General features: G+C 32.4%; 1 protein-coding gene and 1 long non-coding RNA gene across 3 annotated transcripts; both read left to right on the top strand.

The window, feature by feature from the left end:
• Positions 1-9,611: 9,611 nt before the first annotated feature.
• Positions 9,612-11,010, top strand: LOC118196727 (uncharacterized). Of its 2 annotated transcripts, none has more exons than XR_015039435.1 (2): positions 9,612-9,842; positions 10,685-11,010. It is a non-coding gene; the product is annotated as an uncharacterized LOC118196727 (long non-coding RNA). The 2 variants fall into 2 exon arrangements; XR_004759455.2 differs by having other exon boundaries at positions 9,612-9,871.
• Positions 11,011-17,648: 6,638 nt separating this feature from the next.
• Positions 17,649-93,518, top strand: l(2)34Fd (nucleolar protein 10 lethal (2) 34Fd). Its single transcript, XM_085816145.1, has 17 exons — positions 17,649-18,036; positions 18,142-18,278; positions 34,394-34,459; positions 35,802-35,862; positions 43,849-43,934; positions 46,399-46,477; positions 51,636-51,785; positions 61,434-61,500; positions 61,614-61,666; positions 70,720-70,798; positions 73,069-73,196; positions 76,496-76,594; positions 77,092-77,160; positions 77,346-77,513; positions 82,482-82,690; positions 89,505-89,604; positions 93,376-93,518. The coding sequence occupies exons 1-17, from the start codon at positions 17,710-17,712 to the stop codon at positions 93,466-93,468; spliced, it is 1,971 nt and encodes a 656-aa protein (XP_085672271.1). The 5' UTR covers positions 17,649-17,709; the 3' UTR covers positions 93,469-93,518.
• The last annotated feature ends 15,585 nt before the right edge of the window (positions 93,519-109,103 follow it).

Below are 109,103 nucleotides of genomic sequence, written 5' to 3'. Positions count from 1 at the left end.
AAGCAAACTTTTGCAGCTGAATTAATGTCAGTATTGAAATTGAAATTATTTTGAAACGACAAGAAATTACATAGAGGACAGTACCTTAAATGCTCTAAAATGTGATTCTAATATATTTTATAAGAAATTGCCGAACCCAAGCGGCAAAATGGGGAAAACATTTTCATGGCATAGTGTTGACTCTGACCAATTTTACATCACTTTCTTGATGTGTGGTGTCACAGATATTTGAACACTAAAACATAATATGCAGCACTGACAGTAGTTTTCAGAGGATTGGCTCGCTGACATGGCCTTACTTTTGCAACAATAATAAAGAAAAATGACCTCTGCCTTTCAACATAATTTGTTTAGTGGAATTTTTTTCCAGGAGGGAATTAGTTGATTTGCTATATGGTTTGTAAGGTTTGCCTCATTTACGAAGTAAATTGACCTGTGTTGGACCTTGTGACTCTTAGTGAAATAAAGATCCATCATCAATGATAATGGACCATGTTTTAACAAGAGTTATTACTATTTTCAGGAAGCTGACATTTTTTTTAATGTCCATTTTCCTCACATGACAATAATGATGTACTCTGGCTATAATTTGTTTACTGTTTATGAGAGATTGTTGTGGAGCACATACAGTGTAGTCTAGCATGTGAAGTAACAACATTTTTCAAATTTTAGTTGCTAGCACTAGGTTTTTCATGTGATATTCATCAATTTTCTTATAAGGTTGCCTAGACATTGCATTTTCTAACATTTTCAGGTCGACCGGATTTAAAAGTAAATTCCATGAGAAAATTACCTTTTTTAAAGTCACAGTGGTCTAAAGGTCCCAGGCTCACCTCTCTCTCTCTCTCTTTTTTTTTTTTTTTTTTTTTGGGGGGGGGGTAAGTTCATGTTATTAAATTAAATGTTTTACCCAAATAATAGCACTATGTTTTAAAGTAAACTTTTATAGCACACTATATTTTAGTGTGCTCCATCATCATTTTGTAACTCCATCATCATTGACCTGCATTGTAGTATGCGAAACTATAAAAGTATTCTGTATTTATATAACTTGAAATTTTGCATATAAATACAGGATAAGTCTACTGTTTTAAAAATTTTTGTGAAAGATTCTTCTTAAATTCAGAAAGTTGTCTTCAGCTTCTTACTTTGGTTCTCACAATGCTATCAGTTTTGAGGGAAAAAAAGGGGGACTTGCTATTTTTCTAAGAAGGTATTTCTATATCTTGTGTTATATTTAGGATTTTAAAATGGTTCAAATAAATATTTAAATTATGAAGCAAATTCTATTTATATGCATACAAAATTAATTAGGGTAAGTAAAATACATTACTTACCCTAATTAATTAATAATACATTACTTACCCATATAAGACAAGGCATGGCAATACTTCTTCTAAGAATTGCATACTAAAGCAACTATTCCATCCCAACAATTAGCATAAAAGGCCCCAAAATGTTGAGAACATTTTTGCTACCTCCTTATATTCCCCCATAGTTGCAACAGCTTACTATGATTATTAATTAAAAGTGGAATAAATCTAATGTTAGTACTTGCACTTTTTCCTAGCATGTAATTTATTCCCATGCTTATCTTACTTGTATGTTTGTATACTCTTTAGTACATATAATTCATAAATAAAGTGTCAAATAGTTATTTTTAATTACACTAGAACTGCATTTGTGCCTGTTGGAGCAGTATGATAATTATTGAAAGTTATATTCAAAAATCAAAGATTCAACATTGGTTCCATGTAAAAGTTTTCTTTTTCATGCATTCAGTGTTGATCAGTCTTTGCAGTGACAACCAGTCCCAGTTTGCAGTGATCTCATGCTTTAAATTAAGTGCAAAGCAGCATAAAGCTGTTGAGAACTTCACTGCAATAAGAATAATAGCAACATCAACAAAAACTGGGAAGTATACACTATGTCCACCAATATTCTTACCAAACTTTTATTTTCATAACTGTTGGTCGTACACATATATTTCCAGTTGCAAAAATGTTTCAAATGAAGCAAAAATTCTTTTGGGGAGGATATTAAATTTAAAGAAATAAATATTGTAAAAATTATATTTAGCTTTTTATGTGCTCCCTGAACTTGATACTTATGTTGTTAAATTGAAATAAATAATTAAAATTGTTATAAAAAATAAAACACAAAAGGTTTAACACCCATATCATAAAAAAGACATTAAATTTCAAAATTTGCAATTTTTGACGCCATTTTTTAATTTGCATTGAGGAATTGGTTAATAAATAAATTACAATAATTTGAGGTTGACTTTTCCCCCCTTGCATTTCATTCAGTCATATTCTTTGGTGATTTGCTAGAGGCTTGAATTTATAATTTTGTTACATTTATTATGCTGAAAGAATATTTACACAAATGTAAGTTTTCAAACTCTGAAAATATATTGTTAGTATTCTCATGAAGTTTTATTACTTTAGAATCATAATCTAATAATCATGCAAATAAATCATCTAGAAATATTTTTACTTTAAATTATTGCAAGTAATGTTGCTAGTTGATTATGTGCCTATATTGAAGCCTGCCAATGTTTTCTATAATATAAGTTCTGTGAGATTCTGACAATCTCCATTTAAAAAATTGTATGGATCAATATTTTTCACGATGATTTGCACTGAAATACTCGTTATTTGATCTATTAGCAGCAGAACCAATTAAAAAAAATCATACTAAATTTAATTGTAATCATTATTACGTACAGTTATTAATTTCTAGTACAAAGGGGCTTTGTCCCTGAAGGATTATAGTTTTCGTTTTGCGATTTTGCGTTGAAAACTTTGAAAGGCTGTATCACTTTCCAGTTCATTGCCACCAAGTACTATCGCCCTGTATTATATTTGAAGAAATTAAATAATGATGAATCTGCATAAGTGTATGTATGTTTCTAGCATTGTGATATAACAACGGTACTTAGAGCCGTCCAATTTTGAATGACTTAATCCTATTGCGAATATGGGCATCTGAAAGCCGAAATTTGGGATTTGTTTTATTATCGATTTCATATTTTGTAAACCTTTAACGAATTTTTGATTAACCAACTCAACGGTTTAAAGGAGAGCAATGGGAACATTCTAGGAGGGGACTTTTCACTAACTATTAAGAACATATAGTGAATTTGAGTTTTAGAAAGCAGCGCTTCCTTTTACTCTGTATCAGGTGAAGAACATCGGTAAAACAAAAAGACGAAAGTACGAGGGCAATGCCAAAAAAAAGGTCCCCTATATTTTTAGATATACAAAGAACCGTTTATTTTCTATAATTGCTAAATCACTTTAAAGATTGAAGAATGCTTTATTTTTCAACATAATCGCCATTTCAGTCGATGCATTTTTGTAGACGCTGTGGCAATTTTACAATGCCCATGTCATACCAGCTTCCCGCCATGCCCTTCAGGAAGCGTTGAATCATCAACAGTTCAATCTTCAGAAGAATCAACCCATTGCTGTTTGTGGTCTTCTGTCAGTATACGTGGCACCCATCTTGCACACACCTTCCGATATTGCAACTTTTCCTTTAAAATCCTGAGAATGGTGCTTCTGGAAACCTGAGAAACCAAAATGCAGAGAGCATCCAGAGTGATCCTCCGATCTTTACGCATGAGTTCCTCAACTTTCGCGATTGTCTCGTCGTCAATTGATGGCCTCCCGCTCCTATCTTCGTCATGAATTTCAGCACGACCGGCAGTAAACTCTACACCACTTGCGAACGTTTTTGACATCTATGCACGACTGTCCATACACTTCCGTCAATGGGCGGTGAACTTCAACCGGTTTAACGCCTGTTGCGTTCAAAAATCGAATAATTCGCACTTGGCGGTAACGTTTATCAGGAGCTCCATTTCGAATGGTTGTCAAGCCAAGACTGAGCATCCGAAAACTCCAACTTGCTTTATTTGCCGCGATTAACCTGCGAAATTGCAAGTTGTGTTCCGGCTATCGAAACTTGGTGCTTCTAGGAGCGCTGCAGGTAAGGAAATGCCGAACGTAGTTCTCGTGGAGACAGGATAGCAGATGCAGGGTGTGTGACCAATGTCACGTGATGAGCGATAAGACATCTGGTTGGCGATGAGGTATCCAGGCATCGTAGCGCTGTAAATCTGAAGTTTTACAATACATAAAATAGTACTAAATCAGTTCATAAAAGGTGTGTGTTGCAGTCATAAATGCAGAAAATAAAATACGATTCCAAAAAGTATAATAGTATATACAGGAAAATTATAAGTAATATCTTGTGGGCGTGGCTGTGTGTGTCACATGATCATCCGGCTAAGATTTCTAAACATCATTATTTACAAGTCAAATAAGTTTTCAGAGTACTACATACTTAGAAACACAAATTATGTTGGAAAATCCTGGTTTCCACTGAGTAGAAAAGCGGCATATGGACGGAGGTGCCTGTCCTCGTGTAAAATTTCATAGTGAAATAGGTTGAAAATGTCCATATGTTGGCACTCCTTAGCGGCGTCATAAAATGCCGTGTTAGTTCTTCTTAAATATTCCACTACTGTATCCATTTTTAAATCTTCATGGAGACGTTTGTTCTTCACATACGGGTGTGCATTTGTGATAATTCTTAAAAATTGGTTTTGCACAACTTGTAATTTTTGGATTTCACCCTTCGTAGCGGTAGTCCATGCTGGCGAAGCGTACGTCATGATGGGTCGGATTGTGGCTAGATAAATAAGTCGTTTCTTGTCCAACAAAAGTTTTGAATATTTCCCTATCATGGGATATAAACATTTTATGACTTTAATCGCTTTATCCCTGATTTGTTGGATGTGATGCTGCCATCTGAGCTTGTCGTTGATGGTGATGCCCAGATATTTAGCTTTTTTCACGATAGGCACAGCCTCGTTAAAAAGATAAACACTTTGCCTGATCGGAACATTTTTCTTCCTTTTCCTTATGAGTAGGAGCTGCGATTTTTGAGCGTTAATTCGTATCTTCCAATATCCACACCATTGTTCTATGGAGGGAATAGTGTCTTGGAGTTTCCGAATAGCATGATTGATGTTAGCAGACTTCACTGCCAAGGCAGTGTCGTCTGCATAACAGGCTAGCATAGAATTATGATTTAAATGTAATCTCGGAAAGTCTGAAACGTAGAATAGATAGAGTATAGGGCCAGTCACAGAACCCTGTGGAACACCGCTAGTCATTATTTTAGTGCTGGATAATTCATTTTTACAGAGACTCTGAATGTCCGATCCCTGATAAAAGAATGGATTAGCAGAATGAGTTCTCTGTCCAGTTGAAGGTCAATTAATTTAGCAATTAAGCCCTCATGCCAGACGCGGTCGAATGCTTTCGCCACGTCTAGCATGAGTATAGCAACATTAAGTTTGCAGTGCAGAGCTGCACCAGCGAATTCGGTTATTCGGACAAGTTGCTTCGTTGTTGAGAGGTGAGTACGGAACCCAAATTGTTCCGGCGGAAGATGCTGAAAATATGGTTTCAGTCTATTCAGGATAATTCTCTCAAAAATTTTGCCTAAGCCCGGCAGTAGACTAATAGGACGATATCCGTCTGGTCGGGTGTGATCTTTGGCCGGTTTAGGTAGTAAAATAATTTTAGCAATTTTCCAAGGTGTTGGAAAGTAAGAAAGAGCAAGACAAGCATTAAAAATACTTGTCAGGCTGCAGATGATGTTAGGCGGTAAATTTTTAATTGCTGTATTGCTGATTTCATCAATTCCTGGAGATTTCTTTTGTCTCAGGTGTTTGATAATATTAGTCGTTTCAGTAGGAGTGGCATATTTAATCGGAAGTCTGACTGAAGGGGCGTTGAGCCAATCCCTCACTCGTAGGAGGGTCTTTAATTCGAAATCAGAGTCATTTGGCCAATCATTTGGCGAGAACTGTTCTTGGAGGTGTGCTGCGAAGATTTCTGCCTTTTCCTGATTGGAGATGGCAATATTACCTCTGTCATAGAGGGGTCGATTACTTGTGAAGGAAGTTTTAAATTTTTTGATTAAAGACCAGAACGTACTTTCTCTAGAATCCAGATTTAACATTTTATCATCCCTTAGTTCTTCTTTGAAGGTTTTAATGGCCTTCTGAATTTGCTTATTTTTACAATTTATTTCACGTTTAAGTGCCGGGTCCCACGTTAAATGATAACATTTCCTGAGTCTATTTCGCTCTCTCATAAGCTGTCGTATTTTAAGGGGCAGTCTGAAAGCCTTATCACGTTAGTAATTTCAGTACTGGCTTCCTTAATTGCACCTTGAATGCTTTCACTTAAGGCATTAATTACAGTGTTTATGCCTTGTTTGGTATTGAGATTTTGCAGTCGAGGAGGTGAATTTTTCATGATATTGCTGAAGAGATTCCAATTCGTAATTCGCTTAGTAGAGAACTCAGAAGTTTTTGTCACTCCTAATGTTGCGATTACGGGGAGGTGGTCAGAGGACAATTCATGAAATACTTCCATTGCAACGGGGATAGTCGTTGTAGTGACTGCAATGTCTAGTATATCAGAAAATTCAATTCTATTATGAAGCCGCGTGTATTCTGGTGGGGCATGTAGCGCCACCGGATGCTGTAAAATATATTCATGGAGAATTTTACCATTTAGGTTTGTCCGACGACAGTTCCAGTCTATATGCTTAGCATTAAAGTCCCCGGCAGCAAGGGTAGGTATGTCATCCGGTAGAATGCTATTTAGAAAATTATCACATAGTCTATTCGTTGGAGGGTTATACACAGCACAAAAATTGATGTTATTAAACACAGGAAGAACGACACACACAGTAGTTTGCTCACAATTAAAATTTCTTGAATCAGATATAAGACAAGATGCATAATTACGTTTCACATATATTGCCACACCACCACCTCTGTGTGAAAGTCTATCACAGCGGTATGAATTATAATTTGCAATTCTCAGGCGTTGGCATGGTTTTGCATGAGTCTCTGATATGATTGCAATGTCAATATCATACTCACTTAAAATATGGTGCAGTTCAGTAATTTTGGTGGGTAGCCCGCAGGCATTCCATATCATTATTTGTACGGGAGTACACTTTTTCATGTAATTAGCCATTAACAGGGGCTGCAGGAGTATGATCTTGAGATACGTATGATTTTGCCATCAAAGTAAATCCAGTTTCTTTTAGAGCAGAGACAAGCATACGTAGCTCAGCTGCAACTTGTTTTGCTTCAGTTAGAAATTCAGGAGCGAGGCTGGTGTTTAAAGCTTGTGCATAAGTTTTATTATGCACTACCCGATCAGAGAACGTTTTCACAGCCGGAGTGGTTTTGGGTTTTGGAAAACGCACACATAATCTGTAGTTAGCTGTATGACCTAGCTCATGACAATTGGCACATTTAGGCGGAGTTGCCTTGTCACAGTTAAATGATTCATGAGGTTCACTGCAACGAACACAACGTGGTTCGTGATTGCAGTGCGATTGGGCGTGATGGAACCCTTGACAGCGATAACACTGCAAGGGTCCCTTACGGCCACGGTATCTCTCAACACTAATCTTCATTCCCAGCACAAATTTTAACTGGTGTATCTCCTTGTTTTTCTCCTTGCGGGTGAGAGTAACGAGAAACAGGGGAAGCTTAATAACTTCTCCGTTACGCCTGATAGTGAGTTGGTTGACCCGCACGACGTCGAGTCCATGTTCTTTTAGATCCATCATAATTTCGTCAGGGTCCATGTAAGACGGGAGGTTACGTATCACAGCTTTTATATGTTTAGATTCGGGAAGCGCATAGCAGTGATACCTGATGCCTTCTTCTTCTAGCACTTTTACCATTTCCCGATAAATGGTGGGCAGTTTCACTTTAATCTTGATTCCGTCCTTCATGTTTTCTCCATAGAAATCGTGAAGAGAAAAATTCTTATTATTAAACAGCGTTTTTAAGGCATTCCATGTGAATCTGCTGTCTTTGATTATAATCGGCGGCAGTTTTCTCACACTGTTGAACGGAGCGTTCTGATTGGTTGGAGGTATCTGCACTGGGGCGGGGTCTGTGTCCATATTCTGTTGCGGAATGAGATCAGAAACAGGGGGAGACTTTGGAATTTCAAGAGCAGTTGCAACAGCCAGGGGTGCAACAGCTTTTTTCGCAGGTTTTCTGGTGCGTCTGGTTCTGTATCCTTTGGGTTCTCCATCGGAGTCAGAGCTGACATCTAAAGCCTTGTTTTTTGTAAAGTCCTCATCCGACCTGGCGGGACTCTCAGCACGTCGAGCGTTGATTTTTGGGAGAGGCGGGAAGCCAGGGTTGTCATCAGTTTTGGTCTCAGCACGGTCGTCCAGTGTTCTGGGGTTCACAAATTCCTGGTCAGCAAGAGCTCGGAATTTTTTGAACAAATTCAGGTCTCTTGTTTCTTCAGGGGTAAGGAAACCTTTGTCTTCTTGACGGAGTTCCAGCTGAGTAATCTCAGCTGCAATGAAGTCCAGGAAACGTTCCATGATGCCGGTTGATGAAGTAGTGAAATGCAGAAAGTCTATGCTTAAAAAGCACAGGGTAAAAGCAGGTCGTTTTACAGCATACTAAACATAGTGGTTTGCATGCTGACCTGAATGCACAACCGAGAAAGCACAGCAGTTTCTCAGTCACAATAGTCAAACTCAGAAAAACGAGAGGTTAATACTGCAGAACAGCGAAAACGCAGAGCGAGGGGACGACTGAGCATCCGAGCGAAGCGCCTGCGTTCTTATGTGGTAGCGAAGAAGGCACTACTCACAACAGTGTTGCCAACAACCGTATTAAAACTTTCTCTACGTCCCCAAAAAATTGGAGACCTTTTTTTTGGGATTGCCTTCGTAAAAGTCAAGTGGCCGCCATCAGTCGACAAATAAGATGAGTTTCCGGTCGAAGGTTCAAATCAGTGAACTGAAGAATCTAGTGTGAGTAATATCAAATGGATATTTGTGCTTTTCTCCGGGAAATGGAGAACATCTAAGAGAGTTGATGCAGTTGTTAGGATGAGTGAGAACTGAATAGAAGAAATTTCTGGCAAGTTTTTGAATATAATCCCGAATTGTTTCTACTTTGAGATCACGGTGGATATACGAATTTGTAATGAACCATAGCGCGTTGATAATGTCTCCGAGTGCTTTGTTTTGAAGAACTTGGATGTGTTGAAGGTGAGTTTTGGCAGCGTGGCCTCAGACAGGACTAGCATAGAGTAATGCTGGTCGAAGTATAGATTTATGTAAGAGGAGTTTATTAAAAGCGGGCATATGACTTCTTCTGCCAAGAAGTAGGCGCATAGTTGCAAGCGTGATATTAATCTTTTTACATTTTTCCTGAGATGAACTTTTTTATTCTAAACATATGCTCATTTTAAAATTATTTTGCGACATTGCTGTTTTATGACTGAATTTTATGGTTTAAGAGCGAAGAACATTATACTTAATAAATAAAGGTAACACACAAAACGTTAAAGAAAATACCTTTGGAATGTCTTTTATTTATTTATTTATTTATTTTTTGATTTTTTACGGGGGAAAAGATTTGAAGTCTCTATGGTAAGAGATAAATAAATATCTTTGCGATCTTTTTGACACAGTGCGCAGATATTGAAATAGTATTAATGCGCATCACATGGCTCGCATATGGACCAATCCAATTGCACTCTCTACCAGAGATCTGTTGGATGCATAGCGAGTGGCGGTCACATTAATAACAGACTTGATCCTTGCCTTCCCCCTGTCTGAAATTTCGCCATAGATTGCGCCAAAGGAGTTTCATTTTCCCGCCAGAAAATACGGAGGTTCGATTTTGAAAAAGGCTATCTGTGAAATCTTCCAGGGGTAATTGAAAATTATCTCAACACATTTTATTGAAAAAGGCAGTACGTTTACTTAATTTCTTCTGTTTATGGTAAATTTATGCATTTGCTTTCAATTTCTTTTTATTGATGTTCGCAATTGTTTTCGACCTAAGGTTGATAAAGAATAAATCTGTACACTGTTTTTCGTCAACAATTGTAGCTGTTTTCTGATAGTTGTAAATCTAGGTAGATGAATTTTGTTTTATGTAAGCTCATTTAATTTTTAAATACACACTTTATTGTGTCAATATATATGTTGATGTATGCTTATTGAGTATGTATGCTTGGGTCTTTTGATGTATGTTCAGTGATTATGAACCTAAATTGGTTAATTTAGATAAATTTCAGATGTTTAATATTTTAATTTAAGGATGTGTTTGATAAAATTTATGAATGAGGATTACATCTGCAAATTTTTGGATTTAAGTTGCATTTAGAACAGTAGTTACTTTATTTATAATCAAACTATTTTATTTTTATATATGAAAAATTGTCTTTAATTTTTTATATTAGAAGTATTAAAATTGTGAAATTGTACATTTTGGGATAAATTTATCCATTAAAAATATATATCTGATTTTGAATTCATTGGCCCTCTAAAAGAATTAAGTGTACAAATAATTTACTATTAGATTTAAAGTCCATGCACTATATATATTAAAATATATTTTTTATCTTTGTTGCTTTTTTTTTATTACTTTAATGGGCACGTTATGAAAATAGTGTATAGGGAGATTAAATATGAAATACCTTATTAATATTTTTAGAAATTTTATGCATTACATCTATAGGTATCTTTAATTATTACTTATCTGCTCCTATCAGTTATTTACATACTTCCTTTTTCACCCTTTATATTTTAGGTCTGAACAACTATATGCAAGTTTTATGTAAAAACAGAATCGGATCTAGAAAAGCATTTAAGAAGTACTCGTTTTGTAAAACAGTTCATATATCCTTGACCTCAGCTGGAACAACTGAAGTTTAAATATGACTTTCAAGAGATTAATAAAATGTGCCTCTGATCTCAATACCTCACCAAGTGACTGCTCTCTTCAGCATATATACAAGACTATTCTTCAGAACGCGTTGCCAGTTTTCATTTGTCATGATAATTAGTATCTAATTATATTATTGTATATATTACATCATCTGTAATATTTCATTAATAAATTATTCCAAAAGTGAATATTTGAACTGCTTAATTCATATATGCACCTCATTTAATATACTGTAAAATTTTCTCTGTGTTCACAGTACTTTCAGAAACTTAGACAAATATTATAAATTTAATTTTATCAGTACCCTAGAAATATTGAAAAACTGAATATATGAAATGTGCATGAGATTCTAGTCTTGATTTCTTCATTTAATACCATACATAACTTATCACAAAAGCTTAATATGTAGTATTAATAAAAAATATGTACAGTATTTTTATCACTTAAGACTATTCTGTAGCTTATTGAATCAACTGCTTGGACTAGTAATTTATTTTGATGGCTTCTTGCAGTAGTTTGAGGTGAAAAAGTTTACTTTACTATTTATCACAATTATTGCTATTTCCTCAAAAAAATAATTCATTTTCAAGTAAGATAAGGCTGTACCTTATTCATACAGGTTGAAGCAAGACTGGCACCTTTGCATTCAAGTAGGTATTATGGGGCCTTGCTGATTGCTAAACTCCACTCTAAATGGAATTCCGATGGTCTCCTGCCCCTCATCCCCTACCACCAACTTCTTGAGATGATTTTAGCTTGCTTTGTGTGTTTAGTGATCCCTTACCACACAGACACTATGCTTACAATCATCCATGCCTTCTCCAGGATTCGAACCTGGGCCCTTTGGTAACGGCAGTCAGCATCACTAACTACTAGCCTGTTTGGTCAGCACCTTATTGACACAAGTACAGGTTGAAGCAAGGCTGGCATTCAAGTAATCATATTAAGTATTGCTGAGCCTTGCCAACTGTCAAGTTTCCATCCCGAATTAAGTTCTGAAGGAAATCATCCCAGGTTGCAGTACGAGCCAGCCTCTCAAGACCAGTTCACCATGTACTTTGAGTGCATCCTTGCTATGTAGGGGCACTCAAGATGAATACAAACATTCATGCCTTTTCAGGGATTTGAAATTGGGCCCTTTGGTACGACAATCAGCATCATTAACCACTATCGCATCTGGGCAGCATGTTATTGACACAGTGAGATAACCATCTACCTGAATGATGGTTTATTACATTGTTGGATTGGTCAACATTACTTAGCACTATTTAAAGATCGCCGCAGAGTTCTCCCAGCATAATGCCCAATGATTTTTTTTTTTTTTTCTTTTGTGAATTATGTAAAAGATAATGTTTATATTCCCTACTGTCAGTTATAACTGCTGTAGTTACCATCAGCTAAGAAATATTACAGTATGTGTGAGCTGAGTCAGAGTATTGCTTGAATATGTATCATGAAATAAAGAGGAATGCACATAAAGCATTTAAAATCTCATCACTAATATTTGAAAGACATTTACTTCACTGCAAACGTTCTATGAATTATAGAATTTAGAAACCAAATAAATCATGTAAAATAAGGCTGTATTACACACAAATAACTTCTATTTTATTTATTTTTTACAGATATAATTTATTGACTATCTTATAAACATTGTCTTGAATTTGATGTTAAGTAAAAATACAGAGGGTATTGACATATTTTTAAGATTATTTTTGAACCATTTTATTAACGTTTGAAATGTAAATATATATATTATCGAAATGTACAATCTGATCACCTTTCTTTGTGGACTTTATGCTTTCCGTAACAGAAGGAATTTTTGCAAAACAATTTAATATTATTGCTTTCTATTTCTCCTTAATTACTTTTCAATCAGCTGTAACCCATTAATATGAATATTTGTATTTAATACATGGTAAAATTAGATTTACTTATATTATGGAAGCCCTTTTTTTTTGTATGATTTATCACCACCAGATATTTTAATTCATATTCCTAATTTATATATATTCAGGGTTGCAAAAGCATTTTCTTGAGTAAGTAGGATCACCAAGTTCAGAGATCTTGTCTTAGAGTATAAAAAATGTAATAAATTTTTTACATTTTATTTGCCTAAAATTTTCCAGAACGTAAATATTTAAAACAAGAGCGTGAAGTATGACTTCAGTTTTTGTGAAAACCATATGCTATCCAGACTAGAGGGTATTTCCTCATTCTTATTTATTATATGTACATAATATGTGTGTATCTTCTGTACATTTACACCAAAATTAGTAAATTCATTGTTATGGAAATCTCATTAGTGCATGTAATGTCTAAGTAAGCACTTACTAGATTCATATTTACTAATGCGATGGTATACCATTTAAGTCACCAAATTTTAAAAAATCTGATTTGGATACCACATGACTTCTTTCTATGGCGTATTAAATTATGTACTTTTTTTGCTGCAACAATAAACTGATGCTAAATATTGTTAGATATTTACAACAATAAACTGATATTAAATATTATTGGATATTTACAACAGTAAACTGACATTAAATATTGTTAGACTAACTACATAGACATTATTAAGATTTCGTTAGTTGACAAAGATTAATTTTTTTAAATTTAATACTGCTAAGACATAATAAATTTTATTTAAAACACTTCTGTGGTTAGAAGTACATGACTACGACCAATGATTGCAAAATATAAAGGCTGGGGAAGTACTTTCAAGCCAGGTAAACAGGCATGTGTATATACATATATACATACATATTCAGTTTTGCTCATTGCAATAGAAGCAAGGAACACAACTGTATGTATAGCAGTCCTATATACAGTCAAATGTCGTTAATCCGGACTCGTTGGGACTTCGGCAATTCTGGATTATAGATCATCAGTTTAAATCTGGTAAGATGGCATGCAGAAATTATAAAATTAAAAATATTAAACCATAATTTATGAAATAAAGAACAATTATGATCTAAAGGGTATCAAAATTTACAAAAAAAAAAAAAGCTTAATATTTATTTGTTTACTTTATTAAACATTTCTTTCAATGTAAGTTGTTTAAGTTGCTTCGTTTTATGTGATAATACTTTCTCTTTAATTCTATAAACAGACATAATTTCTTCTTCAGTTGCAAAGTTCCGCTGTTAAAGTCCCATAATTGCTGTGTCGAGAATACCGACTAATTTGTCAATCGAAATTTTTTCGTTTTCAATAACCTCTGTATCACTTTCTTCTTTATCGGAAGCGAATTATAATGACGAGGAATTTGATTTATATCATATCAAAGACGGAGTACATCGAGATGAAATACTGCATTTAGTAAGGAATTATAAGCCAAATAAAATAAAAACATCTGCCCTGAAGATAAAGATAGTGCTGTTAGATCAACTTCCAATTCATTGCATGCCGCGGCGTTAAAGATAAACAAATGTTAAAGTTTAGATAAACAAAGGATATGCCTATATCCATTTTTTGTAGCAATTCCACTTTTTGTTTAATGAACTTCGAAACATACTTTTGCTTTGTAGATCCTTTATATATTAGTAAATATATATCGGAAATTCTATTTGACGTAATCGAAAGTTCAAGCTTACTTTTATAAAATTGCTCTAACAGTCTGCAAAAAATAATAAGGCGGATCCAATTCGAAGATTCAGGAACAGTGCAATCTGCAACATTAACTGAATTAGATAATTTTAGCTTAGCTTATACCATCCGTTATACATTCAATGGGCAAGCGTAAACGTATTGCGCGCATGCGCACACGCATATTTGCAGCCGTAAAAGTCTTACGCGCATGCATGAACGCGACGCTTGGGCAGAAAGTTTGTAGCTTTGAGGTCCGAATTAACGACTTTTGACTGTACAAAATTTTAATGTCCTGTGGCTAATCAGTTTTGAGTTCTGTAAGATACATACTATGTACGTGCAGACATCATGAAAACTTCTCCTTCAATATGCCATTTTACATTCTGCTTTGGGAAAAAAGAGGAAATATATAATAATAATTTCTAAAGCAGCCTATGAGGTAAAATAATATCTGATGTCATATGTTAACTGAAGAAATCATGTAACTGCAACAGGTCTCTGCCCATACTAGAACTGAAGATTCAAAGAAAATTCAACGACAGAAAAACCACAGGCTTCTGAATTTAATGCCAGAGGTCATTCAGTAATTATAGGATTAAGAATCAATCACACATAATTCAGGAATGAAAATCAATCCAGAAGGCACAAATTTTAATGCTAGGAATTGCCCAAACTGAATTCAGTCCTTATCTAAGTGTGCCATGCATCATTGATATTGCCTCATAGATATCCCATAGAAAAATGTACTTTTTGGATATAATTAAAAATATATAAGCATTAGTTAGTATTGTCATATGAGCATTATAGACTGGTTTCATTCTTTGATGGATACAACATCCAAACCTGTAAATTTTTTAATTTATTATACATTCTTCATATTATACTGAGATAAGTGTAATAATTTGAGCAATTATTTTAAGTTTTATTGTTAGCAATATTTCCTGATATAAATTTAAATGGTGGAATGGCTAAAGTTTTGAAATATTGGTTTAGCATTAATTATATTTTGGCAAAAAAATGGGCTGGCTCAACTTTGTCCTTTTTACATTCTGCCTAAAAAGTCTTCCACAAATGCCTTTATTCTCAATAGAAATATAAAGCGCTTTATCATATTCCAATCTAATCTCATCTTAAAATAATTACCAAAAGATTATTACAGTGGTGTAGCTAGGGTGGGGCAAGGAGGTGCATCTGTCCCTGGGTGTAGCATCCAGGGGCGCCAAACTGATGTTACGAAATTTTAGAATGAAATGTTTTTCATTCTTGGCACACAGAAAGGGGTGCAAGATCTTTAGCTGTCCCTTGGTGCTGAAAAACCTAGCTACGCCTCTGGGTATTATAAAAATGGTTTATGAAGAGATATTGTGCAAAACCTTTAGCAATTTAAAATGAATTCTAATATTAAAAATGTTTTAAAATAATATTTATTAGTTAGACTAGGGTTTCTCATTTGAGTTGATGAATTTTTAAAGGGGCTCTATGATGGTCAATGATTCAATATCCAAATATGCAATGACAATTGATCAGCACAATCAAAATCCCACTGACTGTAAAAAAAAAAGTATTAATAAAAAAATATAATTAATTTTTAAATGATATAAAACCTTATATACAAATAAATCAAGTCATATTCAAAACATATGAGTGCACTAAGTTTGGTAATTTATAAATCATCCGAGAGAAATATCCCAAAATTAAAGATGTTACCAAACCAATATTATAGAATTTTTTTTCCTGTTACCTACTGGAGAGAAGCTTTAGTCAAGTCAATAATTTTCTACACTAAACAAGAAATTAGCTGAATATGTCTAAATGAGCTGATTTAAGAATTAAGCAGTTTTATGCCAAATATTAAAAAAAAAAAAAAAAAAAAAAAAAAATATTTCAATACATCAAGTGCAGCCATTACATTTATTAAAATTGAATTTTGGGGCAATTAGAATCTGTGATTTTGCATCTTTTGCAAGTTTATTTTGCATCTTGTTTATATCTCTAAAATTCAAAATAATAAGAATTCAAATAATAATAAAGCATAAACCTAAAAAAAAAAAAAAAAAAAAAAAAACAGTTTTTTTCTCCAAATCTTTTATGCATATTTTTAGTCTAGTTCTATAATCTTTAAGCTATGTATGCACAATTATTTGTATTGTTATTATGTTGTATGCTATATATTATAGAGAAAAATATAAAAGGCTTAATGAAGAAAAAGGCTGGGAATCCTTAATTTAAACTATAAATTTTTAAAAAAGTACTCTGCTTTACAGGGCTCATTCTTGGTACTTTCAGATGTTATGCAATATATATATATAAGGAATAAAATCTTATGGAAATATGTGTGGCTACTTATATTAATTTATCTGCAGAAAAAAAAAAAGTAAACTACAAAATTATCTACAATCAAAATAAGCTTAATTGTGCAGAAAAATATAGTTTTTCATGAACTGAAATTAAACAGAGTGTTTAAAAAGTTCTAATAATGTAAAGTTCAACTTATTGAGGAAAGTTAATATTGTATTTGAGTTCTGCATGTTAGTGTTTATAGAAATCAGAGGTGTGCTCTGATTTCTATAAACATGTTTCTGACTGCATTCAGAAACGTATAGTGTTCAGAAATGTATGTATACAAAATGTATATAATATATTTTGATTTATTATCTATACATACAAATCATGCATATTTACTTCCTGAATGTAGTTTATATTTTCTGTTTGGTTTACTGTAACATACATACTGACATAAAATTTTGATTGAAAAAAGGTTTCCAAGTTTACTACTCAATACATGAGTAATTTTTTCTTTCAGGTAAACGATTCTTTTTTTTCTTTTTTTTTTTTTTTTTATTTACTTTATTTTCATACGAGTTTATCACTATATGAGGAATAAACCATAAACTAATCATAAGCATCTTCAAAAGTTTGTTAATTTTCTACACTATTTTTCTTTTCGAAACGATATTTAATGTCCTCTGACATAAACAGCCTGAAATTTTCAAACAATTTTTTGGATTAAAGGGTCTAACGATGAGGATAAATAACATTAATTAAAAGAAAATTATATAATCTACATATAAACTTAGTACGAATCATTCATTTTCTCGGCAATGCTTACTCGTTTTCCTAAATAATTGAAATTATTTTCTTTGCGATAAAGCGCCAAATATGACACATTTAAAGTAACCCTATATTTTTGCGCATGCGCAGCTGAACTGTTATCATGGGGAAAAGCTCGGAATAAGTCTGTATTTAACGTCGCGTAGCGAGTGGTGCTGACCGCATGTTTTCTGTTTTGGTTAAAGATGCAGGTAACAAATTCAAATAATGTTAAAATTTATAATCTTAGTCACGGCAAATCGCTTCCAGAATGGCTTTCAGAAAGGAAAAGACGAATGCTACAGAAGAAAGATGTAGACATAAGACGTCGTATAGAACTTATACAGGATTTTGATATGCCTGGTGTCAGTACTGGGATAAAAATTTCACGCGATGGGAAATTTATCTTAGCTACTGGCGTGTACAAACCACGTGTGAGATGTTACGATGTAAATAACTTATCTATGAAGTTTGAGCGATGTTTTGATGCTGAAGCTGTTCAATTTGAGCTACTTTCAGACGACTATTCCAAAGTAACTGATGTTTTTAGTATTTTCTCTGCTCTAATTTACTGCTTTGTTCACCTATTACATGTTAAAATAATTACTGTTTATTAAAAATTATTATTATTTTTTTAGATAGTTTTATTGCTTTGTGATCGTACGGTTGAATTTCATGCTCAGTATGGTGGATACTACAAAACGAGAATTCCAAAATTTGGACGGGATGTTGTGTATCATCATGAATCTTGTGATCTTCTACTTGTTGGTGCAAGGTATATATTTTACCGTTATCTTGTAGAATTACAATTTAGAGCAGATGTGACAAACTGGCTATAGTCCAACTTTGTATGTTTGCTTGAAACAAGTTTAGATTGTTTGATCGTAGCAAATTTTTCAATGTGTTTGTGTGAAGAGTGTTTAGTTAGTTTGATTGTAATGGCTAGACTGGAGATTACAGGCCAGTTGCCAAGTGAAGCCAAATCTGCCAACCTCCCATTCTTTTGGTGTAATGAAAATGGTTAGGGTTTAAGATTACAGTTTATAGTATTTAACCAGGCTTTTTAAATATTCATCATTTTACTATGCTTCTCAAGGATAGTGTGAGCAAAATGGCTGGTGTCAAAAGAGTCGAACGTGTGGATTTTGCTTATTTGATTCGGTTGCAAGATAAGGGCGAAAGATGATGCATGAATTATGGTTTGATTTCGAATAAGTATGAATTTCCTAAGTGTAAAAATACTATGAAATTAGCTGAAAGGAAAGATGTGACAGATTTGTGTGAATGGAGGTATTGTGTGTCCGTTCCTTCCAAGCACGAGATCAAAAGAAGTGTGAGAAAGGGCTCTTGGTTTTCCAAGGGATGAATAGCTGTGAGTCTGATCCTTTAACTAGCACTTTTGTGAGGTCAGAAATACACGAATCAGTTTATTATGGATGTGTTGCATGTGAGTGACCGCATTGTGGTAGACTGGAAGATGTTTTGTAGAGAGGTGTGTGTAGATGTGCTTGCGAGAGAATGATGTACTTGGAGGGTGGTTGAAATTGGTGAAAGTAAGTTTTGAAAATAAAAATATCATTGTGGAAAGTGCATGGAGGGTAAATGGATATTTGGAGGTATTGAATGTTGAGTGAGTAAATATTTTTTCATGTAGTTGAAGAACGAACAAAAGAATGCCTGTTGAAGATTCCAAAATATATATGTATATTTTGCAGGGATCTATTATTATTTCAGACTGTTGCAAGTCATATGATTGCCTCAGTGATGAGGGATTCATGCACTTTCATGTAAATCAGTCTTATTTTTAAGGATCTTGAGATAGGTGCTCATACGAATTTAATTGAGGGCACGTGGAATGCGATCAAAAAAAGTTTGAAGGGTACTTGGCAGGTGAAAGATGAATTTTATTCATACCTGTCCGAGTATATGTGGTAGGGGAAGTGTGCTCATTTTTCTACCATCGGTTCTTAGAATTTCTAAGAGCTATTAAGATTGTTTATCTGTCACAATCATAAGATGAGTAACTGGGAAAGGTAAGATTAATTTTTATGACTTTTTCATAAGATTTAATAAACTTTCTAAATTGAATAATACAGATTTAGATTTAAACATAAATCACAATGAAAGTAACTGTCATTAGACATAAGTACATTATATGTGATTGAGCACGTGGTTGAAATATGTGCAACAATTTGAATTTTATCTTCATTGTATTGTTACATTTTAGTATAGATATAAACAAATGTGAGTTTGTACTGTTTATTATAAATAAAACTTTATTGTAAAGTATAAATTACGTAGTTAAAACTGTTAAACCACTTTTTTTAAAGTAAGACTCATGTTTCAGTGGATCGAGATTTTGAATTTTATTTTAATTTTTCTTCTGCATTTTAAAAACGTTTTAGCTTATATATGAATCATTGTTTTTCTATTATTTACTGCTTATTACAATTGCTTAAATTTTGTGATAAAACATTGTACTCCCTTTTGCTAATATAATGGTATATGATACAGTGCAGTCTGAAATTTGGACATACAATATCCGGAATGATCTGAAATCCAGATGTCAAAGCCACCAGCAACTATTTTTTAATAGTTTTTTAAAGATTTTTTTTGGGAGTGTTATGCTTTACGTATGCACATTTAATACCCCCCCCCCCATAATAAAACATGTGGAGAGTCCCGATTCTTAATTTCTCTTTGGCACTAAATAAAATTTGTTATTGAAGATACAATCATTTTAGCATAAATTTGTGTGATCAATAATTTGGCTTAGCTGCATATCCACTTGGCATACATCTCAAACTGAAACATTCTGCATAAACATTGCAGATTTTACACCTACTAATGTTTTATATCCCTGACACCAAGCTGATGAACAGTGTTTATTATATTTTGCTTTCCTCACTGCATGTTTATTAACACATGACAACTTGAATAATGGCTCAGGCAGTGATGTGAGGGCCCACCAGCGAGCGGTAAAGTCGCTGAACACTGGTAGTTCGGTCCGAGGTTCGAATCCCGCGAACGGGCTGGCTGCATGGCCGTTTTCGTGGTTTTCCTCATGTGTAACGTGTATACGAGCCAGTTTCCCTTAGAAAGTCCTCCACGAAGGCATCCCTCCTCTTCGGCAGATAGCCCTCGAGGCTTTGCCATACTCACACACACACAGGCAGTGATGCCTAAACAATTTTTTTTATATTAGTAATTGAGTAACAAAGAGTATGGTAGCCCTTTCTGTTGGCATTACGCTTGGTGATTATTATTCAAGTTAAATGCGCTAAGAAATGTTGACGAGGAAAAATTTCTTTTCATATGCTAAAAATAGATTTTTGTTAATGATACTCATAGGCGAAAAGATTACATATAATGCTATTTGAATTAAGAATAACTGATTTGTTATTCACATTAACCCAGAACTGCCGCCAAAGCTTGTATGGCCGCACCAGGCAGCAAAATTTAGGGAAGGCAACATTTTTGGAATTTAGACAAACACCGAGCAACAAACTAAAGGGATGATGAAGTATTTATAATTTAAGGAAAGCACTAGGAACAAAATTTAGGGATGCCAAAAATTTAGAACTCAGGGAGGCACTTGGTAGCAGAATTTGGGATCTGGAGAGACTGCATCAGGCCTTAAGATATCTAGCGCTGGCCCTCGATAAGTCTTAAATATATGTAGAAATTTCTTTTTTCTGGATTCAGATAAGCCTTAAGCATTTGCCAGAAAGAGAAATAAGTATAATAAATAAGTAATGCAATTCAGGGTTAATTGTCTCTGTGTGCAATAGAAGGAAGACAGAATTTAGTGGAACAACTTGTCCTTTGTCACGACTGTTATGATACATAGCCAATAACGTATAGCAGACGCTATTAAACTAGGCTAAAATTATACTTTATTGATTCCAAAGAATTTCAGTTGATATATGCAGGTCATTCAAATGAAAATGGCACTACAGTCGATTTAAGAAATAATTTAATGATATAAAATAAATTAGTATACAAAAGAAAGAAGTAATACAGATGTAACAGATAGGCTGAACAAAGTCATCTTGTAGGTTGAAACGAGTGTCCCAGCAGTGAATGAGACAATGAATACCGTCGTTGAAGAAGCTCCAGGGTTAGTTGTGAAACCAATTTTCAATGGACCTCTTTATCGTCGGTAAATCGCCGTCCTTTCAGAGGTGTTTTGAGTGGACCAAAGATGTGGTAGTCACATGGCAAGAGGTCCAGGCTAAAATGGGAATGTTTGAGTACCTCCCAGCAGAATTGCTATAACAATGTTTGGCACTCTACAGTCACGTGAGGAAGAGCATTGTCATGCAAGAATATAACTCCGCGTGACAGCATGCCACGTCAGTGGTTCTTGACATTCTGTCTCAGTTTCTGTAATGGGGCACAGTATGTAGTAGCAGTTACAGTCGTGCCCATAGGTAGCCATTCAAACAGAAGTGGGCCATCGACGTCAACGAAGCTCGCTAACATGACTTTACCAGCTCTAGTACATGTGTGAGCTTTCTTTCGGCATGAGGACGAAAAATGTTGCCATTTCCATACTCATGCTTTTGGTGGTTGGATCAAAGTGATGGCACCATATTTCATCATCAGCAATGATCCTTGAAAGGAATTCGTTCCCTGTTTTGTGGTACGGCATAAGGTGTTGCATGGAAACAGACATGCGATGAATCTTCTTCTCCTGTGTCAAATGTTTTGGCACCCACTGTACACAAACCTTCCGGTATCGCAACCTTTCACACAGTATTTTGTGCACACTTCCTATGCTTGTAGACATTTCCTCTACTATTTCTGGAGTGGAAGCACCTAATAGGTGGTCATCGTTACCTCCTAAGAAGGGATAGAAAGTTACAACCCTGTCTTCTATGGGATTTGAACTCTGACCCAGTGCTACAGTAGTAAGAGTCACTAACCGCTTATACCTGCCAGGCAGCCCTTTCTTATGCATTTCAAAGCAGTCGCGGACACTTAACCGACATCAGTTAGCCGACAAGACATTTAGCCTACAGGGACAGTTAGCCGACACGGACACTTAGCCAACAGGGACAGTTAGCCGACATGGACGCTTAGCCGACACGAACACTTAGCCGACACAACACTTAGCCGACATGACATTAAGCCGACAATGAGTCTCGCTCTTCCCAATGTATTTAAATTCCTAATACTTTCACATTTTATTACTACTTTGCTCAACACATCACACTACTTTCGTTCTCGTATGAATTCGTTTCTCTTCTCCCACTAATGAAATTTCCTTTCCCTGTGAGGAAGTAGAGTGATTCGCCCTACTCCTCGTCACACTGGAAAAACTTTTTTTATTTAAAATGCTATTTACACCCTATACAATTACAGGTTAGGCATCACATATTTATTACAGATTACTACAATTACAGGTTAGGCATCGCATACTTATTAATCTGGGATAGTACTCCAGCACGGGAATTCGTACCTCGTGGCCTGATTCCAGAAGTAGGTTTGGTTTATGTAATTACGTAAGCCAAGTGGCTATATGCATAATGGGAGGAATGTCTTTGTGGATGACTTTCTAAGGAAAACTGGCTCATATACATGTTACTCAGGGAGAAAACCATGAAAACACAAATGTAGCCTGTCCGTTCGCCGGATTTGAAATTCAGAACAAACTGCCAGTGTTCGATGACTTTACCGCTGGGCCTAACAGAAATAGAGTGACCATTTTGCTTATATATAACTAGTCTCTTCCAATAAAAATTGCCTTTTTAGGCTAGAACTTTATAAATGCATTCAGGAAAATGGGCACCAAAAATTTCTCTATTACCATGTAGCTACAACAAAAACGTGAAAGATAAGGAATGAAAGAGAAAAAAAAAAGGTTAATGAAAAGTAAAATGAAAATGTATACATTTTTAATAGATATTGAGAAAGTTACATTTTATGAGAATAACATGAAACAATATAACATATTATATTGAAAATTACACATCGGGACTTTCAAAACAGAGTACATAATATTATCTAGTTGCATGACTGATCTAGTTAAATCTAGCTTTGATAGATGGCACCACATTACGGTGACTTTTCAGGATGTCTCACTTTGCTCTGCCCTGCTTGGTGCTTCTCCTTCTGCAGAATCCTCCGATTTCTCTTCGGGGATTTTCCAATGTCCAGAATTTCATATCAGCAACGTTTTCAATATATGAATGTAGTTTTTGAGAATAGAATTGAGTTATGAATGAAATAAAACCTTAAAGAATATTTTACTTCTAAATTAAACATAATGCACCAGTTTAGTGCTATAAACATTAACCTAAGTATTTTAAGAGAGAGGCGTGATCAATAAAATGTTACAGAATTTTTATCTCAAGTATGGTGGCATGAACAGCCCATTACAGAGGTCAATAATTAATACCTTTGCTTGTCTTAATGAACTTTTTTTTAATTGTTTCTAATAACAAAATAATATATATTTCGAAACTAACCCTTCACCACCATATGTTTCTATAAAAAGTATAATTCAAGAATAACAGTAATTTTTATTGCATTATTTAGATTTTTCATGACGGCATGGAAATTTTATTTGTGGGAGGAGCAAAACAATTTTGTAAGGAAAAGAATGTAACATGATGTATTGAGTAAAATAGCAATGAAACGTAAAGGTATTAGAAATTTGAAAGCATTTGGAAGAGCGAGATTGGAAAATTAATATCGTTAAGTAAACAAGAAAAATTATTAATGATGTGAAAGTTTTCAAAAGAACCCAATAAATTAAATGAAGAAGCTTTATGAATAATTTTTGAAGATCCCAAATGTAATTAAGTAACCTTCGTACTTAGCTAATTTTTTTTTTTCCTTTCGAAATTTAATTCATAGTTTCTGACGAGAAAATTTCAGCGCTTTTTCAGTTTGGCCAATATACACCAAAGAGCACGATACATATCAAACAATGCTAAATTAACACAGTAGAGTAATTAAAAGCACATATGAGATATATAAGAATCGAAAAATGAATTTTACTGATAGGTGAAAAAATAACTTAAATATTGAACTTATGGAGAGGTCAAGAAATTTTGTAATTGATAGTAAGTTTGGGTAGAGTAGACTTTAAGGTACCTCTTGTATTATGGCAAAGTTGTTGTTGAATTTATCACCAAGTTGTTGTTTCATTTATGGTAGCCTGAGTAGTTGAATGTTATGGAAACCCTATTGTGACGTAATCAGGTGCATGATTCTGGGAAATTTTGAATCATGGGATGTTTTGTAAGCGTTTTTGTGGTGTGTGTTAAAACCGTTTAGATGGATTTGAATGGGTTTGTAGGAAGAAAGGTTCAGATGGTCACTATGTGAAGCGTTCGATCAGAAAGAGTACCTGGTTTGAAAAAAGTCATTTGAGTATGGTTGATATTTTGATTTTTACGTGGCTCTGGGTGTACGAAGCGAACTCGAAAATCATGGTAAGTGAATATTTGCTTTTGGTAGTGCTTAAATGTATAACATGTTTTTCCTTTTTTATGTTATTTTATTTTTTGGTTTAAAATGTATTTTATTGAGATTATGTATTTTTTGTTTGCCTATATTGTAGACTTTGGTGCTCCTTTGACTTTTTAAGTGAAAATACGTCGATGTGTACATGGACAAAGTAAAGGGAGTGTGCAATGCAAGTTTGTGCAATTCTGGCATTCTTTTTTAAGTGAAAATAGGTCGATGTGTACATGGATAAAGTTAAAAGAGTGTGCAATGCCATTTTTGTGCAATTCGGGGATTTTTTTAAAGTGAAAATAGGTCGACGTGTACATGGATAAAGTCAAAGGAGTGCGCAATGCCATTTTTGTGTGATTCAGGGTTTTTTTTTTCAAGTGAAAATAAGTTGATGTGTACATGGATACCGAGTTTGTGCAATTGTTTGTCTTGTTATTTTGGCTTTGCAAGCCAAAATAATGAGTCAAAGCGTTGCACAAAATCGGTATCCATGTACCGCCAAGTTTCGTCAAGGGGTACCCTAAACTATACTTTTACCGTAAGTTAAAATAATTATTAGGTATGTACCTGTTAAACGTCACTGTATCCTGTTGACTAAATGTCTTGACAGTTAAGTGTCTCGTAGCTAAATGTCCTGACAGCTAACTCTCTGTGTCGGCCAAATGTCCTTTCGGCTAAGCGTCCTTGTCATCTAAATGTTCCGTCGGCTAACTGTCCGTGTCAGCTAAGTCCTAAACCTGTCGGCTAAGTGTCCGTGTCGGCTAAATGTCCTGTCGGCTAAGTGTCCGTGTCGGCTGAGTGTTCATGTCGGCTAAATGTCCTGTCGGCTAACTGGTGTCGGTTAAGAGTCCCATCAGCTAAGTGTCACGGACCTGTTTCAAAGGCCTTATTGAATCATATTCTTTTAACTTACACAAAAGACTTTCTTATTTGTGCTTATATTTCACATTGTTCCCATAAATCAGAAGATTCTAAATCATATGCTGGAAAACTAGGGAATAAAATCCACAAGGGGTAGAAATAAAAGAATAAATATGCTATATGCAATATTGTGAGATACAAAATATACATTTTTAGTATTGTTACATTTATTTTTTACGAACAGGTTCGTGGATTTGGAGTGAATAACGACAATAGCACTTGGTGAAGTATCAAATACACACTTCATATGCTTATAGACATTTCCTCCACTATTTCTCAAGTGGTGATTCACTGATTCATTTTTATGTCTACATCTAAAACTGCTTCCTAGGTGATTACCATATGGACCAGGTCGTGGCCTGCCCTCAGTACTGCTGCTTCCACTATGAAAATCCCTACATCATCGGAATACCGATCTGTGTTTCATATACTCCATATCATATGCATTTTGCATTTGACGATAGATTTCAGAAGCATTCTCATTGTCTGCTGTTAAAAATTGCATGACCGTGTGTTGACACAGTTTGGAGGTAATCATGATGTGAATATAGCAAATTGCACTGTTCCTTAACTTTCTGATATGATCAAGCTTGTTATTTTTGCAGGCTGTTATTATTACAGCAATTTTATGAAAATTAAAGTTTTAAATTTTGATTATGTCAAAAAGAGTTTCTTAAAAGTATATCCCTCTCAAAATTATGCGAGGAGTATGGCAATGGAAAGTCAAATGTATGACATAAGGAACTTTTTGAATGTTTTGTGGATTCCGACACCCCACTTGCAATGAATAACAGAAAAATTATTTGTTACACTAAACGTGATGATCATGACAAAGTGGTGATTGAATGGGTTAGACAAGTGTTGCAGTGAGGATGTGCTAATGACTCAAGCCAAAATATTTCATGAAGAAATAAACTTAAAAACTGAGTGTGCATATTCAATAGGTTGGTTAACAAAATTTAAAAATTGCCATAATATAAGATAATTAAAAATTTCATGTTAAAACGCTTCAGTTGACACTCAAGTTGCTGAACTATTTGCAGATGAATTCCCTGAACTTGCTAATAATGAAAATTTATCTCCAGAACAAATTTACAACTCTTATGAAACTGGTGTTTTCTGGTAATATGTACCGCAAAATATTTTGGCAACCTCTACATAAAAGGCTCCAACTGGTGTTAAAGATTCAGAAGCGAGACGAACAATTTTAGCATGTGCAAATGCGGCAGGAATGCCCAAGTGCAAACTTTTCATGATCGGAAAGAATACATGACCTCGAGCATTTAAAAAAGTAAAGATTTTCCCCATTATATATCGTGCAAATAAAAGAGTATTGATGACACAATCATTAATGAATGATTGGTTTGAAAATCATTTCATACCTGAGGCTTGGCAAGTTAGTTTACCTGATGATGCAAAAATTGTCCTGATTTTAGAGAGCTGTGCGGCTCATATTTCAGTTAAAGTTTTAGTGAAAGGTAATGTGTTCTCCAAATTGTATGTCCATCATTCAGCCTATGGGTGTTGGAATAGTGCGTGTGTTGAAATGCAAATATAATGTAGCATTTTTAAAGTCCATGTTGAATTTCTTGAATAATGGTAAGACTATTCAAGAATTTTTGAAATACTTTAGCATAAAGTCTGCTGTGTGGAGCATCTCAAGATCGTGGAAGGTGTGCCTCTAGATACTTTAAAAAATTCCTTGGCATAATTTATGGCCAGCTACTATATTTCATGGTGAGGATTTGCTGATGATAGCCACAAATTGGAAAATTTTTGGATATCGCAAACCAAAGGTGAAGTTTTCCAATTAATTCACTTTGTAAAGAAATATAGAGAAATAATAAATGAAGATGATATAACAGAGGTTTTTTTTTATTACGTTGACAATGGCCCAGTCATCAGTCAATAAATGGACAACAAAATCTGTAGTATGGTTCTAGATCCAGAAAATGCAACTACTGATGGTGAGGAAAGTGACATTACTAAAAATGCCACTACTGATAGTGAGGCTATTGAAAACAAAAAAATTTAGATTGACAAGTTAGTCGGAATTCTCGACACGTTAATTACAGGACTTGAACAATGAAACTAAACAAGAAATTATGTCTATAGAATTAAAGAAAAAGTACTAGGAAGAAAGGAGGAGAGAAAAAAAAAAAAAAAAAAAAAAAAAAAAAAAAAAAGAAGCAACTTAAACAACTTACATTGAAAGAAAAGTGTCAAAAAGTAAATAAATATTAAGCTTTTTTTCCTAAAATTTTAGACCCTTTAGATCACAAATGCTTCATTATTTCATAAGTCATGATTTCATATTTTTTATTTCGTAATTGCTACATGCCATCTTATCAGATTTAAACTGACCCAGAATCCCAAATCCAGAATTGCCAAAGTACTGTCAAGTTCTGTTTCCGGACTTTGTACTGTATTATTATGAAGAGTCTTTATATTGTTGATTCCATAAAATACATAGTTATTAATGGCTCAAATGCAGTTTAACCCACTGCTTGGTGATTTTTTTTGAATGGGCAATAAATGCTCCAACAGAGCTAATTCGATATTTTGAAGGTGTGGAAACATCTTGCATTTCCGTGCATGTGTTTTTACCATTTTGTAAACTAGCTATTTTATTGGCAATCTGAGATGATGTAGGAGTTTATTTGAAATCTTTAATTGTTAATTGCTGTTTGATTATCTAGCTATTTCATTGTCGATCTGAGATTATGTAACTGTTTATTTGAAATTTTTACTTGTTAATTTGAGCAGTTAATTAAGTTGGCATTTGAATGTTCTTATGTGGTGGTTCTCAATTGAGTGTTTTTTTTTCCCTCCCATGTGTGGTTTTGCCATTTTTCTGCATATATTTCATTAGCTGGGCCTGTCGCTATGGGCTTATCTGTGATGCAGAGAGAGGTGAGTGAATGTACTACATCTACATTTATTACTTTATTGGAAGTGCAAAGGAAACATGCCATGATTGAATGGTGTATGAAAGTTGGTTTGATTGCTACTTGTTTTGTTTGTCCGAAGTGTGGTGATCATATGCATTTATGTGAGAGAAAGGGAAGTAAGGAGGGGTTTGAATGGCGATGTAGAAAGCAAGGACCTATGAATGTGCATGGTGTTTGTCGGAGTATAAAGAAAGGTTCCTGGTTTAGCCATTTAAGTTTATGTGATATATTGATAATTACGAGGTGTTGTTTTTTGAAAATGGGAAATGAATCTCTGATGCAAGAAGTGAAAGTGCATGAGCATTCTGCTGTTGATTGGTTTATGTTTTGCAGAGAAGTGTGTATGATGACTGTGGTAAGTGATAGTGTTAGTTGATTGGTGGTAAAGGAGAGATAATTGAAGTGGATGACAGTAAGTTCGGAAAAATGAAGTATGGAAGAGGGAAGCCTGTAGACAGTCATTGGGTAACAAGTGGTATAGAAAGATAAACAAGGAGATGTTTTTTTAGAGAGATTGAGAATAGATCAAAGGTGAGTTTGAAGAGAGTGATAGTTGAATGGGTGTTGCTGGTGTCAACTATGGTTTCAGACTGCTGGAAAGCATATGGTGAACTAAAAAATTTTAGGTTTTGAATATCTTAATGTCAACCACAGTCTGCACTTTAGGGATCCCGAGAAGGGTGTGCACACTAATTCCACAGAGGAAACTTGGTTTGGAATCAAAATCATTTGTGTCACAGTACAAACCACATAGATGGTGAATTTGATTCATATTTAGCAGAATATATGTGGCAAAAATGGCACAACCAATCATTGAGTGATGAATATTATCATGCGTTTTTAACAGTAATTTTAAAGATTTATAAAACGGGGTAAATTTTCTTATAACCCCCCATCAAAAGGACTTCCCAGTTTTTATGAAAAGGGTAGGTGAAAAAATTTTTTCTTTTATGTTTAAAGTTGCTTATTTTTAATATTTTGTTAGCTTTTTTTAAAAAAGTTGTGCCTTTTGTTAAAGTATTGGTTCTTTCTTCGATGCCTTTTTTTTTTACGTTTATGCGGAGCGTCTTGGGGATTACAATTCCAGAGACATTGCACAGAAACATGCCTAATTTGGGATTTTCAAAAAAATTGCCAAGCAGTGGTCTAAAGCACATTTTCAGGTTAATAACTATCAATTACTTTTTCATTGTTTTTCTTGAATTTCTGTTTTAGATATGAATTGTTTCCATGTTTACAAGATTCATTGAAAACTGCAACCATCTAATATGGCCATCTAATGAGTTAGCGATTTTCTAAAACATGCAAAAATAACCAATTTGGAGAATTGGTGATTTTTCAGAAATGTGCCAAACTGGACTTAATATCTAGTTTTACCGATTGTAACATATGGGCTACCTACCTAAGGGGATAGATGCACTCATAGCTTACTTAGGAAAACTGACTTGTACCCACATTATAATACATGTGAAAAATCACGAAAACATCCATTTAAATTTGTTTAAAGTAGCAGTATTTTATGATTTTTATCACTTAACTGCTGTTGCTTCCTTCAAAAAAGTCATTGTGTACAGTACAAAGTCCAAAATCCGGATGTCCATTATCCGGAATGATCCAAAATCAAAGCCACAAACATTTTTTTTTTTATATCAATGCTTTACGCGTGTGCATTTGACTTTTCCTTCTGTAATAAAACATGTAGAGATTTTCACTTAAAAATTCTGATTCTTAATTTCACTTAGGCACTAAATAAAATACCCATTATGGAAAAACAATCATGTAAGCATAAATTTGCGAGATTAATAATTTGGCTCCGTAGCTGAGTGTTTACTTGGCATACATCTCAAACCCAAACATTCACCTATTTTATATCCCTGACACCGACCTGGCGAGTCATTATTTATTATATTTTGCTTTCATCACTGCATTTATCAATACATGACAGCTTCAGTAATAACTCATGCTGGGATGTCTAAACTTTTTTTATATTAATAATTGAATAACAAGTATGGCAACCTTTTATGCTAACATTATGCTTGGCGATGATCATAGACAATATATTTTGTTAATGGAACTCATAGGCCAAAAGACTACATTTAGTGCTATTTTAATTAAGAATAACTGATATGTTATTCACCATAAACCCAGAAGTGGCGGCAGAAATTAGGGAAGCATCGAGCAGCAAAATTAAGAGATGAGAAGTATTTATGATTTAGGGAAAGCACTGTGATCCAAAGTTTAGGCACGTTGAAAATTTAGAACTTAGGAAAACGTTTTGTAGCAGAATTTAGGACCCGTACAGACTGCACCAAGCGGTATCGAGTGCTGGCTCTAGATAAAGCCTTAAGTATATGTGGGAGTTTATTTATTCAGGACTCGGATTAGTTTGAAGCATGTGCAAGAAATAAACATAGGTATAGTAAATAACTAATACGATTCAGGCTTAGTTCAGTACGCAATAGGAGCAAGACAAAATTTAGCAAAACAACTTGGCTTTCGTCACCAATCTTGTGATACACAGCCAATAATGTATAACAGACATACATTATTAAGCTAGGCTAAAATTATCTTTACTGATTCTAAGGCATTTCAATGAATGTAGCAGACTGCGCTGCTCCCTGATCTTCTAATTTGATCCAGCTTATGATTTTTTGCAGACTGTTATTATTACAGCAATTTTATAAAAGCTAAGCTTGAACTTATGATTATGTAGAAAACAGTTTCCAATTCTGGAGGTGCGAAAGTGAAACAATGTTTCGATGTACATTAAACAAAAAGTCGAATTGCTGCAAAACATTGATAAAGGCATATCCGTCTCAAAATATGCAAGGAGTATGCCATTGGAAAGTCCACTGTATATGACACAAGAAAAAAGAAAAAGGAACGTTTTTCAATTTTTTGTGGAAACATCTCAAACAACTCACATTGAAAGAAATGTTTAATAAAGTAAACAAATAAATAAAGCTTTTTTTTTTTTTTTTTTTTTGTTTGTTTGTAAATTTTGATACCCTTTAGGTCACAATTGTTCTTTATTTCATAAATTACGATTTCATATTTTTCATATTTTTAATTGTATAATTTTTGCATGCCATCTTACCAGATTTAAATTGATGATCTATTATCCGGAAAAATCCCAAATCCAGAATCGCCGAATTCCCGACCAGTCCGGATTTCAGACCTTGTACTGTATATTATTTACTTTTACCTGCATATCTACTGTGATGTATGCTGTGGGGGAAAAAAAAAAAAGGGGACAATTCCATCCATATCTTCTGTTCTAGTGGGCCAATTGACGAAATTGAAATTGTGTTTTCCATGTCTCAAAAATGTGACTGAGTGTGTAAGAATGTGATACACTCTTAGACAAAAAACGACGTACTATGACACACCAAGAAGATATAAAGCAAATTGGACACAAATAGATATGCATATGGGTTTTGACGGAAAATGCAAAATTTTACATTTTGGCTGCCAATGAATGAACGGTTGTTGCTACAGCACATCTGATCTGCACAACTGGCGGGATATTTAAGAGGAGAAATTACGATTTCAGGTCATAAATTCTTCACAACAAATCAGTTATTCTTAATACCAAACAGCACTAAATTACTTATGAACATCATTCACAAAATCTCTTTTTAGAAATGTATGTTAAATTGATTTTTGTCAATTCACTTAACACTTTGCAATGCATTTAGCTTAAGTTCATAAGTGTTGCCAAGTATAATGTCAGCATAAAAGGTTACCATGCTGTTTGTTTTCAGTTATATATATTTAAAACAGTAATGTTTCAGACATCCCTGCAAAGTCATTTTTCAGGTTGGCTTCAGTTGATAGTCACATAGTGATCAAAGCAAAAAATAATAACAAGTGATTCACCATGTTGGTGTAAGAGTTTTAGGATACTCAGGCATAAAATCAGTGATAAACTCTTGTAGAATGTTTTGGTTTGAGGTATGTGCTGAACAGTAAGACAGTTATGGAGCCAAATTATTGCTCATGCACATTTATCCTAATAAATTATCATGTTTCTTCAACATGAATATGTTTTATTTAGTGCAAAGTGAAATTAAGAATTGGGACCCTCCACATGCTTTATTATGTAAAAATGTCTACTGCACATGCATGAAGCATTAAGTGTATGCTACTCCTGGAATCTAGTTTGGTCTAGATATTTGATCTTTCCGGGTACTGCATGTTCAGATTTTTGAATTTTTTATTGTATTAATGAATTTTAGGCAACTACTTGTTTTAAGCATATTAGAAAGCATGAAGTACTTATTTAGAGAATTTTATAAAGAATTTTATAAAGAGCAACACAAGTATCACTCACAGATATTTCAGTTTTATTCTGTTAGTTTTAAAATCTCAAGTGAATATCTGATCTTCCGAAACACCAACCAAAAAGTGGCAAACTTATGCTGACTTTAAAGAATATTTGTGAAGTCATTATTGCCAACTAATTTTTCGGCAAACTAATGCATGAAAGACAACGGCCATTTTCATAATGACAGCACACTTAAGAATTCCATACAAGAGCAACCAATCAATAAAATAAAATTTAAAAAAAAAAAAAAAAAAAAAAAAAAAAAAAATTTGGAAGCATGGGTAATAAAACACTTAAAAAAAAAAAAAAAAAAGTGCACAAAACTTGGCATCTGTGAAGTTAACAGCGAAAACAGACGTGCTGCATGCATACTGGGTTGTCATGTAAATGCATTTTGGTAACATCATGGATTGCCATAAAACTATTTTGGTAACATACTGCTTTGCCTCATGACTATTTTTTTGTAACTTTTTTTTTGAGTCTGGAGGATATAGATACAGATATTCAGAAATTACCAATATTATTGTTAGGGACATCAACACTTCAACATAGCGAATCATTTTCTTGCAATATCAGTATAAAATCTATGAATTTATTATGCTCTTCAGGCCTTATGACAGTGTTTTTTAAGAATCCTAATAATATTAGTAAACACATTAATATATAGTGTGGTTGGAAGTTGGCTTCTGTCATAGATGCTATCTAGCTAGCTTTCTCTTTATCAAACTAATGCTTATATATAATTAAATCATGCTTTAATAGTTAAGTGATATAATGAATTAAACTGAAATATTATGTTTTATTCAAATTCTATTACATGTGGTATTTAATCTTAACATTTCTTGGCCCCACCAGTGGCTATATGGTTAAAGAGTGCTGAATAGTATTACTTTATCATGGCTTCAAAACCAAGCGAACAGGCTAGCTGCATGGGTGGTTTTCATGGGTTTTCCCATGTATAACAGGAATATGGGTCACTTTTCATCAGGAAGTCTACTATGAAAGCATCTCTTCCCTTTGACAGATAGTCCCTTGTGTGCTTTGCCAACTACATTTCTCATTGAATGAATTTTCTGCAGTTTTTGTAAATGAAGAATTTCTTATTCTCATAAGTTACTTAAAATATTAAGAAATTATTTATATATTTTTATGCAGTTTTGAATTATAATGAATTATGTCTAGCCTTTTTTTAAGTTGAAAATGATTTTATCTTTATTCCAGCTCAGAAATATATCGTCTTAACCTGGAACAAGGAACGTTTCTAAATCCTTACCAAACAAATGCAAGGTAATAAAAAGTGATGTTTTTGACTTTTCTTATGTGTGGATTATGCAAAAACTTCTTATAACATTTTTTGATATGATTTTAATTTAGCTTTGACCTAGGCTGATTGCATATAAATTTTTAAATTAAAAAGCATAAAGTTTGATTTTCTTCAAATTGTACAGGTTTTCAGTAATGTTTTCAAATTTATTGGTGTTTTTATTTTTGTGAGCTGTATGATTAAATTTAATATGAATCTATTTTACTTAACATTTCTCTTGCAAACTGTTAGGTCATTTCAAAAGTTCTGTTGTTCCTAGCAATTTTGTTTTCTGGCAGACACATTTTATTTAATAGAAAAGAGTGTGATGCCGATTGTCATATCGATGGGTGTTTGATACAGGTATTGCAGTTAAATTACATTGCTGTGAATTATGGTTTGAAATGGCAAGTGATCTATCAAGTGGCTGATATAAGTGTTGCATGCTCGACAGATTTTATAAAGGAAGCATGGTGAAACTTGTGGTGGAAGTGTTAATAAAATGAATTTCTCATTGATGAGTATAAGGATATACAAGAGGTGAATGTAGTGAAAGATACTGCCCATTTGGTGGAAACAGTGGGCTGTTATTCACTATGAGCTTTTCAATCCTAAATGCACAGTAACCTCTGAATTTTGCTGTATTCAGAAATGCATTTAAGTTGTGTGAACTTGCCAGCAGAAAAGTCCGACTACTACACGATAATGAATGTTCAGTCATATGCAGCACACAACAAAAAATTAAGTGTTTGGTTGGAACTTTCTACATAATGCACCTTATACCCTAGGCTTTTAATGCCATCTGATTAATTACCATTTATTTCAGTCTTTGTAACAGTTCTTAGATGCAAAAACATTTCCAAGATATAAACTGTTAAAATGGGATATTAAAAACTATGTTCACTCTAAATCCCCTGTGTGTTTTCAACATGATATTGACAGACTAATTTCTAAATGAAAAAATGTGATAGACAATGATTATGACTACATATTGATTAATTAGTTTTTTTTTCCATATGACATGACTTCAAAGTATGCCTCTAAAAGCAACAGAACTTTTAAAATGGCTTAATATGTTCTGTTCAGTGCTGTGCTCATGTTCCAAATAAACCAAGATTTGTTTATTTTTAATATACTTTCTTTAATATACTTGTCTTTTAGTACTTTTCATCAACATGCTTCAAAAGCTATGAAAAATAATATTGTTGAATCATAGCATAATTAATGTTACATTTGTCAATTATAAGTTATGTTAAATTATACCGCTTTCTTCATTTTCTGCTAAATGCTTATAACATTTATTGAAAAGTCTGATTTCTTTTTCAGTTCTATTAACAAAATTGTGGTCCATCCTGGTTATGATCTAATAGCATGTGGCACAGTAGAGGTATACTATAAAATTTTGTTGTTTCATCATTAAAAAAAATTAACCATTCAATTCTCACATAGGTCCTATTTACATGCTATGTTTTAAATTTCTTTCTTCTTAGAAAGATTCCCTGATTATATTCAAGTACATCAATATTTTTGTAAAATATTATGATAGTATGAAAAACATTTGTTTTTCAAACAAAATGATTTTAACAGTGGAGTGTTCAGCTTTTTGAATGATTATGCCTGGCATGAGGTGTTTTAAGTTGCTTATATAAATGCATTGCATTAGGTTCGAAGATAAGTATCTTTCTGAAAGTGCCAATTTAAGATAAAATACCTTTTTAAAATTTTAATTATTATTTATTTATTTTGTAATAAAACCTTCTTTAACATAGAAATTCTGGCTTTGAATGAATATGGGTACTTTTGCATCTTACAAACATCAGTGCAGTTGGTTTTGGCCAATTTGCATTTTAGGGTTGCCATAAAATGCAAGGGACATTTGGCAAGAAATTGCCCATTTGGCGACAAAATTGGAGATATACCAAGGATGGATGGAGAACCTTCTGGAACGAATTCTTACCGATTTAGTCCAGAATGTTCTCGAACACAAGCCGAAAACTATATAAACCCTGCTGGTCCACAGTCAGTGTGTGAGAGTGCCTCGTCTAGAGTGTGAGATAGTTAGTATCAAGTGGGCCTCGTCTAGCGAGCTGACAGTACTCGCTCAATGACTAACTGTCAAAGTCTAGCGCCGAGTTGGTCGTCGTGTGCATTGAGAGAGTCTCAGTGTATCGTCGAGAGAATGTGTTGAGCTCCAGGAATGACTGAAGCAAAGAGTCGGGAACTATGCTCTGTGTCGTCGAGTTCATCGCAAGTTGTAGCGTAGAGAGTCTTGAGAGTACGTAGAGTTCCGAGAACGACCCAGGAGAGTCGGGAGCTGTACTCTAGTGATTTGTTGTGAAGCTGTCTTCACCGTGATAGCCTGAAGGCGGTGTCGCTGATTGTTCCAGCGTGTTTATTGTAGATCTTCGAGGGCTGTAAAAAGTGACATTGGAGCTGTCCTGATTAATATTGGCTAAATAAATTGTGTTTCGATACTTCATCAAGTGATGTCATCGTTATTCACTCCAAATCTGCACGAACCCTGTACTAATGTAAAGGAAGAAAATGTTATTCTTATATATTTATTAATACTGTTTTAAATAAAACATATATAAAACTGAAATTTGGATTTTATGTCATAAATTCAGCAATCAAGTGTAATTTTAAGAAGGGGTGTAAGTATGTTTTACACATGAGCACTAGCATTATACATAAACACAGATTGGGAGAGCATGAACTAAAAAGGGAAGTATTTGATTTAGTTAAAAATAATTCCCATATTATTTCTTATATTCTTTAAAAAATTATTTATTAAGTAGTTTGCTTCTATTCTTTTAAGTTTTGAAAAAAAAAAATTGTTGCATTATTCTCTGAATTGCAAATTAGTTAAATGGCCATGCACTTACAAACATCATTGCAGTTGCCTTTATAATATCTGCAACTTAAATCCAAATATTATCCAAAGGAGTACGTGCCATTTCTGTATCATAAACTGACCAATTTAATTACATTGATTGTAATAAAGAATCAGTAGAATCAGTAGTAGTAGTGTAAACAATCAAGAAAATAACTTACAGAAAAAGTGGTTCTTTGATGTGTACAGAATGCAAATCGAACTTTAATTTACAATGAATAAGAACATAATATGTAATTTTTGTTTTGTAAGTTTTTGCAAGCTTTTGTAAGGCATTCCAATTTATATTTCAGATTGTTACAAGTGTTCGTTATGTAAATGGTACCAAGATTATCAATGAATCACCAATGTCAAATCACCAATCTTCAAATGGCTGGCAGCTTTAATGATGATCATTTGTAGTTTGCTCATGACAAGAAGAGCTCTGAGTAGAACATTTGTTTCATTTTCTTTTTCAAATAAATGTTGATGTAATCATTCGTATTTCTTTTATCACAAGAAGAGCTCTGAGCATCCCATGTGTTAATGTACATTGGTGGAAAATGAAATTCTAACACAAGAAATCAGTTTAGGGGACTGAAATGTAGACAAAGTATTGCTGTCTATGTAACATACTTATTTGATTAATGTTTCAAGGTCACAGGTTAAAGTACAATTAAAGCTCAACTATCTGGAATGCTCGGGAAATCCAAGAAAATTCCAGATAACTGAGCATATAAAAAATACAGTTCACAGTAGAAAAGCCAAATGAATAGAAGAAAAAATTCTGTTTTAAAGTTATAAGAAGAGTTACTTTATTTGTTATCAACTTGAATATCAAGTTTGAAAGAAAAAAAGAGCATTTTAGACATAAATGGCAAAGAAAAAGATACTCAATTATAAAATTCTGTTAGCCATAAAAAGTGGCAGAGATCTTGCCAAACTTGCGCCAGTTATTCAGACAGAAGTTTGTGGGAACAGATTGCTCTTTATTTAGTTGATCAACATATACAAGTAAAGGGCATAATATATAAAAAAACTGGTACTTTAACACAAGCACCTTGGTGCGATTTGGCAATTTTTTAATAATGAAAAAGTAAAAATTATTTATTTGGTGCAAGTTGGTGGTTTTTCGCACCTTTTTTTTTTATGAAAGATTCTCAAACTATGGATATTTATTTTCAGTAAACATTATTAACATATGAAAAGAAAACACACTTTAGCAATTTAAAACACAAATTTGAATTATTAAATAAATATTAATTAATACATTATAAAATAAAACACATTTTTCTTCAAATCTTTCTGTAATTTTTTTTCTGCTATTCTTCTCTCAAAATAAACAGTGGTTTGCTTTCCCTTAAAAAAATCTGAGAATTATGGAGACTTGATTGCTTGCAGTCCTCAGCAACAGTAGCTAGTGAGGAAACATATTTCCTTATTGTTCTCTTTAGAAAAATTTTGGCAAAATCTGAGTTTCTGTAGAAATTTTTCTGAAGTTTCTTCCATTGCTGGCAAATTCCACCAGCTCATATTTTAAAACTAAGGCAAACAGTATCATGATTTGTTTATAAAAATCTGTTTTCCTTTTAAAAAAATCAAAGAATTTTTAAGACCTGACTTCTTGCAGTCATCAGTAAAGTGGCTATTGAGAGGGAAAACACATTTCTTTGTTGTTTCCTTTGGAAAATTTCCGTAAAATTCTTTATTCCTGTAGCATTGTTACCTCAGTTTCTTCCATTTCTGGCAAATTTCACTAACTCATATTTTAAAACTAAGTTTAAGGCAAATAACATCATGTTTATAAAAACTGTTCGAATATGGAATAGGCAAAAAAAGAATGCATACCAAAATTAAATTAAACTTGACTGATCGATTGTCATGAGCATGGTTGCCAGAGTTTGGTATATTCTGAAAATTTAGCGACTTCTACTAAGGTGGCTTTAATACATAAGTACCAGAAATCTTAAATCATGTGTCATAATTGTTTACATTACACAGCTAGTGCTTTTTCTATTTTCATATTTTCATTGCATATATTTTGATGCCAGGAATTTGAAAATAGTCTACTGCATACTGTTCCTCTGAAGACAAGTCCCAAGTTCTAATAATTTTCTAAAAAAGTGATTGAAAAATAAATAAGCAGTAGTTAACTTGTATAATTTTTCTCAGAAATTCAGATTTCCGCTTTACATAAAGTCAAAGCATTATGTCATGCTTATCTATTATTGGCACTAGATCACAGTGTTTGGTGATGTTTTGCTTGATTCAAATTGCATGTTTTATAATGAAGTTATAAATCTTACTCACATTTGAATGCTAGATAGTCAGGCTTTTACTGTATGTGTGAGAAGAGACATTTCAGATGGGAAATGATGCTACATTAATAACGACTTTATAGTAGACATGATGTTGAATGCAAGCATGGAAATGTGCATTCTGTTGTACAGGTGCCTTACGTCATTTTCTACACTGGTGTAAGAAATTAAGAGAATTTTAGAATTTTCATATCTGATCTACGATCTCCAGAACTACTGGAAAAATTTTAATAAAATTTGTTGTGAATATAGGTTAATATAATACAAACAAAATAAACATTCAACAGTTATAGTAGACACACATGTTTGTGTATAGCACTCATCGAAGTCTGAAGGTCTGAAACAGTGGTTGCAGAAGACACAAATGAAATGGGTTAATAGGGGGGTGTGGTCCCTTCTTACAGCCATATAGGCCTCGCAATGTGATGTCATACCAATCCATGTGGCGAATATCCTCACTCTCGAGAATTTCGTCGACCAGAAAAGCTCTATGTGGACGTACGTTATCATCCTGTAAGATGAACTCAGGGTCCTCTGTACTCCGGAAAAGGCAAACATAGGGCTCCAAAACCTCATCCTTATACCTCACACCAGTCACAGAGCCTCTGTCAAAGACGTGGAGAGGTGTGCGGTCATTCAACATGATGCCTGCCCAGACCATTACACCGCCATAATTCTTGATTTCACGGACTTTGGAGGGTAGGTAGCAGGTCCCTGGCTCTCTCTCTCTCTATATGAAAGTATGGCGAGAATCGGTGTTTAGGCTAAAACGGGACTCGTCGGTGAACAGAAAGGTCGCCCATTGCTCCGTACTTCAATCACTATGATAACTGCACAATGCTAATCGGACTCTCCTTTCCATAGATGTGAGCGAAATGCAAACAGCCTGTCTTCTGGAAAATAACCATCTCTCATTCAGTCTTTTGGAAACATTCACCCTTGTTATGCGGGTTTCTGTGATCCCGAAAGAGCTGAGAAACTGTAGCCCCTCTGTTATGTCTTGCTAAAATGGACAAATAGCAATCTTCTCTGGTCGTCATGGCTCTTGGACGACCTTGTCCAGGCTTTCTCTTGATGGATCCAGTATCCTGGAGCTGTTTCCATGCGACTCTGGGTGTTAAATTAAACTCTCTGCATATCTGGACTTGCGATTGGCCTGTCTCTAGCCTCCCCACAATTTGCCACCTCATTCCATAATCTAAACATTGATGATTACTTATTTTTATTGCTCCGATGTGAATTTAACTGATTGCTGCAAGATAACACCAAGAAATTTGCTGGGGTGTGCTAGCGAACACAATTTGTCTTATCCTCTATGCGCTTATAAAGCCTGCTTTTCTGCTCGCTCGGCCTACACACATGTGTACGCTTACACATTTGCCATACAAGATTTGCATTTTTGTCTTTTTTTTTTGTTTTCCCTTCAGTTCAGTTCTTTCCATGCAATTCGATAAAATATGCAAATTCTCTTAATTTATTTCACAAGTGTAGTTTCACCAGTTTCATGCCTGTGGCACTTTCAAATCAGCAATAGTCTATGCTGGTTATGGATGATGCTGGCTTTGTCGTCCAGTCATGTCCCATGTGTGCTTGATTGACAAAACATCAGGTGATCTCACAGGCCAAGCAACATGTTGACACTGTAGGGCATGTTGGATGATAACAGCAAAATGGGGACAAGCGTTTTTCTGTTGGAAATTGCTCCCTGAAATATTACTTAAAAATGGTACAATGTTGAATGTTATCGAGTGAAATATTACTGGTGAAATCAGTCTGATGGACAAGTTTATTGTCAAGTTGTGTAAGATAACAATGAGAATGATCATGCTGCCATAGGAAATTGATCTCCAAGCCATAACTCCTGGTGTAGGTCCATTATGTCTACACTACAGAAGCTTGGTTCCAAAATGTTCACATGGTCTTCTTGTAGCCAACATACAGCCATTACTGGTGCCAAGATAAAAACAGCTTTCATCGGAGAACATAACTGATCTCTATTCCATTATCATTTTGAACTATAGCTTGACACCACCAAAGACACAGGTAGCAGTGATGTGGAGTTAGTGGTGTGGCTGCTACAGGAATTCTGGTATTGAGCTATCCTTCAGGTAATAGGTTTGTTACAGTTTGGTGTGTCACTGTGGTGCCAGCTAAAGCTCAAGTGTCTGCTGCAGATGCAATCTAGTGTGCCACAGACATGCAGGGAATACTGCTGTCTGTCTTTTGAGTTGGTAGCATGTGTGCAGCCGGATGTTGGTCTTTTTAAAACACAGTCATGCACAGTGGATGCATCCCTGCCAGGTCTTTGTGCCATATCACAAAAAGAAAATCTCACCTTCTTGTAGCCCTGTTACACAGTCTCATTCAAATTCAGTAAGCTTCTCATAGTGCCTTCTTTGTCTTCTTAAGAAGACGTCCGTGATTCAAATCTCACTCGCCATGCCAAATCTGGAAGTTAAATACAGCACATGAAGTTTGTGTATTTAAAGCAAATGTAATTTACATGTTGATAGTGCTGCTACTAGTGCCACACTTATTTGTCTAGGGCAAAATTTGAATAAATGTCATCTTTCAGGTGTACGAACATGCTTCCCAAATTTTATTTATGTGACATATCTTCTTCTTGTGTTTGGGATTTTAATTTCCGTCAGAGTATTTAAAAAAAAAAAAAAAAAAAAATCTGTTTTTTGATTTATTGAAAAGTGAGGAGGAAGCTTTCTGTGAAGAAAAATGCATTTGAATATACAATAATGGCCATTAAAAAGTGAAAGCATTTGAAGGTGCAACATGAAAAGTTGTAAGTGAAAAGTGAAGGGAAAGCATGTGTTTTGACAAATGGTTCAGCAGTTTCAGAATATTGTTTGTGAAGACACAATGATTTCTTTACTGTTGAACAGAGGAACTAGCATTGATTAAGTGTTAGGTGAAGTGATTCAGCCTTTACAAAGCACAATTACTGATTGGACCAGTTTTATGAGAGAGATATATTCTGTGATTCAGTCTGACAACTAAATAAGTGAATAGGTGGTTCTGAAAAAGTTGTGGTCATAAATGAAAATCTGTTCATATGGGGGGAAAATGCTGGCGGGGGTCTTCCATAGCACTGTATAGTTGGCGGGTTGTTCTGAGAAACTGGTGAGTTCTTTCTCACACAATTTCCAAATCGAGAGGCAACCACACTTATGACAAAAATTGATCATCACTTGCAAGGAAGACTGATGATTTATTCAGACTATTGGCTTGCATATCAAATAGATGAATTGAGAAAAGCTAGTTAAAGAAATTTTACCCTGAACCTTGAATTTATTTTGTTGTTCCAATAACAGCTGTTGATACTCAAAATTATTGAAAGACTAGTAGAATCAAAAATAGAACTAATAGAAATAGAACTAATAAATATAACTAATAAAAAATAGACTAGTAGAATAAAAATCAACGGGGCATAGTTCGCCATCTTTGGGAGTGACATCTTGTAGATTTCACATAGCATAAGTCCTTGGGATAAAATGCTTCTGATTTTATATTAACGGCAATTAAGGAAACATAGCATCCATAAAGTTGTATGTGTATGAGAAATAAACATGAGCTTCATGATAATCCTAGTGCCAGCTTGGCACCTACAAAACAGAGACTCTAATAATAAGGAAATACCTGAAAAAATTACTTAAAAATGAAAACTAATTTTTTCTTGTCTGATGTATCAATATTGGTTAAAATTCATTCTATTAATTCTACTTTACTTTCTTCCCTCCCCCTTTTTTTAAAGTCAGTGGATTTTATTACTGTATTTGTATGCGAGTGTATCAGGAAAACTACTGTTATCTAGCAGGAATTCTCATTTGCTAGAATTCCATTTCATAAAGATAAATTGAGATAATTAAATTGACTTTTTTTTTGATACACAGAATTCTATTATATTTTATTTAAAACATTTTTTCTTATCTATATCAGTCTTATCTGTTTTGTTTCTTATAAATTTTTAAATGTTCCGTTCTGCAAAAACAAATGTGGAATCTAATAGATTTTTATCTTTTACATACAATGTTAACACTTGTAAAACATTTAAACAAATTAACTTTAATACTGAACTAAAAAAAATAGGATTATTGATACATGTTTTTTTCTTTCACTTAGCTGTTGATATACTTCAAATAAATTCCATGATTATATTTTATATTTTCAGGGAAAAGTAGAAGCTTGGGATCCCCGAATGAGACAGAGAGTTGGAATTTTGGATTGTGCTCTCAGTTGCATGGCTGATAATACATTGTAAGGTATACTTTATGCAATTTCTTTTAGGTCTGTGCTTATATACAAAACGCAGATAACTCTGATATCACTTTAATAACATAAATACTAACAAACTATACTTCATCTAAGATTCTCTGCCGTTAAAATTGCGAAATTTCCGAGATTAAAAGAAAGGAAATTGTGTTTTATACTTATAGCTTTGAATTATGCCTTAAAGCATCATATTTATCAATAACAAGATTTTAAATTTTGTTGCTTTTATACAGGGTGGGGCAAATAAAAGTGGCTCGGAGAACAGAGTTCCTCTATTTTCCTTGCCACTTTTATTTGCTCCACCCTATATTATGTGCATATACTGCATTGAGAAATAAATATTGAGAAATATGTAGTCATAAAATATAACATGCATTTGTGGATTGTGTATGAAATATGTATTTACAAAAATACTATTAAAATGCTTCACCAGTGTCTTTCAAATTTCAGAATTTATTAAAATACAGTTTTTTTCTGTTCCTATTTTTCTCTGTTAATTTATTGTTTTATTTAGAAGAATAAAATTTGAAATTCCATAGAATGTTTCCTTTTGCCTGTTTATTATTCTTTATTATTACAAAATTAAAAGCTATATAGAATATTAAGAAAAAGATTACATTATCGTAAATGACAAATTGGAGTTTTTTCAGGTTACTTGGTTTAACTGGCAACAAAAGTGCCAAGGAAAAAATGTTGCCAATTTTAGGTGCTATACATATGTGATATTTTAAGGCTTAGGTGAAAACATAAAGAAGACGTTAATCAAAACTGAACTGATGAATCAACATCTTTATTTTTACACACGTCAAATCATCTCTTTGGCAGACAAAATATTGTTATGAATTTGGTATTTAAAAAGCTAATGTTAGTTCAATTATAAATTAAATGGTTTTATTTCCTTCGCAGTGCAGTGCGTGACGAATAATTGAAAATACAAGAGTGCGTGCATTAAACATTTAATAAATATCTCTTTTTGATTTCGAGAAAGTACTAGAAAATTCTCGTGCACAATTTTAAAATCTTATAAAAGGAGGAAAACCTTTCAGTTCGTTGTAGTTACTTAGTTTGTTGTTGTTTAGAAAACTGCTCTTGTTGACTGTAGCGAATTCACGGATTAGCTTTCTCTAGCTGTTTTGAATTAAGTTCTTTTGAACGTTTGAGTAGTTAGAAGATAACTACTGTGAGATATTGTAAAACTGAAAGAATATCTGAGGGAATTTAAGCATTTTGTGATAATAATAAATTTTTTGTTCATTTTTCATTGGACTTGTGCATTTATTTCGTAACGAACACGTACGCACGCAACAATTTTTGGTGTCAGAAGTGGGATACTTTGAATGCCAATAACAAGAGCGATGGAAGAACAATTGAGGCAGCTCATCAGTGCATTTGCTGCGTTCCAAGAAAAGATGGAAGCTGGCCAAGCATCATTTAAAGAAGAAATGAAAGAAAAGGTGGGTGCTGGTCAGGAAAAGATGAAAGATTCTGTTAAAGATGAGATGAAATCAGTCAAAGAGAAAATGGATGCTGGTCAAAAATCTGTTAAGGAAGCTGTTAAAGAAGATCTGTTAAAGATTTTTGCATTATTCAAATTTCTGGGCAACTGCAACACTTTTACCAACATTCATTTATTCAGCTATATACTTTTCTCATGCCTTCTTCTCAAAGATTCCTAATTTTTATTCTCTATTCAAACAATTGATCCTATTGAGCATCATCCTAAAGAAGCATATAATTTAAAGCTTCATCTTCTTAACTTCATGTACTAACATCTTTCATTGTTAGTCCTGTTGGAATAAAACACTAATACAAGAGTACAAGATTTGCATGACACCCCAAGAAGCAAATTTCCACAGAACAGTGAAGAGACTTTTCTTAGTAACCTGTTCCTTTTTCAAAAATATAGCCTCTGAGAAGCTAGAAGTTTTGTCCATTTCAGAGAGTGTATCACTTTTAAGGAATCTGTTTTATGAAATCGAGATCCGACTTACTATGTGCAATAAGCTATATTCTTCAATTTATCTCCTGATTAAAGATTAATAACTGAAAACAGTATGTATTTGCATTTTATTTCGAGTAATTGTAAAAAATTTCTTTAATAAAAAATATTTTACTGACTATTAGCATAAATATATTATAATTGAAATATTGTTTTTTGAAAAAAAAAAAATGTAATTGTTCATCTGTATATGTGTGACAGCATGCTGTAATCTTGATGTATTTATATTTTTATTTGAAAAAAAAAAAAAAAAAAGTCTTTTTTAAGTCTGTTTAAATTTAAAAAAATAAAAAATACAAAGATAGAATTTTCTATTTCTCTCTTTCTCCACACCTTTTTGTCTTTCCTTTTGTTTTTCTCTTTTTGTGTTTGTGTGTATCTATAAACTTCATTTTGTATAAGTTTTATGAGATAGAATATTGTATTAAATTTAATTTATTTATATTTCAGTGTTGAAGGTTTCCCATCAGTAACTGCATTGTCTTTCAAAGATGGTTTAACTCTTGGTGTTGGCACTTTTACAGGACAAGTAATGCTTTAAAAATATCTTTGTATATCTTATCAGTCATCGGAGAATGTGGACTTTTCATATCCTTCCACAATGAGCTGTATTTATGTAGATTATTTGTTTACCTTGATTTGAATGGTTTTTTATACTGTTTTTCATAATATTTAAATCATGAGAATAATTTCTATCTTACAAGAAATGAAAGAAAATTAGAAATAATAGTAAATTAGTGTCCTGAGTAAGAATAATACTGCTGTCAAACCTGCTAGCTACCCGTAATTGCACATCAGGAAAAAAAAAAAAAAAAAAAAAAAAAAAAAAAATCCAGCAATCTTTTCTTTTGAGACATCAGATTGCTTGATTTGCGTGAAAGCCTACATGAGATAGTGAAATATTTTTGACAGTGCATTAAAATATCATACTTATGTACCTAGAACATAGCATCCAGTGAATTTCATCTAGGAATCCACCTGCTTATATTAGTATTGCAAGACACTTGTACTTTAGAAAAGTTTCTTCTAGTATCATACCTCATTAGATGTAATAACCCTATTAGACAATTACATTGATGGAACATACAAATATGTAAATTTTTCAAACAGCCATAGTAGCAGCTATTTATTTCTTAAAAAATAATAGTAGTATAGATTAAATGCTAGAAAAGTTTATGAAATTGCTCTTCTTTTAACAAAATCTATTAAAAATTTAACAGTATGCTTTTATAATTATGATACCAAAAAGAGCAAAATTGCTGTCTTTAACCCTTTGGCGCACAATGGTCACGCCCTGAAACCACTAATTTTCGATTTTTTTCCCATTCTTCTTTCCGAACTATTTGAGTGAAAACCAATTGCTTGCTTATCTTTTACCTTTAAATAACGCAAAATTACTCCAATACCATACATTTTTTAGGTCTTAGTTATTCAAATTTGCCTTTTAAAATTCATTTTCAATGAGACAGAATAACTTCATTTTATTAATATTAATGACTTTAAATTTCAAAAGTTATTCATCACACATAATTATTTCTCATGATTATTCTTATTATTTTAGGCACATAATTTGCCTAAAAATTTGACTCAAAACAAGCAAATTTACATTACAATGTTAATTTACATTTAATGTTGATGTCTAAAAGACAGTATGTTAGAGTGCAGGCAGGGTAGATCTTCAAAAGATAGGCCAAAATGGAAATTACATAGCAGTTTCAATATGGATATTGAAAAAGAATTAATTAAATAATTTAAGTTGAAATCTCTTAAATCTTTTAAAAATTTCTTAAATTCCTTTAAGTTTTATTTTTATATGAATTACAGTGTTAACTTGAAAAATATCTCAAATTTATCTTGTCTAATCAGGAATATGCTTTATATGTAATAGCAAAAAAGTATGGAATGGAAATCTTGTAATTGGGATAAAAGTGGCCCTGCTAATCTTACAGTTAATTTTGATTTATGAATTTTCCAATTTATATGTTATGCGCATAAGCAGTTTCAGAAAGCATTTTATATTATAAATATAAATGAGTAATATATAATTATGTGTTTGCATTAAATTAGCTTTATCATACATACTGGCTTAGCCTTTTAATTTAATATATATATATATATATATTTGTATTTTATTATGGGGATAAATAAAAAGTGTGAAGATTCTCCTTTTTTTAATTATTATGTATGCTTTTTTGAGTAACTTTACATTAATTTAGAAGTCAAATAACAAAAATCAGCATTATATGTGCAGATTTTCACAGTTTTTGTTGTTTGTTTTCTACGAGTAAATTAATACTTGTTTGGCATGTTATTGTATCTTAACTTTGTATTGATAATCATACCTATCATAATATAAGTGGTATTCAAACTGTATTCACCACCAAATGGGGTCACAAATATTTATAATAGGACTGCAAGATGGAGAAAAATCCTAAAAAATCTCATTATTTATCAAACTGATGGTATATAACTAAATTTGATGCTCTTATTGGGGTTTGCAAAATTGTTTCTTTGACCATACCATACATTTGAATAACACTTGTCTATTGGTAAATTCAGATTGGTCATTCACCGCCAAATGGGGTCACAAATATTTATAATAGGACTGCAAGATGGAGAAAAATCCTAAAAAATCTCATTATTTATCCAAGTGATGGTATATAACTAAATTTGATGCTCTTATTGGGGTTTGCAAAATTGTTTCTTTGAATTGTTTGCATTTTTATGGGGTTGCACTGAATACCACTTGTCTGTTGGTAAATTCAGATCGTTTTTGAAGTGAAAGAAAATAATAGGTTTTTCACACGTTGAATAATATTTATTGTAGTATATAATTTCCATAGTTACTTATGACCTTTAGCCACCACACACAATTTTTAAAAAATGTCTTGGCATTAAAGCTGAAGAGCACATATAGTGCTTGACTGACATCTACTTCAGTACTGAATATTTTCCCTTCAAAAAATTTTACAAGGACCAAAACAAGTACTAATCAGAGGGTATTAGGTTTGGGGAGTATAGTGGATGTGGTAAAATTTCTGAGCCTAGCTCTGCGATTTTCTCGTGAGTTACAAAAGCAGAATGTAATTTGGCATTATCATGGTGCAATCTGATGTGTTTCCCATTGAATATCACTGGCCTCTTTTCTTTAACTGCTTTGTTTAAATCGTTCATTTGTTGTCAGTATCTCTTTGCCTTTGAGCTTTTTGTTAAGTATCAAAAGCTTGTTTTGATCCCTGGATTTTCCACCATGTACACAGCATCCTCTTATTCAGGCTCAAGGTCAGTTTAATGGTGGTATGGGCAGGTTCAAGATCACTATATGCTCTTTTCCTAATGTTGTTTTCATAGGTAATCCACTTTTCATCACCAGTTATCATCTTGTCCAAGAAAGATTCATTTTATTTCAAGCAAGCAGAGATGAGCATATGACTTCTGAACGATGCAAATTTTTGTCACTTAACTTATGAAGCAAACATCTGGAATATTTATAGACCAATCCTAGTTTCCAAATATGGTCTGAAATGGTTTGTTAAGCTGAGTTAAGTTTTTCTGCTGTCTCTGAAGTTGTCACAAAAGGGTTTTGCTCTATCATGGTTTTGCCATTGATCAATGATAGCTACCTAGAAGAGGGCTTATCATAAAGGTCGAAATCTTCTTCAAATTTTTTGAATTATCTCCTGCACATTCTATCTGAAACAGCATCTCCACTGAAAACTTTTACTTAATTTCAATATGCTTCTGTAACATTTCTTCTCTGCTGAAATTCATATAAGTGCTGTGTAATAAGTTAATTGATAGTCAATGTTAGCATGATCGTATCTAACTTAATAATGATATGATACACTTTTGTTTCATTAAATTCAGAAGAGCACATGTGTAAAAATGCAGTGATAAAAAGAGACATATATGTCTCAAATGAACACATGCCTGCCTGTTGAAACTTGATTAACCATTATCAGATACCACTTTCTGGTAGACCCAATGGAACTACTCTTATATGCGCCCTCAGGTTGCCAACTTTCTCGCCAAACGTTTTTGGCGAGAAACTCCATGCCATATTTCTATCAAAATTTTTTGTCTACATTTCGAACTGTAAGCCTAAATTGTCTCCAAAAACACGGTTTTTGCACGTGCAAAACCATGTTTTGAACACACAATTTAAGCTAAAAATCCAAAAAAAACCAAAAAATTTAGATAGCAAAAACATAAAATTTCTAACCAAAAATATTTGACAAGAATCCATGTACACAGCGATATGTTTTAACTTCAGAAAACATCTACAAATTGCACAATCTAGGCAACGAACGAATCTACGAACTACGCACACCTTGCTTAAATTTCAAAGAATACCATGTACACAGATTCCTGTTTAAACTTACAAAAAATCTACAAATTGCACAATCTAGGCATTGCACACAAATCAACAAAATAAACTAAAATAACTAACAATTCAAAAAACAACAATAACAACAGAAATTCATAGTAAAAAACAATGAACATAACATTCTACAAAATAAAACAATAAAATAAAATGCACTAACCATAATACATTCGTTAATAAAATTTCACCAGTCACACAACCTCTGTGAACAAAAGTGCCATAATTTTGCTATATCACATATCTTTCTGTGATTCAAAATCTTGAAAGTAATGATAAAAACTTCCTTCAAAGTTAACTTACTACACGAAAACCATGATCTAAATCTTAAACTCCGCTGACAGCCACATACTTTACCAGCAAGCATTTAACTGCAAATCCACACACGCCCTTCTTCGTCCGAGTTCTCATAGCAGCTCTGCATTTCGGACTCCATTTTAAAAGTCTGATAAGATAATACATTTCGATCCTCATAAACACACCCGTGAACAAAAGACTCATTAACAACTCCAACATCGTACCTTTTAATATTAAATTTACTTTCCACACAATCTAAAATACGTGACTGAAATCTTACCTTCACGTCTATCAATGCAACATAGGTCATTTCAAAACACACACGAAATGAACCAATGAGCAATTAAACCACTCCAGCAAAAGAGTTTTCTTGGTAAAAAAATGAAAACAATTTCCAATTCCTATAAAACAACTGCTACTGATATCACTACAACTGCTCTCAATAATTGCGTAAAGTATACTAACAAACAGCAGCGTCTTCGCATTCTCGATACAAAACAAGAGAAGCGCCATATTTTTGGCATACGACAAGTGAAGCGCTAGCGCTTCACCGGACTTAAACGAATAAACTGCTAGTAGTTTTTTAAATTTCATTTGTATTTTCTTCAATATAAAAACAATTGTTTCTGTAGAAGGTAGATATATTCTGGAGGAATTTAATAATATATACATATGTAATATATATTATGTGTATGTATATTATTATTATTAATATCTATATCTATATATGTAATCCATCTTATAGTAAGAAACACAAATTTATCTTACATTTATTCATATTAAAAGCATACACAGAAATTAATATATTTATTATGTTATTTTTCTTTTGTGCTCAATAGATATTTCCTGAGAAGTTATTAATTGCTATAATTAATAATGAATTTATATCTGATGCATTTGTTTTATTGAAAAGTTGAGGTAGTAATTATAAAAACTTGCTTCACATGAAATATAGCTAATTTTTAAGCAATAATATTAACAAAACCTTACAATTAATTATTGATTTCAGATTTTATTATATGATGTAAGGACCAATAAGCCTTTTATGGTGAAAGACCATATGTATGGACTTCCTATAAAAAATGTGGAGTTTATCAAAAGTGAGGAGCTTGTAGCATCTCTTGATCCAAAATGTGTTAAATTTTGGAAGCAAAAAACAGTATGTATTAATTTTTTGAAAACTCATATCAAATAATATTTTTTTAGAAGTCTATTTTAAAGATTTGATTTATCTGTGCTCAAAATTTTTTTTTAGTCACATTTTGAACATTTACAAGAGAGTTGGCTAAAAAATTGATGATATTTATATTATATTACATGCCATGTGACATGCCCCTCCGTCTATTGAAAACGGCGTATTGTGTCCACAAATGGGATAAATGTTTAGCTTGTACATAAATTATAATTATAGAATTAATGCTAAATTATAAAGATTTTTTAATTTCAGTTTTTTCTAAGTACACATTTTAAAAAAAGTATAAACCAAATATTTTATAATTCTGTTAAGTGTCAGAAGTGCTTTTCCACAAATGTGTAATTAACTGATGTGTAAGCAGTAGCTGTTTTTTTGGGAGGTATTTCCTTGGATTTCAGTGTAGTATAATGAATTTTTCATTATTTACTCATATAGCATAAGGAATGAAATAACTGATTCAAGAATTTATGAGAGAGTTTCTTACAAAATTAGAAGGGTAAAACCATAGATAGAGTTGTATTATATGATAGAGTACAAAGTCCGATATCTGGACTCGTCGGGACTTCGGTGATTCTGGATTTGGGATATTTCCATGTATTAGATTGTCAGTTTAAATCTAGTAACATGGCATGCAAAAATTATAAAATTAAAAATATGGAATCATTATTTATAAATTAAAGCGCATGTATGATCTAAAGGATATCAAAATTTACAAAAAAAAAAAAAAAAAAAAAGCTAATTCTTTGTTTGTTTGTTTTATTAAACATTTCTTTCAGTGTAAGTTATTTAAGTTGCTTCGTTTTTTATGCTGATACTTTCTTTTTAACTCTATAAACAGACATAATTTCTTGTTCCGTTACAAAGTTCACAAAGTTCCACTGTTCAAGTTCTGTAATTGCCGTGTTGAGAATTCCGACTAACTTGTCAATTTAAATGTTTTCATTTTCAATAACCTCCTTGTCTCTTTTTTCACTATTGATAACGTTATTTTCTGGATATAGAACCATACTACAGATTTTGCCATCCATTCATTGATTGATGATTGGGGTATTGTCATCACAATGAAAAACATCTGTTATATTATCTTCTTTTATTACCACTTCTCCACATTTTTTTACAAAATTAATTAATTGGAAAATTTCACCTTTAGTTTGTGATATCTGAAACCTTCAAATTCGCTGCTATCATCAGCATCATCTTCACCATAGAATATGGTAGTTGGTAATAAATTATGCCAAGCATTTTTTAAAGTATCTGGAGACACATCCCACAATCTTGTGATGCTTCACATGACAGATTTTATGCTAAAATATTAAAAAAATTCTTAAATATTCTTGTCATTGTTCAAGAAATTTAGCATGAGTTTTAAAAATGCTATTTTATATTTGTATTTCAGCACTTGCACTATTCTGGTATCCATAGGCTGAATAATGGAAGTACAATTTTTAGGAAAGAATAATACGAATACATTATCTTTCACTAAAACTTTAAGTGAAGTATGAGCCGAACAGTTGTCTACAATCAGAAAAATTTTTGCGTCATCAGATAAACCAACCATATTCAAATGTTGCTGTACCTCGGATATAAAATGATTTTCAAACCAATCATTCATTAACACTTGTGTCATCATGTTCTTTTATTTGCACAATATATAATGGAGAAAATCATTACTCCTTTAAATGGTCGAGGTCATGAATTTTTCTGATTATGAAAAGTTTGCACTTGTGCGTTTCTGCAGCATTTGCACATGCTGAAATTGTTATTCTCGCTTTGGAATCTTTGACACCAGGTAGAGCCTTTTCTGTAGATGTTGTTAAGGTATTTATTTCGCAGTACATGTTGCCAGAAAAGACCAGTTTCATCAGCATTTTAAATTTGTTCTGCCTATAACTTTTCACTAGTAAAGCATTCAGTAAATTCATCTGCAGATAGTTCGGTAGCTTCAGTCTCATCTGAAGCTTTTTCACCTGAAATTTTTAACTGCCTTTTACCATGGTGATTTTAAAATTTGGTTAATCAATGTGTCAAATATGTGCACTTAGTTTTTAAGTTCATTTCTTCATAATTTGATTGAGCCATTTCATATTTTGGCTTGAGCCATTAGCATTGGACCCATCAATGGCACACCCTCGCTACTATGCTGTCTGACCCATTCAATCATCACTTTGTCATGATCGTCACTTTTAGCATAATGAACAATTTTTCTGTTATTCATTGCAAGTGGGGTGTCGGAAGCCACAAAAAATTCAAAAGCTCTTTTTTCTTATGCTATACTTCTTGCATAATTTTGAGACAGATATAACTTTATCCATTTTTTTGCAGCTATTCCACTTTTTTGTTTAATGTACATCAAAACACGCTTTTGCTTTGTGAATCCTCTTGCAGCTCCAGAATTAGAAACTCTTTTCGACATAATCAAAAGTTCAGGCTTTGATTTTCACAAAATTGCTGTAATAATAACAGTCTGCAAAAAATAATAAGCTGGATCACATTAGAAGATTAAGGAACAGTGCAATTTGCCATATTAACTGAAATTCCTTAGAATCAGTAAAGGATAATTTTAGCCTAGCTTAATAATGTCCGCTATAGATTATTGGCTATGTATCATCAGATTGGCAAAGAAAGACAAGTTGTTCTGCTAAATTTTGTCTTGCATCTATCGCAGACGGAGACAATTAAGCCTGAAATGTATTAGTTTAGTTATTTATTATACCATTTGTCTCTTTGCACATGCTTAAGGCTAATCTGTGTCCTGAATAAATAAACTCCCACATATACTTAAGGCTTATCGAGGGCCGGCGCTAGATACCGCCTGATGCAGTCATTATGGGTCCTAAATTCTGCTGCAAAGTGCTTCCCTAAGTTCTAAATTTTTGTAGTCCCTAAACTTTGGATCGCAGTACTTTCCCCAAATTATAAAAATTTTGTCATCCCTTAATTTTGCCATCCCTTAATTTTGCCACTCGATGCTTCTTTAAATTCCAAAAATGTTGTCTTTCCTAAATTCTGCCGCCCGGTGTGGCTGTACGAACTTTGATGCCGGTTCTGGGTTTATGTGAATATTATATCAACTATTCTTAGTTCAGATAGCACTAAATGTAATCTTTTGGCCTATGAGTTCCATTAACAAAAACTATTTTTATCATATGAAAAGAAATTTTTGTTAAACTTTTCTTTGTCAACATTTCTTACTGCATTAAACTTAAATCTGTAATTATCTCCAAGCATAATGTCAATGTAAAAGGTTGCCATACTCTTTGTTATTCAATTACTAATATAAAAAAATGTTTAGACATCGCTGCATGAGTCATTATTTAAGTTGTCATATGTTGATAAACATGTGGGGATGAAAGCAAAATATAATATATAAGCATTCACCAAGTTGGCGTCGGGGACATAAAATACCCTTAGGTGTGTAATGATGTTCCTATATGAAGAGTTCCTATGTAGTACCCAATGATGTTCCTATGTAGAGTGTGTCCATTTCAGAAGTATGCCAAGCAGATATGCAGCTACGGAGCCAAATTATTGATCTAAGAAATATATGCTAAAATTGTTGTTTCTTCAATAATAAGGTATTTTATTTAGTGCCTAAGTGAAATTAAGAATTGGGACTCTCCACATGTTTTATTATGAGAGGAAAAAATCAAATGTGCATGCATATAGCATACCAAAAAAAGGGGGCGGGTTGATTGTGGCTTTGAGGTTAGGAGTTTAGATCATTCCGGATCTTGGACTTTCTACTGTATTACCTTTCACATAGACCCAGAGATAAGACATGGGAGTATTGAATGAACATCCATCATAAGGAATTGCATGTTTTTTGATGGTAAAAGAGATTGGCTGTACTAAAATTCATTGGCAGATGTCTAAGATATATGGAAAACGCTGCATATCGTTGGCAAGGATAATGGAGTGGTACAACCATTTTAAAGAAGACAGTAGTCTTTGACAGGCAAATGACGTAATGTACTCTTGTGTCCATATGGGTTCATTATGAATTGAATGCAGAAGTCCAAAAAAATGAATAAGATTTTTTATTATTACAACAAACAAAACAAAGTGCATACATTTCCTTAAATATTTGTACCATATCTCAAAGTAGTTATATTTTAAACTACTAAAAACGTTAATTCAAAACAGAGAAATGTAGAGAAAGCTAATCCGATTTCACTGTGAATTCGCTACAGTATAATCAACAGCAGTTTTCTTAACAAAACTCATAAAACAACAACTAACGAATTGAGAGGTTTTCATGCCGCTTATATAAGCTTTCTAAATGCATGAGAATTTTCTGGTATTTTCTTGAAAAGCAAAAAGAGATATTTATTTATTAAATGTTAAATGCACATGCTCTTGTATTTTTAATTTTAATTTTCTGGCTTAGCTTTCTCTTAATATTTGTCACATGCTGCACTGCATGGGGAATAAAATAATTTAATTTATAATTATACTAATATTAGCTATTTAAACATCAAATCCATAGCAATACCAAAGAATGCAACAGAGGTACTGTAGAAAAAGTATTGAGCTTTATTCAGCAGCATGTAAATTCATGAGGATTTACATCTTGGTGAATAAAGCTCAATACAGAGAAAATTCATGAGGATATGTGGCAACATGCAATGATTTCTTCAGCAGATTTTCTGAAGACTATGATTTTTTTCTGAAGACTATGATTTTATGATGATAACATGAAAGAGTTTGGCAATGGTTTTAAGATAACTCAAGAATGTTATTTTACATCTGGTGTTCAACCGGGACAGATATCTAATTTATTATTGAAAATATTTATGAGAAATATTAAATTACTCTTGTTAAGCTGCTATCACATATCCATTTATTTTAGACAAAAAACATTTTCAAAAATTTTTCTTCCTGCTTTACCATTGAATTCCCCATCATCAACCATCATTTGTAATAGAGAACTAATTTTTCTTTATCCGAAAATAATCAGTGGTGATTGACTGTTTTGTATGACATGACAAAACAGAAAAAAATTTCTAAACTTTTGGAGTTCCAAAATGTCTTGAATGTGTGATAAGACCCTTATAAAACCTTTGGCATTCTTTTTTACTGTATGCCTCTTTTGCACAGGATAGTCATAAAAAAATTTCCTTGATATATGAATCTCTAGTGGCCTGTCTGCTGAGCCAGCTGAAATGAAATTTCAGATATTGTTATTTGAAAGCATGCTCTCAATATTGTGATGATTTAAAATAATAGAGCTTTCACAATAATGGTGACAGTGAAAAAATTTTTTAATTGCAATACCCACTTTTTTCCTATGCAAATTGAACAGCTCATTGAAAAACCATAAATGGTGTTGGAATGATTAACACATGACAAAAATTGCCAGTGTAAAACATTGTAAAAGACCAATTACAACACTAGACAAAACAGGGAAAATATATATTGAGCACTTGTAATGGAGCGTGCTTTCATCCATGTAGAAGTGACCTCTTTGAAGAAGTATGGATCAAGAATTAAAGCTCTTGTGATGCTGTGACACACAGTCACTTTAGCTTCATATGAAAACATTGGTGCCAGACTGTAAGGATTTTGGTCAGCCCATTGAATACAGTTCCTAGAGTTTACATTCTCAGTTAAGGGAAAATGTGCCTCATCCACCCATAATATCCACAGTTGCCATCTGCTATCTTAATCATATCTGATGAAAATAATTCACAAAATCGACATGGTGTTGCTTGTCTCCAGGTTGTAACATCTGGATGCACTGGAATAATCTGCAGAACAAAGCGCAGAAGTTTGATGACTGTGATTTTGATACATTCAAACTGCAGGCAATCCACTTTTTTCAGTATGTAATGGGCCATGTGGCAATCATATTATGAACTTTCACAACAACTTGAACAGCCACATGGTTGTCCGGATAATGGTCTATCCAGTTTCATAATTTTTTTTTGCCAAATCACATAAAGTTTCACAAAACAAGGGTTTCATTTTAACTTACGATTTTGCAGGTAAACTTGCACTTCTTTAGCAGCATTTTTTCCATTTAGATAAAATAGCTTTATCAATTCACTTTGGTTATTTCCCTGTAAGTGTTATCTTGTTAGCATGTTTGAACACCTGATTAAAGAAACAATCTTTCCACTATGCCTGCTAAAGATTTTCCATAAGCAATACTTTACACATGGTGTTCTGTGATCCCCTATCCCTGTGAATTATCTAAAATGCATCAGTGTGTCTCCTCTCTGTGTTATCATTGTTTCTTTACAATGCTTTGCAAATATTTTATGCTGGCAATTTTCATCATACATATATCATTCCAATGCCATTTATGGTTTTTCAGCATGCTGATCAATTTATGCAGGAAGAAAGTGGGTTTTGCCATTTGAAAATTTCAAAATACTTTTCATGTAACCATAACCGAGAGAAGTCAATTGTTTTAAATCATCACAATCTCTAGCACATACCTTCAAATAACAGTATCTGAAGTTTCATTTCTATTGGTTGAATGAATAGGCTATTAAGAATTTATATTGGGGAAGTGCTTTTATACCCCCTAAAAATTAAAATATACCCCCTAAAAATTATAAATTACACTTGTTTGGAAATAAAATGCTGGTAATGATAACTTTTGCAAATGATTAACTTCATTTCTCTGAAGTAAGTGTAAGAATTAAATAATGCGAAGTACTTCATTTTATGATGACTAAAATAATATTTTTTGCTTATAAGAAAAGGTAAAAGCATTAATTAGTGAAAATTTTCTCCACTTTACTTATTTTTAACACTTTTGTAAAATAATGAATTATAAACTCAGAATATAAATAAGTTTGAACTGATAAATAGAAATTTTTAAAAATGAAAATCGCTATTTTAATCAATTATAGTCAAAAGTCTTTAATCCGCACTCGTCAGGACTTCGGCGATTCAGGATTATCGGCTTTTCTGGATTATAGATCATCAATTTAAATCTGGTAAGATGGCATGCAGAAATTATAAAATTAAAAATATGAAACCATAATTTATGAAATAAAGAGCAATTATGATCTAAAAAATATCAAAATTTACAAAAAAAAAAAAAAAAAAAAAAGGGAGCTTAATATTTATTTGTTTACTTTATTAAACATTTCTTTCAACGCGCGCATTCGTAAAGCATACATTACGCATAGTCAAAATTAGAAAATTGCAACCAGAAAACTATTTGATGTGTATTCGTGATATTTATAATGACGAGGAATTTAATTTAAATCATATCAAAGACGGAGTACATGGAGATGAAATACTTTATAAGCCGTATAGAATAAAAATATTTGCCCTGAAGATAAGGATAGTGCTGACAGATCAACTTCCAGTTAATTGCACGCCGCAACATTTCCTCCCACCCCCGCAGAGCAGCGTGAAATTGATAAACAGATCTCAGAATGGTTAGAAAGAAAGGATATGCCTTTACCCATTTTTTGCAACAATTCCACTTTTTGTTTGATGGATATCGAAACATGCTTTTGCTTTCTAGATTCTTTGGCAGCTCCAGGAGAGGAAATTTTTTTTGACATAATCGAAAGTTCAAGCTTACTTTTATAAAATTGCTCTAACAGTCTGCAAAAAATAATAAGCCGGATCCAATTCGAAGACTAAGGAACAATGCAATCAGCAACGTTAACTGAAATAGATAATTAGATAATTTTAGCTTAACTTATACCATCCGTTATACATTAAATGTGCATGCGTAAACGCATATGGGCATGCGTAAAAGTATTATGCGCATGTGTAATAGCATATGCGCATGCGTAAACGCATTAATGCATTTACGCATGCACTGAAAATTTGTAGCTTTGAGGTCTAGATTATAGATCATTCAGGATTATGGACGTCCGGATTAACAACTTTTGACTGTATTAATTTAGAAAACAAAGTTAAATTTTATTTTCACTGTTTTTAATGCTTAAGCAAGAAATACTTTTATTCTGATTGAAATGGAATAAATATTTATGTAATATTTACTTTTAGAAAGTATTCGTAAATGCTTGCTTTATGGTTAATTTAAAAGTGTATTATTTATGCACTTAGTGGATACTTGTATGTTGACCATTAAATTATTTTCAGCTTTTACTTTTTCAATATTCATTTTTAGCTCAAAGAGGCATTAGTCTAGAAGGGCTGTTAGTCTCTAAACGGCATTATCCATCGAATCTCTATAAATAGCTGTATCACTTTTGAACTTTTACCACCAAATGTTATTGCCCTGTATTATATATAAAGAAATTAAATAATGAAGAATCTGCATGAATGTATGTATGTTTCTCACACTGTAAAAAAGCAATGATACCTAGTGCCATCAAATTTTGAATAACATTTAGGAATACTCCACCTGAATATGACACCTGGAAGCCCAAATCTTAAATTTGTTTTATTATCTGTTTGATATATTTTTTAACTTTAACGAATTTTTGATTAAGAAACTGAATGATTTCAGAGCTAACAGTAGCAACACACTGAGTAGAATAAAATACTTTTTATCTCCACTGTGTGAGATTGTCTACCGGAAATTCTAAAGATATACTGTTTTTAAATGTTCTTAGCCCAAAAAGAGCCGTTAGCCCAAATGATCTCGATATATGTATGTATGTGTAAATGAAAAAAGTCCCTTTGGGTGTAATATAAAATCTGAAAGCTTTTAGATTTTTTTAAATTTTCTATTGATATATTTATCTCTAAATCTAAATTTTTATATTTTTGAAGGATATGTAAATTTTAAGAATTTATCTGACCTTCAGTAACTACTCTCATAATTCCACGGGTTGAATAGGAAATTGAAAATCAACATCATATTTATACATATATATTTAGTTGCTTCAGTATAATTTAGTCCTCTAATGGATTGTATGATATTTAACTGAGGCTGACTAATTCTGACACTATCGAGTACAGATTTGGAAACCAAGATAACATTTGTGAATGTGATGAATTTTTGAATGATATTTGATAGATGAATATTTATGATTGTAATGTCTAAGACATGGAGATACTTCAATTCTTCAGCCAGAAACATTCTTGAAAGATTGACTAGTGTTAGAAAAAGAGGACAAATAGGTGCTTGGATTTTATTCCCTGGTTGCGCTCTGGATCAGAATTAGGATGAAATCTAAAAATCTAAGACATGGAGATACTTCAATTCTTCAGCCAGAAACATTCTTGAAAGATTGACTAGTGTTAGAAAAAGAGGATAAATAGGTGCTTGGATTTTATTCCCTGGTTGCGCTCTGGATCAGAATTAGGGTGAAATCTAAAAATATATTCTTCTATCTTTTCTAAATCAACTAATGAGTCAGCAATACTCTCGAAGTTGGGGACTCTTTGCATCTGTAATGGAAAAGTCACTATAATGAGCAGTTGTTTTAGTAAACATTGATTGTATATACTAAAATATTTATTATTAAATTAAATTATCTGGTTTTGCCAAATAATGTGTAATTTTTTATAGTAGTAACATACTATTTTAAATCAGAAACACATTTGCATGCAGTTTTCAAGCTTTTTTGAAAAGTATTGTAGTGCTAAAAAAAATTTTTTTTTTAAAAATTTTTTGCATTTTAACAGTATTCAGTTAATTATTTGTAATAATTAACATCTCATTTTTAGGGGAAGCCTTATACAACAATTCAAGCTCCAGCCCATTTAAATGATTTATGCTTTGTCCCGGAAACTGGTAAAAATCTATTGTTTTCTTTTTTATTTTATTTTTTTTTTGTTGTAGTTCAATGATGCTTCTATTTTTAATCTGTTATATTCATAAAATGATTTTATATTACATATTCATAGGTCTTTTATTTTTGGCTAATGAAGATAAAAAGATCTTGACATATTTTATACCAGTAAGTTCTTTTGGTGTCATTATTAAAATTTTAAACCATGCTTTATTAAGTTTAAAAAATGTACTTAATTATGAAAGTAACAAATTTATCATGCTTAGACTTCAGATGATCTGATAACTATAAAAAAGTACTTATTAGAATATGGTAACTAGAATTTGGCAACTATAAAAAGTACTTACTAGAATCTGGTATATTAAGTCACAGTTTACACTTGGACAAATTAGTATCAAAAATGGTTTTTAGTTATTGCTAGGGTGATCAGTAATGCAGAAGTTTAGCTAAACAAAATTCATACAAAATTAATATATATTTTTATGGCTTATTATAATTCTCTGTACCATGTCCCTTCTTTCCAAATTTTATTGATGGTTAAATTATGATATATGATAAATTGCATATTCTCCATATCATGCTCTAGGCATTTCACCTGTATGGAAATGCTGCAGGAGCTGCTCCAAATTTTTTTTCAATATATTCAGGTGCTCTCTGTGAATGGCAAAGCTGAGAATGGTTTTAAAAGATTCAAAGTGGAAATTTTAATTTTGAGAATGAGCTTAAAGTTGAGCAACCAGGAAGAAGTGGAAGATGGTGAACTGAAGATGCTTATACAGCCAAATCCACGCATCTTTGCAGAGAAATAGTGATGATGCTTCAGCGTGCATAGTCAAAATTAGAAAAATTCCTATTTATCTAGTGCTAATGTTTGTGCTTCATAGGAACTCGCAGCCCAAAACCATTGACAATGAATATTGGTATGTGCTTTGTGCTCCTAATGAAGCAGAGGTATATTATGACTGGAGATGAGAGATAGCTTCTTTACAGTAATTGAGCTTGGAAGAAAATAGCAGCCCTGATAGCCAAAACACTATTGCATCCAGAAAAGGTTTTGTTCTAGTCGGATAAGAGGAGTTATGATTTACTCTGTATTGTTAGAAAATAACTAAATGATTAATGCAGATATTTGTTGTCATCAATTCAAATAAACTGAAATGGCCTTCTTTATTTTGAATCTTTCTCAGCATAAGTCCAAGTCAGGTACTGCCAGAGTGATTTGATAAAAGCTTAATAATGGGAAATTTTTACTTATCCAAGAATTCAGATATTGCTCCATTCAGTTATGTCCTGTTCAGATTGCTGCAGCATTATGTTAATGGCAGAATCTTCCACAGTAAACAGTAGTCGAAATTATAATAAATGTTTTGCCATAAAATAATAATTTTTTTTTTAAGGGGATTGAAAAGTTACCTGAAAGGTGAGCAGACACTGTAGAAAATGATGGGTTCTATAATTAACCCTGTGAGTGGCATGATTTTTTGGATCTGCTCATGAAGACCTGTATTTAAATTGTATTTCTCAGCTTAATTTGTAAAAGTATTTATATTAGTATGTTTTTATAAACGTTTGTTTATTATAATGATGTTTACATCATTAAAGAAAGTAAGAAAGCAAAATTTTTTAAACTATAACCTAATATATACTAAGTGATAAAAAAAGTCTCATGACTGACTGTATACAACCAGGGGTTAGTAATCAAATTTGTGCTCTAATATTTATTTTCCTTTGAAACTGACTTTCTCAGTTCTGCATTAAAGTGTGATAATCTGACACATTCAGGACCTTAGTCTTGTCGAATTATGAAAGTTGCAGGATTATTGGACCACAAAATGATTTTTTCATGTTATCAAATGTGTAGAGGAATAAAAAAATAACATATTGTAATTATATAAACTTGTTAAATGAGTCACATTTATTAATAAATAAGTTTATTTTAGTATAGTTATATTTAACTAGTTATTTTGAAATCCTTAGCAATTGTGTGTTTTGCCATAATTGAATAATCCAATCCAATCCAGTGCAGATGGTGTCTGATTATTGGATGCATTGAACCATTGGATGCTAGATTATTAGTCTTTTATAAGTCTTTTTTTCCATTGGATGTCCAACCATTGGATGCTAGATTATTAGTCTTTTATAAGTCTTTATTAGTCTTTTTTTCCTGATTGATTTAAGATTAGATCTCTGTGTTTTATTCTCTTTTCCCATTTATTTAATTACATGTAATTTAGTGGAATTTGGATAGTTTAATTTATACTGTCAAAGTTTATGTAAGCTTACATTTTACATGTTAATTCATAATAGATTTGAAAATCTTTTAGTGAAAATCTGTAAAAATTTTACAGTACAAAGTCCGTAATCCGGACGTCCATTATCTGGAATTATCTATAATCCGGACCTCAAAGCCACAAACTTTTCTTTTTGGTATACTTTATGCATGCACGTTTAATGTATAACGGATGGTATAAGCTAGGCTAAAATTATCTTTACTGATTCTAAGGCATTTCAGTTAATGTTACAGATTGCACTGTTCCTTAATCTTCTAATTGGATCTGGCTTATTATTTTCTGCAGACTGTTAGAGCAATTTTATAAAAATTAAGCTTGAACTTTCAATTATGTCAAAAAGAGTTTCCAATTCTGGAGCTGCCAAAGGATCTACAAAGTGAAAGCATGTATCGATGTCCATCAAACAAAAAGTGCAATTGCTGCAAAAAATGGATAAAGGCATATCCGTCTCAAAATTATGTGAGGAGTATGACATTGGAAAGTCAACGGTGTACAGGGTTTGTACTATCCTTAAGAGTCCTTTAAAGTCCTTAAGTTTTTGGAATCGATTTTGGTCCTTAAAAGTCCTTAATTTCGGCCAAAATCGGCAGAAAGTCCTTAATTTTAATCATCTGAAATTTCTGTCTGTTTTTTATGACTGCCATTTTGAGTGTGAATTAACATTTTGAAGGGATATTTTTGGCAATTTGCTGTCAATTATGCTTATCTTTTGAATGGGTTCATGGGTTATAATTTGTTCCTATTTCTAATATAAATGATGGGATTCTCGGAGTTTCTGAGCCTATGTTTCAATAAACATAAGCATTTCGAAATTATTTCATTTTTTCTAATGAAGAGTTCTTGAACAACTTTTCGCGCTTTTTGGAATATGAATTCTTTAATTAAACTGTTCTAAATTTGACAGCTTATCAACATTTTGGCGATTTTAAGATCTGTTTCTATAGAAAATTTTTAATTCCAAGATCTAGAAATTTTTTGACAGTTTTTTTAGAACATTGTTAAGAATTTAATAATTAATATTTAATATTTTAGTGATTTTATTAGTCATTTTTATTTATTTATTTTTGTACCTCTTTCCTGACTGTGTTCCACGGGGCTCCAGCACATATAATTTTAGAAATTAAGCCCTGTTTATGTCTATAAAATTAATTTTACACTTTTTCGCTCCTATTTTATTTCAAAATATCTCTGGCTTTATGTTGTTACAGAACTGTTAGGGGTAATTTTTTTTAGGATTTTAGACATTGCAGCTTGAAAAGCTAAGAAAGATAGATATGAAGGCAAGATTTATAGAACCACGATTCTAGAAGATTCCAGAAAAATGTGACAAAAGGAAAAATGTCTCCATGGTATTAATGCATAATTTCTTACTTTTTGGAGGATGTCTGGAAAAACAATGAAAACATAATAGTTGAATGTTTTACTTCTGATACTAGAATCTTTTTCTTAACATTTTTATCTTCCCTTTATTTTCTCTACTTTTCACTAGACACAAACATCGAAAATATCAAAAATGCTTCTAATCTTATCGTATGACAGGCATTATAGAAAATAATTTTTTTTATTAATAAACAAATTGAAAACTGACAATTTAAACAATTCATCTAATATGTCTTAATGCATAATACACAGGGATGGCACTAGGCATTTTCCCACCTGATGCAATCTCTGTGGATCCTAAATTCTGCTGCCTGGTGCCTTTCTAAATTCTGCTTCCAGTGCCTGTTTTAAATTCTAAAAGTTTTTGACATTTCTAGATTTTGTTCTCGGTGTGTCATTCTGCCACAAATTCTAAAAATTCTGCCACACCAGTTCTGTAACCGGACCTTACCATATATATATTTCATATTTCTTCTGAATGTTCATATTACTATAGAAATAAAATTAGCAGCTTTTTCTATACATTCTAAATACATTTAGTGTTTTTAGAATAACTGAAATTTTTAAGTAAATCCAAAAATTCTAAAACGAAAAGGAAACATGGAAGAAAGAAATTGAATACATTAAGAGAATATAAAATTATTCTTCAAAGATATGTACAGATATTATTATGTAAATTACCCAGTTGTTTACAATTTGAGCCTTTACTATAATTTAAAATCAATTTTCTCACCAGAATGCAAGTCAATTAAACAATTTTTAAACTGAGGTTTTTGGAGTGTAAGACCAAGAGTGTGTTTCTGACCTCCACTTGCTCCCTGCCAGCTCTGATAATTTGTAATTATTCGTCTTTACATTACTGCTGCTGACATTTGAATTTGAATTCGTTATGATGATAGAGTTACTGAGCCCGCTTAAAATGAAATGAAATTGTATAGTTTTTGATCACTAGTCCATATTTTTAGTTTGAATTTGATTATTCTTGTTTAATTACATCACCGTGAGCTGTAATTGATTTTGTTAGCATAAGAACATGCCTTTGTTTTCTAAGTTCTTTTTAAAAAAGAAGCTTATTTAAACCGTTGTCTGATTTTGTAATTACTTTTAGACATAGCGATAATTTGCTTGACATCTGTCCATAGGGTTTTGGACTATTTAACTTTTACCAGATCAAGTAAACTCTCATAGGTACATTTTGGAGACGTTGACAGCTTAGGAGATAAAACACGCAGAAACTATTTAGAACATTGTCTTGCGTATTGAGACAAAGTTAGAAAAGTTGCTTAAAGAGAAGGAAATTGATATAAATTAGACAAAATGTTTGGAAAGGCTTCAAATTAAAAAAATGCGTAAATATTTTGTTGAGTGTTGTTGCGTACAAAACACAAATATTTTATAGCTTTTAATGTGTAATTTTTCGAATATCGTTTAAGAATCTATGTCATAAATTGCATGTATTTTAAACTGTGGAATTTTATTAGATTGTGATTTTAATACGGCTTTTTTAACAAATATTTAAAAAAATAAATAAAATTTAATAGTGTCCATGTAAATCCATAATGACTAAGGTTATCTAATATCTAATTTAATAACTTATAACTAACTGGTTGCCGTTAAAAATTATCTCTGCATTTTAAAGCGAGTTATTGACTTTTATTAACCCTTATTAATGTCACTAAGATAAAACACAAAAATGTAAAAATTCATGTAAAACCTATTCTTCGCATCTAGTGAGACTTAAAATAATGCAAAGCAACTTATCAGCTCTGGTGCTTTAGTGGACAATTAGGACCTTAAAGTATGTTAACTGAGTTACAACCCCTGTAACTCTACAAGAAGCTATGACAGTAACTGGGTCAGACAGAGCCCAGCTAACTTTCAAAACTTGCGAACCGTGCTTATATCAGGCCTTTTAGGTTTGTTCTGATCTCTCTCTAGGGAAGTAGGAGTGGCGACAACAGCCAGTCTTTTGTTTTGAATCATGCTGATTGTGATTTTACTTCTCATTTTAACCTATGCCGCTTGACATAAAATCTACTTACTGTTTACTAAACCCATGGACTGAGCAAGTATGTGACAAAATGATACTTAAAAATCAACAAAAAGCTAACTGTTAGTAAAACCCAAATAAAATGTCACTTATCTTCTTCCAAATGTGTCCAATTATTATGAGTGTAAAATATTTAATGCTACTTGATAAATTTCATAAAGTTGATTTTATTCTCAAACTTATTAATAATTATGTTTAATAATAACACATCCTACTTATGGATCTATTTTATTTTTAGAATGGTATTGCAAAAGTGAACTTCAGCATAGCTAATATTTTTAATTGAATTTATTCGGTTCCCATTTGCTTATAGGTCTTCAATTTTTTTCATTAATGGTCCTTAAAAGTCCTTAATTTTCATGTGCAGAAATGTGTACGAACCCTGTGTATATGACATAAGCAAAAAGAAAAAGGAACTTTTTGAGTTTTTTGTGGATTCTGACACCCTGCTTTCAATGAATAACAGAAAAAGGGTTAGTTAAGCTAAAAGTGATGATGAATGGGTCACACAGCGTCGCGGTGAGGGCGTGCCATTGATGGGTCCAATGCTAATGGCTCAAGCCAAAATATTTCATGAAGAAATGAACTTAAACACTGAGTGCACATATTCAACAAGTTGGTTAACCAAATTAAAAAAATCGCCATGGTGTAAGACAATTAAAAATTTCAGGTGAAAAAGCTTCAGATGATAATGAAGCTGCTGAACAATTTGCAGAAGAATTCATTGAACTCATTACTATTGAACAGTAACCTCCAGAAAAAATTTACAACACTGATGAAACTGGTCTTTTTTGGTAATATGTACCGTGAAATACCATGGCAACCTCTACAGAAAAGGCTCCAACTGGTGTCAAAGATTCCAAAGCGAGACTAACAATTTTAGCATGCACAAATGCTGCAGGAACGCACAAGTGCAAACTTTTCGTAATTGAAAAAAAATTCATGACCTCGAGCGTTTAAAGGAGTAACGATTTCCCCCGTTATATATTGTGGAAATAAAAGAGCATGGATGACACAAACGTTGATGAATGATTGGTTTGAAAATCATTTTATACCCGAGACTCAGCGACATTTGAATTTGGTTGGTTTACCTGATGACTCAAAAATAGTCCTGATTGTTGACAACTGTTCGGTGCTTACTGAGTTTTAGTGAAAGATAATTTATCCGTATTATTCTTTCCTCCAAATTGTACGTCTATCATTCAGCCTATGGGTATGGGAATAGTGCACACGCTGAAATCAAATATAAAGTAGCATTTTTAAAATCTATGTTAAATTTCTTGAACAATGGCAAGACTTTTTAGAAATTTTTTAACATAAAATCTGCTGTGTGGTGCATCGCTAGATCGTGCAAGGTTGTGTTTCCAGATACATTAAAAATACTTGGCATAATTTATCGCCAGCTACCATATTTCATGGTGAAAACGATGAAGGTCATAGCTGCGAATTTGAAGGTTTTCAGACATCGCAAACTAAAGGGGAAATTTTCCAGTTATTGGATTTTGTAAAGAAATGTGGAGAAGCGATAAGAAACGAAAAGGATATAATGGAAGTTTTTTATTGTGACGATAATGCCCCAATCATCAATCAATTAATGGACAGCGAAATCTGTAGTATGGTTCTAGATCCAGAAAATACTGCTTCTGATAGTGAAGTGACAGAGAGTTTATTGAAAACAAAAAAATTTTGATTGACAAGTTAGTTGGTATTCTCGACACAGCAATTACAGGACTTGAACAGTGGAACTTTGTAACTGAACAAGAAGTTATGTTTGTTTATAGAATTAAAGAGAAAATATTAGCACAAAAATGAAGCAACTTAAATAAACTTACATTGAAAGAAATGTTTAATAAAGTAAACAAATAAATATTAAGCTTTTTTTTTTTTTGTAAATTTTGATACCCTTTAGATCGTAATTGCTCTTTATTTCATAAATTACGGTTTCATATTTTTATTGTATAATTTCTGCATGCCATCTTACCAGATTTAAATTGATGATCTATAATCTGGAATCGAAGTCTCGACGGGTCCGGATTACAGACTTTGTACTGTATTTATTTGTTTTGTATAATTTAACTCATTTTGTAATCTGATCACGAAAAAAATAATTTAATAGGGTTATTACAAAGTAAGGTAATAAAAAGTAAAGTGACATTTGTATCAAATATAAAAAATAGACTTTAATTTTTCTATAAATTGTTTTATGCATTTGCTGAGAATTTGACATTACAATTGTTCTATATTTACCAGACAAATATAATTGACTTGTTACTATAATTGTTTTATATGTTAGTAACTATGCCATAGTACTGCTAACTAAATGGAAGAGAAACACATCTAAAATTTAAAGTTAGGGTAAAAAGCAACTTAACTTTGGGTAGATGTTGATTAAATCTCTGTCAGTGTCGAGACTGGTCAAATGCTAGGTGTCCTTCTTCAGGAGGGGAAGAAAATAATTTTCTAACTTTTAAATATTTTTTAAAATTTACTATATATGCTACTATATATTTAACTTCTACGATTAATCTGCTATTTAAAATCTTTTACTATGAATCTGCTATATTTTTAATATATGTAAGTTACATTTTTGAGATATGAAGATATAATTTCATCAACTGGCTAACTAGAACAAGAGATACAGAATATATATATATATTTTTTATTGTACCTAAGGTACAAGAATTTTATTTAATACTGTGTAATAGTCTATATAGTATGCTATCTATTGAGAAAAATAGTAAACGTGTGAAAATAACTATTTCCCCCCATTAGATTAATTTCATTCAACTAAGTTAATATTTTTTGTATTTAATCTTAAAATTTTTACAATTAATATAAGTGTTTTTACAATTAATATATAAAATTTTTATCATCCGTAAAAATTTCCTAAATGAAGGTATTTATTTTAAAAATGAAGTGGAAATAATCTTATGATAATGAACTAACTGAAAGTATAAAATTAGACAAAGCAACAACCTTCTGTTTGCCATATATTTTAACTAAAGAAGAAGAATCACTAAATGGAAGGTTGTGCCTAATTTTGTGTTTTATTTTGGTGTGTTTCTCTTCTCACTTAACTAAAAATATTTTGTAGTTCAACCAAAGCTTCCAAATCCCTTGGGATGTGGGTATGAGGATTACTCCCATTACAACAATATTTTTTCATGGTCCATATGATATTATTATAAAGACATCTCACTATATATTCTTTTGTTAAACATATAATACATTACTGATATGTATATACATATACTACTAGTATGGAAAATTAGTTGTCATGATTTCTTTTAATTGATATTTATTTATTATGCATGTGGGAGGAAGATTTCAGCCAGACTTGTATGAAAAGTTATATTCTTATTTATGTAAATCATTTGCCAAAAGGATCATTACTTTTTAATTATATATAGGTATGTGTATATTTTCATTAACAGGAGTGCTGCTAATTTAAAAACCATATATTTAATATAAACTTTAATTGCTCATTTTAATTTTTATAGAGTATTGGCCCAGCTCCACAGTGGTGTTGCTTTTTGGATAATATAACCGAGGAGCTTGAAGAATCAAAGCAAGATGCTGGTATGATTATAGTGCTTTATGTATTTATACTTACACAGTATAATTTATTTTAGATGTATTTGATTTATTAAATTAAACTCTGTATTTTAAAATTCTTCATATTTTGAATCAAATTTATGTACTGTAATTTTTCTCAGTACCTGGAATGGAGTAATAGCTAAATAAGTTTAATTGGATACCTTTTTGCAGTGTTTGCCGTATTGTTTTGAAAAACATTGAACATGATTCTGAAAAGAGTATTACAGCAGTCTTTTTACAAGCCTGCTGTAATACTTTTAATACTCTGAACTAAAATCTATGTGATTTTTATATTATTTTATTTATATTATTTATTGCCTTATTGTTTTGAAAAAAATTAACTGGATTCTGAAAAGAGTATTACAGCAGCCTTTTTCCAGAAGGAGAGTGAACTAAATTTTATGTAATTTTTATATTATTTTAATTAAAACCTATTTTAAATAGTATATTACAGCTAATTTGTCCAAAATCTTTGAACAGCTCATTTTATGAAATTCCTGCATTAACAACAATTTTTGATTAGATTATCTGTATTTTTCTAGTGTATAACCATGCCTGAAAAATTGGGAATTTAGATAATACACTCTATAACAAAAAAATTGACTCAGCAAGAAGGCGTTGTCCAATGGAGACAAAAATTAGTGAATATGAAGATTATGTACAGAATAAAAAATGAGTAAAATTTCAGAACAATGGGATGATTTATTTCAGAGTTACATATTTACAAGGTAACAAGCTCAATAAAGTGTTGACTTACCTCTAGCTAGAATGCAAGTTGGCATGCGGCATGACATACACTGATACAGCTCCTGGATGGTCTCCTGCAGTATTTCTTGCCAAATTTGCTCCAATAGTTGAGCTAGGTAATCAACATTCCCTGGTAGATGCAGTTGCCTTCCCATTTTATCCCAGACATGCTCGATGGAAGAGAAATCTGGCTGGCCAAGAAAGTGTTTGATAAGCTGTAAGACAATTCATAGTAACATGTGCCATATGTAATCTAGCATTATCTTGCTGAAAAATAAGGCCAGGGTACTTCAAAAGCAAAACAGATTGATGTATTGCTGTGCTGTAAGTGTGCCTCTAATGACAACCAAAGAGTTCCAGCTATCATGGAAAATGGCACCCCAGACCATAACTCCTGGTTGAGGGCTTGTTTGGCATGCAATAGTAAAAGGATTGGCACACTGCTCTGGGCATCTCCATACACGTCATCGATGATTGTCACGACACAGTTAGAAGTGAGATTTGTCGCTAAAGGCTATACATGCCCAATCAGCATCATTCCAACTTGATCGAGCTAAGCACCACTGTAATTCAAAAGTGTGCAAGTGTGAGTGGCCGTAGTGTAACGATCGGTACAAGTGTAAATTTCGTTCTATCATGAATGATCTGTGAAAGATCATGGTGGACACTCGTGTGGATCGCACGTCTGATGGTTGATAGCTATGAATCAGGCGCTGTGACAGCTGATTTGACAATCACTCTGTCTTCCTGATCTATTGTGGTCCTAGGTCGACCACTATCATCATGACGCTGAAATCTGCCATTGTCCATGCATTCTTACCAGCATCTTCTAATCGCTGCATTGCTTCGACTCATATGTTGAGTGATTCTCTGATTTGCCCAACTTGCCTCTTCCAGTCTAATGCTACGACCTCTTTCAAACTCTGACAGTTGCTCATAATGAGCTCGAATGCTGCAGCAAGGCACTTCTTCAGTTGTTGAAAGGTATTCTAATTTGCAATGAACAGAAATTTTTAACAACAGTTCACAAAAAGCTCCTTATATACATCTGCTGGATGCACAGTTCTGCTGCACTGGAAATCGCACTATTCATTCATTGGACACCAAATTTTAATCATTTGCATATTTTGTCAAAAAATTTATGCATACAAAATTTCAAAGCAATCAGATGATTCCTTCTTGATACATCGATTTTTTTTTTTTTTTTTTTATTATGTAGTATATCTTAAAGGAAAATAAGCTAAAACATTTCTCAGCTTTTATTCTGTATTCTTATCATTGATATAAAAATAAGGGTCATTCTACATTACTTTGTTTATGAAAGAGAAAGAGACAATTTATATCTAGATGACTAAAATAATCTAGCTGAAATAACAGTTCTGCATATGGAAAGAACATTTTGTTTGAACTATTATGAATCTGAATAGCATTTGGCATTTTATGCTATATTTTGAAGCAGTTCTTAGTTCTTATTTTATGTGTTAATTAATAATTTTTTTTTTCAGTTTATGATGATTATAAATTTGTCACAAAGAAAGAACTTGAAGAACTGCATTTGGACCATTTGCAAGGTACAAGCTTACTCCGAGCATACATGCATGGATATTTTATGGATATCCGCTTGTATAATAAAGTAATTATTATTAATTCTTGAATATATGAGCTATCAGTTTACCTATACATCTTTCTGTATTGCAGAAAATGTATTAAAGTTGCGAAATTTTATTAAGATATTAATATTACCAGCCTGAATTATATTATTGTTATTATTACTAGCCTCAAAGCATAAGATATTATACTTAATTCAGCATTAATATGTAAGACATTACTAAAAGCACATAAATCCTGCAGAAAGCGCATTTAATCTTGCAGAAAACATGTATAAATACATGGCTAAAAATTTGAATATGATATTGAACTTGATCCACATTTTCTTACTTCCATGAAAGGTGCATGAGAACAAGGCTCTTAACTCATAAGCACACATCCTGAGATAAATACTTCTCTGGCCAGAAAGAATTCTGAATAAATAAGTGAATATGTTATTCAGTGTCTTTGGTATCAATGTATCTTTTAAAGTCATTTACAAGATAGTATAGACAAAAAAGCATCATGAGTCATGTACTTGTTTACTTTTCAGGGAAGTTGTATTGGTGTGGGAGCTTTTGTATCCCTTGTTCAGTATTTTTAAGTGTGAAATATAATATAATATAATATGTCTCATAACATTTTGTAAATACTTCTATACAATAAAATGTATAGAAATGTATCTATATGTAATTCTCAGTAAAATATGTATTTAAAAATAACCAGTGTAAAAGATGCAGAAAAAAGTTAAATACCAAAAAAAAAAAAAAAAAAAAAAAATAGATATTAAAAAAGTCACAGAAATTTGTTAATAGTTTTCAGTCCAATGCTAAAATTAGTCCTCAGATGCTATATATATATATATATATATATATATATTTTATAACTGAGTCACTCTGGGATTTTTATGCCATTTTTACATATATTAATAATAACCCACCTTAACCATGTATGCATTTATATACATTAACATTCCATAAATTTACACATATTTTGAAGGGTTTAAGCTCTTGTTAAGAAAATTGAGTAAAAAACGAGTAATAATAATAATAATGAATAATAAAGTTTTTGTTTCAGTTTAGATGAAAAGTATAGGATGTGCATCCATACTTTTACTCAAATAGTTAATTATCAGGGTTCGTAGCGGTCCTTATAAGTGCTTATATGTCCTTATATTTGAAAATAAAATATAAAGGCCTTTATAGGTGCTTACTTTTTCTTTAAAGGCCTTATTTTTTTTTGTTTTTAGTGCTCTTTTTTTACATGAACGCGCAATTTTTCCCCATACCAAAGCCGAAACTAAATAAACAACTTTTCTTCCTAATATGGAATGTCAGATGGTGCATCATATTCCCGGAAATAGCTTTTCCCCCTTTCTGTGCATTAACATAACTTTTGGTGTGCGTGGAGAGTACAGACAGGTGCCCATCATTCTGTTGGTCAAAGAATTGCGAAAGCAGTAGAAAATTCCGGTACATTCGGCATTCTTTTCCTTCCACCCAAATACTACACACGTTTGAATTTCTATCAAGATCTTAATAATTTGCATTCTCGTTCCGCTTGGTCAGTTCATATTCGTGTTTATTATGATCGTTATGCTTATATTATGAGTATATGTATGAATGTTTATAACATAGTTGCAGTAAATGCTGAAGTATAGTAAACTTCCAAAAATGGTTGTGTTTTAACACAGATTAGCTTTCTAAGGAATAATATTCGGAATGGCTTAAATAAAGGGAAAGTAATCAAATAGTCAAAATAATTTCATTTTTTTGGCCAGTACATTATGCAGTAGGAAAGTTGGGAGGTTCTCCCCTTTCTTCGCAAAATCTCGAATATTGAAACTGTTACAGTTCGCTGCAAAACAAGCAACGGACCCTTTTCTTTTTCTTTTCTTTCTTTTCTTTCTTTCTTTCTTTTCTTTTTTTTTCTTTTTGTCGTCACTTTTCAATCTGGATTGAATAGGACTAAAAGTTCTGCAGTCTACCAACCCAAGTGAAGAATGATTCTATTCCGGAAATTTATCGCAGTCTGTTCAAAATTTAAATGAAAAACACCCCAGATTGGTAGGTCTCTTTCTTTTCCTTTATTTAGTTCTTTATTCTCCCAATACTGGCAGCTGTTAATTCCGATTGCATAATATCATGTAGGGAAGAATTATGGCGCACGTATTGCGCATGTATTGCACAATAACATTTGCGATATTTTGTAGAGATAATTTATTTTGATGTTCGGTCCGAGATTTGTTTATGAACACTTAAAAGAGTTTACTGTGCTTGCTAAGAATATTTTTCTGTTCTGTTGGTTTGTTTTTATGTGATGCACATATTGAAATGTCAAAAGGATTTATTTAGTGAAACAATCTAAAGAACGGCTACAGTCTCCCCCCCCCTCCGCTCCTCTTTTTCAAGTTACGCTTGACTGTCCGAATATTTGCCAATTTTCAAGTATGCGGCTAGTTAAGCTTTTACTGTTAAAGGATGACTGCATGAAGCAAATTTCTGTCTTCTGATTTCAGAAATGTTCCTCTTTTTCACTTAAATTGCTTTGCTTGCAATATCTGTTAAGGGAAAACTGATATACAATGAAAATTTAGAAAATGTTCAGAATTTAGATTTAAATTAATTAAATATCAATATGAGTGGAAAAATAAATTGCATTTATTATTAATTTCCAAGCAAATAGAATAAATATGCCTTATTATTATTTATTTCCTCTATTTTGAACTGAAATTTCATCATTAAATCTTGTAATATAGTTTAGTTCTGCATAGTTTTTTTTTCCTGTCATTGTAAACTAGTTCTGTAAATTGAACTGTTATTTAAAATTTAAAAAAAAGTATGTAATTGTTTTCCATGGCTGAGTAATGCTCATTCTCTCTTAATAAATACTGAATTTCTCATATTTTAAATTACAAGTCTTATTTTTCTTTTAAGGTTATGCAGTTGTGTATAATGTAATTAGACAGGTGCTTATTTTTTTCCCCTAAAATGTGCTTAAAAAGGGCTTATAGGTGCTTATTTTTTTAACTAAAATGTGGCTATGAACCCTGATTATGTCTACATCTCTGAATAACTTGCCTGTAAATGTGAATTCTTGCAATAATTTCTTGCTGTTGTATCTTAAGCCAACACTGTAGTATATTTACAATTATTGCATATAATGAAAATAATGAATATGTATAAAAATGAGAAAAAGCCATGTCACGTTTATTAAAGTACATTTCTGTTATCCTTCCCAATTCATCTTTTTTTTTTTTTTTTTTTTTTAGTTTCAATTGTTATGTATGTATAATTTTTGATCATTTTATGTTTAAACATGAAGTGATATGAGTATTTATTATAGGCGAGAGCTATAATACAGCCCATGGCATATAAAGATTTGAAGAAAAAGATGGTTCATAATAAAATTGAGCTGGAAAGAAAGAACCAAGTCGTCGTTGAAGTAAGTTACAAAAATCTTTATGTGTACCTAAAAGAAAATTAATAAATATGTTTTATAATTTTTGAAAAGTTTTACATTTAAATATTTATATTATTTAAATGTGAATTTTTAAATTTAAAATATTTTTAATGAAAATTTTTATGTAATACAGTGAAAATATGAATTAAAAATATAATGATTAATAAATAGTTAATATTATATAGCATATTAATAAATTGACATACTGTACTTTAGTATTTTTCTTTAACAGATTTTTAAATACTTTAAATAGTGTAAATTCATTGTACATATTGATAATCACTAATTGCTATCCTCTTTAAAGAGATCCATCTACACCAAGGAATAAAGTTATCTGGAGTGGTGGGTGATCATTTTACAGAGTGCTCACCTTATCATACTAACTGCATGTTTCTATGAATTAGTTCTTATAATCCTTTGTTTTTATATTTGTGTAAATATGCAATATAATGATCTTATATATTGTTTACTTTCATCAGGAATTACCAAATGTTAACAGAGAATATGCTCAAAAACTGTTGGAAAAGAAAGTCAATGAAAAACTTCAGGTAATTTTTATATTTTATGGTTTTATGTTTCATTTTTATTCTTTTAACTGTTAAACATTAGAGAAATTTAATAATTAGAAATAAAAACGTATTTATCTAATTATAAGACACATATTTTTATTGATTTCATATATATTTTAAAACTGACTGATAGCAATAACTAAACATTTTGGAAAATTTTAAAGGTGCCTACTCCATTTGAAGATGAACGTTTCAAAGATTTATTTAAAAATCCAGATTTTAAGATCAATGAAACAGATGAAGAATACGCTCGAATCAAATCAACTGTGGAAAAAACAAATAAGAAAAAGGTCAACATTATTTCCATGTCAGATCAAATGAAAACTTTGGAGGTAAATATTTTCATAATTTAATATGGTATGTTAATAATTTTAAAGGGAGAAATAACATATATTTAATTAGAGTTATAAATGGTTTTAAATATTTGTTTGATATTTCTTGTACTTATGTGTTGTCTGTGTAGATAAATTTTGAGAAGCACTAATTAGCTAAAGAGTATTCATGTATATGCATGAAAAATACTTAGCAAGTAAAATTAAACAATTATTTAAAATATTTTTTATTTTATTAAAAATAATTATGGCTCATGTTTTATGCATATGTGGGCCACGGGCAACTTGAATTTGAGACCACTGCCAAAATATATGGTAACAAAACATTACATTTGGTGATGATTACAGACTTAGCTACTTTTGTGGATAAGTGTTGGATATTGAAGAGAAGAAATTTAACTAAAATTTCTTTTCATATACAAAAAAACAGATTTTGTAAATGATATTCTTTGGCAAAAAAATTACATTTAGTGCTGTTTGAATTGAACTTATTATTATTGCAAAGCATGTGCGACAGAATTTAGGAAAGTCAATAGCTTTAGAATTTAGAGAAACATCGAGCAACAGAATTTAATGCATGGCAAAATCTTTAGAATTTGGGAAGTCACTGGAGTTGCAAAATTTGTACAATTTAGAGAGATGCTTGGCAGCAGAATTTAGGATCTGTAGATACTGCATTGGGCCTCTAAATGTCTAGTGCCAGCCCTGAATAAGCCTTAAGTATATGTGGGAATTTATTTTATCAGGTTTCAGGTAAATTTTAAACAAGTGCAGGAAATAGGCAAAACTATAATAAGTAACTAAACTGATATAATTCAGGCTTAACTGTGTCAGCATGCAGTAGAAGAAAGACAAAATGGAGTGGAACAACTTGTTTTTAATGGCCAGTCTTATGATACATTGCCAGTAATATATAATGGATACTCACTGAGATACTCATTGTGAATTTGAAGCTTCTTCAGATATTGCAAACAAAAAGTGAAATTTTCCAGTTAATGGAATTTGTGAAGAAAGGTGGAGAGGTGTTAAGAAATGATGCTATGTCAGAAGTTTTTCTAGTATAGCATTACTTCTTAACACTTCTTTCTTTTGGAATGATAAAGCTTCCATCATCAGTCAAGTAATGGATGGTGAATCTGTGCTGTGGTTCTAAATGCAAAAAATACTGCTATCAGTAGTGAAGAAGGTGACAGAGAAGTTCTTGAGAACAAAAAAATTTCAGTTGACAATAAAATGGAAATTCTTGACTAAGCAGTTGCAAGATTTGAACAGTGGAACTTAAAAACTGTACAACAAGTAATATCTATTTATAGAATTAAAGAGAAAGTATTAGCGAAAAAAAGGAAGCAACTTCAACTTACATTAAAAGAAATGTTTAATAAAGCAAAGAAATAAATATTCAGCTTGTTTTGTGAATTTTAATTCCCTTAAGTCAGAAATGCTTCATTATGTCCTAAACTACTAGTTCAAATTTTTAATTTTATAAATTTTACATATCATCTTATTGTGAAACTGATGATCTAATCTGAAATTATCTGAAATTGAAATCAAGAAAAATCTCAAAGTGGAAATTGCCGAAGTCTCAATAAGTCTGGATCTTGACCTTTGAACTGTTTATGTGTAGCCTTAAATGATGCAATTGTAGCAAACTGTATTTTATTTAAGGACTTGGTAAAATTGATTGTTGGGCAATGGATATGCTTTTCAATTCTTTCACTTTACATTTTTCTGTAGATTGCTGTTAAGAGGATATTTAGTAGAATGTTTGTAAGGTTTATCCTAAGTTTAAAAAATTATCTTTAGTTAAAGCTACTTTCCTGTCCTTCTAATTTTAGCTTACAATTTCTTACCAGAATGTGTTTTTAGAACCGCGCTTTGTGCAAATGAATAAGAGCGGTATTTAAGTCGAAATTCCACTGACTTTGTTAGAGAGCCAGAGTTTCTGACTAGCATACGCTTTCTTTCTGGCTACACTCTGTCTAAGCTATTACTATGCTCGGCAGTATCTTGGACTCTTGATAGCTTCACAAGCTTAGTTGATGTTTAGGGGCCAACTACTTAGAAATCTTTATAGCTTCAGCTATATCTTTTTAGTTAAACCTTAGTTAAGTTTTATTTCTTATTACTTTAAGTTCAAGCCCAAGTGAAGGCTTTGTTGTATGCTCTGAGAAAGGAGCCAACTGTGAAGCTCTTATTTTGAGAAATGAAGGATAATTAACCCTTCTTAAGTTTTACGTTTTTTTTTTTTGTTTCTGAACTAAAGTGATTATTCGCTTACTTGTTCATGAGGTTCCTACACACTTAGCTGCTAGATAAAAGGTTGGACTCCTACATGTTTATTAAGAATTGTTGAAAATGTATTGCGTTCTCACATAAACTATTGAAGTTCAAATCAAGCAAATATATTGGTTCTTAAAATTATCATTAACATTATAATTGAGGTACATTTTTTCCTGGCTCATATGATGCATGATTAGGGCAACTACAAAATTATTAATATCAATTTAAAAAATGATTAACATACATAGCAAATATTAATGCTTGTATGAAACCATCAAATCAGATACTTCATGCTCAACTTCATATTCAAAGGTGTGTGTTTCATGCAGGCTATAACATGTGACTGACGGTGATGCTGCAAAACAACTGGATGTTGCATATCAAAGATACGCTTAAGGATCGACAAATAAAAAATAGCATTCAATTCAATCTGAAGCAATCCACTGTGACATCAATGATGGTGTGTGAAATACTGAGAGCAATGCTGCCACACAGTGTTAGTTTGTCAGATGTGCATATGAATGTGTGTTGTAACTGGAATTTTATTTTCTCTTTCCCTTTTAGCATTTGAGTTTTTTAGACTGAGAAGGGACTAGATGTGCACTGTGAGTTATGTGTGGCTCATGAGCAATGGTTCGGGCATTTCTGCAATAAAAGTCTGTAAGAATATACAGAGTATAGAATTAAGAACATGAGAAAAAAAAATAAAGCCTGTGTCAGTATGAAAAATTAGTCAGCATGGTTAGTATAATCAGCTAAGTGAAGAAGATGGGAAATATCTAGAATCTAGAATAGCATGCAGTCATTTAAACTTTTCTTTAAATAACTGGCTCTTTGCTATACAAAGCACATCCAACTAACACTCAAGCTAAGCATTCTAGCAAAGCATCATGCAAACCAATGATCTTTTCTCAAAAGAGGTTTTTTGCTTCTTCCCCCTTTCTATAGACTTTTGACTGTTTTGTATATTTGACTGCTTATTACAATCTTGACGCAGGAACTGGTAAATTTCGTTGATATCCTTTCTTCAAAACAACCGTGCAATTTTTATTACTGATAGGATTATAAAGAAAATAAGGGTTACAATGTAAAAAATATGATGTTTGAGAATTCACAAAATTGACTGACAGATATCTTGCACGTCTGAGACTGGTTTATTTTTAAATGAGTTTAACACAACTAACACATTGTTCATCACCATTTGGGTTTAGAGGCAGAGGTAATAATCTGAAACAGTCTGAAATTGAAATGATGTGTGAATATAATAAAACAGCATGGATGTATAAATGCACTATTTTGGGATAAATTAGAAGAGAGTTCTAACAAGGGTATAATAAATGAGAGTTTTGATAGATATAAAAAATATGTTTTAAATTATTTTTTATATTTGTTTAATGAGAAATAAATGTCTTTGATAAAGATATTTTGTTGCACCCTCCCTTGCATGGTTTGCAGAGTAATCATATAGCTACCTTTTTGTGTCATAAAGGCCTATAAAAGTATGGGGCACATGTGTTGTTCAAGGACATATTATTTGAATAAATATGGTAATTTCAATATTACTAGATAATTTATCACTAGAATCTTAATTTTTCTCAATAAATTACATTATGGCAATTTGATAATTATCTAGTGATTAATCAAATTGCCATAATGTAATTTATTGAGAAAAATTAAGATTAATTTGTAGAAGAAACTTTCAGTTCTACTAACCAATTCAGGCAAGATTTGAATTAACCAAGTTTGATTAATTTAAGTTCTACAGAAAATAAATTGTGAATAACTAATCAGTTTTGGTTCTTCAGTTACTTTTCAAGCTTTTGTCATAAGATTTCACTTGGGTAATTAGATATTTGTAAAGACTTTTGTATTCACCAAAATCAATCAATGCTAATTCATAAAGTTAGTTTGACCCATTTTTTACCAAAGCTTCTAAAAATCACGTCTTGCTTTTTTCTCACATTTTTGATTTCTAATTTGTTTGATAAATGATTTTATTTCCTATTTTATAAATTATTTTATTTTTAATTATTTGAATGATGCATTTCTAATCCACATAAGGGTATATTTTTCTCTTAAAAAAAGTTCTATATTTATTCTCCTCAAAATGCATAGAGTTTTTCATTAAACCAATGGCAGACTGGGATTGATTTTTGCTTAATTATAAATAGATTTCTTTCTTTCTGTATATATGTATTCTTACATATATTCTCTTCTCTGTTTATAGTACTTTTGCATAACTGTAATGGTTAAATCAGTTTCAATAAATGTTTAAAAATATCTATATAATGCTTATTAACATAATGCTCTCAGTGCTGAACTGCATATTTGGGAATATAACCATTCATGGGTGGGATCAGAGTGCATCTTTCATTGGCCAAATGGCCTTGAGCATCAGTAATTGCAAGATGTTCAGCTCTATCCCATCATTAATTAAGAATAGGGTTTCCTAGTAAGTTGCATCTGAGAGTATTTTTAGATGGAAAAGTATTAAATGCCCATTTTCTGCAATGACACATTATTCTCAGAAACATGCACTGGCATTTAAAACAAGCTTGTTTTCTTGGCAGTGGGGCTTTTATCAATTGCCATGAGTTCTAAGTCTGTTGTTATTGTTTTATTATTATTATTATTATTATTGTAAAATTGCATTGGTTGAGGACTTAACATTTTGTCGTACTATTATAGGAGGAAGAAACCAACAAGGCTGATTATACATCTTCAGAAGAAGAGGATGAGTCTGAAGATGATGAGGATGAAGGTGAAGATGAATCCGAATCTGAGGACAGTTTAGATGAGAGTAGTGTACCAAGCAAGAAGAAGGAAAAAATATTTGAAGCTGTGGATTCTGAAAGATTTAGCATGCTTCATAATGATAAAGAAGAAGAGGACAGTTTGTAAGTTTCACAAATTATATTTTGCATAATTTTAATTTCATAAAATTATTTGATATTTACAAATTCTAAAGTGAAATTCTGTTATATAAGTACTTTCTGTGACTTTTCATAATTCTTTCTGTGGCCTGTTACCAAATTTAACAATTCATTTTGCTTTTACAGCATTGTAATGTAAGACAACATTGTTGTTATGTAAGACAACATTAATGATTTTCTTTTTAAAATTAGTGACAATAAAATCTATCAATGAAGACATTCTTGGAATGGAAAAGTGAAACTGATTTAAAGAAGCAGATTTTAGAATTTAAAAAGTTGACAATAACAAAAGTAGACAAAGCCAGTGACAATTTCAGTATCATCTGAAAACAGTTTTACAGTTCTCTAATTGAAACTGTACTGAATCAACTGGTTACTTATGGTAAAACAAAGACCAGTGTAAGTCAAGTCTTAGTAAATTTCAGGTTTTTTATCACAAGGTGAAAATTTCTTTCAATTTTGATAGCAATGGATTTTCAAACTTGAATGTTTTGCCTAAATTTCACAAAAATCGGTTGAGTTTAGATTGATTGCCAGTGGCACCAGAATTTTTTTAAAAGAAGGCATTGATTACATTTTTGATCCCAAGCTAAAGAAAATTTGTTTGCTAATTTTTGCTACTGCTAACAGAAATCATTTCCTGTTCTTAATGGCATTTAAAATCATGAAGATGAACTGCTATGATTCTGAAAATCTACATACAGTATATTTCCGAACATAAGCCAAGAATTTTTGGAAAAATTTCTAAAGCTAAATTTCATGAGTTAGCTAATCTTGCAAAGAGCATAGGTACTTTTCCCTTAACTTGACATAAGCATTAAATCATAAAATATTGTAATTTTTTTATTTTAGTTTATATTTCTTAAGTTTATGAAAAAAATTTTTTAATTAAATATATTTGTTTCATGAAAATGAATTGTTTTATTTTTGGCATTGTATTGCTGCCTAAGCAAAAGATTTGATATTGCCAAAATTTGCACCTGGCTTTCTCTAATCTTGAACTTATTTTTCATTAGAATTTTTCAGCAAGCATGATCATCTGTAGTTTGAAATTTATTACTATACAAGACTTTCTCTTCCTGCTCATCTATTAAACAAAGCAGAACATGGCACAGAAAATAAGATTTGCACAGATACCTCAGATTGTATGCGAGACAACAAATGAATTTTCATTCACGAGTTTCAGTCATTCACTGGTTTTCAGTCATTCACGAGTACTTTATTAATTACGTTAATCTTCCCAGCGGTTAATTATGGTTGGCCAACGTTTTTGAGTGTAACGGTTCTGTCTTATCTATCCTGAAGCAAAAGAAGAAAACTCGTATTTTCCACTGCTAGCAAAGCGCTTTAAGAAACAAATGTACTGGCGTCTTCCAAAGGTTTCCACAAACAATGGCCACGTCTACTTTTCAAGCATTCAAGCCATCATTTTTTGCTGAAATTCATTGCTATGGCAAATTTATTGCGAAATCGACAGCTTTCTCTCGTAATATCCTTCCATCGAAAAACCTCTTAGATTATGATATTGTTTAAACTTTAACGCATTGTCTTATACGTTCGTCACATTTAGAAAAAGGCATTTTTTGTTTGTTGGTTGGTTTGTTTTTAAAGTTACTTTCTAACGAATTTCTCATCTTTTTGGGCGTTGAAAGAGTCTATGACGAAATATCAAGCGAGATCGCAACTAAATTTTTTCATCAGAGAATTTGTCTTGACACTTATATTTTTCAAATCAAGAGAAAATTCAGCTTACTTTTCCCATCGACATTTAATTTATTGATACACAGATAATAATGAAATAATTTCTTATGCACAAATCATAATGAAATAATATTTTAGCCTTCAGCCAACCAATTTCTTATGCTAATTAAAGAATGGTCCAAGAAGAGTAAAATTGACCAGCTGATTTACATTCATCTCTTTCAGTTCTTGCTACCTGAGATTATCTATCCTTTTCAATGGTCTCAGAGCTGCACTTCACTTGAGAATTTCCGAAAACTCCCATATAAAATTACCTTTACTGATTCAGAAGTCAAACAACAAAAATCAGCGTTAATTCACAAAATTTTCACAGGACTAGTTTCGATGGTTTTACCGAACCATCATCTTCAGCTGCAAAACCGCAAATGAACAAGATAGGAAATAATGTTTAGATAAGATAAGAAAGCCTGGACAAGAATAAGCAAGTGGCGCCATCTGTTGGCGAAACCAGAACTAAAACATAATTTCTCTAAAAGCCGAAGGCAAATTTGGATTGGAATTAGGATCGTTAACTAGAACAGAAAGATTTTTATGAATGTGAAATGCCTCTAGAAAATCCAGTTCTCCAATGGAAGATGTTTTTTGAATAATTTTGGCAGCAGAAAAATTGAAAGTGTGATTTTCGGACCAACAATGTTGAGCAACAGAAGACTTCTGTGTTTCCTTTTTTCTAACATATGCCTCATGTTCTTTGACGCGAAATTTTAAGGCTCTCCTAGTTTGGCCAATGTAAATTAAACCACACTGGCAAGGAATCCTATAAATACCCCAGGAATTCATATCCGGAATGGGGTCCTTGAGTATAGAAGTTGGAATTTTATTGATGGGAGAATAAACAACCCGAAAGTTAAACTTCTGCAAAATATGTGCAACTTTATAGCTAATTGATGGAAAGAAGGAAATGACAACAGAATTTTTATAATCTCCTAAAATAAGAGTGTGGCTTTTAGTGTGTTGAGATGAGAATTTTTTAACTGCTTGATTAATAATGTTGGGTGAAAAGCCCCTGTCAATAGCTATTCCTTTTAAATAATTTAAATCTTCATCAAGGGCTAGTTTGGAGGAGCAAACTTGAAGAGCACGGAAAACATAGGAATAAAATGAAGCTAACTTTTGTTTAGTCGGATGACATGATTTAAAGTGTGGTGGAAGGCAAACCGATGAAGGTTTACGGTAAACTGTAGTACTGAAGTTGGATGTGTTACGTGTGACCAGAATGTCGAGAAACGGAAGAGAATTGCAAGTCTCAAGTTCAAAAGTGAACTGAATAGCAGGATCAATAGAATTCATTGTTGAAAGAACTCTATTTAAATCATCTTTATTACCTTCAAACAGGGTAAAAGTATCGTCTACGTAGCGGAACCATGCCGGGAAGTTTAAAGTTTCAAACAATTTTGATTCATAATAATGCATGTAGATATCAGCCAGGATGGGACTGAGGGGGCTTCCCATGACTAATCCCTCAGTTTGCTTGTAATATTTATTTTGGAAAACAAAATGTGTTTGTTTCAAACAGAGTTGAGTGAGAGAAATTAGCTCATCAATTTCGATGTAAGAGAAATGAAATTCACGAAGTCTGGTTTCTAGACATCTTAATGCACCCTCCACTGGGACATTGGTGAATAATGATTTTACATCAAAAGAAACCATGAGTAAATTACGAGGAGAAATGTTTTTAACCTTTTTTACAAACTCTATTGAATTTTTTATGGTGTAAATGTTATTGTCTAATAGAGTGGAAAATCTAGAAACTAAATATTTAGCTGGATAGAGGCAGTACCTAAATTTGATACAATAGGGCGGAAAGGAATACCACTTTTATGAATTTTGGGAAGAGCATATAATCTGGCACAATTCGCAACAGATGGGATAAGCGAATGTTTTAAGTTGCTTGAAATGATTTGCGAAGATTTCAAAAGAAACCATGAGTAAATTACGAGGAGAAATGTTTTTAACCTTTTTTACAAACTCTATTGAATTTTTTATCAAATTCAATGGAGTTTGTAAAAAAGGTTAAAAACATTTCTCCTCGTAATTTACTCATGGTTTCTTTTGATGTAAAATCATTATTCACCAATGTCCCAGTGGAGGGTGCATTAAGATGTCTAGAAACCAGACTTCGCGAATTTCATTTCTCTTGCATCGAAATTGATGAGCTAATTTCTCTCACTCAACTCTGTTTGAAACAAACACATTTTGTTTTCCAAAATAAATATTACAAGCAAACTGAGGGATTAGCCATGGGAAGCCCCCTCAGTCCCATCCTGGCTGATATCTACATGCATTATTATGAATCAAAATTGTTTGAAACTTTAAACTTCCCGGCATGGTTCCGCTACGTAGACGATACTTTTACCCTGTTTGAAGGTAATAAAGATGATTTAAATAGAGTTCTTTCAACAATGAATTCTATTGATCCTGCTATTCAGTTCACTTTTGAACTTGAGACTTGCAATTCTCTTCCGTTTCTCGACATTCTGGTCACACGTAACACATCCAACTTCAGTACTACAGTTTACCGTAAACCTTCATCGGTTTGCCTTCCACCACACTTTAAATCATGTCATCCGACTAAACAAAAGTTAGCTTCATTTTATTCCTATGTTTTCCGTGCTCTTCAAGTTTGCTCCTCCAAACTAAATTATTTAAAAGCAATAGCTATTGACAGGGGCTTTTCACCCAACATTATTAATCAAGAAGTTAAAAAATTCTCATCTCAACACACTAAAAGCCACACTCTTATTTTAGGAGATTATAAAAATTCTGTTGTCATTCCCTTCTTTCCATCAATTAGCTATAAAGTTGCACATATTTTGCAGAAGTTTAACTTTCGGGTTGTTTATTCTCCCATCAATAAAATTCCAACTTCTATACTCAAGGACCCCATTCCGGATATGAATTCCTGGGGTATTTATAGGATTCCTTGCCAGTGTGGTTTAATTTACATTGGCCAAACTAGGAGAGCCTTAAAATTTCGCGTCAAAGAACATGAGGCATATGTTAGAAAAAAGGAAACACAGAAGTCTTCTGTTGCTCAACATTGTTGGTCCGAAAATCACACTTTCAATTTTTCTGCTGCCAAAATTATTCAAAAAACATCTTCCATTGGAGAACTGGATTTTCTAGAGGCATTTCACATTCATAAAAATCTTTCTGTTCTAGTTAACGATCCTAATTCCAATCCAAATTTGCCTTCGGCTTTTAGAGAAATTATGTTTTAGTTCTTTTTTCGCCAACAGATGGCACCACTTGCTTATTCTTGTCCAGGCTTTCTTATCTTATCTAATCATTATTTCCTATCTTGTTCATTTGCGGTTTTGCAGCTGAAGATGATGGTTCGGTAAAACCATCGAAACTAGTCCTGTGAAAATTTTGTAGGTATAACGCTGATTTTTGTTGTTTGACTTCTGAATTAGTATTTATTCGGCGTGTTATTGTGTCTTAAAAGGAGACACCTTTTTCATCCATGGTTGGCACAGTCCTTTTGAGCTTTCAATAGACTAAAGGATGTGGCACTTTTGTTTACATCCAGCACATGTTACTTTGACAGCTGGAATTGGAAGTACCTTTGTAAATATGTGTGAAATCGATGAATAATTATTTTATATGTGTATTAACTTTTATTTGGAAAATGTTGAAGCAGACTAGAAGCAAACTTAACAAAAAATAAATATGATAAAAACAACAAGTAAAACACAATAGAATGAAAAAATATTACTATTGCAAATTTGACTTTTGTTAAATGAATCATTTACCAAATTTTAGTAATTTTCAAAGGTAATTAAGAAAAAATGCAAGAAATGTGCTCAGGTAATTGAAGAAACATTATTATTGTTCTTGAAATACTTATGTAATAAATATAGTTATTAAAATGTAACTTGCAGTATCATTAAAAGAAAAATATAGTGATAATATTTGTATAAATTTATTGAAATTTAAGAAGTGGTACAAAATGTTTCATTATTATTTTTATTTAAATAACTGCTAATATTACACTAATATTTAATATCATGAAGTTTATGTACATTTTCCAATAATTTCGAATATCTGAAATATGGTTCATGAAGAAGGATGAAATGGGTGTACTAAACTAAATGTAAACTTATTATACAAAATACGATATTCTCAGACTTGAAGTAATGTACACTTTTTAGCAAGAAATTCATAGTGTAGGAAATAGTACTTTTATTTCAGGAATAAAAAGTGTATCTGTTATCTAAAAATAAACTTAATATTAAATTAAATTACTATTAATAATGCATCAGAAAAGGAAAAAAACAGTTGCTTTAGAAATAAAACAGTGCAAACAGGCCTATGGAGAGAGCACTGTATTCGCCAATGTTTATGAAAAGTGGTTTTGAATAGTTAAGCAATTAAAACTAATGAGAATTTCATTAACAGAAAACTACATCCATTATTTTAGAAAGATGGTTTAGTTATCTGAATATGGAAAAGTATATGAGAGCTATCCTGCTAAGGGGAGGAATAGCTTCGATGAAGGACATTCTAAGGGAAACTGACTTGCATTCATGTTACACATAGGGAAAACCAACAATGTAACAAGCCCATTTCTCTGCATTTGAACTACGGCAAAATACTAGCATTCAGTAATCTATAATTGCTTGGCCACTGATTAGGCTGAAATCAAGAAATTTTAAGAATGATGAATTAAAAATATATTTTTACTAATATTACATTAAAAATGACTGTAATTTTTATTCAATTATACATATTTCTTGTATAAAAATTCTGATACATGCTAAATGACTGTAGATTACATAACTCTAAAAATACATTTAATGCAAAGAAAATAAAAGATTTTTTCATGTTATATACTTTTTAAAGCATTTCAAATAATTTCTGTCAAAGAGCAGAATTAAAAAAATATGTCTTTCTTAGAATGTTGTGTGATATATTCAGGGTTTTAAGAAATCTGTAAACTAACTGAGCATTACTGTATATTTTATTTATTTGCTTACAGTACTTAAATAAATGTTTTTATATGCTCATGTTTTAGGGTTCCTATTGCCGAAAGATTGAAGAAAGAGAATTCATCCTTTAAACAATGTGAATCTTTTTCTGGCAATAAAGTTGTTACATTTACTGTGAAGGAAAAGGTAAGAATTTAAAGCTATAGTTGGCATTATTTTAAAATTTTATATTATTGATTAAAAATTTGTTAAATTACTTATTATTGGGTTGTTTTCATATGTATATGTGTGCTGGATTGCTGGATGTGTTCATTATTTTGTTTTGAAAAAAGAAATTAAAAAAATCTGTTCAGCTGATTCAAAGGTGTAAAATTCAAAAGTATAATAAACCAAAGGCATGTGATTTATGATGTAATGTATTTAAATAAAAAATCTAATGGAGCTATCACTTCTAGTGATACGCTCGACTAGGCAGGAACGTTTCCGAGAAACGAGTTTGTAGTAGCACTGGTTCAAATGGGAGGCTTCCGAGAAATGTTTCGTCTAGCTAGACGAAACATTTTGAAACTGTTTTGTCTGGAGCCGTGTTGCACATAGAGATCAACCAATCAGATGGAAGTTCTGCTTCTGAAGGATTACAGGTAATTTTCAATATGGCGATGGCTCTCGTTGTGAAATCATGGACGGTGGAAATAGAAGCCAATTTAATTGAAGAAATACAGAAAATCCATATATATATTCCTGTATTGTTATAGTATAAATGTCTAAGTCATTTTAAAAATGTTTATATATTCATTAAATTTATAATCGTGGAAATTTCAGAGTTGACAGTATTTTATGACATGCTATTTCTGCTGATTTGTTTACAAATTATTCGTTGCCAAAAGTTTGCCACATTTGTCATAATTCGGGCTGATCATGTGAAAAGAAGTGTTATTGTTATGTAATAGAATTTTTTAAAATTAAATTTAAGGTGTATAATTTTTTAAAATATGTTTGTATATGCACAGCTTTACTTTTCTGCTTATTACTTTTAAATTGAAATTGCATAATCAGCAATTATGTATATTTATTAAAACATAGATTATGTAATAATAAGGATACACATTAAATTTGTATGCTATTATCTTTATATTATTAATGAAATGCTTTTTAAATTATAAACACATTAAGAACTATATTTTTATTATAAATTCTACATATTGAAACATTGGAAATTTATGGATTTATTATTATGAATGATGAAAAACATTTGTATGTACATTCATTAATATAAATCTTATTCATTGCATTAATACTAATAAACATACATCAACAACTTCTAAACCATCGCATCTCTCTATGTGTATGTAAAATATGACTTTGTAGTAGCCAAAGATGTGGGTATATATATATATATATATATGTATGAATACAAAAATGAACATTGCCAAAAAGATGTGGGTATATATATATATATATATATATGTATGAATACAAAAATGAACATTGCCAAAAAGTTTATTTGAAGTTACTTCTAATTCATATAACGATTATGTAATTGGCAGCAAGTGTAGTCATCAGTTCTTTGCATATTATTATGGATATGGGATACACAATTAAAAAATAATTGAAGTGCATTTTGTGTATTAGGCTAGTCATTAAAATTCACCCACATACACACAACCTTTGAATTTGTAATTTACTTGGGAATTTAAACAAAGAAACTGAGCAAGTAGCCTTTACAAAATATTTAATGTTTTGGGGATAAAATAAATATTTTTCACTCATCACAAAACATATATCAGTAAATGACATTGTATTGTATACATAAAAGTTATTAAATAAATATATGGATACAAAAATATTGCTTACATCAGAAATAATGACAGACCACTGAATGTATGATGTAAAAGTATTTACAAAAATATTTACAACAGATCATTACAAGAATCAGAGTAAAAAATATATAATTTAAAAGTAATAATTAATGTAATAAACACATGTCATTTTGCCAAGGTATTGAGCCAACAGTATTAAAATAATTACAAAATATATTTTGTATGTACACAGACTTTGAAAGCAAACGTCTCTTTCGCCAATCTGAGCGATAACTGATTCCTGTTTGGCTTTCAAGTCTGTCTACCAAGTAAAGATGGTAACCCATTTCATGGAAGCGCAATTCCAAGAATTGTTCCTTTTGATGTTGTGTTCCAGCAACAAATAGTGTATGTGATAGTGGTTTAAGTAACATTGTAAAGTTTACCTATCGCTGTGTCTGATCTTGCTCTTCTTTAAACAGAGACCTTAAAATTATCATTTCTTTCCTAGAATTCTTTCTTTCAATAATTTTTAGAAGCAACTAAGTTACTTTACAATTTGGAACAATAAAAATGAAACATTTTTTAAACATTGCTGTTCAGTAGGTTGCAAACACTAGAATTACAAAAACTTATTCACTTCTAATAGTGGCTTTTTGTACTTTTGTTTGTTTTTATTTTTCATTATTACTATTATTATTATTATTATTATTGGTACTTGAGGGCAAATTAAGCCGAGTTACTTCCTTATGAACCAAATGAAGATGTTCAACATCTTAAATATGTTGTCACCAAAATCTAAAACTAAAGTGTAACAAAAGATACTGTCAACTTTCCAGCAACTAGAGGCTGATTTGTCAGGTAAAGATCAAACCATGACAAAATAATGCTCAGAAATATAAAGTTAATTGTTTACTGCACAGATGGGAGAAATAGTAATACCTTGCCACTAAAATTTACTTCTTCTGGATGAGTTAAGGTGAAGCTAATGTTAAACAAAAATAATTTAAAACAAACCAATTAGAAGCTAAAACTTCAAATCTGAATTTTCTTGAAGAAAAGTGAGTTGAAAGGGAAAAGGCATATGTAACTTTTTAAAAAAATTAACTGAAACTAATCTGTAGATTGCTTTGGTATGGTAGAAAGATTGTATGCATTTCGAAACTGACTAATATATGGTCATCATCCCCCCTTTAAAAAAACTTTATTTTATTAAAGAATAGAAACTAGTAAAATTCAAAGGTATTCCAGACATGTCTCTTACATAGGCAAAACAATCTAAATAAATAGTAATTAGTGATAAAGAAAGCAACAATTGTAGAAAAGTTTAATTGAATAAGATGGAATTCAAAGCATTTAAATATAAAATTGACATCTTAAACACTTCAGAAAACACAAGGTTTGAATTAAAATTGATGAATGCTTGTGTGTAATTTCAATTGCTTGTCTTCATTTTAAAGCTTAATTATTATTAAATTTCTTCAATTAAAGAATGGACATTTTAGCAACGATTTTCTTGAAACTTAAGCTGCCCTTAAGGGATTAAGTTACTTCTGATATTAGCAAACAGGAAATAATCAGAGTGCTGTAGATATTCATTTAAATAAATTTTCCTTTTGAGTTTTGATAAATTTACTTGTTTAGTACCTGTATAATAGGCAAAAACTTCAAAATGCTATCTTTATATTTTTCATTAAGATAGTCAAAATATTTTCTTATCTCGTGTTTGTGTCGGGGCCTTCTCTGTGTGTTGTGCATACAAGAGACTGTTACAAATAATATGTTCTCAATATGCATTTCACTTTTTCCCATTAAAAATTATTTGTTTTCTTACTGCAGACACAGTATGTTTCACTCTTCTATTGTTATTGAACATCATTCTTATACATAAAGTATTGCATTAAACATGATGCAAGGAATCTAAAATTTTTATTCATTCAGACTCTATTTGAAAATTAAGACTATTGCATTTTTCTTCATTTTGTGTTTTGTTTTTAAAATAAAAAATTAAATTCATCATGTAACTTTTAAAATTTTTGTAATATTTCTGTTGGTTTTTATTTATTTTTCTCCAGTAAATTAGATTTTTTTGTGAAGCATTTTAGCTATTATTGAGTGTATGTGTATATATATATATATACATGTATATTTTATGCAGGAGGAAAAACAAAGTAAGATGGAGCAAGAAAGAAAAGCTCACATGAAAGATAGAGCTAAGTATCGTAGACCAGCAAAATATTTAAGAAAATGAGAGTGTAATAAGAATATTTTGTAAATAAAAGGTTTTTATCTTTTTAACAATGTTTTATTTTCTGTGTGTATATTTGTTATTTAAATTTACTAATATATGTGTGTGTGTGTGTGTGTTTCATTAAAAACTAATTAGTAAAGTTTAAATAATTCTCTTGTGCCAATGCTGTACTCATTCATGTAAAGCAAATTAAAATTTGCATAATTTAAAATTTTAATTTACTATACATGAGATTATAACATTGTATTTATTAAATATATATATATATATATGATGTTGTAGTTTTGGTGAAAGATGAAAACAATAGAGTGGTGGGGATGGAGTCATGGTGGGGATGGAGACAACTTGAAATTGCTTCTTAGATGGAATGATGGATTTGCAGACAAATGTGCTGAGTTGAACACATAATTGATTAATTTCTTAGAACATATCCTTGATTGATGCAACACTGGGTTGCTATAAGTGCCCCACAATTTCTGTATGTGCCACTTACATTTTAAATGGTAGAAAAATATAGTTAACTGAGAGACATGGCTTTCTTAAGCATAAGCAAGCAGCAAAAAAGTGTGTGTATAGTCATGGCTAGCATATTTATAATCTCAGAAAGCCTTTATTGTTTGAGTTTTGAATGATGATCGGATAAAAGCTTACAGCAATGCGGATCTCTGGAGGGAGAGAAATGATGCGTCAGTGCAGATGAGAAGGGGGCTGTATATGTCTTCGTAGTATGGCTTATTGCAAATGATATTTCAAAATTCATGTAAAAGCAGGAAGTCTATGTAATCAAAATAATCACTTGCAATAAGCATACACTGCTGCTAATAAACAGATTATTTATGAAATATTTAACTGCTAGAAAGAAATTTAGAAAGATCGTTACACTAATTAAATGCATACTTGTTTCCTTAAATAGACTAAATAAGATGTAAGATGCTGAACTGAATAAAATTCAAAATGCAAGAATACAGTATTGAATTATGATGCATGTAAAAGTCTGTATGCTACATAATACACACAATTATATACCACATTAATAGCTATATAAAATAAATTAAGAGATATTAAACTAGATAAAATACACAATGCATATTTACAGAATTGAACTGACATGTGTAAAATTATATGCATATTACACAGTGCACATGCTATACAGTATGAAACAATTATGTATTACAAGAACAAGTACCTATATAAAATAAATTAAGAGTTATTGAACTAGATAAAATACACGATGCAAATTTACAGAATTGAACTGACATGTGTAAAAGTATATGCATATTACACAGTGCACATGCTATACAGTATGAAACAATTATGTATCACAAGAACAAATACCTATGTAAAATATATTAAAAAGACATTAAACTAAGTAAAATGCACAGTGCATAGGTACATTATTAAATTATGATGTATAGAAAAATTATATGTATACTGCATAACACATAGTTATAAAGCACATAAATACCTATATAAGATACATTAATATATAAACCACAACTAAATAAAGTACATAATGCAGAGATTGAACATTCAGTTATAAACTGCATAAATACATACATATAACCAAATAGGGCATTAAGCTAAATAAAAAAACACAATGCATGTACACAGTATTAAATTCTGATGTGCCTAAAATCCATATGTATAGCGCACAGCACATACACTACCTGGTACAATTTAATTATTAAGCACATAAATACCTATATATAATATATTAAGTAAGGCATTGAACCAAATAGAAAATACACAGTACTGAATTATAATTAACATAAGAATTGCATATTGCATGCGCCACACAATATATGCAGTTATAAAGCGCACAAGTAAATGATGATATATATGAAATACCCTAAAAATGACAAACTAAGTAAATTAGATAATGTAGGGACACACCATCTGTATGAACAAGATCGTGTGTCATGCAACAACGCTAAGCCGATAATTTTATTATTTACTTGTACCAACCGATGGTGAAATTGTACCACTATTGTGCTCTAGGTAGGTGCACCGTTCGGTCAAGTTTTTAGGTGCTAAACTTGCAAAACTTTGGGTTTATTTAAATGCTTTTATGGTCGGTTTATTAATTTTTCTGTTGTTGACGTGAGACAACGAACATGCCAAATATCCTGATTTGCTAATACAGTACAAAGTCCGAGATCCAGACTTGTTGGGATTTCAGCGATTCCGGATTTGGAATTTTTCTGGATTCCATAATTCAAATCTAGTAAGATAGCATTCATAAATTATAAAATTAAAAAATGAAATTGTGATTTATGAAATAATGAGCATTATAATCTAAAGCAGCAGTCGCCAAACGGTGGTACGTGAAAAACTTTTTGATGGTCTGCATAAAAATTAAGACATTATTAATATTTTTATGAAGATTCAGTTTAAAAAATGATGAGTAACAAAACCTATTATGGATTATACTTTTATTTTTAATTTTAGCTACTACTATTAGGAAAATTCCTTCTGAATTAAGCGACTTTTTAGCTACGTTTGCAGGTGTATCTAGCGACATTTGAAAATGAGAGTTTGCATCCATGGATATGCTGCTTTTATCAATAATAGTGCAAACTGGAATTCTTTTTTCTTTTGAATTACAAACATATTCTATTGTAGTCATTAATAACACAGTTTTTTTCTGTGTCAATAGGCAACTTGATGGATTTTTATGAGAATAATCTGCGTTCTTGTTTATAATTGCATCACTGGAAGTTTCCGTTTTTGTTTTGTCTAACTGTTGATTGAGTAGGTGATGATTATTATGTTTACAGTAATTAAAAATTGGCAGCATAACACTTTCAGTTTATTGATATTGCTTTGCGTGTGCCGCAGTGATATGGAAATGTGAAGCTTTCTGTAAGGTAAGATTTTTGTACTTTACGTATAATTTTTCAGTGTGAATAAAATATATATATCAGTGAGATGTTAATAGTATTTTAATTGTAGCGTAGCCTGAATTTCCATAAAGGCATGCTGCTGAACACCATGTTCCGAAAATTATATTAACAAATGAAAATTAGAATTACATGTATTGGAAAGTTGAATATTGTTTTTGTGTATTAATATGTTGTTTTTAAGGTCTGATTTAAGTTTTTTTTTTTTTAAATTCATATTAGTGGTCCAAATATAAAATTATATATGTTGTGGTCTATGTAGTTCTAAGGGTGTCAAAATTTATTTAAAAAAAAACTGTCATTTATTTGTTTACTTTATTTAATATTTCTTTCAATGTAAGTTGTTTAAGTTGCTTAAATTTTTGTGTTAATACTTTCTCTTTAATTCTATGAACATACATAATTTCTTGTTCACTTACAAAGTTCCACTGCTTAAGTCGTGTAATTGCTGTATCGAGAATTCCAACTAACTTGGCAATCGGAAGTTTTTCGTTTTCAATAACCTCTCTGTCACTTTGGTAGTCTCTACACTACCGGTAGCGGTATTTTCTGAATCTAGAACCATACTACAGATTTCACCGTCCTTTAATTCATTGATGATTGGTGCATACGTTGTCATCGCAATGAAAAACTTTTGTTATATCATCTTCATTTATTACCATTTCTCCACATTTCTTTACAAAACTCATTATTTCGAAAATTTCACCTTTAGTTTGCAGTATTCGAAAACCTTCAGATTTGCAGCTATTATCTTCAGCGTTCTTACCATGAAATATGGTAGCTGGCCATAAGTTATGCCAAGCATTTTTAACATATCTGGAGACACATGCTCCCATGATCTGGTGATGCTCCACACAGCAGATTTAACGTTAAAATATTAAAAAAATTCTTGAATAGTCTTGCCATTATTCAAGAAATTTGACATGGAGTTTAAAAATGCTACTTTATATTTGCATTTCAGCGCTTGCACTATTTTGATATCCATAAGCTGAATAATGGACGTACAATTTGGAGGAAAGAATAATACGAATACATTATCTTTCACAAAAACTTTTAAGTGAAGTATGAGCCGAACAGTTGTCTGCAACCAGGACAATTTTTGTGTCAGCAGGTAAACCAATCAAATTCAAATGTTGCCGAGCCTCGGGTATAAAAAGATTTTCCAACCAATCATTCATTAACGCTTGTGTCATCCATGCTCTTTTATTTGCATATATAACGGGGAAAATCGTTACTCCTTTAAATGCTCAAATTCTTTTTTTTTTTTTTTTTTTTTTTTTGCTTACGAAAAGTTTACACCTGCGCTTTATTTTTGCACATGCTAAAATTGTTAGTCTCGCTTTGGAATATTTGACACCATTTGGGGCCTTTTCCATAGAGGTTGCCAAGGTATTTCACGCTACATATTGCCTGAAAAGAACAGTTTCATCAGCGTTGTAAATTTGTTATGGCGATAACTTTTCACTAGTAATGAGTTCAGTGAATTCATCTGATATAGTTGAGCAGCTTCACAGAAAAAAGAAAAAAATTGTTAAATTTTCCCCCGTCAACATCCTTAGTGCATTTAAATCTGTAATCATTGCCAAGCATAAATTCAGCATAAAAAGTTGCCATACTCTTTGTTATTCTATTACTACTTGCGACAGATGCGACAGATTAGGCATCTCTGCACGAGTCATTACTCAAGTTGTCGTGTTTTGATAAATATGGGATGATGAAAGGAAGATATATCATCAGGTTGGCGTTAGAGGCATAAAATACTAGTAGGGTGTAAAATTGACAATGTGTCTGTGTAAAATGTTTCAGTTTGAGATTTATGCTAAGCACATATGCAGCTACGTAGCCAAATTATTGATCTCTCAAATTTATGCAAAATGATTGTTTCTTCAATAACAAAGTATTTGATTTAATGCATAAGTGAAATTAAGAATCGAGACTCTCCTTATGCTTTATTATGGAAGGGAAAATTTAAATGCAGATAGGTAAAGCATACAAAAAAAAAAAAAAAAAAAAAAAAAAAAAAAGGTTTCATAGTGTTACGAATTTGGTATTTAAAAAGCTAATATTAGTTAAATTATAAATTAATTGGTTTTATTTCTCGCGCAGTGCAGCGCGTGACGAATATTAAAAGAAAGCTAAGCCGGAAAATTGAAAATACAAGAGCGCGTGCATTAAATAAATAAATATCTCTTTTTGATTTCGAGAAAGTACTGGAAAATTCTAGCGCGTGATTTTAAAATCTTATAAAAGGAGGAAAACATCTCAGTTTGTAGTAGTTGCTTAGTTTGTTGTTGTTTAGAAAACTGCTCTTGTTGATTGTAGCGAATTCGCGGATTAGCGTTCTTTAGCTGTTTTGAATTACGTTCTATTGGACATTTGAGTAGTTAAAAGATAACTACTGTGAGATATTGTAATACTGCATGATAATTTGAGAAAATTTAAGCATTTTTGTTGTGATAATAATAAATTTTTGTTCATTTTTCATCGGACTTGTGCATTCATTTCATAACGAACCCGTACGCACGCAACAATTTTTGGTGTCAGAAGTGGGATTTGAATGCCAATAACAAGAGCGATGGAAGAGCAATTAAGGCAGTTAATATCAGCCTTCGCCTCATTTAAAGAAGAAATGAAATTGGCCCAGGAATCCGTTAAGGACGAAATGAAAGCCGTTCAAACTGGTCAAGAAAAGATTGAAGCATATCAAGAAGAAATGAAAAGAGAAATTACCTGCATAATAGAAAATAAATTTGAAGCTATGGAAGGCAGAATTGACACAGTTGAAAATAAAGTTGGACAAATTGAAGAAAAAGTTTCTTTCGTAAAAGATCAAATTGAAGAAAGAGTTTCTTCGGTGAAAGAAGAAATAGAAAAAAAAGTTTCTTCTGTAAAAGAACATATAGAAGGGAGAGTTTCGGCTGTAGAGGAACGAATTGAAGGAAGAGTTTGTGCCGTCCAACACCAAGTCGAACAACAAATTGATGAGAGAGTTTCTGCAGTTGCCAAAGAAATGGAAACGTTAAAGAAATTCGTAGCGACGGCAGGGAGCAAGAATGATGATTTTAAATTCTTACCGATGCCTGCTCGTCCATTTCTGAAGTTATCCACATATGATGGGAAGACATCCTGGCAAGTGTACAAGACCCAGTTTTCTATCCTTGCGGATGCGAATGGATGGGATTCCCAAGCTAAGGCCTGTCATCTCGCCGCTTCTTTAAGAGCCGACGCAGCGGATATCCTTCAGACTCTTCCCGAAAACAAAAGGTTAGATTTCGAAGCTCTATCCGGCGCCTTGGAGCTGCGCTTTGGAGAGAAGTGTTTAAAAGACTACAGCAGGCTCCAATTAAAATCTCGTCAACAGAAGCCTACCGAAACACTTCAGGAGCTCGCCGCGGATGTTGAAAGGCTGTCCCATCTCGCCTTTTCGGAATGCCCGACAGAAACAAGGGAAATCCTGTCCTTGCAATACTTTATCGACGGCATCCGGGATACTGAAATACAAAAAGCTCTACGAATGGCAGATGTAAAGGATGTAAAAAGCGCTCTGTTGTACGCCGTGAAATTGGAGGCAGCCCAGCAAGCAACTCTTAGAGATCGCTACCCAGTCAGAGCTGTGCGAGTCCACGACCCAGGGGACCAGTTGCTGGCTCGTTTAGATGATTTATCCAGACAAGTCGATGCTTTGATACGGAGTAGCAGTGAGAACAAAGTGGCTGTAAGATGTTGGAGATGTGGTTCTGAAGGTCACCTACGACGGCATTGCAGAACACCCCAGGGCACGGATAATAAAACGGATGAGTTGACAAGACCAGTGAATGCTTTAAGACGGAATAGTGGTGAAACAAAACCGACCCTAAAGTGCTGGAATTGCGGTGTTGAAGGCCACCTACGAAGGAACTGCAGAACTCCCCAGAGCACGGAAAGTAAGGCATACGATTTAAACAGACAATTAAATGCCACGGGAAGGAAAAGGACTGACAAGAACCCAAAGTGCTGGAACTGTGGAGCTGAAGGCCACGTACGAAAGAATTGCAGAACACCCCAGGGTACGAAAATTGAGACAATTTCTGAGCAACGACGCAGGAAACAAATTAATGACCATATCAAGGAACGGAGGTTGCCAGATAATGAAAAACCCTGTTTTAAAGCGGTTAAGATCTCTATAGTGAGTGGCAACAATAACGGACTGTCCATCAATGGGAATATCGATGGAGTTCCTTGCAATATGATCATTGACACAGGAGCTAATGTTACCATCATTAGGAAAGATTTAGCTGAACAGTTTAAAGATAAACTTATTTGGACGCCATCCTGTGTTACCCTTCAGACTGCGTCTGGTGACAAGATCGACATAACTGGGAAGTTAAACGTAAACATCACGTTTGGAAGTGCCGCCTACCATCACACGGCATATGTGGCGGATATTACAGATCCATGCATACTCGGATTGGACTTTTTAAGGAAATACAATTTTTCCTCAGATTTCAAAAACAATAAGCTGCTTTCAGCATCTGATGGCATGATTATCCATCCTCAAAAGGGATCCTCGCCTGGAAATGTCGACGCCTTGTCCGAAAGATCGAGCTCGGGAAGCTGCCGAAATCATACCAGGGTCGAAAGGAAACTCAAGACTACCAGCTATTCTCCATCCCAGAAGCTCTTCGGTCGAGACCTTCGTCTGCCTTGTGACCGCCTGTTTAGTCGCCCTACGGATGCGCCTTCATCGCCTGAGGAACACATCCAAGATGCCCAGGCCCGGTTTGAGGGGATGCACCGTTCTGCACGAAAGCGAGTCAACTTGGCGACGGAGAAAATGAAGACCAGATGCGACACAAGAGCTACTAGACAGAGATCCAACAAAGGAGACAACGTGTGGTTGTGGAACCCAATTCAACGAAAAGGACTGAGTCCTAAATTACAGTCACCTTCGGATGGTCCATATACAGTGCTGAACACGAATGACGTCGTGGTTCGGATCCGTGAGTCTTCGAACTCTTACGACAGGTTAGCTTATTACTATGGCCATAGTACATAATGTAAATAATTGTAAATAGTACCAGACCATGCTCCTTTTTGTTTTTAAATGTGTATTTGATTTGTTTTGTATTTAGTATTTGATAGTATTTGATTTGTTTAAGTTAGTTATTGCATTTATTGTTCATGTTGTTTGATATTGTAATGTAATGTTTATGCCTCAGTTGCATTTATGCCACAGTTGTAAGTTTAGCTTCCTGTCCAGGGATTGTACTGCCCGGGACGTGCAGTCCTTGGAAAGGGGGCAGTGTTACGAATTTGGTATTTAAAAAGCTAATATTAGTTCAGTTATAAATTAATTGGTTTTATTTCTCGCGCAGTGCAGCGCGTGACGAATATTAAAAGAAAGCTAAGCCGGAAAATTGAAAATACAAGAGCGCGTGCATTAAATAAATAAATATCTCTTTTTGATTTCGAGAAAGTACTGGAAAATTCTAGCGCGTGATTTTAAAATCTTATAAAAGGAGGAAAACATCTCAGTTTGTAGTAGTTGCTTAGTTTGTTGTTGTTTAGAAAACTGCTCTTGTTTGATTGTAGCGAATTCGCGGATTAGCGTTCTTTAGCTGTTTTGAATTACGTTCTATTGGACATTTGAGTAGTTAAAAGATAACTACTGTGAGATATTGTAATACTGCATGATAATTTGAGAAAATTTAAGCATTTTTGTTGTGATAATAATAAATTTTTGTTCATTTTTCATCGGACTTGTGCATTCATTTCATAACGAACCCGTACGCACGCAACAATATTTTAAATTACGTCCAAAGCGGCATTTTTTTAACATTTTATGTGTTACCTTTATTAATTAAATATTATATTCTTCGCACTTCAACCATAAAATTCAGTTAAAGAGCAATATCGCAAAATAATTTTAATATGTTTAGAATTTCTGATACACAGTCTAAAAGTTGCAGATAAAAGTGTATTGTTCTGTACAACGTTACCATTGCTCGCTTTGAAATCCTTGAGTTTGTTAATCAAAAATTCGTTAAAGTTTTACAAATTATGAAATCGATAATAAAACAAATTTCGAATTTGGTCTTCTAGGTGCCCACATTCGCAGTAAGATTACGCCATTCAAAATTTGATAGCTCTAGGTACCGTTGTTTTATCACAATGCGAGAAACATGCATACATTTATGCAGATTCTTCATTATTTATTTTCTTTAAATATAATACAGGGCGATAATATTTGGTGGCAACAGCCTGAAAAGTGAAAGGGACATTCAGAGTGATTCGACGCAAAATCGCAAAACGAAAACAATAGTCCCTCAGGGACAAAGCCCCTTTGGACTAAAAATCCAAAGTTTTGTGTGTTACCTTTATCTATTAAATATCATGTTCTATATATACTCAAACCATAAAATTCAGTTCGACAGTAATATCGCAAAATAATTTTTAAATGAGCATATCTTTAGAATTTCCAATACAGAGTCTCGCACGCTGGAGATAATATTTTTTTTTTTTCCCATACAGTGTTGACATTGCTCACTTTGAAATCATTTAGTTTGTTAATCAAAAATTCGTTGAAGTGTTACAAAAAATGAAATCGATAAGGAAACAAATTTCAAATTCAAATTAGGGCTTCCACATGCCTATATTCTATGGAAGATAATGTTATTCAAATTTTGATGGCTCTAGGTACAGTTGTTTTATCACAATGCGAAAAACATATATACATTCATGCGGATTCTTCATTATTTAATTTCTTTAAATATAAATACAGGACAATAATGTTTGGTGGCAGTGAAATTGTTTCTACAGACTTGGAAGAAGAGCAATTTAAAAGTTACCAATTTTGTTTTGGTAGCTCTCACATTTTCAAGACAGTATTTCTATTGATAACAGTGGTTTTTTATTTCCATCAACATCAAAGTTGCCATCAAAATTAGGAAAGCAAGCAAATTGGGACACGATAGATTCAAATTCTGATACGTTTCAGTTGGTTACCAACATGTCCGAGTAAGATGAATCATCAGAATGCATTTATTCACCCTTCTCTAACGATCCAAGTCTTTGGCCAAGTATATTATCACTAACCTAGGTGTAAGAGCTAGTTGAAGAGGTGCTATGTATTTTCAAATTAAAAGTACATGCATGTATCCTAAAGGCCAAAGTGGACGTATGTTTTCTAATATATATTTCACTCGAATTTTGTCAAATGGTGAAAAGGTTCAGCGCAATATATTATTGTTGCGTTCTACGGGTTCGTGGATTTGGAGTGATTGATGACAATACTTGATGAAGAATCAAAACACAGTTTATTGGCCATTACACAAGAAAGTTCCAAAGATAGTTTACAGTCGTTTAAAAACTTCCATAAACACACTGAAACAATCAGCAACACAGCTTCATGGCAAAGCACAAAAGTACAGCTTCCGACTCGGTTCGGTAGCTCTCAAGCTAACCTCTGAACTCAAGACTCACTCTCTCACTCAACTCAAGACTCTCTGAACTCACTCAACTCAAGACTCTCTGAACTCACTACTGAACTCAACATACTCCCAAGATAATCTCCTACTACGCGTACAGGCAGGGTATATATAGCTTTTGATCTATCTTCGAGAACATTCTAGGGAAAACCCTTAAGAATTTATTCTAGAATGTTCTCGCAAGGTCCATGGCATATCGCCAATTTTGTCGCCGAAAACTCAGCCTTTCCTTGCCACTTTCTGGCAACCCTAACACAGCTTTCCGGGGAAGCTATCTTATCGCAGTTGGACATTTCATAACGCTATCCGTAATTCTATTAAGAAGAACAGAGATTTCTCTTTCTGTTGTAAAATATTCAATAACATCAATAATCCATTGACCTTTAAAAATATTAAATTAAGTAACCAAGACGGTTTCAATCACTGCCATCACGTAAGTGAACACTTGAAGATTCACAAAAAACGTTCAATCTCATTTTAAAAGCTTATGTTTCTGATCAGACGTTTTAGAAAGATTAAAAACTAAACCGTAGAATCCGAGATGCGAAATTTATTAAAAAGTGGAACTAAAGACTGGCACAATGTCACTGAAAGACTAATTTATACAATTCAATTTTTGGCTGAACAAAATGTGGCATTTCGCGGATCTAGTAATGAATTGTTTGAAAGAAATAATGGAAAATTTTGTAAATGTATAAAAATGATAGCAAAATTTGACTCAGTTATGTCTCTATCTATTAATAGATCACGAAAAGAGATACCATTTAATGTTAGAGGTAAAATTCAAAACGAAACAATTTAAAGGGTTGATAATATAACAAATATTATTTTTCTACATTACTTGATTATATGCCCGATGTGAACCACCAGGAGCAAACTTTTGTTTGCATAAAATACGTTAAAGAACAATGAATTTATTATAAAATAACGTTTTTTAACAGCTCTTCCTGTAAGTGGTACAGCAGGTGAAGGTTTAGCCAACCTTTTACTGAAATCTTTAGAAAATTATGGTTTAGATGTAAGAATATTTTAGGTTTAGATAATATGCGCGGGCAAGGATACGACAATGGTTTGGATATGAAGGGTAAACACCAAGGTGTACAAAAAGAATTTTTTAAGAGATTAATCCACGAGCATTTTACCTCCCTGTAACCACAGTCTGAACCTTGTTATAAACGACGCTGTGAAATCTTATATGTTTAGTACACATTTTAAGAACTATATAATTTGTTTTCTGCCTCAACCAGTTGGTGGTCTGTTTTCAAAAGTAACATTTCAAATTTAACGTTAAAGCCTTTGTAAGATGCCGGATGCTCTAGCATAACTGATCCGATAACCCATATAAGATTCCAGTTGGGCGAAATTTGCGATTTTGTCAAGAAATTTTCTCTGGAGTTAATTTTGATAACATTGCAAAACATCTGGCTACTTCTCTAACAGAAATAAAAAATTATGAGTTTAAATGTATGATAGTATTGTGATACAGGATACTAATTAAAGTTATTGTAGTTACCTAGACTCTGCAAACTAGAAAATTAAAAGTTCGAACAACTTGATACCTTTTTAAAGGTATATCAATCAGATAGACTTCAGTGACATGGTAATAGATGCCAAAGATCTTGCTTAGAAGTAGATGCAAAATTCAAATGTCCAAAAATGTAAAGGCTACGGAATATATTAAAAAAAAAAAAAAATACTATGATAGTGAAGATCAGCCAATTGAAAACGAAGAATTAAAATTCAAAGTCAATTGTTTTTTTTTTTTTTTTTTTTTCGAATGCTAGGCGTCCTTCTTTCATCTGTAAATGAAAGATTTGAGCTGTTATCCTCTCATTCTGCTATTTTCAACTTTTTGAGGATTTTTTCTTCTAAGCAAGATCAGTTTAATTTTTGGGACAAACTTGAAGAAGCTTTAACTGATAAAAATCGAAATGAAAAAGATGTAGATGGAACAGAATTTTTGCATAAATTCCTATATCTGCAATATCGTGACATACATGCGACGTCTGTAGTACAAACGGTTAATTACAGTGAGTAACTTAACCCACTCATTCCCAAACATTATAATTGCAGTACGTATATTGTTAACTATACTAATGTCAGCCGAGAGATCATTTTCAAAATTAAAGTTAATTAAGGATTATTTACGATCTAGAATGAGCCAGGAGCGGCTAGAAAATATTGCTATCATTTCTGTAGAGTCTATTTTCTAGCTTTACTTTCAGCTTAGCCAAAAGTAAAGCTAGAAAAGTCCAGTTTGTATAAGACATTTCCGTTGTTTTCCGTCATGTATATCTATTTAAAAACAATATTAACTATATTACATTTGATCTTTTAATAATTTTGAATAATGTTTTATAACTTTAACAGTGTTTTTTTGTTTGTTACTGTTGTTTCATTTTGTAATAAAAATTTAATTTTTTTTATATGTTGTAGAGACATTAGGTAATTTTTGGAAGCAGGCGAGATGAAAAATTAGCAAACGCCTTCGCCGGGAATTGAACCACGGACCTCTGAATACCTGCCCAGCGTGCAGAGCCACTACACCACTTTTTAAAGGGCGACTAGGGTTTTAGGGGACCTAGTCGCCAAATCATGGGTGTGGAGAAGCGTTGCTAAAAGGGTTGGGGAATCATCCACAACCCTTTTAGTTCGGGCGCCACTGTAGGGACATTTAGTTAATTGGAAAAGCCGGAGAGATGAAAAATTAGCAAACGCCTTCGCCGGGAATCGAACCACGGACCTCTGGATAACGGCCCAGCGTGCAGAACCACTACACAACGAAGGCACGCCAAGAAAGCGGGAGAAATACCTTATAATGTGTACCTATTTTTTGCCTCAAATGAAAAATACACACCAGTACTAACAAGTCTAAAGAGTTTCTCATAAATTTCCACTCAATATATAGGCGTAAAGAAAAGGCGTCTTTCACTATTTCACTCGACGCCGCCGAAAATACTTGGCGCGTTATTGACATAATGTATTGTTGCTTGCGTATGGATGGGTTCGTAATAAATTGAATGCGCAAGTCTGATGAAAAATGGATCACAACTAATAAAAGAAAATGCTTAAATTTCCACAGATATGCGTACAGTATTGCAATATCTCAGAGTAGTTATATTTTAAACTACTAGAACGTTCAACAGAACTTAATTCAAAACAGAGAAAGCTAATCTGATTTCACCGCGAATTCTCTACAATCATTTAAAAAAAAAAAAAAAAAAAAAAAAACCCACTGAACTGAGATTTTTTCTCCAGCTTTTTATAAGCTTTTTAAATGCACGAGAAGCGTCTCGTAATTTCTCTAGTCTTCTGGAAACCAAAAGAGTACAATTACGCGATATCTATTTGTTAAATGCGCGTGCTCCTGTATTTTTAATTTTTCGGCGTAGCTTTCTCTTCAAATTAAGTCTCTTGCTGCATTGCACGGGAATACAAAACAATTTAAAAAACATTTCTATTAAAAATAGCAAACTAAATAAATACAAAAACCGTAACATTGCCCCCTTTCCAAGGACTGCACTCTCCGGGCTGTACAAACCCTGGATAGCAATAATAAATATTACATTACAAACAACACAAACAATAATAATTGCAATTAGTAACAAATAAAATATTAAATGCAAATCAAATAAGTGCATAAATTGATGCATCACTTCAAACCTAGAACCTTCAAGGTCTAGAATTCGAAGTGGCGTAGGATAAAGGGCTGATGAATTTGGGGACCCAAATCCTATCCACCGACTAGGGAACAGTTTATTCGGACTTTCATGAACAATAAGTGCGAAGTGGGAGGGAGCTTCATCCTGTTTCTAAACAATCGTGTTGTTGATGCCCGAATTCTACAGGTTTGGAAGAAGCCAATCATTCCACTATCTCGTAACCTGGGTCATAGAACTTTCAAACATACCGACCAAAGATGTGTTCTTCAATCATCCCCGCTCAAAGCTTTCTTCTGTCACGTGATTAAAGTACGACGACTTGGTGGCTCCTTACTGAACCATTCACGAAACGTATCTATCACTTCTGTCATATTTTCGTTGATGTACCTACACACTTGTCACTAAGCGTTTCTCCGAAGTCAAGTCGCTGGTATCTGCCATTGTTCTTCACCAAGCACAGAAAGGCGAGACAGTGAACTGGTTAATACACAGACTTTATTATCCTCCACAGGCAGTCACGCGGCAATCATTTTGAAATTCATGTGAGAAGCACTGTTGCCGTATCAGTGGGAGGTTCAAATCTCAAATATCTTACCATCTTCCAATGTCGCGCGCATTTAGTTCAGGTTAAAGGGACTTTCTCGCCACGCTACACTATTACGGTACTGTTTGACTTGCCGCCTCGATTCGAATCCGCGCTTCATTGATACAGACTGGTAATGTAGCGCCATGGACCTGTCACCAGATGACCATATCCCATACAAATTCAATCGGCAATACGTTTGGCGAATGAATAGGCTAGGGAAAAATGGTATTTCTTATACAACGAAGACGTGGACATTTCGGGCAATACGTGAGGGGGTATCGTTCTGTTGGAGCATAACGCTAACAATGTGCTGAAGGAAAAGCATGACCTAATTACAAAAGCTCTAACTCTTAATGTCTAAAACATTCTCTAAACTTTAAAGCTTTAAAATTCCTCTTTTTAGACAGTCCTAACTCATTTGAACCCTGGCGAGAGCTAACGGAAAGGAGAAGTTTATAGTACGAATCCAAATCTTAAAAATCGGTTTATTAATGAAAAATATCTTATATAATAACTCCTACAAGATCATTTTCATTTCACCAACGGTACTACAGTATTTGTTTGCCTCATCAATACACATCTATTTTATACGCCGACAGTTTAAACTACGCTGCACATTCATTCTCCTTATTCAACTTCCTTATATTATTCAAGAACCCAGGCATGCGAATTCATTTCTCGTTTCTGATAATTTGAATGCGAAGCCATGCTTTGCATCTTCTTGAGTTTAATTATGTTTTCTTGATGCTTTCATGGTTTTGAAAATTTTATAAACATGAGTGTATAATGAAACCAAAGAATTAATGTCTTTATTACATGGAGCTTGTTCATAGAGATACATAATTCTAGGAATCAATAGCTATTAGCTTAGTCTCCTGAGATAATTAATACCTCAGAGTGGAATCGTGATAAATAAAGGTAATCATTTCAAGCAACTTAAAACATTCGCTTATCCCATCTGTTGCGAATTGTGCCAGATTATATGCTCTTCCCAAAATTCATAAAAGTGGTATTCCTTTCC

The sequence above is a fragment of the Stegodyphus dumicola genome, chromosome 1 (genome assembly GCF_044657685.1).
Source record: "Stegodyphus dumicola isolate Sdum_Otavi_A_Nest chromosome 1, ASM4465768v1".
NCBI lineage: Eukaryota > Metazoa > Arthropoda > Arachnida > Araneae > Eresidae > Stegodyphus > Stegodyphus dumicola.
This window is presented reverse-complemented; position numbering and strand designations above follow the sequence as displayed.